General features: G+C 44.6%; 1 protein-coding gene and 1 non-coding gene across 2 annotated transcripts; both read left to right on the top strand.

The window, feature by feature from the left end:
• The first annotated feature begins 25,154 nt into the window (after window positions 1-25,154).
• On the top strand, window positions 25,155-128,305 carry LOC126947129 (cAMP-dependent protein kinase catalytic subunit PRKX-like). Its single transcript, XM_050777754.1, has 9 exons — window positions 25,155-25,700; window positions 62,214-62,382; window positions 84,328-84,591; window positions 90,720-90,839; window positions 106,190-106,285; window positions 111,404-111,461; window positions 119,495-119,572; window positions 123,891-124,039; window positions 127,596-128,305. Exons 1-8 carry the CDS (start codon window positions 25,535-25,537, stop codon window positions 124,014-124,016), a joined length of 1,077 nt encoding a protein of 358 aa, XP_050633711.1. The 5' UTR covers window positions 25,155-25,534; the 3' UTR covers window positions 124,017-124,039; window positions 127,596-128,305.
• A 2,255-nt stretch (window positions 128,306-130,560) lies between these two features.
• On the top strand, window positions 130,561-130,667 carry LOC126947241 (U6 spliceosomal RNA). Its single transcript, XR_007722976.1, has one exon. It is a non-coding gene; the product is annotated as a U6 spliceosomal RNA (small nuclear RNA).
• Window positions 130,668-144,179: the final 13,512 nt, after the last annotated feature.

Genomic DNA, 144,179 nt, shown 5'->3' with positions numbered 1-144,179 from the left:
GGTTCTTGGTCTCACAGACTTCAAGAATGAAGCCATGGACCCTCGCGGTCAGTGTTACAGCTCTTAAAGATGGTGTGTCTGTAGTTTTTTCCTTCAGATGTTCAGATGTCCAGAGTTTCTTCCTTCTGGTGGGATCATTGTCTCACTAACTTCAGGAATGAAGCTGCAGACCTTTGCAATGAGTGTTACAGCTCTTAAAGATGGTGCATCTGGAATTGTTTGTTCCTCCTGGTGTTCATGGTCTCGCTGCCTTCACGAATGAAGCCACAGACCCTTGCGGTGAGTGTTACAGCTCATAAAGGTAGTGCAGACCCAAACAGTGAGCAGCAACAAGATTTACAGTGAAGAATGAAAGAACAAAGCTTCCACAGCATGGAAGGGGACCTGAGCAGGTTGTCACTGTTAGCTCAGGTGGCCAGCTTTTATGGCCTTATTTGGCCCAGCCCACGTCCTGCTGATTGGTCCATTTTACAAAACACTAATTGGGGTGTTTACAATCCTTGAAGTAGACACAGAACGCTGATTGGTGTGTTTTTACAGAGTGCTGATTGGTGCGTTTACAGTCCCTTAGCTAGACACAGAGCGCTGATTGGTGCATTTTTACAGAGTGCTGACTGGTGCATTTACAACCCTCTAGCTACACAGAAAAGTTCTCCAAGTCCCCAGTCGACCCGGGAAGTCCAGCTGGCTTCACCTCTCAATCTCATTCTTTTTTATGGCTGCAATTGTATTAAATTTCTACAATACCATTTGGATATTGTATATTTACTTGAGTCAGTTTTGATATTCTTCTATGAATGTGTCCATTATGTCTGAAGTTTTTAAATACATTGGGATCGTTATTGCTTTTTCTTTTTTTTTTCCTTTGTGTGTGTGTGTGTGTGTGTGTGTGTGTGTGTGTGTGTGTCAGAGTGTCACTCTGTCACCCAGGCTGAAATGCAGTGGCACGATCTTGGCTCACTGCAACCTCCATCTCCTGGGTTCAAGAGATTCTCCTGCCTCAGTCCCCTGAGTAGTTGGGATTACAGGCATCCACCACCACGCCCAGCTAATTTTTGTATTTTTAGTAGAGACAGGGTTTTACAATGTTGGCCAGGCTGATACCGACTCCTGACCTTAAGTGATCCACCTGCCTTGGCCTCCCAAAGTGCTGGAATTAAGCCATGAGCCACCACCGTGCCCAACCAGTTATTCCTAATATCATCTTATTTTCTTTATAAACTCAGCTACATCTGGAGTCACTTTTCTTTTTTCTTCTTAATATAATTCATTGGCATATTCTGTTTCTTTTTATTTACAATCTTAGCAGATTGTATTCATTGTACTCTTTTTATTGTAGTTTATTTTTAATGTTATTACAAATTAAAATTTGATTTAAAGTAAAATGAAGTTTATTAAAATTAAATATTAATAGAAAATAAAATTAAACTAATTGTATCCAAAATACATAAAATTGACCAGGCACGGTGGCTCACACCTGCAATCCCAGTACTTTAGGAGGCTGAGGTGGCAGATCACCTGATGTCAGGTGTTCCAGACCAGCCTGACCAACGTGGTGAAACCCTGACTACTAGTCCTACTAAAACTATAAAAATTAGCCAGAAGTGGTGGCAAGCACCTGTAATTCCAGCTACTCAGGGGGGAGGCAGCAAAATCGCTTGAACCCTGGGGACAGAGGTTGTAGTGATCTGAGCTCACACCACTGCACTCTAGCCTGGGCGACAGAGCAAGACTCCATCTCAAAAAAATAAATAAATAAAAATAAATACATACTTAAATACATAAAATTAATAAATGAAATAATAAAATAGTAAGATAATAAAATAAGTAATTAAATATAATTAAACTAATTTTATTTAAATGAACATTTAAAAGAAGCAGTTAAATGCTTAAATGCTTTTTAACACTTAAAAGAGGTAATTCTACTAAAATTAATTTTACTAAAATTAAAAAGATTTCTAACTTCAGCTACTTCCACCTTATCTCATTTTCTTCTCTAATTTAGTGAATTCTACTGTTTTTCATTTATTCCCTTCTACTCTTCTGTGTAATTCTGCTGTTCCTTTTCTAACTTCTTGAGTGGGACGCTTAGCATACTTTCCTGTGCCATTTCTCCTCCTTTAGGATAACCATGTTACTGAAGTTTTCAAGTATCTCTACTGACGCATCCGCTGCATCCCGCGGCTTCTGAGCTGCGCATCTGAGTTCCAAGGAGTCACGAAGGCAGCTTGAAAACGTTTCTTGGGAAACCGACAACTGTCCGTGTCAGTACAATGGGCGCTGGGCGTAAAAGAGAAAACTTCTCCACGTGGGAAGGCCACTCTGTTCTCCTCCATTCTCTGCAGTGAATTTGGAAGGAACTGACTTTTGTCTACTTTTAGGAAAGTATCCATGCACTGGAGAGCTGGAAGCAAGAGCGAGATGGCCCCAGATCCTAAACAGGGAATCCAGCCATTTGCTGAAGACAAAAACAGACACACAAAAGTGAGTCCGTTTGACCTTGTACTCAAAGTATCTCCAACCACACGGCCAAAAGACCAAACATGGCACAAACAATCCCATGTGGGAAGACAGCCCCAAGGGGCAAAAGTCACCCGGCCTGCATTTTTGCACGTGGTTTAGACTATTCTCTGACTGCTCCCCCTGCAATCCAGGCTCTTCTGCGCAGAGTGGGGGGGTGCATGGCCAGTGCTGGCTTAGAGGAGGAGGGGGCTGGGGCAGAGAGCCCTGGGGAAGGGCTATAGGCAGAGAACACCGACTGGAAGGTGGTGGGTACCTAGGTCTGCTCTCCCTGAGGGAGAGGAGCGGGAGGGTCTTGCCAGCCTGAGAACACACCGGCTTTGTCTTTTCGGCAGAACAAAGAGTTCTTTCGGAGAAGACTGGCTGATTGGCCTAATTCCTTCTCATCTGTGTGTGCGGCTGGGCTCAATAAACTCAGGGAGTTGGTTGTGGGACTTCCACTGGTATCAAAATCCAAGGATGCTCAAACCCCTTGTATCAAACCATGCAATATTTGCATATCACCCAGGCATATCCTCCCATACACTTTAAGCCATCTCTACTTATAATATCTAATATAGAGTAACTGTTTTGTCGATTGTTGAGACACGGTATCATTTTTCTGTTTGTTTGTTTGTTTAGAGACAGGGTCTCACTGTCACCCAGGCTGGAGTGCTGTTGGCACCATCATAGCTCACTGCAGCCTCCAACTCCTGGACTCAAATGATCCTCCCCACTCAGCCTCCTGAGTAGCTGAGACTACAGCCATACATCACTACCTGTGGATAACTTTTTTAAATTTAATTTTTGTACAGACAGTGTCTCACTATGTACTCATGCCTCAACCACCGAAGCATCTGGGATTGCAGGTGTGTGCCACCATGCCTGGCTAATTTGTGTGTGTGTGTGTGTGTGTGTGTGTGTGTATTTTTAGTAGAGATGGGGTTTTGCTATGTTGGCCAGGCTGGCCTCGAACTCATAACCTCAAGTGATCCGCCCACCCCAGCCTCCCAAAGAGCTGGTATTACAGGCATGAGCCACCCCGCCTGGCCAACTTCAGGATTTTAAAGAATAGCATTACAGATTTCCACTTCCCCCTGTCATAGCCCTACATTCACTTCTCATCCTCAACTCTCCAGCCCTCCACTCCATGAAGGCCAATCCTGGTGGTCTGCTGCGACTGAAGCCGTTTCCCATCACATGGCCGAGATGACGTAGAATGTAAAATTGCCAAACGTGCCCTCAGCCATCTCCATGGGATTTGCAGCTTGCCGGATAGCTGGCCTCCAGGACTCCATGGAGGACCTGGGACTCCAGTGCCCGCTTATATTCGGAATCTCTGCTGTATGCAGTGGTGCACACCTGTAATCCCAGCACTTTGGGAGGCTGAGGCAGGGGGATTGTTTGAGCACAGGTATTCGAGGCTACAGTGAGCTGTGACCGCATCACTGCACTCCAGCCTGGGAGACAGACGGAGACCCTATTTAAAAAAAAAAAATCTGCATCCAACTCTCGTGTGGAAAATGAACTCTGATCATCCTCTGCCTTTTTAACTTCCTCATGTCTTGCGAGTAGTTTGTCTCTGCAACTGTCTTCCTTAGTATCTGTCCTTAGCATCACTCACAAAGACACCCGCAAATGTCCTCTCTCCTTTCTACACCTCTAACTTTCACAAGCAGTTCCACCTGGAGGAAGCCCCGTCTCCAGTTCTACAATGATTCAAACTGTCCGCCTTTTGTGCAAATGAGCTGGGTGCGTTTCCCATGGCCGCCTTCACCAAGCACCACAGACTGGGTGAGCTCCACCTCAGAAACCTACTCTTCTTACAGTTCTGGAAGCCAGAAGAAGTCTGAGATCAACGTGTCGGTGGGGTTGGTTCCTTCTGAAGGTTTGACCCAGCACAGCAAGGCCAAACATCTACACCAAGGTTTGCAGCGTGAAAAACGAGGGCATGTATTTGTAGGGGGTCAAGCAAGGAGAATCATGCAGCTCATGCTTAAGACCTGCCTTCTAGCTGGGCAAGGCAGCTCATGTCTGTAATTCTAGCACTTTGGAAGGCCAAGGTGGGTGGATCACTTGAGCCCAGTAGTTTAAGACTAGCCTGGGTAACATACTAAGACCCCGTCTCTACAAATAATTAAAAAATTAGCTGAGCATGGTGGCACACTTCTGTAGTCCCAGGTCCTCAGTAGGGTGAAGCAGGAGGATTACTTGAGCCTGGGAGGTCGGGGCTGCGGTGAGCCACGATGGCATCACTGCACTCCAGCCTGGGCAACTGAGCAAGACTCCATCTCAAAAAAAAAAAAAAAAAAAGAGACCCACCCTCCCCAATAGATTACAGGTGAGGGTTTTTCAAGGTGGGAGGCAGAAGTTACAGGCAAAGTCATAAAGCAATACATGAAGATTATAGAGTGGTTTGACCTAAAAAGGCAGAACATCTTGAAGCAAGGGGGACCTGCAGGTCATAGGTAGATGCAAAGATCTCTGACTTGTGATGGGTTAAGGAAGGGAAATTTTGTTTAAAACTTTGGGGTCAGCAGAAAAATTAGCTCTCGTCTATGGGCATGACCTCCTCCAGGTCCTTCAGGAAGGAATTTAGAACAAAGTACGCTGGCAAGAGGTCAGTCCTCAGTTCCCCTTACCTGAGGGCTGTGTCAGCAGGTCCGTTTGCTGGGGTCTGGGTTTCTAGAAAACATATTGGGGATGTATGCTAAGATACTTTCCTTTTCCCTCCCTCCCTCCCTCCCTTCCTTCCTTCTTCCCTCCCTCCCTCCCTCCCTCCCTCCCTCCCTCCCTCCCTCCCTCCCTCCCTCCCTCCTTCCTTCCTTCCTTCCTTCCTTCCTTCCTTCCTTCCTTTCTTCCTTCTTTCCTTCCTTCCTTCCTTCCTTTCTACAGAGTCTCACTCTTGTCCCCCAGGCTGGAGTGAAGTGGTGTGATCTTGGCTCACTGCAACCTCTGCCTCACAGGCTCAACGTCCTGCCTCAGTCTCCAAAGTAGCTGGGATGACAGGTGTGGGCCACCATGTCAAGTGTTGGTTATAAAAATGCTGTAGAAATAAATGCTCGGTGCCTCAAAGTGAAACCAGCACTCAAGAAAATGTTCTCTCAGCAAAGCAATTTACTTCTGCAGAAGGGTGCCACTTGCGTCAATCAAGATCACAAGAGCACAGAGAACAAAGGAGACCAGAGGGGTTTTATCCTTAAGGCGGTCCCTATTTCTGTGTCACTCCCCCATGCACGGGGTTCAGACCGCACAATCTCAACTGACCTGTTTGGCTACTTGTACATGTTTTCCTAAATATAGAAGGGGAGTGGGATGTGAGGTACAGAGGTGGAGCGTGTGAGATGTGCAGTTTCAGGGGAACACTGGATACTGGTATCAAAGGGAAGAGAGTGAGTTATTGATTAGAGCTGATGGGAAGGGGTAGGCTGTTCATAGTAACTAGGGGCAAGGAAGAACAAGAAAGTTGAGTTTCAGAACAAAGGATAAGGAAGCTAACAGGCTAAACCTTTTGAAGAGAAACTCAGAAAGATTTGTTGTATCTTTCACCTGGTTAAGTTTTGTATTTTTAGTAGAGATGGGGTTTCACCATGTTGGCCAGGCTGGTCTCAAACTCCTGACCTCAAGTGATCCTCCAGCCTCGGCCTCCCAAAGTGCTGGGATTACAGACATGAACCACCATGCCCAGCTGATGCTATCTTTAGTTTTTATAGAAAGCCAAGTATCTCATGACTCTAGCTAGCTTCCTTGACTTTTTTTTTTTTTTTTTCTTTGAGGTGGAGTTTCACTCTTGTTGGCCAGGCTGGAGTACAATGGTGCAATCTTGGCTCACTACAACCTTTGCCTCCTGGGTTCAAGTGATTCTCCTGCCTCAGCCTCCTGAGTAGCGGGGATTACAGGCATGTACTACCATACCCAGCTAATTTTTTTGTATTTTTAGTGGAGACGGGTTCACCATGTTGTCCAGGCTGGGTCTCAAAGTCCTGACCTCAGGTGATCTGCCCTCTTGGGCCTCTCAAAGTGCTTGGATTACATGCGTGAGCCTGGACAGCTATTGTTTTAAGTTACTATTACCTTTTTACTTATCAAGTAACTCACTGACTTCTTAGGGCTAGCTAGGTGCCTGGAATTTTCTTTGAAGGAACTCAAGATTTTTCTTTATTTCCATGTTTTACGGGGTCTCAGTTCCCTACAGAGGAAGTGCCTGCTCCATCTCAGTGTTAGAGGCATTTGAACCAGAGCAACTCCATCTTGAGTAGTGGCTGTGTAGAATAAGGCTGAGACCTACTGGGTGGCATTCCCAGGAGGTTAAGGCTTTCTTGGTCACAGGATGAGACAGGAGGTCAGCACAAGATACAGGTCATAAAGACCTTTTGGATAAAACAGCATGCGGTAAAGAAGCCGTCCAAATCCCACCAAAACCAAGATGGTGACAAGAGTAACCTTTGGCCATCCTCATGGCTCATTATACGCTAATAATAATACATTAACACATTAAAAGACACTCCACCAGCACCATGACAGTTGACAAATGCCATGGCAATGAGACAGCCAAGTATAAAGAGGTCCCCGGAGAAACTCAGACCACTGTGTGGGCCCTGGGAAAATGGGCTGGAGCCACGGAAGTTCACACCCTTTGCAGCGGGAAGGAGCCTGGTGTCTTCTGTTTCGGGTGGAATCTGGGATTCAGTCTGTGAGGGGGATACCAGCTAGCAGGGACTCTCGCTTTACTGAGACTCCCTGTTTCTCTTTTTTTCCTTTTTGCCCAATAAATTCCATTTTTCTCACTCTTCAAAGTGTCTGTAAGCCTAATCTCTCACAGCCATGTGGCAAGAACCTGGCTTTTATCTGAACTAGAGAAAGTTCTACAACAGCAGTGCCTAGGAATTACCTTATATGGTCTCAAAAGGGGAGAAATCCTCAGTTCTGGGAATTGCCCATCCCTTTCCTGGAAAACTCATGAATAATCCATCCCTTGTTTAGCATATAATCAAGAAATAACTATAAGGGCCTAGCTACTCAGGAGGCTGAAGTGGGAGAATTTCTTGAACCTGGGAGGCAGAGGTTTTAGTGACCTGAGATTATGCCACTGCACTCTAGCCTGGGCAGAACAGCAAGACACTGTCTTAAAAATAAATGAATAAATAAATAAATAAATAAATGCACAGGTGCTTAAGCCAGGCATGGTGGCCCACGTCTGTAATCCCAGCACTTTGGGAGGCTAAGGTGGGCAGATCACCTGAGGTCAGGAGTTCGAGACCAGCCTGGCCAACATGGTCAAACCAAGTATCTACTAAAAATACAAAAATTTGCCCATGTGGTGGCAGGCACCTGTAGTCCCAGCTACTCAGGAGGCTGAGGCAGGAGAACTGCTTGAACCCAGAAGGCAGAGGTACAATGAGCCAAGATCATGCCACTGCACTCCAGCCTGTGCAACAGAGCAAGACTATGCCTCAAAAAAAATCATAACAGTAATAAATAAGAAATAATTATAAGTCTGCTATAAAGACACATGCACACGTATGTTTATTACACGTACTAATCACAACAGCAAAGACTTGGAATCAACCCAAATGTCCATCAGTGACAGACTGGATTAAGAAAATGTGGCACATATACACCACGGAATACTATGCAGTCTTAAAAAAGGATGAGTTCTTGTCCTTTGTAGGGACATGGATGCAGCTGGAAACCATCATTCTCAGCACACTGTGGCAAAAACAGAAAACCAAATATCGCATGTTCTCACTCATAGGTGGGAATTGAACAATGAGAAAGGAAGGGGAACATCACATACTGGAGCCTGTCATTGGGTGGGGATGGGGGAGGGATAGCATTAGGAGATATATGTAATGTAAATGATGAGTTAATGGGTACGGCACACTAACATGGCACATGTGTACATATGTAACAAACCTGCACATTGTGCACATGTACCCTAGAACTTAAAGTATAATAAAAAATTAAAAATAAATAAATTAATTAAAAAATAAATAACTACAAATATACTCAGTCAAGCAGCCCACACCACTGCTCTGTCTATGGAGTAGCCATTCTTTATTCTTTTACTTTATTAATAAACTTGCTTTCACTTTATTCTATGGATTTCCCCAGAATTCTGTATTGTGCAAGATCCAAAAACCCTGTCTTAGGTTTTGGATCAGGACCGCTTTCTGGTAACAACAGGCTCTGGGACAGAATGTATTATATGCCTCTCTCTGAGCCTCTGGTGGTTGCTAGAGATCCTTAGAGTTCCTTGTAGATGTGTCACTTCAATTTCTGCCTACATCACATGGTGTTCTGCCTTTGTGTGTGTGTGTGTGTCTGGGTCCAATTTTCCTGTTTTTATAAAAATGCCAGTCATATTGAATTATAGCCCACCATCATGACCTCACCTTAAGTAATTACAGCTTCAGTGACTCTTACAAAATAAGATCATATTCTGAGGTCCTAGCATCAGGGGTCTTTGAACCAGAGCAACTCTATCTTGCATAAGGGCTGGGTAAAATAAGGCTGAAGACTACAGGACTGCATTCCCAGGAGGCTGGGCATTCTAAGACACAGGACGAAATAGGAGGTTGGCAAAAGACATGGGTCATAAAAAACTTTGCTGATAAAATAACTTGCAGTAAGTAAGCCAAAACCCACCAAAACCAAGATGGCCATGAGAGTGACCTCTAGTAGTCCTCTGTGGTACACTGTCACCAGCATCATGACAGTTTACAAATGCCACAGCAATGGGCCTAATGCTAACACTAACCCTAGCCCTAATCCTAACCCTAAACTGAAAAGCAAGGAACCCTCAGTTCGCAGAACTGCCCACTCCTTTTCTGGAAAACTCATGAATAATACACCCTTTGTTTAGCATATAATCAAGAAATAACCATAAAAATGGGCACCCAGCAGCCCATGCTGCTGCTCTATGGAATAGCCATTCTTTTATTTCTTTACGTTGTTGATAAACTTGCTTTAACTTTATTGACTCACCCTGAATTTTTTCTTGTACGAGATCCAAGAACACGCTCTTGGCGTCTGGATCCGGACCCCTTTCTGGTAACATGAGGAGTTACAACTTTCACATACGCATTTGCGGGAGCAGGACAGGACTCAGCCTGTAACACAGGTTTCATATATACACAAACAAAGACAGTGCTGGGGACTCATAACAAAGCATGTTTCAGGAGCCCTTTCCATGGTGAACATATTCCAAACTGAACCCCAAAGCAACTGCATGAACAGCTCTAATTCGGCAGGTTTTACACTTGGTGAGCAATAGAATCACCCAGGGAGCTCGTTAAACTGGCAGACCTAGGCCCCACCCCAAATGCATGGAATTTGAATCTCCTAGGATATGGCTATTTTTAACAAGCCCCCATGTGATTGTCTTCAGCTGGGATGACTGGCGGCCCACAGCTGTTCTAAGCATGTGGAGTACTCACAGCTGTGTTGAGTTGGCTGTTCTAAGCATCCATGGTCTGCCTTGATGCAGATGTGTTGTCAATCTGGTGAATGCTTTGGAGCTTGGATACACCTGGGCCATGGTTTCCTGCACAAGACACATGGGGCACATTTACTTCTTACTTAGGCTAATTTGATATTTTTTTCTTTTCTTTTCTTTTTATTAAGACATAGTCTCATTCTGTCGCCCAGGCTGGAATGCAGTGGCACAATCTAGGCTCACTGCAACCTCTGCCTCCTTGGTTCAAGTGATTCTCCTGCTTCAGCCTCCTGCGTAGCTAGGATTACAGGTGCTCACCACAATGACCAGCTAATTTTTGTATTTTTAGTAGAAATGGGGTTTCACGATATTGGCCAGGCTGTTCTTGAACTCCTGACCTCAAGTGATCTGCCCGCCACGGCCTCCCAAAGTGATGGGATTACAGGTGTGAGCCACTATACCTGGCCATTAATTGGGTTTTAATTAGCAGCTGCTTTGTAGACCAGAAACCAACATCAGATGAGCATGGCTGAATTCAAAATAAGTAAAAAACAGTTAAATGTGTGAATTAAGCATTGCATGGCTTGTTGAACATGGTGGCTTACTTCTATAATTCCAGCACTTTGGGAGGCCAAGGTGGGAAGATCCCTTGAAACTAGGACTTTGAGACCAGCTTGGGTAACATAGTGAGACCCTGTCTTTATAAACAAATTAAAAATTAACCGAGTGTGGTTGCAGGCACCGGTAGTCCCAGCTGTTCAGGAGGCTGAGGTGAAAGGATCACTTGAGTCCAGGAGTTGGAGGCTGCAGTGAGCCATAATAATCCCACTGCACTCCAGCCTGGGCAACAGAGCAAAACACTGACTCTAAAAAAATAATAATAATAAGTAAATAAATAAATAAATAATTGTGCAGGCTTAAAAACTTCCCATTTGCATGATGTGGTGTTAAAACCTGCTTTTGAGCCCAGCCATGGTGGCTCATACCTGTAATCGCAGTGCTTTGGGAGGCCGATATGGGAGGATGTCTTGAGGCCAAGAGTTTGAAGCCAGCCTGGGCAATATATCAAGAACTTGTCTCTATTGATGATGATGATGATGATGATGATGATAATAATAATAACCTGCTTCTGATTGTTGTTTTGGAGTTGAAAAGATTGATCTCTGGCTGGTCATAACGGCTTATGCCTGTAATGTCAGCATCTTGAAAGGCCAAAGCAGGAGGATCGCTTGAGCCCAGGAATTCAAGACCAGCATGGGCAACACTATGAAATCCCATTTCTGCCAAAAAATAAAAGATAAAGAAATTACAAAACTTAGCTGGGCATAGTGGCACTCCTGTAGTCTCAGTTAGGAGGCTGAGGTAGGAGGATTTCCTGAGCCCAGGAGATTAAGGCTTCAGTAAGCTGAGTTCGTGCCATTGCACTCTAGCCTAGAAAAGAGAAGGAGACTTTGTCTCAAAAATAAATGAATGAATGAATGAATGAATAAATAAATAAATAAATAAGTAAATAAATAAATAAATGAAAAGATTGATCTCCATGTGATCTACACCATTCACTGGGTGTGACATTGACAAGTTGTATGAGTATTATTTTCCCATGTTATAAATAACATGAGAATAATGGTCCCTGATGTGAGGGAGGTTGAACCCACAAAAGCACAACATTCCTTTAAAGCACTGAAGGCTTTGTGAACAGCAGATTGCTTCATATCTTTGGTTCTTTCCCATGCATCCTGCATCCCTTCTCTATCTGAGAAAATCAATGAGATTACTGGTTCTGAGAAGAGGCACTAATTTTGAGTCTCTGTAATGCAATGCAGGATGTACCCCAGCTCACTTCCCATTGCCAGCTCTTTCTCAGACCCAATTCTGTCTTCCATAATCATGAGAAAAGGCAAACAGACAATCATGGATGTACAGACACAGCAATAGAAACACAGGCATGTTGAAGGTTTTGCCTAGCTTCTGGCTCTCTAAGTTATATTTTACATAAGCATAGGCCAATGCCTCCTGTTCCAGCAGCACTGCACACACACCTGCAAACAGCTTTCTCCTGGCATCAGCAAGCCCTTTGCAGCATCATGAAAAAACCTACCCTGAGGCAGAGAGCAGGTAGGAATGTCCTTCTTGTCACAAAATCTGCTCACAGCTGGTGCCTGTGTCTTTTTTTGCTAATCTGTATTTGACCTACTTCACTGGCATCTTTCTCCTCTCCCTCCCTCCCTCCCTCCCTCCCTGCTTTCTTTCTTTCTTTCTTTTTTGAGGTGGAGTTTCACTCTTGCTGCCCAGGCTGGAGTACAATCGCTTGATCTCGGCTCACTGCAACCTCTGCCTCATGGGTTCAAGCCATTCTCCTGCCTCACCCTCCTGAGTAGCTGGGATTACAGGTGTGCACCACCATACCCGGCTAATTTTTCCATTTTTAGTAGGGATGGGGTTTCACCATGTTGGTCAGGCTGTTCTAAAACTCCTGACCTTAGGTGATTTACCTGCCCCAGCCTCCCGAAGTGCTGGGATTATAGGCCTGAGTCGCCATGTCTGGCCTTCACTTGCATCTTTCTATTCTACCTCTCATTACTGAGTGAGTCTGACCCCAGCATTGGTGCCTGTGGTTCACCTAATCTTTTTGTAAACTAAATCTTTTTTTTACAAATCTTTTTGTAACTAGTTCAGGTGTGGTGGCTCATGCCTGTAATTCCAACACTTTGGGAAGCCAAGGCGGTGAATATGCTGAGCTCAGGAGTTCGAGACCAGCCTGGGCAACATGGTGAAGCTCTATCTCTACCAAAAATACAAAAATTAGGCATGGTGGTGTGTGCCTGTGGTCCCAGCTACTCAGGAGGCTGAGGTTTGAGGATTGCTTGGACCCGGATGATGGAGATTGTGGTGAGCTGTGATTTTACCACTGTACTTCAACATAGGTGACAGAGCAAAACCCTATCTCAAAACAAATCTTTTAATGAATTTACGGGGCATAAGAAGTACAGTTTTGTCATGTAGATATATTGCATAGTGATGAAGTCGGGGCTACTAAGAGCCCAGATGGATTTACTGAAGTATCCACCACCCAAATAGCAAATGCTGTACCCATTAAATAATTTCTCATCTCTCACTCTTCTCCAACACTTTCAAGTCTCCAGTGTGTGTTATTTCTATCTGTATGTCCATCTGGAGTCATTGTTTAGCTCCCACCTATATGAGAGAAATTGTGGTATTTGACTTTCTGTTTTTGAGTTATTTCACATAAGATAGTGGCCCCCAGTTCTATTCATGTTGCTGCAAAAAAACATGATTTCATTCTTTATCATGGCTGCATAGTATTCCATGGTGTTTTGCTGTGTGAGTGTGTGTGTGATCGTGTGTATCACATTTTGTTTATCCAATCAACCTTTGGTGGACACTTAGATTGATTCCTTGTCTTTGCTATTCTGTATGGTGCTGCAATTAACGTACAAGTGTATTTATCTTTTTGACAGAAAGATTTATTTTCTTTCAGATAAATATCCAGTAGTGGGATTGCTGGATCAAATGGTGGTTCTATTTTTAGTTTTGTGTGCATGTGTGTGTGTGTGTGTGTGTGTGTGTATCTGTCTGTCTGTCTGTTTGAGGCAAGGTGTTCCTATGTTGTCCAGGCTGGAGTACAGTGGCGTGATAATTGCTCACTGCAGATTTGACCTCCTGGACTCAAGGCATCCTTCCACCTCAGCCTCCTAAGTAGCTGGGACTACAGACACCTACCACCATGCCTGGCTAATTTTTGTGTTTTTAGTAGAGAAGGGATTTCACCATATTGGTCAGGCTGATCTCAAATTCTTGACCTCAGGTGATCCACCCACCTCTGCCTTCTGAGACAGGAGAATCACTTGAACCTGTGAGGTGGAGGTTGCAGTGTTCCGAGATTGCACCACTCACTCCAACCTGAATGACTGAATGACAGAGTGAGACTCCATCTCAAAAAAAAAAAAAAAGATTAAGAAAAAAGGAAAAGAAAAAAAAAAAGAAAAATGTTCACCGAATGTTTTACAGACCATCCCACTCTCTGTGGACTGTGCCTGCCCTCAGGTCTTCTGCATCTCTTAGTCTTGTTGAATACTGGATGTACTTCTCATTTATCTCCCCTGTGACATACAGCTTAGCACAAAATGAAAGGAACAATTTTGTGAGTACCATTTCTTAGGTGCCTCATGTGGGTGGAATCCTGCAGCATTTGTCTTTCTGTGCTTAGCTTCCTTTTCTCAGCACAAGGTTCTCATGGTTTAGTCATGTGGTTGCATTTCGTAGGATTTCCATTCATTCATTCGTTCATTCATTCATTCATTCATTCATTCATTCATTCATTCATTTGAGATGGAGTGTTGCTCTGTTCCTCAGGCTGAAGTAAAGTGGCACGATCTCGGCTCACTACAACCTCCACCTGCAGGGTTCAAGTGATTCTCCTGCCTCACCCTCCTGAGTAGCTGGGATAATGGACATGCGCCACCATACTGAGCTAATTTTTTTTGTATTTTTTGCAGAGATCGCGTTTGGTCATGTTGGTCAGGTTGGTCTCGAACTCCTGACCTCCCTATTCATCAGAATTTACGATTTTCAGATAGGTTCAACATTACTCTCATTTATTTAGATTAGAGCAATTATTCACCACTGGGGGTGATTTTGCCCCCAGAAGACCTCTGTCAATGTCTGGAAACATTTTGATTGTCACAACTATGGAAGGGGGCACTGCTACCTGAATCTGGTGGGTAGATCTCAAGGACGCTGGTCAAGAGAATAATAAGGGGGCTAGTGTGCCCAGGACCGCCACACCACAGAGACCCCCAACAACCCCAAATGTCCACAGTGCTGAGGTTGTGAGACCTTGGATTATGAGACAGTGATTTCACATGCAGGTAAGTTAGTGCCACATGTAAGGAGACAAGCTGTCCAAAATTCCTCTGTGCTCACTTCTCTTGGCTAAGTGTTGTATTTTCTATCTTCTTGTCAGGAGATAAAAATATTTGGGTAATTTTCTCTATCACTTGCCAGAGAGAGTAAGTGTAGACAATGGTTAAATCATAAAATGCCTTTTAAAAATTTTATTTTATTTTTGTGACACAATCTTTCTCTGTCACCCAGGCTGGAGTATAGTGGTCCAATCTCACCTCACTGCAACTTCCACCTCCCGGATTCAAGTGATTCTCCTGCCTCAGCCTCCCAAGTAGCTGGGACTACAGGTACACCACCACGACTGGCAACTTTTTTGTATTTTTAGTAGAGACAGGGTTTCAACATTTGGCCAGGCTGGTCTTGAACTCCTGGATTCAAGTGATCCACTGACCTGGGCCTCCCAAAATGTTAAGATTACTGGTATGAGCCACTGCACCCAGCCAGAAAATGTCTTTTAAATGGAAAATAAAAAATAGTCAAAATTCTAATCTTATTTTTTTTAGTATCAGGGGATACTTAAGTATATGAATTATTAAGTTTACACCATTTATATATATGTATGTACATATGTATGTGTATACACATATATATTTTGCTTGATTTTAAAGAATTTCTTTTAGAGACAGAGTCTTGCTCTGTCACCCAGGCTGGAGTGCAATGGCCCAATCTTGGCTCACTGCAACCTCTGCCTCCCGGGTTCATGCCATTCTCCTGCCTCAGCCTCCCAAGCAGCTGGGACTACAAGTGTGCACCACCACACCTGCCTAACTCCTTGTATTCCTAGTAGAGACAGAGTTTCACTGTGTTAGCTAGGATGGTATCGGTCTCCTGACCTTGTGATCTGCCTGCCTCAGCCTCCCAAAGTGCTGGGATTACAGGCATAAGCCACTGCGCCCGGCCAATTTTAAAGAATTTTATGTGACTCAAACATCCAGGATGTATTTTAGAAAACGGGTTTTCAGATATGTCTTGTAATATTGGTAAGTGTGTCCAGAGTAAATCTCATGAGTGTATTTCATACGTGAAAATAAATGACCATGTTCACTTAAAGCAATCATAGAATATCTAGGAAATGATTGAGCGACTACCAGGGGACCAGCCATCTCAGGAAAATTAAGAAGATAAAGACTAAACTCTGTGTTAAATTAATAAGAAATATCAATTCCATCTTTATTTTTCAGACAGAGTCTCACTCTTTCGCCAGGCTGGAGTACAGTGGCACTATCACAGCTCACTGCCATCGGTGCCTCCTGGATTCGAGAGATTCTCATGCCTCAGCTTTCCAAGGAGGTGGGATGACAGGTGTGCACCACCACACCTAGCTAATTTTTGCAGTTTAAGTAGAGACGGGGTTTTGGCATGTTGGCCAGATTGGTCTTGAACATCTGACCTCAAGTCATCTGATCTCCTTGCCCTTCCAAAGTGGTGGGAATACAGGCATGAGTCACCATGCCCTCCATTCCATTTTATTAAGTCAAAGAAGGAGTATTCATTGTGTCTGCCAATTCCATATTCATACCACTTGCCTCATTTGCTCCTGTCTTATGGCCAGGTGGAGGGACTCACACCTGTCATCTGAACACTTTGGGAGGCAGAGGTGTGAGAATTGCTTGAGCCCAAGCATTCAAATCCAGCCTGGGCAACACAGCGAGATTCCAATTCTACAAAAAGAAAGTTGTTTGTTTTTTTTTTTAATTAGCCAGGTGTGGTAGTGAGTGCCAGTAGTCCCAGCTACTTGGGAGGCTGACCCTTGGAAGTTAAGGTTGCGGTGAGCTGAGATTACACCATTGCTCGCTAGCCTATATAAAAACTATATATGGCTCTATTTGCCTTTTAATTGGTCTCTTTTATTTATCTATTTATTTTTATTTTTAGAGATTAGGTTTTGCTCTGTTGCCCATGCTGCAGTGCAATGGTGCCATCATAGCTCACTGCAGCCTCAAACTTTTGGGCTCGAGAAATCCTTCCACATTAGCCTCCCTGGTAGCTGTGATTACAGGTGCACCGTCATGGCAGCTAATTTTTCTATTTTTTGTAGAGATGGGGTCTTTTTATGTTGCCCGGGCTGGTCTTGAACTGCTGCCTTCAGGCAATTCTCCCTCTCAAAGTGCTGGGACTGTAGGTTCATGCCACCATGCCTGGCTAATTTCATCTTTAAAAACTTGTTTTTCTCCCAAAGATCTGTACCAAGCCCATTAGTAAGAATGTAGCTTATTTATAACAGGCATGAGTTTCTCAGAAGGAAAAGCTTGCAATATGTCAACTCTCTTATTTTTCTTTCAAAGTAGAAATCAATCCAGTTCTCATCACAGTTAATGAGAAATGTCAGGTCAGGTGTGGTGGCTCACACCTGTAGTCCTAGCACTTTGGGAGGCCGAGGCAGGTGGATCACCTGAGGTCAGGAGTTCAAGACCAGCCTGGCCAACATGGTAAAACCCCCTCTCTTCTAAAAATATAAAAATTAGCTGGGCGTGGTGGCGTGCACCTGTAATCCTAGCTACCCAGGAGGCTGAGGCAGGAGAATTGCTTGAACCCAGAAGGCCAAGGTTGTGGTGAGACAAGATTGTGCCATTGCACTTCAGCCTGGGTGACACAGTGAGACTCTGTCTCAGAAAAAAAGAAAAAGAAAAATGTAAGTAACTCTTCCCTGCATGGAAAGACAAAAGGCAAAGTTTATACTATTAAATTATGATTCATTAGTGCAGCAAGAAATGGAGTTTATTAACCAAACAATTTTGTCCAGTCCTTTTCTTGATTCTATTTTCAGGAACTTTATTTATTTATTTATTTATTATTATTTTTTAGATGGAGTCTCACTCTGTCCCCCAGGCTGGAGTGTAATGGCATGATCTCAGATCACTGCAACCTCCGCCTCCTGGGTTCAAGCAATTCTCATGCCTCAGCCTCCCAAGTAGCTGGGATTACATGCACCTGACACCATGCCCAGCTCATTTGTGTATTTTTAGTAGAGATGGGGTTTTGCCATGTTGGCCAGGCTGGTCTTGAACTGCTGACCTCAAATTATCCACCCACCTCAGCCTCGCAAAGTGCTGAGATTATAAGAATAAGCCACCATGTCCAGCCCTTGTTTTAATTTTTAACTTAAAACATTTTTTTAGAAAGGGTCTTGCTCTGCCACCCAGGCTGGAGTACAGCACTGTGGTCATAGGTCATTGCGATCCTCACAAGCTGAAGTGATCCTCCCACATCTGCTTCCCAAATAGCTGGGACTACAGACATGTGCCACCATGCCTAGTTAATTTTTGAAGTTTTTATAGAAACAGGGTCTTGCCACAATGCCTAGACAGTTTTTGAACTCCTGGACTCAAGCAATCCTCCTACCTCAACCTCCTAAAGTGTTAGGATTACAGGAGTGAGCCACCTTGCCTGGCCTCAGCAACGTTTATTGTAATTTTCCCAAGCTTGTGTGGCAAGCAGAGGAAGAGAGGGATTACTGGGTATGGAAAAACACAGACCCCTTTGGTCCTATAAACCTATCTCAAGTATCCCAAGTAGGGTGGGATACTCAAGCCTATGCCACAGAGACTCAGAAGAACAAATGCCCCACCATGCAACCCCCAAGCCCTGCAGCCATCCAACAATGCCCCTGAGAAAATAACACTGCCTCCCTTTTTCATGACCAATTTCAAGCAACACTGAGGAGTGAGGTGCTGTCTTTGTAAACTGGGTTTAGGTCCTATTGTTAGATGCAGATGCAGTTCTAGAAAAGACTTTGAGCACAAGAAAATTGGTAGCAATGGCTCTAGGTGAGGTCAGAGTTTGGAGGTGGATATCCTGTGGCAACTTCATACCTTACCTTGGGTAAAGGGCATTCCAGAGCCTTCCTGTAGTAAACAGTAGCAGCAACCTAGAATGTGATACTGAGACCTAGGTAAGTCCTTGACCCAACCTCTTCATTGAATAAAGTGAAATGCAAAGTTTTGTTCCTGGAAGGACCTGCAAAAAAAAAAAAAAAAAAAAAAAAAAAAAAAAAAAAAAAATTAAAAAGGACAGAGAAAAAGAAAGAAAAGAGAAAAATGAAAGCTACAAAACTACTAAAGGTATAATAATATTTTAAAATTTTTATTTTGCTATAGATTGGGTCTCTGGGTCTCCCTCTCCTGGTCTCAAGCAAACCTCTTACCTGAGCCTCCCAAAGTGCTGGGATTATAGGCATGACCCATTGTGTCTAGGTGAAAACAAATTTTTTGAATGTTTTCAATGTGCAAAGAATCGATTCTGTGTTTCTGAAGTGATAGAAGGAAATGGAAGGTCTACAGATGCATAACCAGAAATAGACAGGCTGCTTGTTTACAGTAGTGTTGCCAGTAGTATCAGTACTTAAAACATTTTTACATTTTATTTATTTATTTTGATTGACAAATAATAAATGTACCTATTCATGGGGTGTATGTTTTGATGCATATACTGTATAGTGATCAGATCAGGGTAATTAGCTTATCCATCATCTCAAACATTTATTACTTCTTTGTTCTAGGAAGATTTGATATCCTCCTTCTAGCCAGTTGAAACTATATAATACGTGTGTGTGTGTGTGTATGTGTATATATATATATACACACATATATGGAGACAGGGTCTCATTCTGTCGCCCAGACTGGAGTGCAATCTCAGCTCACTGCAACCTCCACCTCCCAGGTTTAACTGATCCTCCTATCTCGGTCTTCCAAATAGCTGGGACTACAAGCATGTGCCACCACGCCTGGCTTATTTTTCTATTTTTAGTAGACACAGGTTTTCACCATGTCAGCCACACTGGTCTGGAACTCCTGACCTCAAATGACCCACCTGCCTTGGCCTCTCAAAGTGCTGGGATTATGGGAGTGAGCCATGGAGCCTGGCATATATATATACACACACACTTATATGCACACACACGTATACATACATACACATATATATACACAAATATGCACACACACACACATATATAATTTTTTTTTGAGACAGGGTCTCTCTCTGTCACCCAGGCTGGAGTGCAGTGGTGTCATCACAACCATTGCAGCCTCAACTTCCCAGACTCAAGGAATCCTCCCACCTCAGCTTCTTGAGTAGCTGATACTACAGACATAAGCCACCATGCCCAACTAATTTTGTATTTTTTGTAAAGACAGGGTTTCATCTTATTTCCCAGACTGGTCCGAAACTCCTGCCCTCAAGCAATCCTCCTACCTTGGCCTCCCAAAATGTTAGGATTACAGGTGTAAGCCATTTCACCTGGCCTATATCATTTTTAACTCCAGTTATCATGTAGTGCTATAGAACTCTAGAATGTATTCCTTCTATTTAGCTGTAATTTTCTTAGACAAGGTGGCATGAAAATGATATCACTGTAATCCCTAAAAACCAACAAGGAATGAGGTTTCAGAGTCACAGGGGACCTCCGGAGGAAAAACGTCAGGGGCAGAATTTACTAACTGTTGCTGTGCCAAGAGTATAGTCTCTGCTCACCTGGCTCTCTGCCATCATGGAGAACCATTATATTTGCATTAGTAATTATGGTTTTATCAGAGGAGGATATGTGTTTCCTTCAAGAGGTAGGTGTGAAATATTAGGTTGGAGCAGAAGTAATCGCTGCTTTTCCCATTACTTTATTTTTATTTTTTAATTTGTGTGTGTGTGTGTCTCTCTGTGTGTGTGTGTGTGATGGAGTCTCACTCTATCACCTAGACTGGAATGCAGTGGCTTGACCTTGGCTCACTGCAACCTCCTGGTTTCAAACGATTCTCCTGCTTCAGCCTCTGGAGTTGCTGAGATTATAGGTATGCACCACGACATCTGGCTGATTTTTGTATTTTTAGTAGAGACAGGTTTTCTCCATGTTTGAACATCACAGGTAATGTTGTACTCAAAGAATAATATTAATGATATGTATTGAAGTGAGTCAGTAAGAAAGATGACTTAGGAGTGAATTCACCATGGTTGGCTGCAGTAGCTCACACCTGTAATCACAGCACTTTGGGAGGCTGAGGCAGGAGGATCGCTTGAGCCTAGCAGTTTGTGATACCTGCCTGGGCAACATATCAAGACCCCATCTCCACGCACATAAAAAATTTAATTAGCTGGATGTGGTGGCACTTGCCTATAATCCCACAATTTGGGAAACTGAGATGGGAGGATCACTTGAGGCCAGGAGTTTGAGGTCAGCCAGGGCAACATAGTGAAACCCCATCTCTATTTAAAAAGAAAAAGATTATGGACACCCATCACTGTGTTTTGTAATATGTTAATGAGAGATCCTTTAAATATTTAGATCCCTATAATGTCAATGTGGGAAAGCAAAGAAGTGTGTGAAAACTCTTAACCAAATCTTCTGTTTCCTATAATATACAACACTGGCCTTGTTATTTGGAATTCACTTGAGTCAGATCCTTATTTATTTATTTATTATTTTGAAGACGTGGAGTCTTGTTCTGTCACCCAGGTTAAAGGGCAGTGGTGTGATTATGGCTTACTGCAGCCTCAAACTCCTAGGCTCAAGTGACTCTGCCACCTTGACCTCCCAAGTATGTTGGGATTACTGGTGCATGCTACCATGTCTACAATAGGCTGGAGTGCAACAGTGTGATCTTGTTCACTGCAATGTCTGCTCCCCAGGTTCAATTCAAGCAATTCTCCTGCCTCAGCCTCCTTAGTAGCTGCGATTACAGATGCTTGCCACTACGCCCAGCTAATTTTTGTATTTTTAGTAGAGATGGGATTTCCCCATGTTGGCCAGGCAGGTCTGGAACCCCTGACCTCAGGTGATCCACCCATCTTGGCCTCCCAAAGTGCTGGAATTACAGGTGTGAGCCACTGAGCTCAGACAAGAAGATGTTATATATACACACACACACAAACACACACTATGGAATACTATGCAGCTGTAAAAAAGAATGAAATAATACATTTTGCAGCAACAGGGATTGAAGTAGAGGCCATTATCTTAAGTAAAATTACTCAGAAACAGAAGATCTGCACTTGTACCTTCTCAATATATAAAAATGAAAAAATAAAAAATAAAATGAGAACAAAAAAGATTTTATATCAGCATATATAGAAATATTTTATGTATCATTTATGCAAAATATATTATATGTCATATATTATATATGCATACTTAGGTACACATACATATACACAAGTATATAACATATCTAACTCAGTATATATAACATATAGTGGATATATGTACACTATATAAACACACATACATACACAAACACACACATACAGTATACATGCTTAAAGAGTGTTCAGCTCCCTTCAGAGATGGTAGATTTTTTTTTTTTTTTCAGTCAGGATCTCATTCTCTTGCCCAGGCTGGAGGGCAGTGGCGCAGTCATAGCTCACTGCAGCCTCGACCTCCTGGGCTCAAGGCATCCTTGTGCCTTTGCCTCTGTGCTGGGATTATAGGTGTGCACCACCACACCTGGCTAGTTAAAAAACTTATTTTTGATAGAGATGGGAGGTGTGTTCCAATGTTGCCCAGACTGGTCTCAAACCCCAGTGCCTCCCAAAGTGCTGAGATCACAGGTGTGAGCCTCTGTGCTCAGCCAGATGGTACAATTTTGATTCCTCTCATATTTAACAACACCTGCACCTATCATTGTATTGAATTTATAGCTCATTCTGGTTTAGGGTTAGGGACTTATTCCTTCGGAATGGCAGAGTTCAGCATTTCCTGACTCCACTGCAAATTAATGCCACTTCATTAAGGCAATAATGACCCTTTCATGCCTAACTCACAGGGATTTTCCTTTTTTGTCTCTTAAGTAATAGGCTGTGGTTTCTCAAGGATTTTTATGATCCTTCCAGATGAAAGCTGCTTTGTCAAGCAAGGTGTTGAGAAACGTGCAGGGTCTGTTTCTAAGAAGAGGTAGCTATGTGGTCAAGTTCAGAGTGGGATCGGTGGAGTCAGACTAATCAGCAGCCCAAGCAGAGTTTGACGCTGCAAATCTGCGCCACGTTCTTCTTCCTGCGCGCAATCTGCAGGCAAAGACATCTGCTTAATTGGGTGTGAAACCGGGGCCTTGATTAAAAGGACTTTATGAGGCCGCAGCCTTGCATTTCCAAGGTCAGGCCCTAGTGGAGAGGGCGCGTGTTCCGCGGGGTGACACGAACTTTTCCTGAGTGCGCGTTCCTGGCTGGCCCTTAACCCCTCAGCCAGGCAGGGCTTGGCAGGGCCGTTTCCTGTCCTAACCAGGGTCAAGGGATTGCACAGCTTGCTGGTGAAGCTTGCTTGGCAGGGCCGTGACTTGTCCTAACCAGGTTCAGGGAATGGCGGGGGCCTGCTGGTGTCGCACATGTTTTGCATTCCAGCTCAGGATTTTGCAGAGCATAGAGAGCGGTGTCACCCCTGGGGGGATATGCCACCCACAAAATGCAGGTGGAGGCTGGGGCGAGGCTGGCAGCTAGGGGCCAGAAATCCAAAGCCTGAACCCAGTTCAAACTTCCTGACTCCCACTCACTGTTAGTTGCACAAGGATGGCTCGGCCTGGTCCCCTTAAAAATGTGTACGTTCTGACTTACAGGCCGCTTTGCCTCTCGGAAGGTCCCCCTGACCTGCGGACTGAGGGTCTGGAGACCCTTCCAGTCTCAGAATCGCTGAGATCCCTCAAAACAAAAGATGTTTGCAGTTTGACCCCTTGTTGCTCAAAGTGTAGTCGGCGAAACGGCAGCCTGGGCTGCCTTGGTAGCGGGTCACGGGCTCAGTGTCCAGGCCATGTCAGGCCTGCAAGTTAAGAAGTGTCAGCATTTCCCTGGGGAAAGTGGTGACCAAATGTCTAGCTATATTTGCATTTCAAATCCACACGGATAGAGTTTTTAAATATAAGTATGTTATACTATTGTCTGAGCCACACTTAAGCCAGGAAAAATAAAAAACAACTTTGCGTTTCTGAAATTGAAATGCGTCTGCACAATTCTTTTTTTTTTTTTTTTGACTTTTTTTAAAAAAAAAAATACTTTTAAGTTCTAGGGTACATGTGCATAACGTGCAGGTTTGTTACATATGTATACTTGTGCCATGTTGGTGTGCTGCACCCATCAACTCCTCAGCACCCATCAACCCGTCATTTACATCAGGTGTAACTCCCAATGCAATCCCTCCCCCCTCTCCCCTTCCCGTGATAGGCCCCGGTGTGTGATGTTCCCCTTCCTGAGTCCGAGTGATCTCATTGTTCAGTTCCCACCTATGAGTGAGAACATGCGGTGTTTGGTTTTCTGTTCTTGCGATAGTTTGCTGAAACTTAATTGGTCACTGTTTGAAACGCTCCAGCGACAACCCGATAAAGAATTGTGCAGTGAGACCATCCTGGCTAACCCGGTGAAACCCCGTCTCTACTAAAAAAATACAAAAAACTAGCCGGGCGAGGTGGCGGGCGCCGGTAGTCCCAGCTACTCTGGAGGCTGAGGCAGGAGAATGGCGTGAACCTGGAAGGCAGAGCTTGCAGTGAGCTGAGATCCGGCCACTGCACTCCAGCCCAGGCGACAAAGCGAGACTCCGTCTCAAAAAAAAAAAAAAAAAAAAAAAAAAAAAGAATTGTGCAGTGAACAGGCGTCTGCACAAGTCTTTATCGGGTTGTCGCTGGAGCGTTTCAAACAGTGACCAATTAAATTTCACGCGCTACATTTGTTCGGGAGATCTCTCAAATCTGTCTCTCCTGAGTTATTTAATGAAATGTTTATTTGGAAAGAATTCTTGATCCACAGGAAGCTGCAAAGAAACGCACCGGGTCGCGCCCACCCTTCCTCTCCCCTTCCAATTAGAAATCTGGAATCACCAGGCCTATAGCGACACCAGGACGCTGACCTTGTCCCCCAGACCCAGCAGCCCCTCTCGGGGATCCGCGCGCAGCGCGCGTCTTGAGTAGCCAGATTAATCCGAGTCCCACTCCTCACCAAACGCCAATTGCAGGTTTTATTTGTGAACTTCACTTTTGCTGAGCAATGCGCTCCCAGTCCCCGGGCCCTCCAGCCTCCCCCCTCTCGCCTCCCGCCTCCCCATCTTCTGGGCTTGGGTGCAGCGACGCGGATGACCGGCCAGTGCGTCCCCAGGGAGAAGTCAGCCTGGGTCCCACCCCAGGGTCACCCCGGGCGCGGAGGGGGCGTGGGCACCTCCCCAGAGCCGCGCCTGCCCTAGACGGCTGGAGTCGCCCGCAAGCCCAAGTCTCCGGCTACTGAGATGGGTAGCGGCGGCTGCGGAGCCTGCGCGAAGGTAACGCCCCTAGCCCCGCGGCCCGGTGGGGGCGGGGAGAGGCGTGACCACGCCCAGGCTGCTTCTGCCCGCCCCATCAGCGCGTACGCGGCTACCGAGGTGGAGCAGGCGGCTGGCGCGAGACCAGGAATACTCAGGACCCCCTGGCTCGCGCACCCAGAGCCAGGGCCGCGGCCCCCGCCTTTCCCGCAGCCTTCTGGCATTCGGTGCCGGCCTCGCGAGGCCAGCGGCTGCTCGCTCTGGGGTCGTTGCTGTTTGTGCAGTGAGCGCCGCCCCACCATTGTCCCGGTCGCTCTGTCAACAGCGCCGGGCCGCGCACCAGGAGGCTGGGGCGCGCATGGGGAGCCTGCGTTGATGCTGTCGCCGCGCGGCCCTCCTAGGCTGCGTCCCGGGAAGCCAGGCTACCCGAGCACTCCGGCCTGGCTCGGCTCCCCGGACCTGAGTGCGTTCCCATGGAGGCGCGCGGGCTAGGCCAGGGGGCCGCAGCGGCGAACATCGCCCGAGAGGTGGCGGAGGAGACCCCGGACTGGGTGCCCGCGCTCTGCCCTAGCTCCGAGGCGCGGTCGCTGGAGCCGCCTGCCTACCGCCTGCAGGACTTCGACACGCTGGTCACCGTGGGTGAGCGAGTGCGCGCGGAGACTTGGCCCATAGGGGCGCGCGGCGCGGCCGGGACGCTATAGTCAGACAAAGGGCCCCGGGTGCTGGCCTCCTGGGTAGGGCCCTACCCCGCCGCTCGGGCTCAGGGTCCCCGCGCGGGGTTGCCCCTGCCACTGGGTCTCCTAGAGGGCCACTCAGAGAACTGGAGCGTACCCACACCCCCAGCCCCGGCGAGTCCCCCAGACCGGCCCGGCCGGGTGCGTTCCCTGGAACACCGACGGCTCCTGTCTGAGACCACCCTGATCCACCGCACACACAGCAGTCTGGGGCTGGGTGGTCCGACGTCACCAAACTTCCTGTGGGTCCCCTCGCCTCGGCAACCTCGTGCGCCTCCCATACGGCGGCTCCAGGGTCTCGGGCGCGAGTTCTGAAGGCCCCTGCGGGTCTCCTCCAGGCCAGCCTCCCTGTTTGCCTAGTGGCAGGGTCCTCGGCGGGGAGTGTACAGGTTTCTCCACGGGCTGCGGGAGCAACTGGGCTCCAGGGAACAGGTATTCCGTGGCTTTGTGGGGATGGGGACGGCGGAGTTGGGAAAGGATCCTAACATGTCCTGACACTGCCTGTGCTTTTCGTCTTGTTCGTCTGAAGTGGATAATTATTGTATTGGGCGCTTTCTTCGTTTCCTTTGTCCTCTGTCTTTGAACTTAACCCCGAATGGGCAGCTTGACAGAGATTTCGAGTTCTCGGTGCGCTTGGATCCGGACACGCGCTGGTTTATGGGACAGCCCTGAGTGGGTCAGAATATCCCAACCGAACATGGGAGCTGAGTTTAAACAGTTGTCACCAGCCCGCCTGTGCCTCTTAGGGACTCTGTGTGGCTAAGTGGGGTGTTGGTTGTCAAGAAAATAAACGGGAGAACAGAGGGGGTGTCCTGGGTGTGTTGATGAGGCGGGGGCTCTCAGGCCCTCTAACTCCTGTTTGTCCTCACATTTTGGAAAGGAGGAAGCTGGGCTGGGAATCCCAAGGGCTCAAGGTCAGACTTTATGGCATAGGAAGACCCGCGGGCATAGCCAGTGGGCCTTCAGAACCGCTGAGGAAGAGGGGACTTAGCTTCCTTCAGTGAGTTCTTTGCCACTTAGACCTTGAAGGAAGGGCCCACGAATAAAGCCTGAGTTTGGAAAGACAGTGTGGGACGAGGCCCTCTCTCTCGCTCCCTCCCTCCTCCTATCTCATTCTCTATCTCTTTCTCTGTTTTTCTTCTCTCTCCCTTTCTGTGACCCTGTTCGTGTATTTGCATTTCTCCTCCTCTGTCTATGCCTCTCTCCCTGTCCCCTTACTGTCTTGGTCTCTCTGCTCTGTTTCTGACTCCCTCCCTTCTCTCTTTCTGCTTTCCCTCTTCTCCTGGTCCCCCCCGCCGAAGGCTGTCGTGATCTAATCTTAATGCTGTGTGTGTTTTGCGGGGAGGAAGGGTGGGCAGGAACCCTGACTGCTTCAGCTGCCACAATCGGTGGAAATACAACTCGACAATGGAAAATTGATGAGATCCAGCCTTTCCTTGGCACTCAGCACCAGAGTTTGTCATTCTTTGGGGCACCCACATGGGTCTCTTGGGAAGGGTGGAGCTGGAGCTGGAGGCCGGGGCGGAGAGCAGGAAGCGGGCCCCAGGGCGGCAGAGGTGAGGAGCTCTGGTGTGACAGGGGGCCACTCAGTTTGACATCAGGTTAGCTTAGGGTGCCCAGCGGGTAACCTCATTTTAAAAAAAAGAGTGTCATTTCCTCTGGGGACCAAGCTGGCTGGGCGGGGAGGTCAGCTGTTTTTTTTCAGTCCAGTCAGTGCTCTCTTAATGAGGATGATGCTCTTTTCTCAAGTATAACTTCCGGTGGGCTCCAAGGGTGTGACAGGAGAGGTAGGTATCCCATATTCATTGGACAGCAGGGGACCAGGACCCAGGGGGTGTGTGTGTGTGTATGTGTGTGTGTGTATGTGTGTGTGTCTGGAACACTCTCTCATGACAGCTTCACAGCTACCAAAGCTGTGACATTAACTGCAGCATTTTATCCGAGCCTTTTTCTTTATTGTTGATTAAAGAGCAGTCTAAGTGTGATTCACCTAAAAGAATTAGAATAAATTCTAAAATATACTAAGCGTTGTAGAGCCTTCACGATTGTATCTCTGAGCCACAATCTACAGCAGCTTTGGACTCTTTTCCAAGGCTTGATGAAGAGTGAGGAACGAGCTCGAGTCTCAGTCTGGAGTTGACACCCAGTCTGGCTGGGTGTGACCTCTCTTCATCCTAGGCTGTCCCTGCAGGAACATAAGTTTGCTTTTCAGTGCTCTTTTCCACTCATTCCTAATTCTCTCAGGCCCCAAACAAGCACCCCCAGGAGTACTGAACTTTTTGGGGGGTGGGCGGAGGGGATCTATATGCAGATTGCCAGTTGAGCAATCCTATTTTCTATGACTTAAAGCCAATCACAGGCTGGGTGTGGTGGCTCTTGCCTGTAGTCCCAGCACTTTGGGAGGCCGAGGCAGGCAGATCTCTTGCGCTCAGGAGTTCCAGACCAGCCAGGCCAACATGGCAAAACCCTGTCTCTACTGAGAAAATACAGAAATTAGCCAGGCGTGGTGGCAGGCGCCTGTAATCCCAGCTTCTCAGGAGGCTGAGGCAAAGGAATTGCTTGCAGCCAGGAGGCAGAGGTTGCAGTGAGCCAAGATCACAGCCCTGCACTCCAGCCTGGGTGGCGGAGGGAAAAAGCAAAGAAAGTGTCAGTGTTCTGGATTGAGCAGTTTCCTCCAGTGCAGGTAGTTAGGAAAAAGAGTGCAGTTTGCACTTGTGAAAAATCTCATAATGGATTTTTTTTTTCTTCTTTGTGCATAAAGGGATTCTGTAGTACGTCTTGTTTAAAGGCTGATTTAATAGTTTTAGGAACTTTGTATCAGAATAGCCATACTACTCCTTAGAGAAAAAAATGGGTTTCAGTCTGGTTCTTCACATTTCTGTTCATATAACCAAGCTGTGCTTATTTCTATGAGGGAAAACAATTGTGCTTTAAAAAAGGAAAATCTGGGCCGGGTACAGTGGTACGTGCCTGTAGTCCCCGCTATTTGGGAGGTTGTGGTGGGAGGATGGCTTGAGGCCATGAGTTCCAGACTAGCCTAGGCAATACAAAGCGACCCTCATCTCTTAAAAAACATAGTAATAATAGCTAGTTGGTCATGTTGGTGCATACCTGTACTCTTAGTCACCTGGGAAGTTGAGGCAAGAGGATCACTTGAGCCCAGGAGGTCAAGGCTGCAGTCAACCATAGTCATGTTACTCTACTCCATCCTGGGTGATAGAGTGAGATCCTCTGTCTAAAAAATGAAACAAAATCAAATAAATATATGTTATGGAAGTGAAAAACTTACACTACATAGAGAGGATGACTCTCTGTGCAGCAATCTACCAGCCTTATTTTATCAATCTTCCCACTTAAAATGATTACTTGAGAATTACTTTCTCTATATATCAGATAAAAAATACTTAGGTGTGGATGGGCATGATGGCTCATGCCTGTAATCCCAGCACTTTGGGAGGCTGAGGCAGATGGATCATGAGGTCAGGAGATTAAGACCATCCCAACCAGGGAGTCTGAGGTTACAATGAGCCGAAATCACACCACCACATTTCAGCTTGGGTGACAGAGCAAGACTCCATCTCAACAACAACAACAACAACAACAACAACAACAAAACTCAAAAAGCTTAGGTTTTTTCCCGAAAGTGTTTTTATTGAATCATTTGGCATCCACGACCCAGTGCTTGTTTCTGTGGGCACCCCGAGTGTTAACCTGTCAGGAAGGAGGTAATTCAGCAGGTAAACCGGTGGCCAGGCTTTGGGTCCACATTTCGTTTTCCTTTGCTCAACCTAGTTCGCATTTGCTTATTTAAAAAAAAGGGAAGTAATAACAGAACCTATCCTACATGGTTACTGTGAGGAAGACTTCAAAGTCCTAGACCAGTATTAAAAATGTGTGTATTTTGAAATACAGACTTCATAGGAGATTTCAAAAACAGTACCTGGAGTCTCACGGACCTTTCAGCCAGCTTCCCCATAGTGACGTCTTCGTATCTGTGGGACAATATCAGAACCATGTCATCGATGTTGGTATATCCCTATTAAAGACAACACATACCTCGTTCAGCTTTTTTTTTTTTTTTTTTGAGACAGGATCTCACTCTGTTGGCCAGTCTGGAGGACAGTGGTGTGATCTCAGCTCACTCCAGCCTTGAATTCCTGGGCTCAAGTGATCCTCTCAACTCAGCCTCCCGAGTAGCTGGAACTACAGGCATGCACCATACCCGGCTAATTTTTGTATGTTTTGTAGAGGCAGAGTCTTGTTATGTTGCCAAGTCTTGATCTCCTGGTGTCTCAAGCAATCTTCCCACTTCAGCCTCCCAAAGTACTGGGATTGTATACAAGCATGAGCCATCGTGCCCGGCTTGTTCAGCCTTTGTTAGTTTTCAGAAGGTGCCCATTTGTGTTTGCAAGTGTGTGTATAGAGTTCTGTGCAGTTTTACCCAGTGTGTGGATTTGGGCAGCTACCACCCTCCAAACCATGGTGCAGAATGAATTCCCTCACCACAGACTACTTGGTCTTCCTCAAGACATTTTTTTTTTTTAACTTTCACGTGGTATACTATCTGAAAATACTGTATATTTTTAAGAGCTAGTAGATCTTCATAATTAATGATACATGGTTCTGAAATCTGAAGTGTTTAATACTGGTAGTTTTTAATCCCGTCCTTGGTTTTTAGAAATAAAGCTTGGAGTTGTAAGGAAAACGAGCCCTTAGACAAAGGATTTCTCAGCAAAACAAATTTACTGCTGCACACGAGGGTGCCCTCCCATATGGCTGGTTGCCCCAAGAGCACCCCGAACAAAGGAGAGTAGAAGTTTTTATTCGTAAGGCAATTCCTGTCCCTATGTCCTTTCCCCGTTGGCTGGGGTCAGACTGCACAATCTAAACTAGACCCGATTGGCTTAACATTTAAACTTTCTTTAATGATAAGGTGGGCACATGATAGGAGAGAGGGGAGAGGAGGAAGCGGTCGTCTGTGGTGAACTAGAGAGCCAGTCTTTTCCCAAATAAAGGAAGGAATGTGAGCTGGTGCTGATAACGCCACTGGTACTGTGGGCATGCCTGGTCATGTAGTAAAGTCAGAAAGAAGAAAAGGAGAAGAAAGAGATGCAGGGGTGGATCCTGGGAATTAAAGAATAAAAGGTTCTCCTAAACTGGGCAGAATTTTCCTTTCCTCTCCTCGTTGCTGGGGTCTTATTAATACCATAAGATAGTTCATTCAGGCTGTTGTACAAAACACCACCGACTGAGTGGCTTTTTTGTTTTTTTTTTGAGACAGAGTCTCACTCTGTTGCCCAGGCTAGAGTGTGGCGGTGCAATCTAGGCTCATTGCAAGCTCCGCCTCCTGGGTTCATGCCATTCTCCTGCCTCAGCCTCCTGACTAGCAAACCACAGACATTTATTCCCAGTTCGGGAGGCTGGAGGTCCAAGATCAAGGTGTGGCAGATTGGGTGTCTGGTGGGGACCTGCTTCCTTGTTCATAGATGGTGCCTTTTTGCTGTGTCCTTACATGGTGGAAGGGGTGAGGGAGCTCTCTGAGGCCCCTTAATAAGGGCATTAATCCCATTCATGAGGCTCCACCTTCTAATCCTATTCATGAGGCTCCACCCTCACGACCTCATCACCTCCCTAAGGCCTCACCCCCTGACACCATTACCTTGCAGGTGAGGATTTCAACACAGGAATTTTAGGGGCACACAGACATTGAGTCCGTGGCATCTCCACCCTGTCTGTCACACCAGCATGCTGCCGGCACGAATGGCATCTGAACTGGTGAGATTTTACTGTGTGCATAAATCAGCAGCCTTGTGGGCAGTGTTGACATAGCAATTAGGAGTGTTGTTTGTGGCCTAACAATACACAGAAAGTGGAGCTCAGCCCTTTAATCTTGTTTATCTTGTGTGGTTGCCCCGTGTGAAACCGGCTCATGCATGTGGGAATGACAGTTTCCATTTAAGTGCATCACACAAATGCCAAGAGATGAGATAAAATATTACACATCAGAGAACATTTCCAAGGATAGAAGTCCTGCCGGTTTCTCCTCTTCATTGTTTATTTCATTTTATTTTTTAAATTTAATTTAGTTTTAAGTTAAAATGCATGTTACATTAAATTTAAGTTAAATTAAGATACATGTGCAGGACTTATTTTAAGAAAAGAGACGGGGTCTCACTGTGTTGCCCAGGCTCGTCTTGAGCTCCTGGGCTCAAGCATTCCGCCTGCCTCCGCTGCTGGAACATAGATGCCAAGAGTGCCGGGACCTCTGTGTGTTGGAGTCACTTTCATCTCCCACATTCAGAGAACAGACCCGGCACTTAGTGCGTGCCCAAGACCATCCACTGCATGGATAGAGAGATCAACCCTCCTCATGTGCCAGGGGTTTCCCGAGGTGGGAAACCTTCAGTGCTAGCCAGGAAAGTCGCAGTCAGAGACAGGGACAAGCTGGTCACTCTGTGTGTGAATAAAGAAATGAATGGATGATGGCACTATCGACAGTTGTTCTTATGACACTCACTGATGCCAAGTACTGGACGGGTACACTATGTACTTTAGTTTCTCTATGGGCAGAAGCTCCACCATGACAACATCAGCGTTATTTTCTTTTTTCTCTTTTTTTTTTTTTTTGAGACAGAGTCTTGCTCTGTTGCCCAGGCTGGAGTGCACCGGTGCAATCTTGGCTCACTACAAGCTCTGCCTCCCAGGTTCACATTGTTCTCCTGCCTCAGCCTCCCAAGTAGCTAGGACTACAGGCGCCTGCCACCATGCCCGGCTAATTTTTTGTATTTTTAGTAGAGATGGGGTTTCACCATGTTAACCAGAATGGTCTTGATCTCCCGACCTCGTGATCCACCCGCCTCGGACTCCCAAAGTGCTGGGATTACAGGCATGAGCCACCACCTCTTTTTTCTTTGTTTTAAAGACAGAGTCTCACTCTGTAGTGCAGTTTAGAGTATAGTCGTGCAGCCATAGCTCACTGCAGCCTCCACTTCCCTGGCTCAAGCAATCCTGCCACTTCAGCCTCCCAAGTAGCTGGAACTACAGACATGCACTGCCACACTCAGTTAGTTAGTTATTTATTTTTGTAGGGATGGGTGTTGCTATGTTGCCCATGCTGGTCTCGAACTCCTGGGCTCAAGTGATCCTCCCACCTCAGCCAACCAAGTAGCTGGAACTACAGTTCATGGGCACGCTGCAAAGAAGGGAGATGTTAAAGTTTTGAAAGCAGCAGACAGCCCCCTCCAGGAAGAGACATGGTTTGTGAAAATCAAACGAGGGCGAAGGCATGACAATCGCGAGCTCAGGAGATTGACGCTGCAGTGGGCTGAGATCATGCTACTGCACTCCAGCCTGGATGGCAGAGACCTTGTCTCAAAAAATAAAAATTCATGGGAGGCCAGTTGTGGAGGCTTGCGCCTGTAATCCCAGTATTTTAGGATGCTGAGGTGGCAGCATCGCTTAGCCCATGAGCTCATCTGTCTGGGCAGTGTAGTAGGACCCCATCTCAATTTTTTTTTTTTTTTTTTTTTTTTTTTTTTTTGAGAGCCTGGAGAACGATTCTCCAGGTTCAAGTGATTCTCCTGCCTCTGCCTCCCAGGTAGCTGGGATTACAGGCTCCTGCCACCGTGCCTGGCTAATTTTTGTAGTTTTTAGTAGAGACATGGTTTCACCATTTTGGCCAGGCTGGTCTTGAACTCCTGACCTTGTGATCCACCTACCTCAGCCTCCCAAACTGCTGGGATTATATGCATGAGCCACCACGTCTGGCCAAAAAAAATTTTTTTAAAGTAGCTGAGTGTGGTGGCATGCACTTGTATGTAGTCCCAACTACTAGGGAAGCTGAGACAGGAGGATTGCTTGAGCCCAGGAGGTAGAGACTGCAGTGACCCATGATGGTGCTTCTGTGCTCCAGCCTGGGCAACAGAGCAAGACCCTATGTCAAAAATAAAGAAAAGGAAGTATCAAGGCACATGATTACACAATGCCTGCTACACTTAGGGTCTCCAAAAAGTGAACCTTTTCTGTCCATCAGTTTCCTCTTCTCCCCAGTGTGAAACTGCATATGCCTTCCTGGTGGCCAGGTCTTGCAGAGCTTGGTGGCAGACTTTTTTTTTCCCTGAGATGGAGTTTAGCTCTGTCACCCAGGCTGGAGTGCAGTGGCAGTCTCGGCTCACTGCAACCTTGACCGCCCAGTTCAAGTGTTTCTTTTGCTTCAGTCTCCTGAGCAGCAGGGACTACAGGTGCCTGCCACCATGCCCAGGTAAGTTTTGTCCTTTTAGTAGAGACGGGGTTTCACCACTGAGATAATAAGTTGCAGGTTTCTTGGTCTGTTTTGGAGGTTGAAGCCACAGGAGTCCTTTTGAGAATGAATGCAGGGTGTAATTGTGTTAGTTTGCTCTGACTGTCATAACAAAATACCGCAGACTGAGTGGCTTATTTAATAGAAATTAATTTTCCCACAGTCCTGGTGACTAGAAGTCTGAGATCACGGTGTGGGCAGGGCTGGTTCCTTCTGATGCCTCTGTCCTAGATAGACGCTGTCTTCTCCCTGTGTCCTCACAGGGCCATCCCTCTCTGTGTCCTCATCTCCTCTTTTTTTATTTTTGTTTTTTTAGAGATAGGATGTTGCTCTGGCCCAGGCCAGAATTCAGTGGTGCTATCATAGCTTCCTGCAGTCTTGGCTTCCTGGGCCCACGCAACACTCCATACCTCAGCCTCTTGAGTGAGCTGGGACCACAAGTGTGCACTACCATGCTCAGCTTATATATACACATTTTTCCTAGAGATGGAGTCTCCCTACGTTTCCCAGACTGGTCTCAAATTCCGGCCTCAGTCAATCCTCCTGCCTCAGTCTCCCAAAGTGCTGTGGTTACGGTATGAAACACCACACCCAACCTCCTCTTCTTACCAGGATAGCAGTCCTATTGGATCAGGGCCCACCCTAATGACCTCATTTTACCTTAATTAACTCCTCAAGGGCCCCATTTCCAAATAGCCACATGCTAACGTCTGGGGATTAGGGCATCAATATACGATTTTTCGGGGGACATAATTCAGATCATAGCCCCTATGCAAATTGTAATGCATCCAGGGATATGTTGGAAATTCTCCTGAAGCAATATTGTAGTGTCACCGCAATTAAAACTGACTTCTTAGAAGATTCCCCTTTTTGGTTGACTTCTGATATCTCTCTCATGTTCCTTCATACTGTCTTAGTCTTGCATGGTTGCTGGAATGAAGGACCATAAATATAGTAGCTTAAAATCACATACAATGAAGAGATACCTGCACTCTCAGGTTCACTGCAGCACAAGTAACAACAACCAAGATAGGGCAACAACCCATGTGCCCGTCAGCGTCTGTACACAATGGAGTACTATTCAGCCTGTAAAGAGAATAAAGTCCTCTCATTTGCAACAGTGTGGATGCAACTGGAGATCATTATGCTCTGAGAAATAAGCCAGGCACAGAGAGATAAATACTGCACAGAGAGATAAATACCATTATCTCCTTTTTTTGGACAGGGTCTCACTCGGATGCCCAGGCTGGAGTGCAGTGACATGGTGTCACTGTAGCATCAATGTCCGAGGCCCAACGGATCCTCTCACCTCAGCCTCCTAAGTAGCTGGGACTACAGCGTGTGTCACCACACCAGGCTATTGTTTTGATTTTTTTGTAGAGATAGAGTCTTGTCATGTTGCCCAGGCTGGTCTTGAACTCTTGACTTCAAGTGATCCTCCCAGTTTATCCTCCCAGAGTCCTGGGATGAGAGGCGTGAGCCACTGCACCCTGCCTGACCTATGCACTTTAGAATCCTAGAAGCAAATCTTGTATCCTATTGGAGGAGCAAGACAGAAACACAGGTGCAGGTGCTAGAGGGCAGATTGTTTGCACAGAAACCTGGGCATGTGGATGAATTTGGTAATACCCACGTGTGTGTGGGTAAACTTGGCCAGCCCCTTTTTTTCCAAGGTTCCCTTGTGCAAGAAGAATGAAACCAGTGCAACCAGTACTTTGAAGAAACTCCTCCTTTCTGGAGCGTTTTCACGCTGTGTTTCTCACGTGGGCATGTTTTCCCAGTATCTCCGATTCTGTGCTGTGTTGGTTGAGACAGGATGATGGACATTTTGTTTCCCCATTAGGATCTTAAGTGAAAGTCCATTTGGCATTTACATTGATCTGAGTGGGAGAAAACATGATAAACAGCCATTAGAGGCCGGGCTGTGGGGGCTCACGCTTGTAATCCCAGCACTTTGGGATTACTGCATCTTGAGATCAGGAGTTCGAAACCAGCCTGGCAAACATGATGAAATCCCATTTGTATCCAAAAATTAGCGGGGCGTGGTAGTGGGTGCCTGTCATCCCAGCTACTCAGAAGGCTGAGACAGGAGAATCACTTGAACCCAAGAGACAGAGGTTGCAGTGAGTCTGTGCCACTGCACTCCAGCCTGGGTGATAGAGTGAGACTCCATCTCAAAAAAACAAAAAACCCAAAACACATTAGATGCATTTGAAGCCGCCCAGCAGTTCTCCCATGATGGTGGAATAGGCATCTGGGAGACTCACCCTACCCTGTCTGAACACCTTTAGCGAAGATGTAAATGACTTGCAGAGGAAGGAGGCGCAGGTTCGAGGATGGAAATTCGTCCCCTCCAGCACTGGTGGCGTCCACCTCCACCTTCCTGTGGTCTAAGGAGACCGCACAGAGACTGTCAGTGTGGGAGGCGGTTGCCGGTTTGGTGAGTCTCCCTACGGAGGAATTTCCTGTGGGACGCCTCTGGGTAGTTCTTCCAGCCTTTCATGTCTTCTGTCAGATGATACAGTGGCCAGGTCAAGGGATTATGATTTTGTTTGTTTTTTGTTTTTTAGAGACAAGGTGTTGCTCTGCCGCCCAGGCTGGAGTGCAATCAATCATAGCTCAGCTGCAGCCTCAAACTACAGGGCTCAAGTGATCCTCCTACCTCAGTCTCCCAAGTAGCTGGGACTGCAGGGACACACCACCATGCTCAGCTCATTCTCTCAGAAGGTGGAGAGAAGAGAAGAGAGGAGGACAGAAAACTGTCCATATGACTAGTTTGGGTCTTTCCATCCTGCTTAATCCAGAACTGTCAAGGTTAGACCCTAGTCATTTCTCTAATATGTTTGAAAAATAGGGCTGGGCACAGTGGCTCATACTTGTAGTCCCAGGACTTTGGAAGGCCAGGGTGAAAGGATCACTTGAGTCCAGGCGTTTGAGACCAGCCTGGGCAGCATAAGAAGACCCTATTTCTACAAATGGAGAAAAAAAATTAGGCAGGGGGACGCATGCCTGTGTTGCCAGCTATTTGAGGGGCTGAGATGGGAGGATTGCTTGAGCTCGGGAGGTAGATGCTTCAGTGAGCTGTGATTGTGCTACGACACTCTAGCTTGTGTGATGGAGTGAGACCCTGCCTCAATTAAAAAAAAAAAAAGAAAAATAGACCTTCCTTCTGTACAGTGTCTTCCCTGCAGGCCTCCATGCCCTTGTACCTGTTTAAAAATACTTAGCATTTTTCACCAGGACATAGAAAAAGGAAGTTGTCTCACACGGTGTCCCGTCCCGCGGGATCGTCAATGTAGACCCTAGAAGAGGGAGTGGGAACTCGGGCGGACAAGAGACACGAGAAATGGAGACAAGACAGTATCCTCATCAAGTCTGGTTTATTGGTGGCAGCGTAATGCCTTATATAGACCAGCAGGGGCGGAGGTTGGGCCAGGGCGATGACGTGGCCCTGCGGTGGGCGTGGCCAGGTAGGTTTCGGTTTCTTCAATGGGACGTCATGTTGCGCCTGCGCGGTCCATTGGTAATTTTCCGTGGTGCGGAATGGCGCCTGCGCTGTAAGTTGATCATCTTCCCGGGTGCAGGAAGATGGGTGGTGAAGAACCCGGAAGAGAGCCATTTTGTACTGGCGTATGAGACAGCAGAACAGGGAAGAAAGTAAATCTAGGAAGGAGGCATAGAGTAGAAACTTATAGAGCTCAGGCATCAGTTGTCAATTATTATCGCTATGGCTGGGCCACGCGGCTCCGGACAGGTCCCCCTTTTTTATTATTTCATGATGAGAGATAGCCCCTCGGGAACTGCGCCTGTCTTAGGTTGGGTCAACTCATCCCCACCTTTTAAGCCCGTCATGGGATTAGGCAGCGGCAGGGGTGGTCCTCCTGTCTTAGGCTCGATTGGGGGTGGTGTTCTCTTACCCGTCATTGACTGTCCAGTTCAGCTCACAGGGGAGGTGGTCTTATAAGGACAGATAAGACTCACCATGTTCAGACATCTCAAGGCGATGATAATGGACCTGTACAGGCTTGGCCTGGAAGGCCTCGATTTGTTGTCTGACGAATGCCATAAGCTTATTAAAGATTATAGGCCCGAGAGTGAGAAAGAGTAGAAGAGTAAGTAAAGGACCAAGAAAAGGCAGGAGATAGGGGAGAAGTCCATCGAGTCCAGTCCACAAGGGATTGGCAGCCAGGTCTTTTCTGTGCTTCTCTAGTTTTTCTTGTAAAGTCTTTATTTTATTTCTGACGATTCCGGATTTGTTAGCATAAAAACAGCATCTTTCCTGTAAAGCCAAACAGATCCCTCCCTGTTCTGCTGTTAGTAAGTCTAGACCTCTTCTGTTTTGGAGAACTACTTCAGCTAATGAGTCTACCTGATCTTGTAGATCTTGTATAGTACTGGATAAGGTTTGTACATCTGAAATTAATTGATTAGATAATTTAGTATATTGGGTTAGTGAGACTCCTAGGCCTGTAGCTCCTGTTGTAAATGCAGTGGTGATTCCCAGTCCGGCCAACAAGGGAATAAATTGTATGGCCCGTTTTGGTCTATAAATAAAATGTTCAACAGCGGGGATGGGGATAGGTTCATCTCCAGGGATGATATCAATGTCGGGGAGAAGAGTGGCCAGAACACAAAGCCCTGTCCAATTTGTGGGTAGATAAGTATATGCCATGTTGTTTCCACAGAGGAAAACCAAGCCATTTATAGCACTCAAGGGGCTGGTGACATTGATTATGGAGGTACAGTTGTTGAATAGAACGTAGCTAGATCGATTTCTTCAGTGGTATTGTAAGAGGGTGAAAAGAGGCAAGAGGAATTAGAAAACTTCATTGGTTGAACTAAGAGGGAAGAAATAATTGGACAAGAGTTATTGACCAAGGACTCACCAGAGTAACTGACATAGGATAATGAAAAATTAGGTATAGCGAGAGGAGTAGGGGGACCCATTCTTAAACAAAGCCAACAATCGTGGGCAAGGCTTGTATTGGACATTTGGAGTAAGTTGTAAGTAGCATTAAGGATATCAAAAGTTTGCGCATCGATCATAAGGTTATCTCTAACCTTAGGCAGGGCCAAAGGGTGATATTGAATTTCAGGATATAGGGCTTTATGAATTTCTTCTAGTTTTTTCTAACAGTTTTAATTCTTGTGGTGTCTAATGGACCACCCCCATCAGAGATGTAGATAGGGGCTGTAGTGTTCCAGCAAACAGGCTGTCCTTTTTGGCCGTTACAAGGAGACTGTACAAGTTTATTGGTGGATCCTAATACTTGTACGTCACTGGTACCTCCAGTTTGTGTTTTTAATAATGTAGCCGTATAGTATGTTTTATTGCCTGATTTGCATTGTTGATATGAGGTGTAGCAAGAACTGTGTACAGAGGACTGGAAAGAACTACAGGGGCAGTCTTGGAGCGGCCCGCTAGGGGAGGTGTCTCTTGGGGTTGACTTACATTTCCATTGTTGGTTTGGCATTAAATAAGCTGTCTTGCCCGAGCAGGTCACTTGGGAGATCCTGTCTGACGGAGGTTCAGATACTTGTCCCCCGCTGCAGTCACAAGGCTGGCCGTGTTGCTTTTGTATTAGTTCTGTTGCTCTACGAGGGTCATCAAAACCTGCATAGACTGTCACTATGTTCTATAAAAAGATTATTTTCCAAAGGAATCTCATGTTGGGCTTCATTTTCTGAAAAACAAAAGGGAAGAAACTTCTCAGGGAGGATTGTTTTCCCTGGATTGACAGTGGTTATGGTTTATTTGTCTTACCAATCTCTCGGGCAGCCATGTGGCTGCATCATTTTTTGTGAGAAAATACATACTGAGCCTCTTCCCCAAATTAAAACTGGGTCAGGGCCATGCCATGAATTATCGAGTGGATCTTTCCATTTTACCATTGCAAACTGTTTTTGAGATTCAGGATGCCAGAAACGGTCGGCAGCAGATTTTCCGTGACTGTCCAAATTTAAAAAATTAAGGATAAAGAGGGCATGATTAAGTATGTTTCTGGGGGTACCCTTCACGGGGTACCAGCTCCCCCCTTTCATTTTTTCAATAGTAGTTTTTAATGACAGATGGGCCCTTTCAACTATTCCTTGTCCTTGGGGATTGTAGGGAATACCTGTGATATGTTTAATTTGTAGGGTGTTGCAGAATTGTAGGAAAGTTTTGGCTATGTAACCAGGGCCGTTGTCTGTCTTAATTTGTTTGGGTATACCTAAGATGGAAAAGCAATGTAATAAGTGAGCTATGACATGTTTGGTGGTTTCTCCTGTCTGGAGAGTCGCAATAATGAACCCACTATAGGTGTCTGTGCATACATGAATATATTTTAGTCAGCCAAATTCTGAGTGATGTGTAACGTCCATTTGCCAAATTTCGTTGGGGATGAGTCCTCGAGGGTTAACTCCTAGATGAGGAACGGGTAAATAAGTTATGCAGTTGGCACATTGTTTAACTATTTGTCGGGCTTGTTCTCTAGTAATTTTAAACATAAGTCTTAAGATCTGGGCGTTTAAATGATGTAGGGCATGTGCTTTTTGTGCTTGTTGTAAATTGTCTGTAGTGACTGTGGCTATGGTTTTTGTTGCCATGTCAGCTGTTGAATTACCTTGTACTAAAGGTCCCGGTAGTCCTGAATGTGCTCTAATATGTCCAAGGAAAAAGGGAGTAGTCCTTTTTTGAATAAGTTGTTGACATTGTAGAAATAGGTTAGCTGTGTCTGAAATATGTTTAATTTGCGGCACGGTCTCTAAGAGGGGTATTGAATGAGCCAGGTAGGCGCTGTCTGTGTAAATATTAAGTGGCTGACAAGGGAAAGCTGATAATGCTGCAATTATGGCTTGTAATTCGACTAGCTGAGCTGATGTATAAGTGGTTTGGAATTTGACAATTGTATTATTGTAGGTGTAAGCAGTGAGTCCTGTGGAAGATCCATCAGTGAAAATTAGTAATGCGTCATTGAGAGGTTCTTTACTGGTAATATGAGGAAATACAAACGCATGAAGTTTGCAAAATTGAATGAGTTTGTTAGGTGGGTAATGGTTGTCAATTGTGCCAGTGTAAGAAGCGCAAGCAATTGGCGAGGCTTCTGTATTTTGTAACAGCCAATGGATGTGTGATTGAGTGTAGGGCTGTATAATGGTAGAGGGTTCTATTCCAAAGTATTTTCTACTGTTTTCTCTTCCCACGATAATTAGATCAGCTATGGCATCATAATAAGGCAACAAAACCTTTTTGGGGGAGGAGGACAAGTGTACCCACATAATGGGATTGTTTTGCCAGAATAAACCAGTAGGGGTCATTGCTGTGTTAAAAATAATGAATATTAATGGCTGAGAATAATCAATACTGGTAACAAATTGTGTTGTAATGGCATCTTCTACCCGTTGGAGTGCCGTTAATGCTTCTTTTGAAATGGACCTGGGGGATTTCGGATTAGAGTCTCCTTTTAATATATCGAAAAGAGGTTTTAACTCTCCTGTGGTAAGTTTTAAGTATGGTCGAAGCCAATTTATGTCTCCCAGTAATTTTTGGAAATCATTTAAAGTTTTTAGATGGTCACGGCGTATAACGGCCTTTTGATTAATGATTTTGGGTCCATTAGTTTGAAAACCAAGATAGGTATATAGATTTTGTAGTTGTATTTTTTCTGGGGCTATTTGCAGTCCGGCTGTTGTCAACTCTTGTTTGAGTTGGGCAAAGCACTGTAAGACTTGTTGACCAATTTGTCCTGCTATTAAAATATCCATATAATGTATAATATACATTTGTGTCCGTATTTTTCTGACTGGTTCTATAGCAGCGGCTACATATTTTTGACATAAGGTAGGACTATTGGCCATACCCTGAGGTAAGACTTTCCATTAACGTTTCATTGGCTGCTTAAAATTTGTAGATGGAAGACTAAAGGCAAACCTTTTCTGATCAGCAGGATGAAGGGGGATTGTAAAGAAGCAATCTTTAAGGTCAATAATGATTTTAAAATATTTTTGAGGAATCGCAGCTGGTGAGGGCAGTCCCGGTTGTAAGGCACCCATAAGGACCATAGTGATATTTACTGCTCTTAAATCTTGTAAGAGTCTCCATTTGCCAGACTTTTTCTTAATGACAAAGATAGGTGTATTCCAAGGGGAATTACTTTCTGTAATATGTCCTGCTAGCAGTTGTTCCTGCACTAACTGTTGGGCAGCACTTAGCTTATCATTAAGTAAAGGCCACTGATCAACCCAAATGGGCTCATCTGACTTCCAAGTAATGGGGTCAGCGCACTTTTGGGGTGCAGGTATGTCAGTGGCCTGAGCTAAAAATTTCCAAACCCCTTTTTATCAAGTTGTCCTGAGACTGGTATAGGCTGTCGAATACCATCTTCTTTTCTCCCAAGACCTTTACCAGGGGTGTATCCCTGAGTTAGCATTTGTGCAGTAACTATATCATTTGGGCTGCACATTATAATTTTCATTTGGGAGAGCAGGTCTCGTCCCCAAAGATTAACAGGTAAGTGAGGGATGATAAATGGCTTAATGAGGCCTGAATTGTTTTCTTTATCTGTCCATGTTAGGTATTTAGAACTTTGTTTAGGATTACTGCTTTGTCCAATTCCTCTCAGGTGAGTTAAAGTCTCTGTGGTAGGCCAATGAGAGGGCCAGTCTTCTTGTTTAATGATGGTTACATCAGCCCCTGTGTCTATTAGTCCTGTAAATGCTTTTCCATCTAACCACAAGGTTAGAGAGGGTTTTTGGTTAGTAATTGGTTGTACCCAATATATATCTGAGGAACCAAAACCTTTTGTATTTCTATTAGAGTGTTGGATATAGTTAGCTGTTTTAACTAATGGCAACAAAATTAACTGTGCTATTCTAACCCCTTGAGGGATAGTAATAATGTTGTTAATAGCCCTGGCCATAATTTTAATTTCTCCTTCATAATCATTATCGATAACTCCAGGGAGGACTTGTAAACCTTTCATGGTGACACTACTTCTTCCCAAGAGTAGCCCAAAGGTGTCAGGAGGTAAAGGCCCATATATTCCTGTATTTAAGGTTTGTGGTCCCATCTCAGGTGTTAATACTGTGTGGGAGGTGGAACTGAGGTCCAGTCCTGCACTTCCTGGGGTTGCTCTACTAAGTTTTGAAATGGATTGTTGCTGCTGGCTGGAACAAAGCTGACCGCCCCATATGCTTGTTTTGGGGCCTGGGGCTGGCCCCTCATCCCGTTTCCCTGTTGAGGTGATAAAGGGTTTCCTTGACTATCAGGTTTAGACTTACATTCATTAGCCCAATGCTTTCCTCTCTTACACCTTGGGCAAAGGCCTGGAACTTTTGTTCGGGGTTTTTGTTTTGGTTTTCTGGGCAATCTTTTGCAAAGTGTCCTTTCTTACCGCATTTAAAGCACCCCCCTTTATCTTTGCCTTTGTTATTGAGGAAGTCTTTTACTGTTTGACCGCTAAAGGCGGCAGCCATTGCTAGACCCTGTTGGTATGAGGGCCCAATATCTGAACAAAGGCGAATATATCCTGTTAAATCTGTTTCATTTAGATAAGGTCTGATTGCCGCTTGACAGGCAGGGTCCGCGTTTTCATATGCCAACTGTTTAACATAATCTACACCCGTTTCTGCATTTCCAAAAATTCTACCTGCTGTGGTCATGAGTCTATGTATAAAATCTGAGAACGGCTCATCTGGTCCTTGTTTGACTGCCGTGAGTGAGGCCCCTGGATCTCCTTTAACAGGGAGTTTCCTCTAGGCTTTTGTAGCAGCTGCCTGGATTTGTGAAAACAAGCCAGAATCATATTGCATTTGGGCCTCAGTGTCTGCATAGTTTCCTGAACCAGTTAACGTATCAAAATCCCAGCCGTTTCCTGCCTGTTGGTTTCTTTTAGCTGTGTCTCTGCAATTTTCAAAAAACTCTGACTTCCAAATCAAATGATCTCCCCCAGAGAGAACTGCCCTAACTAAGGTATTCCAATCTGTAGGGGTGAGCCAGTTATCGGCTACAGATTCCACTATTGCGAGAGTATATGGAGCAGTAGCCCCATATTGAGAAGCAGCAGTTTTTAACTCTTTTATGATAGTGAAATCAAACCCAGTATGATGTCTCCAAGCCTGTCCTTGCCCATCTGTAGTTTCAGTAACTGGGAAGATGTCTTTGGGGGAGGAGTCTTCTCTATGTCGGCTAGCAACTAACCACCCTCTTGGAACATGCTGTCCGGGCCGCTGAGGTGGGCGCAGGGAACCCCCCATAACATCCGGGTTAGGTACCTTTTCATTTCCTGTTTTTAATTTTTGGAGCCTAGTTATCAATGATTGATGCAACTCCTCAAGATTAATTTGTTCTTCTAGTTGAGCAATTTTTTGTTTTAATTCTTCTTTGGGATCTACTACTGCCATAACAGTGGGCACAGAAGCCCCATTACGTGTCGCATTATATGGGGGCGGGCGTGAAGTAAAGGGAGGCCAGTCGGGGTTATGATATTTAGCCGCCTCTTCCTCTAAGTCATCCCAATTTATGTCTGATTGATCAGGCTCATTAGTTTCTTCCTCTTTTTGAGGTTTTTGTAAAACCGGTATTTTTTCTGTTTGTTTTTGTGTAATATTTCTTTATCTGTTATAGAAGGAGACTTGACTCCCTCATCATCGCTCTCAAAGGAAATGAGGTCCTCCTCGGTATCTTGCGGAGGCTTTGTGAGGTCAGAGCGGGAACTAACCTTTAGAATGTGTTCTGTTTGAGCGACCGCGGCCATGACTTGTGGATCGATCTCCTTTTTATCTATCAAATCTTTAATGAGATTCCAATAAGAGAAGGCGGTCACAGGAATTTTTTCTGGGCCAAAAGTATTATAATAATCTTGAAAACAATCTCCTACTCTACGCCATCTTTTAATATCGATAGTTCCTTCCTGTGGGAACCAAGGGCAGGTGTCTTTTACAAAGTCAAAAAATTTAAACAAATCATTACCTTTAACCTTTACTCCTCGTATCTTTAAAGCCTCTTTTAATTGTCCTACATAGATTTGATGTTGACTTAATTCTTGTCCCATTTCGGACGCGTCACTTACCTTCGATTCTGACGCGGCAGGTTCCCGCGGTGATCGGAGGAGTTTAGTTTCAGCTTGACGGTCGACCGTTCTTTTGCATCCTCTTCCTCACGGAATCCCTCGTTTCCAGGCTCCACGTTGAGGCGCCAGGTGTCCCGTCCCGCGGGATCGTCAACGTAGACCCTAGAAGAGGGAGTGGGAACTCGGGGGGACAAGAGACACGAGAAATGGAGACAAGACAGTATCCTGATCAAGTCTGGTTTATTGGTGGCAGCGTAATGCCTTATATAGACCAGCAGGGGCGGAGGTTGGGCCAGGGCGATGACGGTGGCCCTGCGGTGGGCGTGGCCAGGTAGGTTTCGGTTTCTTCCGTGGGAAGCCTGCGCCGTAGGTTGGTAATTTTCCGTGGCGCGGAATGGCGCCTGCGCTGTAAGTTGATCATTTTCCTGGGCGCGGGAAGATGGGTGGTGAAGAACCCGGAAGAGTGCCATTTTGTACTGCCGTATGAGACAGCAGAACAGGGAAGAAAGTAAATCTAGGGAGGAGGCATAGAGTAGAAACTTATACAGCTCAGGCATCAGTTGTCAATTATTATCGCTATGGCCGGGCCACGCGGGGCTCCGGACAACACGGTTCCTGTTAAATTGTGCAAGTCTACACAGATCCTTGCAACATGTGCTACCATTTACTTAGCATGCATTGTGTGTGGGCATTACATGATTCTCTGAGGTAGTTATATCGGGGAGGTACCCCATCAAAGAGATTTGGAGGGCAACCTGTGGAGGGTTCTTTTAAAATCGTTGACAACTAATTTGGTGGATGTTTTCACCTTGGTGAATCATTCCCTTGGGACTCATTTTGCAGAACAAAGGGGTTGCATGCAGGTGTGGCCAGAGAAACCTTGGCACAGAAGAAACAAGTGCTTTGTAATGCTTAGGGCACCTGGGATCTCTTCGGATGGGCGGGCCTGGGGGACCCTGTGCGAGCCTGCCTACATTTATTTGGGTATGCAAGCTTATATTGGAGTCTTGGCAATGAGAGGACAAGAGTGGAGGGAACAGAGCTGTTAACAGAAAGGGGTCCATATCCAAAGAGGGTTCTTGGATCTTGTGCAAGAAAAAATTCAGGGCAAATCCATAAAGTGAAAGAAAGCAAGTTTATTGAGAAAGTAGAGTAATAGAAGAATGGCCACTCCATAGGCAGAGCAGCCTCGAGGGCTGCTGGTTGCCCATTTTTATGGCTATTTCTTGATTACATGGTAAATGAAAGGTGGATTATTCTTGCCTCCCCTTTTTAGACCATATAGGGTAACTTCGTGATGTTGCCATGGCATTTGTAAACTGTCATGGCACTGGTGGGAGTGCAGCAGTGAGGACAACCAGAGGCCACTCTTGTTGCCATCTTGGTTTCGGTGGGATGTGGCTGGCTTCTTTACTGCAGCCTGTTTTATCAGGAAACTCTTTATGACCTGCATCTTGTGCTGGCCTCCTATCTCATCTCGTGACTTAGAATGCCTTAACCATCTGGGCATGTGGCCCAGCAGGCTTCATCCTCATTTTATCCAGCCCTTCTTCAAGATGGAGTTGTTCTGGTTCAGATGCCACTGACAGAGCTAGCTTATGGTTGGAGACAATGTCATAGGGAATTATTCTTCAAAGACTGCAAAATTCAGCTTGGATGAGATTCCAAAAGTCAAAAGGGTGTTGAGAAAACAACTTGTCTAGAATTTCCTCTTCATGGGCTATTGATTCTCTTTATAATAACACCTTAAGAAAAAAATAGACCAGGGTGCGGTGGCTTGCACCTGTAATCCCAGCACTTTGGGAGGCTCAACCACAAGGTCAGGAGTTTGAGACTTAACCTGGCCAACATGGTGAAACCTCGTCTCTACAAAAAAAATACAAAAATTAACCAGGCATGGTGGTGCTTGCCTGTGGGAGAATTCCTTCAATCCGGGAGGCAGAGGTTGCAGTGAGCTGAGAGTCTTGCCACTGCACTCTAGCCTGGGCGACAGAGCAAGACTCTGTCTCAACAACAACAACAACAAAAAGAGAAAATAGGTGACACGTAGTGGCTCACGCCTGTAATCCTGGTGCTTTGGGAGGTCAAGGAGGGAGAATCATTTGAGGCTAGCACTTCTAGACTAGCCTGTACAACATAGTGAGACCCTGTCTTTACAAAAAATAAAACAAAAATTAGCTGTGTATGGTGGGTCTCATACCTGTAGTCCTAACTATTCAGGAGGCTAAGGCAGGAGAATCACTTAAACCCAAGAGTTGGAGGCTGCAGTGAGCTATGATGGTGCCACTTCTCTCTAGCCTTAGCAAAAGAGCAAGATGCTGGAAGAAAAGAAAGAAAAAAAGAAAGGGATATAAAACATAAAAAAAAAAGAAAATAGAAGAAAATAGAAAAATAATAATTTATATAGAAAAAAATTCATAATGATGCAAAACGTTCCATGGACACAAATATAAATAGTTGTTGTGCATGATTTTGTTTATTAAAGCTTTTTTTAGTTCTTCTGTAAACAGTTTAGTATTTTCTTTTGAGAACAAATTCTGTCTTGTCAACTATATTGATTTTCAGACTGGGTATGGTTGCTCAATAACCTATAATTCCAGAACTTTGGGAGGTTGACGTGGGAGGAGCACTTGAGGCCAGGGGTTCGAGACTAGCCTCGGCAACATGGTGAAACCCTATCTCTACAAAAAACCAAACAACAATTAGCCACTCATGGTGGCACATGCCAGCAGTCTCAGGAACTTGGGAGGCTGAGGTGGGAGGATCACTTGAGTCTGGGAGGTTGAGGCTGAAGTGAGATATGATTGTGCCATTGTACTCCAGCCTGGGTAACAGAGTGAAACTATGAAAGAAAAGAAAGAAAAGAAAAAAAGAAAAGAGAAAGGAAGGAGGAAAAGAAAAAAAGAAAAAAGTAAAAGAAAAAAATATGTAGTAAAAGTCAGTAATGTCTGGAAATATTCCCTAGATGGTTGAATACAAACTGTTGTTGGATGTGATTTTATCTATTAAGGCTCTTGTTTAGTTCATTGTTAAACGGTTTAGTATTTTATTTTGAGAATAGATTCTGGTTTATCAGTTGCATCAGTCTTTGCAAAGAAACTGCTTTGGGTTTCTTTAATGTTTCTCTGTTGATTTCCTGTTTTCAGTTTCATTACAGTTTGCTCTGGTTTTTCTTTTTTCTTTTCTTTTTTTTCCACTCATTTTAGGTTTCTGGAATTTTCCTGAAGCATTGTATTTTGATACAGATTCTGAGCTGGTGCTTTGGCTGTCCAAGCCAGAGGGTCCTAGAAGAAGTAGAATCATAACCGAGAAAAATTTAGGAAACCCCGCCCCTTCTGACCTTCAAAGGTCTTCAGGGCAGCGCCACAATGCACTGCCTGATTTTGGTGTTTCATAGTCTGATGTGTTCACAGTTTGTGACTATTAGACTCTGATTGAGCTCTGCTTTTTTTAAAGTTTCTGTTACCCAGCTGGTGCTGTTTTAGCTCCAGCTTCCTACTGTGTGTAATCGGCACGCTAGTTGCCTCTTTACTCAAAAAGTCACAGAAATAACTGCAGAGAAAACAAGTTAGCTGCCACCTGCTATAGAAGCATGTCATTAAATGTGTTCCTGGTCCCGTGGCTGCATCACTCTGGTCTCTGCCTCCGTCTCCACATGGGGACTTCTCCTCTGTGTCTCTGTCTCGTCTTCTGTGTCTTTTTATTTATTTATTTATTTATTTATTTATTTATTTATTTATTTTGAGTTGGAGTTTCACTCTTTTGCCTAGGCTGGAGTGCAGCGGTGTGATCTCGACTCACTGCACAATCTGCCTCCTGGGTTCAAGTGATTCTCCTGCTTCATCCTCCTGAGTAGCTGGGATTATAGGCACCTGCCCCCGGGTTATTTTTCCATTTTTAATAGAGACAGGATTTCACTGTGTGGCTCAGGCTGGTCTCAAACTCATGTCCTCAGGTGATCCACCTGTCTTGACTTCCCAGAGTGCTGGGATTACAGGCATAAGCCACCATGCCTGGCCATTTTTTATTCATTCTCTTCTGTATCTTAGAAGGACACCTGTTGTTGGATTTAGCGCCCCCCCTAAATCCAGGATGGCCGCATCTGGAGATTGTTTACTTAATAGAAACTACAGTGACCTTCTTTTCTTTTTTTTTTCTTTTTTTTTTTTTTTTTTTTTTTGAGACGGAGTGTCGCTCTGTTGCCCAGGCTGGAGTGCAGTGGCACTATCTTGGCTCACTGCAAGCTCTGCCACCTGGGTTCACGCTATTCTCCTGCTTCAGCCTCCTGAGTAGCTGGGACTATAGGCGCCGGCCACCATGCCTGGCTAATTTTTTTGTATTTTTAGTAGAGAAGGGATTTCACCATGTTAGCCAGGATGGTCTTGATCTCCTGACCTCGTGATCCACCTGCCTCAGCCTCCCGAAGTCCTGGGATTATAGGCGTGAGCCACCTTGCCCAGCCACAACCCTATTTTCAAGTAAGGCTCTATGCACAGGTACCAGGGGTTAGGACGTATTTTTGGGGAGCACCATTCAACCTAATCCACCCCTCAACCTAAATATGTCCACTGGGTTCAACATGAACTGTGTCCACTTCTCCCAAAGAGAACAACTTAAGAGACCCCTGTGCACCTGTACACCTTGCCTGAGTCATCAGCACTCACTGCTTAGATGCCTAAATCCTAAGCCGTGATCATCTCCGCCCTCCCTCTTGCAGCCCAGTTGAGCCCATTCTCTGCCCAAGCACCTTATAAACAGGCTTTTAACCCTGCATCTCCACATGTTTCACACACTGATTTCATACATTATAGTATTTAATGTTCTTTTACTGATTTTTCCCAGTGGGGAAAATGTCAAGGAAAGTAACTGAGTTTGACAGTTTTAAATTCATACATTGTGATTCAACATTACTTTGAAACAGTTATTTAATGCAGTGCATCGGTTTCGTTTATCAATTTAACATAAATTGAACCTATGTAGATGAAATATTTCGATAGTCACATTTTAAAAGGTGAGAAAGTTATGCAGTGAAATGCATCTCTGTTTTTGTGCCTCACCTGTAGAATTTGTCCTCTCCTCCCTCCCAGGTTCCCATATTAATGTGTCTTGTATATTTCTCCAAAGTCCTTTCTCCACGTAGAAGCAAATATCACTTACGGAGAAGAGCCTCACTTTTTTTTTTAAACAGATTGGGGTCCCACTCTGTTGCTTAGGCTGTAATGCAGTGGTACTATCATATTTCACTGCAGCCTCCAACTCCCGGGCTCAGGCAATTCTCCCATTTCTGCCTTATGAGTAGCTGGGACTACAGGCACATACCACCACACCCTGTACATTAAAAAAATTTTTTTTGTAGAGATGGTGTCTGGCTGTGTTGCCCAACCTAGTCTTGATCTCCTGGACTTAAGTGATCCTTCTGCTTCAGACTTCTAAAGTGCTGGGTTTACAGGCATGAACCACTGCTCCCGGCCTCCACCCATCTACAGGTGTGGAACAAGAGCATGTTCTCTCCCAAGCTAATGTGGCATGGACTGGCCTCCCAGGCTGTAGACAAGATTGATGGGGACTGTGCCCACTTCCTGATTTACTTTTTTGTTTTTTTTTGGAAACAGAGTCTCACTATGTCAGTCAGGCTGGAATGCAGAGATGCGATCTTGGCCTATTGTAGCTTCTGCCTCCCAGCATTCAGCATTTCTTCCACCTCAACTTTCTGAGTAGCTGGGATTACAGGAGCCTGGCACCATGTGCAGCTAATTGTTGTGTTTTTCATAGAGATGGGGTTACACCATGTTGGCCGGGCTGGTCTCGAACTCTGGCCTCAAGTGATCTGCCCGCCTCGGACTCCCAAAGTGCTGAGATTACAGGTGTGAGCCAGTGTGCCCAGCTGGGTTATAACTTTTTCTTTTTTTTTTTGAAACGACCTTTTTTTTTTTTTTGAACAGCCTGTTGCCCAGGCTGAAGTGCAATGGTGCAATCTTGGCTCACTGCAATCTCAGCCTCCTGGGTTCAAGTGTTTCTCCTGCATTGGCCTTCTGAGTAGGTGGGATTACAGGCGTGCACAATGCCTGGCTAATTTTGTATTTTTAGTAGAGATGGGATTTCTCCACGTTGGTAAGGCTGGTTTCTAATGCCTGACCTCAGGCGATCCACCCACCTTGGTCTCCCAAAGTTTTGGGATTACAGGCATGACTCAGCGCACCTGGCCGGTTTTAACTTTTTTGAAGTGCATTTTCCACATAGGCATCTCTCTTGGAGTGTCCATGAGGAACACGATACTGGGCCACTGTGACACTGTCTTCTTTCAAAGATTTCTGTCCATAATGTCTCAACATTGACTGTTTGGGTTTTTTTCTCTTGCATTTTAGGGAGAATTGGGGCTCATCCATCCTCATCTCTCTCCCATTGAATTGGTGCATCCTGTTTTGTTAGCACCTGGGATGCCCATGTTCAAGGTTCCTTAAGCACCTCAGTTTAAGGAAAGAAATGCACATATTTAAAATATGTGAGGTAAGTGTGCAGGGTGACAATGGACAATGCATGTGTTTACTTTGGGGACTGTTGTGTCAGCTGTTTTTGAGCCGTAGGTATTCTTTTAGGAATTTTTTTTTTTTTCTTTTTGAGACAGAGTCTCATTCTGTTGCCCAGGCTGGAGAGTATGCAGTGGTGTGAGTCTCGGCTCACTGCAAGCCCTGCCTTCTGGGTTCATGCCATTCTCCTGCCTCAGCCTCCCAAGAAGCTGGGACTATGGGCGCCTGCCACCATGTCGGCCTATTTTTTTGGATTTTTAGTAGAGACAAGGTTTTGCCGTGTTAGCCAGGATGGTCTCAGTCTCCTGACCTCGTGATCCGCATGCCTTGGCCTCCCAAAGTGCTGGGATTACAGGCATGAGCCACCGCGCCCTCCTGAGGCTTAGGAATTCTTATAGTTGACTGGCATTTACAATTTATTAAGGGACTTTTTAAGTGTATAATCCTCAAAACTTCTAAAAAAAAATGGTGATGTTTTGTTATCCAAGTTACTTTGACATCAACCATTTGCTGTCCCACCACATAATTTCTCATTATGTTACCTTATTACTGGCTGAGTTAATATACTTACTGGGGACCTGTATATGACTTCTTCCATTAAAAGTAAGTTAAGTCTGGGCGCAATTGCTGAAGCCTGTAATCCCAGCACTTTGGGATGCTGAGGTGGGAGGATCACTTGCGCCCAGGAATTTGAGACCATCTCGGGCAACAAAGAGATCTCAAAAAACAAAATTAGCCAAACATGGTGTACATGCCTGTAGTATCAGCTGCTTGGGAGGCTGAAGCGGGCTGATGGCTTGAGCCCAGCAGTTTGTGTTGCAGTGAGCCGAGATTGTATCACTGTGCTGTAGCCTGTGGGTCAGAGTGAGACTTGTCTCTAAAAAAAAAAATAATTATTTAATTACTTAAAAATAAATAAATAAATAAAAGCAAGTCCAAATGGAGATGGTTGGTGGTGTTGGTTGGAATGGATGACATTATGAATGTATTTAACACCACTAATCTGTACACTTAAGATGGTTAAGATGGTAAATTTTATGTTGTACATATCTTACCATAATTAACAAATAATAGATTTAAAACAAACAAATTAAGTATATTCAATGCCAGGTGTAGTGGCTCACGCTTGCAATCTTAGCACTTTGGGGCGTTGAGGTGGGCAGATGGCCTAAAGCCAGGAGTTCAAGACCAGCACTGTCTCAAGTAAAAAGAAAAAATTGACTTTCATTCTGGATCGTAAATAGAGACATTCTTTCCTAGAGCTGGCACTTGAGGGAACCTGCCTACATGTCTTCAATGGACATCTTAAGACTTATGTTTTGGACATATTAGACTATTGGAATAAAGGAGCTGAGTTGGGAGTACAGACTCCTTTTCTTATCCATTTCCTTGTGTGGCAGGAGATTTTGCTCCTAGCCCGCACTTACTGCTGTGAGATCGTTGATGCTGCAAGGTGAGCTGTGCTGTTCAGGTCCTCATGAATGCCCATGTTCCGTGTCATGCAGAATAAGAAGAAAGGAATACCAGCTCTATTTCTATGAAGCTTGCTTTTGTTGTTGTTGTTGTCGTCGAGAGGGGGTTTTGCTCTGCCGCGCAGGCTGGAGTGCAGTGGTGCAGTCATGGCACTCATTGCAGCCTCTACCTGCTGGGATCAATAGATCCTCCCTGCTAGGCCTCCTGCATAGATGGGACTGCAGATATGCTCCACTACACCCAACTAATTTTTAAAGTTTTGTGGAGACACGGTTTTGCAACGTTGCCTACCCTGGTCTTGAACCCCTGGGCTCCAGTGACCCACCTGCTTTGGCCTTCCAAAGTGTTGGGATTATAGACGTGTGCTACTGAGCCTGGTCTTGCTGAATTATTATTTATTATTTTTTTTTAAATTCCTCTTAGCCTATCTTGGGGGAGGTGAGTCAGTGTTAATTCAGGTGTACATATAGCAAAATCACCCATTTTAAGTGCACCCTGGAAGGAGTCTTTGCCAAATGGATAGGGCTTGGTAACCACCACCACTTGGGACATTTGAGAAGCCGATGTTGGAATGTTTTCACACGGATGCATTCATTTACTATGTTTATTATTCTATGTGATTTGCTTTATGTGTGTTATTTCACTTAAACCCAGCAGGGGTAAAGATTATGATCCCTATTTTGCAGATGAATTTTAAACAGGTTAGGGGGCTTGTCAAGGTCATGCAGCTTTTAATCGTGATGGGATGATGCCTCTTGAATGAGGCTTAGAGTAGTAAGATGGCTGAGGAAGGAAAAAAGTAGAAAGGAGAGAAAAAGAAGGAGGGAAGGAGGAAAGTAGGCAGAAAGGAAGGAAAGAAGAGGGAAGGAAGGAGAAAGGAGCAAGGAAAGAAGAGGAAGGAAAGAAGAAGGCAGAAAGGAAGGATGGAAAGAAAGAATGAAAGGAAAGAAGGAAGGAAACAGATGAAAGAAGAAGGGAAGGGCTGAAGGAAGGAACAGGTCCCTTGTTCAGGTGGGTTTATTCCCAGGAACGATCTGGGAAATAGTGTGTATGTAAAGATGGAAAGTGTGTATGTAAGAGCTGTTTTAGGCCAGGCGTTGTGGCTCATGTCTGTCATCCCAGCACTTTGGGAGGCTGAGGCAGGAGGATTGCTTGAGGCCAGGAGTTGAAGACTGCCCTGGGCAACATAGCAGGACCCTGTCACTATAAAAAATAAAGAAATTAGCTGAGTGTGGTGGCCTATACCTGTAGTCCCATCTACTCAGGAGATTGACACAACAGGTTTAGGGAAAAAGAAAAACAAAATAAAAAACAGGCCGGGTGCAGTAGCTCATACCTGTAATCCTAGCACTTTGGCAGGCCAAGGTGGGTGTATCATGAGGCCAGGAGTTTGAGACCAGCCTGACCAAGATGGTGAAACCCCGTCTCTACTAAAAATACAAAAAAATTATCCAGGTGTGGTGGTGGGCACCTATAATCCCAGCTACTTGGGAGGGTAAAGCAGAAAATTGCTTCAACCGGGGAGGCATAAGTTGCAGTGAGCCAAGATGGTGCCACTGTACTCCAGCCTGGGCGACAGAGTGAGACTGTCTCAAAAAAAAAAAAAAAATTAGCTGGTTGTGGCGCATGCTTGTAAATCCTAGCTACTTGGGAGTCTGAGGCTGGAGGATCGCTTGAACACAGCAAATGGTGGTGGCAGTGAGCTGTGATCGTGCCACTGTGCTCTAGTCTGGGCCACAGAGCAGAACTCCATCTCACAAAATAAAAATAAAAATAAAAACATACAAACAGAGATGAGGACACAGACAGACACAGAGGATGGCCCTGTGAGGACACAGGGAGAAGACGGCATCTCCAAGCCAGGAGAGAGGCCTCAGGAGGAACCAGCCCTGCCCACATCTGGATCTCTGACTTCCAGCCTCCAGGCCTGTGGGAGAAGAAAGTTCTCTTTAAGTCCCCCAGTCTGTGTTATGTTATTACAGTAGTTCAAGCAAAGTACTTTATTTACATAGAAGTCTGTCAGAATTATGGGCCCTGAAATGCTTTCCAGGATGAGTTGAGGTCAGATGGAGCGTAATTTATAGGTTCTTTTTTTACATTTACTATTAGCCACTGTTTTTTTTTTTTCAGCAGAGTAGTGAATACTGCAGAAACTGAATTAGTTGAGAGCTTAAGTCAGATCTTTATGCATCTCAGAATATTTGTACTGATTGAAAGAAATAATCAGCACTTGATAGGTTGGAAGATTGAGACCCAGAAAGTAATCTCTCCCTGTGACGACCAAATTCTTGCTTGACTACCTTGTTTTTTTTGGGATGAAAATGTGTTTCTTATATCAGTAGAGATTATGAAGTTATTTAGGTACCAGTGACTAAAATATCAGCCATAGGTTTCCTGTTTGTTGTTGTTGTTGTTGTTGTTTTTGGTGGGTTTTTTTTTTTTTGAGACAGGGTCTTCCTTTGTTGGCCAGGCTGGAGTGCATGATGTGATCATAGCTCACTGCAACCTCAGCCTCCCAGGCTCAGGCAATCCTCCCACCTCAGGCTCCCAAGTAGCTGGGACTACGGCTGTGCACCACCACACCTGGGTAATTTTTTATTTTATTTTTCTAGCTGGCATCTTTCTATGTTGCCAAGGCGGGTCTTGAACTCCTGGCCTCAAGTGATCCCACCATTTTGGCCTCCCAAAGTGCTGGAATTACAAGCGTGAGCCACCCCGCCCTGCCTAGTTTACAATTTGAACTTGGTTTTTCATCTCAGCTCCTTTGAAGACTTCTGTCTTCTCCCATGTTTGGGGCGGCTCTGCCTTGTGGACATTCCTTAGCGATCGGCCTGGGAAGGCTCAGACATGTCTAGGCTGCCTTTGTAGGAATAGGGATTAGTAGCTCCTTAGCCCCTTTCTTTCCTGGGTTGTTGCTGTTTGCTGAGGTCTGCACAGTTCAGACCACCCTGGAAGCCTCTCTCAGGTTCTCAGAGACAGTGGAATTATACCTTTGACTCTGAGCTCGCAGCATTGCTAGGGAATGTGCTTGGCTGAATTTGGCACTGATTGGTTGAATTTGTACTCCCTGGGCATATTTGCTTTGGTAACAGATACTACAGACTGGGTACCTTGAAATAACAGAAGTTAATTGTCTCACAGTCCTGGAGACCACAAATCTAAAGTCCAGATGCGGGCAGGGCTGCGCTCCCTCTGGAGCCTGTAGGGGAGGCTCCTTCCTGTCCCTCCCAGCTCCTGGGGGCGCCAGGCGTCCCTGGGCTTGTGGCTGTGATGTGGTCTCTGCCTCCGTCTCCACATGGCCTTCTCCTCTGTGTTTGTGTCTTCTGTCTCTTACAGGAACACCTGTCATTGTGTTCAGGGTCCACTCCAATCTTGGATGACCTCACATTGGGATCCTTAACTTAATTACACCTGCAAAGACCCTTTTTCCAAATGAGGTCTCATTTACAGGTTCTGTGGGTCAAGACATGACATATCTTTCTGGGAGACCATAGTTCAGTCCACTACAGTTGTATCCAGTTCTTTCTGGAGGCTCCAGGGGAGGCTCCTTCCGGCCTTTTCCAGCTCCTGGGGGCTCCAAGTGTCCCTGGACCTGTGGCCGCATCACTGCACTCTCTGCCTCTGTCTTCACGTGGCCTTCCCTCTGTCTGTGTCTCCTTATTAGTTTCACCACTCATACTGGACTGCCTCCAGGATCACCTCACCTTAATATATATCTTTTTTTTTTTTTTTAAATTTCATTTTTTAAAAGTGGAGATGGGGTCTTGCTGTCTTTCCCTGGCTGATGTTGAATGCCTGTGCTGGGATTACAGGTGTGAGCCATTGTGCCCAGCCTTTGTGTATATCTTAATTACATCTGCAAATACCCTATTTCCAAATAAGGTCCCATTCACAGGTACCAAGGATTAGAACATCAATGTGGCTTTTCCAGGGCACCCAATTCAACCCACACAAATGGGGAGAGGGGAGATTGGCTGTATTTAGGTGACCCATGAAAGGCTGAGCTAGCTGTGGGATGTTGCTCTTGCAGCACAGAGGAAGAACTGGGCTCAGATGGTGTCAGCTGTTAGTGTCTGAGATCGTCCGTGAATCTACTCTCAGGAGTGTGCTGTAGCGAGACACAGTCCTTCTCTGTACCCTCCTGACCCCGTCCCATCTACCCACGGACCGCAAGGGAAAGTACTCAGGGTTGGTTGGTTTCTTTTCCCTTTTGTGACCGCGTGAAATTCCATGTCACAGTCCCTGTGTTTATTCCATACAGATCTCCTGAAGTGTTTTGAGTTCTAGCAAAATTTAAAAATATAACCAAAAGAGACTTAAATCCATGTTTCTCCTTTTTCTGGGCACTTCTTTAGTATGAATGGGCTTCATGATGATAAACACGGAGGCCTGCTGTCTTTCCTTCTGTCTCTGCTGGCCATCTCTTTCCTTCCCTCCGAAGTCACAGGCAGGCAGAATTTTGGGTTTGTTGGGCTTGAGGAAAAGAGGAAAAGGGCATTTCTTTTCACAGTGAGAAACATGTTTTTTGCGCTTTCTCATACCTCACTTTGTAAATTTTAAAATTTTATTTATTTTTCTTTAGATTTCTGAACCAAGATATTTATTTATTTATTTATTTATTTATTTATTTTTGAGACAAAATCTCCTTCTGTTGCCCAGGCTGCAGTGCGGTGGTGCAGTCTCAGCTCTCTGCAACCTCCACCTCCCGGGTTCAAGAGATTCTCGTGCCTCAGCCTCTGGAGTAGCTGGTATTACAGGTACCTGCCACTGTGCCTGGCTAATTGGTTTTGTATTTTTAGTACAGAAGTGGTCTCACTAAAATTAAAAGAAAAGACATAAACTCCACATAGATTTTCCTCCTGAGTAACGCTGCTACTTAGCTTGGGGAAAGATGGAGGGGATTTCTAGGGCGGGGAATGGACCACTTACCTTCAAGATCTGTCTTATCAGGAAGGAAAGATCTGACCTACCTAGAAACACTTGAAAAGACTATTTTTTTATGTCTTATTGGGCAAAGCTGGGTCAGATGGCCACCCTTAGCTGCAGAGTAGGCTAAAAATAGACATTTTCTACTCAAGTGGGATAATGGTAACTGGGGAATGTGTACTGGAGAGCCTCCGAACACCAAGCAGGGAAAATCTACCAGCACCATTAAATGTTCCCTTTGTCTTCTGTGCACTTAAGCTACTAAACTTTAAACATTACAGCATGCCACTTCTGTCTGCTTTGAATAAAGTTGTTTACCAATACAATTCTGCAGTCTGATTGTGGCATTGGCGGCGCTGACCACATCTCCCAGGGTAGCACAAAGATCTGCTGCAGTGCACCAATAACATGTTTTGAGTTTTTTGTATTTATAACTCACACAGCTCAGAGAAAGGTTTAAAGAAGTCACGGAAGTGTAAAAAAAAATGTGTTGAGTCAAAGATGTTGTTTTTAAAGTAGGCATGGAGAATTGTCTCCATTGATGGTCAAATACAAGTGCTAAGAAGACCGAATGTTATGCAGTAAACACAGCCAAGTAATAAATAGCTTCCCTGGAGTGGTGATAGAGAAAGGTAAATAAAGAGGAAGGAACCAGACAGAGGAAGAAAAGTCAAGGACCATATTCATTGCCTTACTAGAATTTTAGGGTGTGGCAAGAATTTAATGTTTCCCAGTAATCTGTATGTTCTGTTGGAAAGAAGAGCAACAGGAGACTAAAAGGTTACTCTGTTGCCCATTTCATAGGTCCAATCCCAGGCAAAGCTTGGGTAGGATGCCAGTGTTCCTGATTCCTGATTGTGTTTTATCCAGTTGAAACATCAGTGGCCATAGTCAAACACCTAAACTGGATCAGTTCACAGTCCTCAAAGCCCTTCTCCCACTTCCTGTCTTTGACCTCATTCCACCTAATTTTGTCCACACCATGTCATACTGTAATAAAACCTATTTTATTTCCAAATTAACTAAGAGAATATACTTTAAAAATTTGTTACTATTTCATTATTTGTTTACTTTTAAAAAAAATTTAACACTTGTCGGCTATTGACATTGTTTAACTTCTTACACTTTTTCTTTATTTTGTAGTTCACTTTCTGTTTCTACCGTAATAAAATATTCATTATTAGGAACTTCATTTAATAGCCGAGGTTACTTCTCCGCCCTTCCCAGTCTGCCCTATAAGCTAGTAAATTCATCATTCATTAGCTTATATGTTTTAAAACACGGGGATTTTAGTTTATAGCAAATACTTTAAAAAATTATTTTCATGTTACCATGTACAATTAGTGGTGTTCCAGATTCTTGGAAGGAAATTCATTATATGGTTGTGGTCTTTTTTTTCTTCTCAACCCAATCAAGAATACCCAGTCACAATTTAAAAAATTATTCGCCCTTAGTGGTGCACAGCCCATAGTTCCAACTACTTGGGCTGAGGTGGGAGGATTGCTTGAGGCTGGCAAGTCAAGGCTGCAGTGAGCTATGATTGTGCCACTCTGCACTCCAGCCTGGGCAACAGAGAGAGACCCTGTCTCAAAAAAACAGACAAAACAACATAATGTGATCTACCCTCTAAGCAAATTTTCATATATACAGTTTCACTATTGTATATGTGAGATTTTTATATATAGAACTTCACATATCAATTCAGTTTTGTTAACTATAAGAACTGGGTGTATGGTAGATCTCTATGGTTTACATATCTTGCTCATCCTTTAATCAATATGTTTCCCCTTCCCCCTCAAGTCCTATCTTTTGATAACAGTCGCTCTACTTCTATGAGTTTGACTATTTTAGATTCTGCATTAGTCCATTTTCATGCTGCTAATAAAGACATACCTGAGACTGGTTAATTTATAAAGGAAAGAGGTTTAATGAACTCACAGTTCCACATGACTGTGGAGGTCCCACAGTCATGGTGGAAGGTAAAAGGAGGAGCAAAGTCACATCTTACATAGCAGCAACCAAGAAGAGAGCACAAGCAGGGGAACTCCCATTTATTAAAACATCTGATCTTGTGAGACTTACTCACTATGGGAAAAACCCACCCCCATGATTCAGGTACCTCCCACCTGGTCTCTCCCATGACTCGTGGGGATTATGGGAGCCACAATTCAAGATCAGACTTGGGTGGGGACACAGCCAAACCATGTCAGATTCCTTGTATAAGTGAGATCATGCGATATTTAATGTTTGTTTTTCTGTGCCTAGCTTATTTCACTGAACATAAAGGCCTCCAATTCCATCCATGTTGCCGCAAATGACAGAGTTTCCTTGTTTTTTAAGGCTGAATGGTATTCCATCATGTATATGTACCATGTTTTCTATATCCATCTGCCCTTGGACGGACACTGAGGTGGTTTCCATGTCTTGGCTGTTGTGCATAGTGCTGCCATAAACATAGCAGTGCAGGTGTCTGGAAGATCCTGGTTCTCTTGAGTTTTGCAGTCTAGCATAAAGCAGGCACAGGAATATCAGCAAATGAATGGATAGGTAAATGGATTAATATTGATTAGTGAGCTTTGCTCGTCAACAGATGCTGGTTCCTCAGAAGGATATACTTCCAAACCGTCCTTTCTCTGAATGTCAGTTTCTGAGAAGCCTGCTCTGCTGTCTGGGGTGAATGTGATCACATAATACGGGAGGGCAGTTTTGTTTTAGTTGCTCATCTCTGTCTGAAGCTGTGGATGGGTTGTTTAAAAATATTGCTGAGGAATGACTTGCATGTCAGTAAGGGGCTGCTAATGCTGGGATCAAGGTAGATCAAAGGCAATTTAGTGATACACTAGAAATCCTGCATCAGTCTCAGTGGCTCATGCCTGTAGTCTCAGGACTTTGGGAGGCTGAGGCAGGAGGATCACTTGAGCCCAGGAGTTCAAGGCTAGCCTGAGTAACGTAGTGTGATCCCCTTCTACAAAAAGTACAAAAATTAACCGGGTAGGCTGAGGCAGGAAGATTGCTTGAGCCCAGGAGGTGGAGGCTGCAGTGAGCTGTGATGGCGCCACTGCACTCCAGCTTGGGCGACAGAGTAAACTCGTTTGTTCCCAACCCAAGAACATTTATGCTACGTGGAGAATATTTCAATATGCGCGTGAACATATATGCACACCTTGTAGGATCAGTGTGTTACAGGAAGAAGAGGAGGATGAAGAGGAAGAAGAGGAGAAGGAGGAGGAGATAGAAGGAGGAGGAATAAGCATAGCTTGTTTAGAGATTCTGAGTTTCTTTTATATCTCATTGTCTATTAGATTTCTTCATTTAGATGCACCCCAGTGAGAGGAGGACGGTGAGGAGGAGGAGATGGAGAAGGAGGAAGAAGTAGAAAAGAAAAGGAAATAGAAGAGGAGGAGGAGGTGAAAGAGAAGGAGGAGAAGATTGAGGAAGAGAAAAAAGAGAAGGAAGAGGTAGAGGAGGGGAAGGAGGAGAAGAGAGTGTTGGGATTGAAACTGTCCCAGCAGAATACTGTAGAGCTGTTGGTTTTCTCTGGTATTTGTAGTGGTTGCCGTTGTTGTTGTTGTTTTCTGTTTGTGGGCACCTACAGCACTTCATCCCAATCCACAGCAGATTGTAGAATATGGACTCCGTGCTTTGAGCAAGCCTTCGTGTGCGTTAAGGAAACAGCCGTGTTGAGGAGGGCTGTGTGTTTTACACCCTGTCTGGATTTCTGATGAAACCAGAGAGCCTGAAGAGAAAAAGGCATGTTGCACAAATCCATTTACTGTTACTCTAATGCTTCTCCATGTGGGTGTGTGGGGCGTGTGGGTGTGCTGTCTGCAAAGACTGATCTGCAGATTCTATGGCCAGTTTGTCCCCAAATTGAAGAACCATTCAGAGGCAGATGGCTCTCTCTGTCTCCCTCTCTCTCCCTCTTTCTCTCTCTGCAATTTCTGTATTCAGTGGAAAATTCCAGGTGAGCGCCTCTCACTAAATGCCATCAGCCCACGTGTGCCGTGACACTCAGTCTCTGAAAGTTTCGCTTGGGGTCTGTGTTTGCTGTCCTGGTGCAGCCCCCCGCTGATTGCGTGGCTGCGGTGGTTTCTCCCTTTGCCAGGAGACTTAATGGCTCTGTCGATTTCTTCTCTCTCTAGGCACTGGGACGTTCGGGCGGGTGCACCTGGTGAAGGAGAAGACAGCCAAGCATTTCTTCGCTCTCAAGGTGATGAGCATTCCCGATGTCATCCGCCTGAAGCAGGAGCAGCACGTGCACAATGAGAAGTCTGTCCTGAAGGAAGTCAGTCACCCGTTTCTCATCAGGCTGTGAGTCCCCTCCTGAGGCCTCTCCCCACACACCCTCCCTAGGCCCCTGTGTGTCTCTTCTTGTAAGAAGCAGGGTGGGCCGAGACCGTGGCCTGCGTGCAAAGCCTCAGGCCACAGCAGTCTCCACCTGTCAGGTCTTATCAGCCTCTGATCTCGGAGCTGGAAAACCTCCAGGGCTCCTGACCTCCATGGCTGACCAGGTCCAAAAAGAAATGCTCTGTGTTCAGAAGTCCATGCCCAAGGCCCCTAGCTCCTCTCCTGGGTGAGCCAAGTATCTCTGCCTGGAAAAGGATGCAAGAATCTTTGTCTCCTCACCTCCTTGGGTTCTGCTTCTATAGCTCTCTGGAGAACTGGTTAAGTTGATTTTTAAGGGACCACAGTCTTTTGGACGGGGCTGGGCTTCAGGTTTCGTGGGTTTCTGGTTGACTGTGGATGAGAGATATCCCATTTAGATGCAGCCCACACCCTTCCAGCTGATGGTACACAACAGTCTTATGTCCTAGGGTAGGTGTGTGAGTCCATTCGGGCTGCTATAACAAAGGATCTTAGACTCGGTAATTTACAAATAACAGACATTTGCTTCATGGTTCTGGAGGCTGGAAAGTCCAAGATCAAGACATGGCAGATTCAGTGTCTGGTGAGGACCCGCTCCCTGGTTCATAGATGGTGCCTTTTTGCTGTGTCCTCATATGGTGGAAGGGGCGAGGGATCTCTCTGGGGTCCCTTTTATAAGGGCACTCATCCCATTCATGAGACTCCACCCTCATGACCTCCCAAAGGACCCACCATCTAACACCATCACCGTGGCGGTGAGGATCCAACATAGGGATTTGGGAGGACACAAGATATTCAGACCATTCCAGCAGGGTAATTCCGTTTCCAGCCAGGTGTCTTAGACAAGGATGTCCTGCGTGTCTCTCCTTTCCCTCCATGGGTGCCTTCCATCCAATTCCCCAAGTCTTCCCTCTGCCGTCTTATTGCCACGCCTCTCCTGTCCACCTATCCATCTTCTGCTTTATCTGGGTCCCGTCTCTCTGCCCTGATTTTCTGTACTGGCGTCCCTCCTACCTGATCTTTCTCTCCCAGCCTTGCTCCCCTTGAAGACATTCCTCACTTTATAGCCTCACTAGTCCTCCCAGGTACCTCTGCAATGACCTGCCTCTCTCTGGTCATTCTCAGGGAACTCCTGAAGTATCCCATATAAAGCCCCAGCAATGCGGCATCCTCCTACCAATATCCTCATGGACTGGCTTTCTGCCAGCACCTCCCTGCAGGGGAAGGTAGAAGGTGCTGTTTACACGCTCACTATGGGGCTTCTCCTAGACCATCCCTCCTTGACAGACCTCCTTCTTTGTCTTTATTATCGTGCTTCACTTCCCCCACCTAAGAAACACACTTGTTTTCCCTCACTTACTTGCTGTCCCCGGGACACAGGGTGCCTCCTATGATGTTCTTGAAGCACCTTATGTGTAGTGGAACAAGTACACCTGCCTTCTCTAGACCCAAGGTGGCCTGAGCTCCAAACAATATCATATGCAGAGGATGGGTGCAGTGGCTCATACCCGTAATCCCAGCACTTTGGGAGGCCAAGGGAGGTGGATCACCTGAGGTCAGGAGTTCCAGACCAGCCTGGCCAAGACGGCAAAACCCTGTCTCTACTATAAATGCAAAAATTAGCCCAGTGTGGTGGCATGCACCTGTAATCCCAGTACTCAGGAGGCTGAGGCAGGAGAATTGCTTGAACCTGGGAGGCAGAGGTTACAGTGAGCCAAGATCTCGCCACTGCACTCCAGCTGGGGCAACAGAGCAAGGCTCTGTCTAAAAAAAAAAGACCAACCAACCAACCGAACAAACAAACAAAACCACAGTTCTTTCAAAGGCTGGGCTTGCAGGTGGGACCCTTCCCTTTCTTGTTTGCTTCATTGCATCTTTCTGTGGCTTGCAGGTGTCCTAAGCATGGTACTGTGGGGTATGCGTGAAATCTTGAGTGAGGGGCTCCAATTCCGGGAATTCCTTCCTGTTGAAGGTCAAATTGTGTCTCCTGAAAAGATATGTTGAAATCCTCACCCTGGCTCCTGTGAATGAAATTGGAATGCTGTTTGCAAAAACGGTCTTTGCAGATGTAATTAAAATGCAGTTGGGCAGGCACAATGGCTCACGCCTGTAATTGTAGCACTTTGGGAGGCTGAGGGGGAAGGATCACTTGAGCCCAGGTCTCACTTGAGACCAGCATGGGCAACATAGCAAGACTCAGTTTCTACAGAAAATTAAACAATTAGTCAGGTGTTGGGTGCACACCTGTGCTCCCAGCTACTAGGAAGGGTGAGGCAAGAGGATTGCTTAAGGCCAGGAGCTTGAGGCTGCATGGAGCTGTGATGGCACCACTGCACTCAAGACGCTGTTTGTAAAAACAAAACGAAAAATGAAATGCAAGTAGGTTGGGCTCATGCTGCTGTACGGTGTGCTTTTAACTTTGTGTGACTGGTGTCCTTAAAAGAAAAGGAAGGAGACGCAGACACAAAGACGGCCGAACACCGAGAGAAGGACACCTTATGAGGATAGTTAGAGGTTGGAGGAATGGTGCATCTCCAAGCCAGGGGACTCCAAGGATTGCCAGCTACTCCCAGAACTTGGGAGAGAGGCCAGGGGCAGATTCTCCATCAGAGCCTGCAGAAGAACCAACCCCACCAACACCATCATGCTGAACTTTGGATTTGGGGTGCCAAAGTCATGAGAGAATACATTTCTTTCTTCCTTTTCCTGCTTTTTTGTTTGTTTGTTTTTTGAGACAGAGTCTAGCCCTGTTGCCCAGATTGTGCAATGGTGCGATCTACTGCAGCCTCTGCCTCCTGGGTTGAAGCAATTCTCCTGCCTCATCCTCCCGGAGTAGCTGGGACTATAGGTGTGTACCACCACACTCGAGTTACTTTTGTATATTTAGTAGAGTTGGGCTCTCACTATTCTTTCTTTCTCTTTTGTATTCTCTCCTCCCTTCCCCTCCCCTCCCCTCCCCTCCCCCTCCCCCTCCCCCTCCCCCTCCCCTCCCCCTCCCCCCCTCTCCCTCTCCCTCTCCCTCCCTTTCCCCCCTCCCCCCTCCCCTCCCCTTCTCCCTTTCTCCCTCCCCTTCCTTTTCCCTCCCCCTCTCCCTTCCCTTTCCTCCTCCTTTCCCCTTCCTCCTTTTCTTTCTTTTGAGACAGGGTCTCACTCTGTTGCCCAGGCTCACTGCAGCCTCTACCTCCTGAGCTCAAGTGGGGTCTTCTACCTCAGCCTCCCAAATAGCTGAGACCATAGATATATGCCGCCATGCCTGGCTAATTTTTAAAAACTTTTGAGGGATGAGGTCTTGCTCTGTTGCCCAGGCTGGTCTCAAACTCTTGGCCTGAAGCAATCCTCTGGCCTCAGCCTCCCAAAGTGCCGGGTCTGTAGGTGTCAGCCACTGTACCTGAACTGAGAATACACATCTGTTGTCTGCCACCCCACTCCCCAGTTTGTGAAACTTTGTTAATGATAGTCCTGAGGAACTCATGCACACCCATTGTACTTCCTGGAGCAGGAGAGCAGCCTGCAGGATGGGCTCCCAGGTGTTTTAAAATCTAAAAGCCTACAGAAGAATTGCATAGACATGGGGGTGGTTGGAGTGCGCAAGTGAGAGAATTCCCTGAAATAGCATTCTTGAGCTCCTGCAAGTTAAAAAATAGGGAGGAGCTTGCAGAACAGAGCTTTAGTTAGATAGTTCTCCTTTCTTCAAGCCAGGATAGCTCACAGCTGTTTTCCTTAGCAGATAAGGTGGATTCCTGCAGGGACGTGGATTATGATTGTGATGTTCCCCGATTTCTTTTTTTGAGACGGAGTCTCACTTTGTCACCCAGGCTGGAGTGCAGTGGGGCAATCTCGGTTCACTGCAACCTCTGCCTCCTGAGTTCAAATGATTCTCCTACCTCAGCGTCCTTAGTAGAGTAGGTGGAACTCCAGGTGCGTGTCATCATGCCTAGCTAATTTTTGTACTTTTAGTAGAGATGGGGTTTTGCCACGTTGGCCAGGCCGATCTTGAACTCCTGACTTTAAATTATCCACCCACCTTGGCCTCCTTAGTGTGCTGGGATTACAGGCATAAGCCACTGCACTGAGCCTGCCCATTTTCAATTTTAAGGAACAAAGTCGTTTATGTTCCTTAAGTCTCATTTAAGCCCTAGAGACTTTAGATATTCTATCCAAAGTTATTTATTTGGTTTATTTTTATCTTTTTATATAAAAAAGTATATATATATATTTTTAATTTAGAGACAAGGTCTTGCTGTGTGGCTCAGGCTGGACTTCAGTGGAGCAATCAGTGCTTACTGCAGCTCCTAATCTCCCAGGCTCAAGCCGTCCTCGTGTTTCAGCCTCCAGAGTAGCTGGGACTACTGGCATGCACCACTACACCGTGCTAATGGTTTTAGTTATTTTTAATGAAAAAAAAAGTATTTTTCACAACCTCTTTGGTGAAGATAATGTTTTTGTTTTTTTAATAAACAGAGTCTTGCTGTACTGCCCAGGCTGGGCTTGAACTTTTGGCTTCAAGCAGTCCACTTGCCTTGGCCTCTCAGTGTGCTGGGATTACAGGTGTGTACCACCATACCTGCCTCTTTTTAAAATTTTTTGTAGGAACCAGGTCTCACTTTGCTGCCCAGGCTAGTTTCAAACTCCTGGGCTCAAATGATCTTCCCACCTTGGCTTCCCATGCTGAAATTACGGATGTGAGCCATTGTACCTGGTCTATTTTTGTTTCTTAAGGAGTGAAATTTGTCTGCATCATGATAGCTTTCTGAGAGGACAGTTTGGATGCTTTGTGGGTTGTCCTTTGCCAGTACAGCTCCTCCAACTACTGGTTACAGTCGAAAGTGAGCTGTTATTTGTATGTTTAGTCTGCCTGCTGGTGTTGCCGAAAAGCATGAATTCTTCCTCATCATTTAAAGTCTGCATGGAATTTAAGGCCACTTGCAATATTATTCTTGGGAGGATTATATCCAGTGTTTTGGGAAAACATGGCAGGAACTCATTTCACAATTCTCTGATTTGGGACTGAGCTGAGTGGCTAACACCTGTAATCCCTGCATTTTTGGAGGCCAAGGCAGGAGGATTGCTTGAGATCAGGAGTTCCAAACCAGCCTGGGCAACATAGTGAAATCTCATCTCTTTAAGAAAAATATTAAAAAGAAATTTTAGCCTGGCCAACATGGCAAAACCCTGCCTCTGCTAAAAATAGAAAAATTTGCTGGGCATGGTTGTGCACGCCGGTGATCTCAACTACTTGGGAGACTGAGGCACTAGAATCTCTTGAGCTTGGGAGGCAGAGGTTGCAGTGAGCCAACATTGCACCACTGTACTCCAGCTTGGGTGACAGAGTGAGACTTCATCTTAAAAACAAAACAAAACAAACAAACAAAAAACACCAGAGAAAAATAAATAAAATTATTCAGTTTTGAAATAGTGCAGAAAACAAGGCAGGCTTTGAAGTCTGCAGCTCTTGTTAATGTTTTGGATCTAGGGAAATGATTGTCAACAATGAGCCTTTAAAGACTTAAGGGTGATAGCAATTTATAGGTGACTTTTAACAGTGATAGCAATTTACAGGTGACTTTTAACAGTGATAGCAATTTACAGGTGACTTTTTCCAAAATTTACAGAAAATATGTTTGCCACTTGGGCACGTTGACTCACACCTATAATGTCAGCATGTTAGGAAGCCAAGGTGGGAGGATTCCTTGTGCTCAGGGGTTTGAGACCAGCCTGGGCAACATGGCCAGACCCTGTCTCTACAAAAAGTACAAAAATTAGCTGAGTGTGGTGGTGGGTGCCTATAGTCTCAGCTACTTGGGAGGCTGAAGTGCAAGGATCACCTGAGCCTGGGAGGTGGAGGTTGCAGTGAGCCATGATTGTGCCACTGTACTGCAGCCTGGGCGACAGAGTGAGACCTTGTCTCAAAAAAAGAATCCAAAAACCAATATGCACTTGGAGAGGGTGACGTAACTTAGCCCATGAGACCTCCTTAGTGACTTGCTGAGAATTGATTTTTCAGTGCCCTGCAGTATTATGATAACCCGCTATAGCATTTTGCTTTTTCTGTGCATGAATGCTTGAGAGACCAAGTGGCTTTAAGAAGTGCATTAAAGTTGATCCAGGGTATCCAGGCACTTGACATTCCCTATACGTAACACGAGAGAGAATGCTTGATCTGGCTAGCTCCGTGGATAAGACGCTCAAGGGTGTCCAGCATATCCCTGTGGATAAGATGCTGGAGGGTGTCCATTGTTGCATGATGAGGAGCATGTCTTAGAGGAGAATCCTAGATCCTCTGTGAGGAATTAATTTCATCCTTCCAGCTGTGCAGCTTCTCTTCTAAATGTATGTTGCCTTGTTTAACATCTGCTTCCCTACTGGCAGTTTTAGGTCTCAGATTTCTTGATGAAAGTATAAAACAAGGACTTTCAGTGGAAGTGCTTCACAATTACGGCTGGATGAGTTTCTGTGGTGGGGACTCCCTGCACACTGTAGGGTGTTGGACAGTGTCCTTGGGCTCCACTCAGCATATACCAGGGCAACAATCCCAGTTACAAAAACTAGAAATGTCTCCAGACATCACCAGGTATTCCTTGGGGTAGGAAGGGCAAAGTTATCTCCACTGGTGAACCACTGTGATAGACAGATAATCAACAAATAGAGAGATGATAGGTAGGTATGTGTTGAGATGGATAGGTGATAAGTAATAGATATTAAGATAGGTCTAAATGATAGGTGATTGATAGGTGAATAGATGATGGGTAGCTAATATTAAGATAGATATTAAGATAGGTGATAGATAATACATATTAATACAGACAGCTACAGATGATGGATATTGAGATACATATTGAGATGGATATGTGATTGATAGATTGATGACATTGCAAATAGAGCTCTCATGTTATGGAAAAACATGGAGTAGGTTTTGCTTGCATTTCTGGAAGTTGCATGGAGTGCTGCTTATGACAAGAATCAAGTTGAACAGTGACTGTTTGGAGTTCAGAGTTCCAGTTGAACAACATGGTGGGTTTGCAAATGGCGTTATCAGCATGTGGTTTTTGAATAGCTGCAGGTAGTAAGTTTGAAAAGACACCAGGGAATTTGTATAGGGCACACGAAGGACCACATTCTGTTCAGTGATAATTCCATTTCCCAAGGCCATCTCAGACTCTCACAAGAGCCAAGTAACTCAGTGTCCAAGGTGCAGAAGAAATGCAACAAAGTCAGTTTCCCAGAGAGGAAGTTTTGTGCTCCTCCCAGAGACCATGACCCTTCAGCCTTGATGCATACAGGAATTTCTGACATTTGGATCCAGAAAAGGGTTTCTCAGCCTGAGCACTGCTGACATCTGGGGCTGGGTGATTCTCTGTGGTGGGGCATGCTATGTGCACTGTAGGGTGTTGAGTAATGTGCCTGCGCCCAGCCTACAGATACATTTTGCTACCTGCCATGAGGGAGAATCTGTATTCAGTTTAAAATCATCATCATCCTGGGGAGACAACGTGCCTTAGCATGGCTGAGGCCTGGCTGCTGGTCCTTTTGAATGGGGCTTCCCACTGTGCTGTTGTTCTGGGTGGCCCCGTTGCAATGCTGACTGGACTTGCATCAAGTCAGTACAGAATGGATGGGATTTGCTAAAGGTGCCCACCTGCCTCCACCTCTTACTGGCAGTTTCAGGTATTGGACTTTTTCTTGATGAGCGTGTAAAGCAAGGATTTTCAGTGGAAGTGCCTCACATTTACAGCTGGATGAGTCTCTGTGGTGGGGCCATCCTGCGCAAAGTAGGGTGTTGGACAGCATCCCTGGGCTCCCCCAACCAGGGGACAGAAGCAGCAACCCCAGTTCTGAAAGCCAGGAATGTCTCCAGATGTCACCAATATCCCTTCCAGGAGGGAGGGCAAAGTTATCTCCACTAGTGAATCACTGTGATAGACGACCAACAGAGAGATGACAGATGGATATGATAGTAGGTATATGTTGAGATGGATAGGTGGTAGATAATAGATATTAATATAGGACTAAATGATGGGTGATGGATAGGTGAATAGATGTTGGGTAGCGGATGTACAGACAGATAACTACCTGTGCATGTGGAGTCCCTTGTTCCCTTTTCTGCCCCAGCCCCTGAGCCTGTAGCCCCACTCTTCTGTCATGATTGATTGGCTTATGGGCCAACCAGTGGTTCCAGTGCCATATTATTTATGGCACAGCAGCCAAGCCAAGCCAGTGGGTTTGGTCTGTGGTTGGCAGGGCTTAACCAGCTTTCTTCTACGGAACTTGGAAGGCAAGAGGTCTCTCCACTCCAGGCCACATCCTTCTAGTTTCTGGATGACCACTCGTTTCTCTATGCAAAGGAGTTCATGCCAGAACCTCTTCTTTGGGGAGAGTGGATGCATCTCTTGGAGACATCATTTTTATTTGTTTGTTTTTGTTTTGATTTTTGAGATAGTGTCTTGCTCTGGCGCCAGGCTGGAGTGCACTGGCGCAATCTTGGCCCACTGCAACCTCCGCTTCCCGAGTTCAAGTGGTTCTGCCTCAGCCGCCTGAGTAACTGGGACTACAGGTGTGCGCCACCACGTCCAGATAATTTTTGTATTTTTAGTAGAGATGGGGTTTCCTCATTTTGGCCAGGATGGTCTCAATCTCTTGACCTCGTGATATGGCTGGAAACGTTGTTTTCTAAGTCTACAGATTTGAGTGTGGTTGCCATCTTCATTGGTACTTGGGGTAGGAGTAAAACCATTCCTTTGTTTCCTCAGAGTTCAAGAAGAAAGAACACTGTATCCTCTCCTTTTATATTATTTTTGCTCTCTATTTGAATTTTGAAAACAAAAATCTGGAGGTACTGCTTCTTTCTCTCTTATCACTGCCTGCAAAGAACAGAGACCACCGAGTAAAGGCAGGCACCCAGATCTTCTTGTTCTCTTCTGTATCCGAAACTGATACATTGCATTTTTAGTATTTGAGGGCAAAGCAGGTGCTTCGAAAAGGGAGGCTTATTTTATTATCTGTAATTTTATTTTATATTATTTTTTTAGCTTCATTCCCTTTTTCTTTGTATGAAAAGGGAGGTTTAAATTCTTTCTAGAGAATACAATTGTAGCGTCTTCTGAATAGAGTTTTCTGTTTGATGCCGTGTCTTCTGGTGCCTTAGTCTAAGGAGAACTGCGTAGGTTGGGAAGAGTCCTAGTGATATGTGGAAAAGGGGCCTTACCAGCTTTGGAAGGCAAGAGGTAGGGGGTGAAGATGAAATGGACACCTAAGGAGAATTTTGCAGGAGGAGTAGGGGTTTATTGACTGAAAGGGGTAGGTGGTGGAAAATCATTCTAGACAGGGAGTGACACGGAAGCCATGAGTCACTACGGGGGCAGGAGGGACATGGGGGAGAAATTCAAATCTGGGTTCATCCAGGAGGTGGACACAGGAATGCAGTGAGCTCAGATGTGTAGAAGACTGCCGTGGGGACTGGGATGTGAGGAAGGACTGGCTCTGGCTCAGCTGTGCATTTGGGCTGCTGGACATTGAGGAAATCCAAGGAGTGAGAGTGCATTCCAATTTGGGAAACTGAGGGCAAAACATCTGCAGGCAACTGTCTCAGAAGAGCGCCTGAGGCAGGGTCCTTGGAGGGAGGAAGCCACAGGTGGACGGAGCCACCTAGGGCTGCTAGGTCCCCTTGTTTAAGGGCTAGTTGCAGTGGAGCCAGGTCGGAAAGTAGAACCGTTCCGGAGCCTTGCGTGGCATAAAGAGATGTTGGAGGAGATGGGATGACGACGGCTCATTTTCTTCTTCTCATGACAAAAGCCCAGCTTTATGGCAGCCTCTGGAGGGAGGAGGACCAACTTCTGTATTAGGCGTCTCCAAATTAGTGAGGCTGATTTTCCTGTTCATAAAAACAAAAGCAAAAGCGAAAAAATCCCTTAGAGGAGAAGCCATCCCCGCAGACCCTGCAAATAAAAGACAGCAGATCAGCTTTGCAGATGGAAGGTGCTGCTGTCAGCTAAAGATGAGGACAGAGCAGCTCAGCCGAGGTCACTGGCGAGGAGGGGGAGGGGACTGGGAAACCTCCCTTGTCTCAGTCATTGTCGATGACATTGACCCTTTCTTTATGTTGACTTTCCCCCCCGTTCATAGATGCACAGATTGCACTCTATGCTGGAAAACATTGTTTAAAATTTAATTTTTTTATTTTGCTAACATATATCACATAACATTTTACATTTTACTATTTTAACTTCCTTTTTTTTTTTTTTTTTTTAAAGAAATGAGTTCTTGCTCTGTTGCCCAGGCCGCAGTGCACTGGTGCAATCATGGCCCACTGCAGCCTCAACCTCCTCAGCCTCCCAAGTAACTGGGACTATGGGTGCGCACTACCATGCCTGGCTAATTTTTAAATTTTCGGTAGAGACAGGGTCTTGCTGTGTTGCACAGGCTGGTTTCCAACTGCCAGGCTCAAGCAGTCCTCCTCCCTCAGGCTCCCAAGTAAAGCTGGGACTACAGGCACATGCCACCAGGCCCAGTTAATTTTTTAATTTTTGGCAAAGATGTGATCTTGCTTTGTTGCCCAGGCTGTTCTCAAACTCCTGATCTCGTTCAATCCTCCTGCTTTGGCCTCTCAAAGTGCTGAGATTACAGGCATGAGAGTCCATGCCAGCCTCATTTTAACCATTTTTGAAATGTGCAGTTCACGGCCAGCACAGTGGCTCACACCTGTAATCCCAGCACTTTGGGAGGCTGAGGTGGGCAGATCACGAGGTCAGGATATCGAGACCATCCTGGCTAACATGGTGAAACCTCGTCTACTAAAAATACCAAAAATTAGCCGGGCATGGTGGCGGGCACCTATAGTCCCAGCTACTTGGGAGGCTGAGGCAGGTGAATGGCGTGAACCCGGGAAGTGAAGCTTGCAGTGAGCCGAGATCGCGCCACTGCACTCCAGCCTGGGCGACAGAGCGAGACTCCATCTCAGGAAAAAGAAAAAAAAAAGTGTACAGTTCACTACTTGGGAGGCTGAAGCAGGAAGGCAGAGGTTGTAGTGAGCTGAGATTGTGTCGCTGCACTTTATCCTGGGCAATGGAGTAAGACTGTGTCTCAAAAAAAAAAAAAAAAAAGCACGGTTTAGTGGCATGGAGCACATTCATGTTTCTATGCAACTGCCCCCCATCCCCATCCATCTCCAGAACTCCTTTTCATCTTCCCCAGCTGAAACTCTGTCCTCATGAGACACGCCCTAGTGCCCCTCCCTCCAGCCCCGCCCTGGCAACCTCCCTTGTACTCTCTGCTCTGTGAATTTGGTGATCTAGGAACCTTAGATAGGCAGAATCCTACAGCGTTTGTCCTTTTGTGGCTGGCTTCTTTCAGTTACTGTAATGTCCTTCAGATTCCCCCATCCTGTAGAAAGGAATTTCCCTGCTTTCTAAGCCTGGGTAGTAGCCCATCGTGTAGAGGATACAGCATGTTGTGTTTATCCATTCATTCATCCATGGACACTGGGGTGCCTTCCACCTCTTGGCTGTAGTGAATAATGCTGCTCTGAACACGATTCCGCAAATATCTGTTCCATTGCCTATTTTCAGCTGCTTGGATACATTGTTTTAATTTTGTTGTTGTTTGAGATGGAGTCTCCCTCTGTCACCCAGGATGGAGGGCAGCGGTGCAATCTTGGGTCACTGCAACCTCTGCCTCCTGGGTTCAAGCGATTCTCCCACCTCAGCCTCCTGAATAGCTGCGATTACAGGCATGCACCACCACCCCCAGCTAATTTTGTATTTTTAGTAAATACAGGTTTTCACCTAGTTGACCGGGCTGATCTGGAATTTCTGACCTCAAGTGATCTACCCACCTGGGCCTCCCAAAGTGCTGGGGATTACAGGCATGAGCCACCACCCGGGCCCCTCAAATACATTTTTAGTATTATAATTAGATGCCTTTCCCACTGATGCAGGGCACCTGTGCAGTGTTTTTAGTTATGGATTGTTTTTGAGGCTTGCCTCAAGTTTTCCTTTCTTCCACTCACTCTTCCTCATTGCCAGGTAACTATTTGACAGCCTGGTGTGGGTCCTTCTGTACTTTTCTTTGTGTTAAAAAAGCCCCCTCACACACACAAGCACACACACACGTGCACATGCACACACACATATATGCATGCATGCACACACGCACACGTGCCCCATGCAGTTTTGGCCTCCTGCCACTAGAGTATGCATCATTTTTGTCTCTTGTTTTCTTGGAGATCCCTCTGGGGTATTTTGAGGAAGAGAAGTTGTAGTATTACTGTTGTTGTTGATTTTTAGACATTCAGGGACACACGTGGACATTTGGTACATGGGTGTATCGTGTCATGGTAAGCTTTGGACTTCTAGTGTACCCCTTACCCAAATAATGAACATTGTACCCGATAGGTAATTTCTCGGCCCTCAACCCCTTCCCAACGTTTCCCTTTTGGGAGTCCCCGTATCTGTTATTTCCATTTCTGTGTCCATGGGGACCTACTGTTGAGTTCCCACTTTTGAGCGAGACTATGTGGTATTTGACTTTGTGTCTCAGTTATTTTACTTAGGATAGTGGTTTCCAGTTCCATCCCTGTTGTTGCCAAAGACATGATATTATTTTTGATGGTGGTGTTGATATACTACATTTTGTGTGGCTTTTATATACTAAATTTTCTTTATCCAGTCATCTATTGGAATGGCGGTTATAAAAACAAAAAAATCCAGGCATGGTGGCCCACGCCTATAATCCCAGCACTTTGAGAGATCCAGGCAAGGAGGATCGCTTGAGCCCAGGAGTTTTAGACCAGCCTGGGCAATATAGTGAGACCCTGTCTCTACAGAAAGCTCAAAGAAATAGCGAGGGGTGGTGTTGCATGCCTGTAGTCACAGGTCTTCAGGAGGCTGAGGTGGGAGAATTGCTGGAGCTCAGGAGTTGAAGGCTGCAGTGACCTATGATCGCACCGCCGCACTCCATCCTGTGCAACAACAGAGTGAGACCCTATCCAGGAAAAAAACAAAACAGTAAGAAAACAACACATGGTGTGGAAGTGGAGGAAAGGGGCCGTGGATGTGCTGCTGGTGCGGAGGAGGCCTTCCAGTGCATGCGGCAGGGGGGTGACCTCACTTTCTCGTCGAGAGGAGCTCAGCTGTGTAAGGCAGAGTTGCAGAGGATGGGAGGGTGGATGTGACCCTAGGAGCAAGGCTGTGTGCCTGTGGGCACGCACTTCCTGGTGACGTTTCCTTGGACCCCGCAGTGGGAAACAGGAGCGCCTCTGCCCTCTCATTCCTCTTGCTCTGTATTTGCATTCGCTATCTTGCTGGTCTCCAGATTCCCAAGCGCTGCTGCCAACCCACGCCTTCAGCCTGCCAAGCTACACGTGTGTGCCCACTTCACCACCCTCTGAGCCTTCTGCTCAGATGCCTCTCACCAAAAGTGAGTTCCTGCTCTTCCTCCTTGCCCCTCAGCCCTAGTCAGTTCCTCATCTGCACTTCCCCATTTCGGAAGTGTTCCCTCCAGCTCTTGGGGCTCACCTAGGAACCATTTTTTTTATTTCTTTCACTTTGTATTCACACTAATCCTGAGTCCTGTCCTTTTCTTTTCTTTTCTTTTTTAAAGAGATGTAATCTTGCTCTCTCATCGAGTCTGAAGTGCAATGGTGCAGTCATGGCTGACTGTATTCTTGACATCCTGGACTCAAGGGATCCTCCCACCTCAGCCTCCCAAGAAACTGGGACCACAAGTACACACCACTATGCCCAGGGAATTAACATTTTTTTGTGTGTGAACAGGATCTCATTATGTTGCTCAGGCTAGTCTCAAACTTGTGGTTTCAAGCGGTTCCCCTGCCTAAGTAGCTAGGATTACAGGTGCACACCACCATGCCTTGCCCCTTTCCAACTCTACAACCCATCTCCAGAGCCCATCCACGTCAATGCTGTCTTCACAGAAGCCACCATAGCTTATCTAGATGCCCTCCCCTGCTCTCCATTGATCTCCCATCTCTGCTGGACTCACCCCTTCCTCCCGTATCAGCCCAAACCTTTCTAATGTGAAAATAGGCAGGGCGCGGTGGCTCATGCCTGTAATCTCACCACTGTCAGAGGCTGAGGCGAGAGGATTGCTTGAGGCCAGGAGTTTGAAACCAACCTGGGCATTTTAGTGAGACCCCATCTCTAATTTTTTTTTTTGTAAAGACAGGGCCTTTCTCTGTTGCCCAGGATGGAGTGCAGTGGTGTCTTCATAGTTCACTGCAGCCTCATTCTCCTGGGCTCAAGTGATCCTGCCACCTCCCATGTAGCTGGGACTATAGCACCAGTACCACCAAACCTGGCTAATTTTTAAATTTTGGGAGTCTTGCTATGTTGTACAGGCTGATTTTGAACTCTTGAACACAAGTGATTTTCCTACCTCAGTCTCTGAAGTAGCTAGGAGTACAGGTACACACCACCATGCCTACCTAATTTTTAATTTTTTTGTAGAGACGTGGTCTTGATTTGTGCCTAGGCTGGTTTTGAGCTCCTGGGCTCAAGTGGTCTGCCACACTGGCCCCACAAAGTGTTGGGGCATTTTGGCCTCCAACCTTCTTTTATGTCCCTCCGCAGTCTTCCTTTGGCCTTTATCTGTGGGGACAGAGATGCCTTCTGCCTCCCTGTCTCCACCTTCTACCTGGCCTTGCAAGACTCCCTGCAGCCATCCTTCCAAGTTTACTGTGTAATGTCTGTTCCTCATTAAGCCTGCAGAGCTCATGACAGTCACAAGATCTGCCCTTCCTGAGGACATTATGTACCGAGGACATTGCTTGGCACATAAGGGGCCCTTGTCCAAAACATCTGGAAACCAATAAAGAATGTGGCTGTTGAGTAACTGATTAATGTGTTGACGAATTCATTGATTCCTGAGGCTAGTACTTACCGTAAGGGTTAGATCTTGAACATGCTTCTCATATCCGTTGTGACAAACCCTGTTATCTTCTATTGCTTTTGAACTTTTATAGACTTGATGTCGGGGGCAGAGTCCCGCAGTTAACTGGAATCATTGAACTGATGCATCGGTTTCTAATTTTCTAAACTCAGATGTGAAATTACCTGTGGTCACTAAACTCCGTCCCATTCCATAGTCCCTGCACATGATGACTTAAGTTGTGTAAATGATTTTTGGAGATAGTAAAGTCAGCATCTCTTTTAACATTTTGTTCCTTATCTTTAGTGATACCCAGCTCTGTACAAATTCTGTCCACGTAAGCAGTCTTTTTTTTTTTTTTTTTTTTTTTTTTTTGTCCAGATAGGGTCTTGCTGTGTCGCTGAGGCTGGAGTACAGAGGTTCAGTCATAGTTCACTGCAGCCTTCTACTCCTGGGCTCAGGCTGTCTTCCCACCTCAGCCTTTTAAGTACCTGGGACTACAGGCATGCACAACCACACCTGCCTAATCTTTTTATTTTTTTCCGGAAACAGAGTCTCCCTATGTTGCCCAGGCTAGTCTCAAACTTCTTAGTCTCAAGTGATTCTCCTGCCTCAGCCTTCCAAAGTGCTGGGATTACAGGTGTGAGCCACCACACTCGTCTGCAAAGTCTTACTGATAAAAGATTTGAAGGAAGGATGTCTCAGAGAACTTTTGTTTTTCTTCTAATATTTATTTAATCTTACTGAGCTGGGGAAAGGCAAGGGAATCCCAGTTTTCCAGATTTTTTTCCTTATAGGAATATGTTCTTACTTGGCTACCTCTCTATAAACTGTTACTTCTTAAAGATGCTGAAGGGTGATCCCGCATTAGTGTATAGGTAAAAATGATGTGTTCACTTCATATATACTGATTAGATGATGTTGTTAAATCTTGTAGTTTGTTGATGTTGATTTTACCAAGACACTTGTGGAACAAATATATTTTCATACAACCTTACACATCTCAGTAGTTTTCCCCACTCATGCAGTAACTTTTTCTGCCCTGCTTTCCCTCCTCCTTTCCCCACCTCTTCTTCCCTCCCCTCGTCCCCTCTTCCCTTCCCTCCTCTTCTCATTTGATACAAAGCCCTAACTCTCTTCCTCTACAGATCATCCTACCTGTGGTTGAAATTGCAACTTCCAGCTGGGCGCAGTGGCTCAAGCCTGTAATCCCAGCACTTTGGGAGGCCGAGACGGGCGGATCACGAGGTCAGGAGATCGAGACCATCCTGGCTAACATGGTGAAACCCCGTCTCTACTAAAAAAATACAAAAAACTAGCCTGCTAAATCCTGTAGCAGGATTTATGCCTGCTAAATCCTGTACATGCCTGCTAAATCCTGAAAGTTCTTTCATTCCTCCCTTCTAACCTACCCAAATCCTTCTAATCTCCCACTATGGTTACTTATCTCTGATGCTCCTGAAGGGTGACCTTCATTCATTTATCTCTGATGCTCCTGAAGGATTCTCCTACATTGTGACAAGGTGATGCATTGTTCCTAAGAGGATCTGTGCAGATTTTTATCCCAGACTGGGGTAGATGGGGGAGGATAGAGGATATATCCAAAGAATGTGTTGATGTGTTGGAAACTAATTGACAGGAGAGAGAGAGAGAGACTTTCAGGATTTAGCAGGCATATAGAATATGCAAGCCCTGACAATACAAAGATCTCAGGTTCAGTCACTTGGCTTGCAGGGGAAGTTGCAATTTCAACCACGGGTAGGATGATCTGTAGAGGACGAGAATTAGAACTTTGTATCAAATGAGAGAGAGAGAAAATGCATCTTTTTCTTGCATATGTCAGCCATTCTTTTCAACTAAATTAATTGTTGTACACAGTGGTCTTGCTATTGCTTTGACCGTTTTTGTGGCCTGAAGAAATTTAAAAAGTCACTAGCTGATAAAAAGTCACGAGCTGACACAGAAGTTTATTGTAGAAGTTCAGCAGTATGATAGTATTTGGACCTTGGAAAATATTTTGCCATCAGAACAGTGAAATTGTGGTTGTCTTCTAAGCTCATCCACAAAAGTACAGTTTGACTGTCATGCATTTGAGATCCCGTGTGCTTAATCATGAAATAGTACTGAGAGTAACACTCCTGCCCAACCAGTAATGGTGCAGAGCACAACATTAGGTCATTTAGCTAGGAGAAAATGACTTGAGACGTCAACTGTAAGATGAAAGGAGCATGGGTGTGTGGTCGGTCTTTATAACTCCAACAGATTGCTCTGGAAAACAGTCACTACATACCAAATTTTAGCCAGTCGTAGTGCCATGTGCCTGTAATCAGCTACTCAGGAGGCTGAGGCAGTACAATCATGGGAACCCAGGAGGCGGAAGTTGCAGTGAGCCAAGATCATGCCATTGCACTCCAAGCCTGGGCGACGGAGAGAGACTCTGTCTCAAAACAAACAAGCAAACAAACAAAACAAAACAAAAAACCACTCCAACAAATACCTCTCCCTCCCCAGATACTCTTCCTGGATCCCTTTTGCCTCAAGACCCTAAATTTTGAACTTGCTGAGCTGCAAGAAATCAGTGGAGAGGTAGGACACAGGTGCACAGCCTTCAGTAACTGAAGGGAAAAAAACAAAAGAAATTTCTAGGCTGGGTGCGGTGGCTCAAGCCTGTAATCCCAGCACTTTGGGAGGCTGAGACGGGCAGATCACGAGGTCAGGAGATCGAGACCATCCTGGCTAACACGGTGAAACCCCATCTCTACTAAAAAAAAAAAAAAAAAAATACTAGCCAGGCGAGGTGGCGGGCGCCTGTAGTCCCAGCTGCTCGGGAGGCTGAGGCAGGAGAATGGTGTAAACCCGGGAGGTGGAGCTTGCATTGAGCTGAGATCCGGCCACTGCACTCCAGCCTGGGCGACAGAGTGAGACTCCGTCTCCAAAAAAAAAAAAAAAAAGGAAATTTCTAACCCTGAGCTCCCTTCAGCCACCCAGCTGCTGAGGGGCAGGAATCTAGCAGCAAGGAGGACAGAGGAAGGCATTCCTACAGCCTGAATTTGTGGGTCATTAGTCCCCCAACTCCAGCATTGTTGCAGAATCTGCAAATTTTAAAGTGCATTAGGTAATTTTATGTAAGAGGCCTATATTTTGCTAATACATATAAACTCTGTTTATATGTATTGTGTTTAGTCAAATAAATGTTTATTTAAAATTGACAGTAGCATGTTGTTTTATTTATTTATTTTTTTCTTTTAGAGACAGGATCTTGCTGTGTTACCCAGGTTGAAGTGCAGTGATGTTGTGATCATAGCTCATTGCAGCCTCCAATTCCTGGGCTCAAGGGATCCTCCCACCTTAGCCTCCTGAATTGCTGGACGCCACCATGCCTGGCTGATTCTTTTATTGTAGAGATGGGATCTTGCTGTGTTGCTCACGCTGCTGTCGAACACCTGGCCTCAAGTGATCCTCCTGCCTCGGCTTCCCAAAGTGCTGGGATGACAGGCATTGAGCCTCTGTGCCTGGCCTATGATTTTCCTATCATTAATCTCTGTGTCGTTGTAAGCTGTCTCCCATGTCTTTGCTTTCATTCTACATTGTTTTGGTGGCATGGCCTGTGCTGGCAGACAAGACTGTCTGGTCGACCTTGAGCATCGCTCCGTATCCTCAGGAAAGGTTTCCTGGGCATTGTTTTTGTTTTCTTCATACACCGACTGGCTGCAACTCATTGGAATGACATTGCAAGGGAGCATCCATGATAGTGTCATGATCAGATGAAACATAACAGTATGTTTCCTGGTCATGGTTAAGGTTGTCCTTTATGCTTCTGATTCTTTTGGGTGCCATCTCCTGGTGGCCCTCTCATGTGCTCATGGAAACACGGGCATGCTGGTGTCTTCTAGGTCTCCAAAAACAAAGCCCAGGTTAGGCACAGTGTCTCACGTCTGTAATCCCAGCAATTTGGGAGAACGAGTTGTGAGGATGACTTCAGCCCTGGAGTGCAAGACCAGCCTGGGCAACACGGTGAGATCCTGTCTGTACAAATAATAATAAAAAAATGAGCCAGATGTGGTGGCATGCACCTGTAGTGCCAGTTATGAGGCTGAGGTGGGAGGATTGCTTGAGCCCAGGAAGTTGAAGCTGCATGAGTCATGATTGTACCATTGCACTTCAGCCTGGTGGACAGAATAAGAACCTGTTTCAAAAACAAACAACACCCCAAACAAAATCCCAAAGCCCTTGGTTCCAAATCTGCCTCATTTTCCCCCACCTCTTCTTTAGGCACAAACCTTCTTTCATTATCTGTGCAAATTGTACTTATATTTGTGCTGAGATGTTGAATGCACAGACGCACCTCAGTATCTTCTGTACCTACTTTCATCCCTACCTCTTCCTCTTCCTTGATCTCTCTTTGCTGCATTTTCTTCCACTGATCAACACCTTTGTAAGAAGGCACCTCGGGCAAGCTCCACAAGCAAGTGCTTAGGAATACCTCCTTTGGGGCTTTTTAAAAGGGCTATCTTTTCCCAGCAGGTTTGGGATGCAGTCTGCTAGTTTATTGTTAATTCCCAAGCTTAGTGATAGTTCCAGGTTACTGAATCGGGTGTGATCTCTGAAGATCTGTGTGTTGTTGGTTAGTAGGTTAGGGCTGCCATAACAAAGTAGCATAGATTGGGTGGATTAAACAACAGTGGTTTATTTTTTTACCATTCTTGAAGCTAGAATTTTGAAAAGAATGTTAACATGTGAGACCATGATATTTACTCTTCATTCATGCCAAGACAATGAGACATTTACCCATGTCCCAGGAGACACATATCTTAACATCTGCTGTTGTCTGAAAGCATCTCTCAAATTCATATAATGAGACGGTAACCCCAAAAGCTATGGAATTAAAAGATGGAGCATTGGGGGGAAGCAATTAGATCGTGAGGGTGAAGCCAATGAAGAGGACCAGTGTCCTTGGTGAAGGGGCCCAGGGGAGCCCGTTCCCCCTGGGTCCATGGGAGGACGTCACGAGAAGCGCTCTTCCCTCAGGAATGGGCCCTTACCACGCAGTTCATCAGCAGGCGCCCTGGACTTCCAGCCTCCAGAACTGAGAATAATACATGTTTCTTGTTTGTAAGGCCTCCTAGTATATGGTTTTTTTGTGATAGCAGCCAGAATGTACTAAGACAACATGTATGTAAAATCTATGCAACTTGTGCTTTAAAATCCATTTGTATGCTTCTCCCAGTATCTGGTTATACACCTGTCTTAACATCTACACACATCTTAGCATCTACCTATACTGATGAATTACACCTATCTGTATACATTAGCACCTGTCTGTACCCAGAGTCACATCTACAGACATGCAGATCCTAACATCTGTCTGTATACGCACCTTAGCATCTATCACATATATTAGCATCTGTGGACCTTGAGAGCTTGTTTGGCATTTCTAGCAGGGGAGCGCAGCTACTCGTATACCCTTGACCGAAGACTAGTCCTCCTCTATTGGGGATGGTCATACTCTTTGACTGAACAGGCATGTTTGGGAGGGATGCACACAGAGCCATGAAGGAGGAAGAGGACAACCGCCTAGCCAGTCAGATCAGCTGAATCAACCTTGGCAATCAGTGATGAGCAGACGTCGCAGCCAGATTGCCCTAACATCCATATATTAGCATCTGTCTATACCCATATCCTAATATGTGTCTACGCACACAGAGTGACACCAGTATATATCCATCTACACCCATATCCTAACGTTTCTCTATACCTCTGTTAATATCTATCTATGTTCATAGTCTAACATCTGTCTTTATGTGTTTATTAACGTCTGTCTATAACCATATCCTAGTATGTGTCTACACCCACAGAGCAACACCAGTCTACTTCCACCTCCACCCATATCCTAATGTCTCTCTATACCTCTGTTAATATCTATGTTTGCAGTCTAACATCAGTCTTTACATGTATATTAACATCTGTCTACACGCATATCCTAGCATCTGTCTACACCCATATTATAAATCTGTTTCCTCCTATATGTTAACATCTCTCTACACCCATATTCTAACATTTGTATCTATCTATATTGTAACACCTATCTACATCTATATCCTAACATCTATCTCTACCTACATATTAACATCTGTCTGCACCTATATTCTAACATTATCTATATCCATATTCTAATATTTGTCTACACCCATATATTAACATATGTCTACAGCCATGTCCTAACATCTGTAGCCATATGTTAACATTTATCTACACCTATATCCTAACATCCATCTACACCTATATGGTAACACCTGGTTATATGCATCTACACCCATATCCTAAAATCTCTCTATGCCTACATATTAACATCTGTCTACACCTGTATTCAACATTTATCATGTAATATAATTACACCCGTATAATTAATATCCATCTACACCTGTATCCTAACACCTATCTGTAACTACATATTAACATCTTTATATATCTGTATGCTAACATATATCTATATCCATATTCTATACCATATTGTAACACTGTTTACACCCATATATTAGCACCCATGTGCACCCATATACTAATGTCTGTCTCTGAGCACATAGTAATATCTATGTGTAGATGCATTCTAACACCTATCTGTACCCATATGTAAGGACAGATGTCTTTACCCATATGCTCATACCTGTGTGCTCCATGTCCCAGCATCTGTCCCCAGCTATTACTGCCTGTCTGCACACACATTTTGGCATCTACCTGCATCTGTACCCCAACACCTAGCGTACGGCATATCCCGTCCCCTCCTGAGGCAGGGCCCTGAGTGTGTGCTGATGCCTAGCTCATGGCGTACCCCCGCCCTGCCGTGGTAGGGCCCTGAGCGTGTACTGACACCTAGCTGATGGTATATCCCCTCCCTTCCTGTGGCAGGGCCCTGAGTGTGTGCTGACACCTAGCTGCATCTGTACCCCAACACCTAGCTGACAATGTACCCCTGCCCTGCCCTGGCAGGGCCCTGAGCGTGTGCTGTCCCCACAGGTTCTGGACATGGCATGACGAGCGCTTCCTCTACATGCTCATGGAGTACGTGCCGGGCGGGGAGCTCTTCAGCTACCTGCGCAACCGGGGGCGCTTCTCCAGCACCACGGGGCTCTTCTACTCTGCGGAGATCATCTGTGCCATCGAGTACCTGCACTTCAAGGAGATCGTCTACAGAGACTTGAAGCCGGAGAACATCCTGCTGGATAGGGATGGCCACATCAAGCTCACGGACTTTGGATTTGCCAAGAAGCTGGTAGACAGGTAAGAGGAATGTGAGCTCAGACGGGATCTACGCTGCTTGGCAATAAGAAAGATCGTGGTAGTTGTGGCAGGTCAGCAGGGAAAGACTGGGAACCAGAGTTTAACTTTCATGTGTGGGAGACACTTGCAGCCAGGGATGAGAGAGCCAGGTTGACCTTGTTTAAGTGGGCTGTGATTGCTGGCAACTTCAATTGGACTGGAGGCCATTATCCTAAGTGAAGTAACTCAGAAATGGAAAACCAAATAGGATGTGTTCTTATAGGTGGGAGTTAAGCTGTGGGTGTGCAGGGCATACAGAGGAGTGTAATAGACACTGGAGAATCAGAAGTGGGAAGGGTGGGAGGAGCCAGTTACAGAGGTAATTTCCTGATGACAGATTGAGGAGGCAGTTGTATCTGTGTGTGTGTGTGTGTGTGTGTGTGTTTTTGTTTGTTTGTTTGTTTGTTTTTAAACAAAACAGTCTGGGAACCCTCCGTGTTGCAATTATTCTCACTTTTCCCCTGACAAAACTGACAAGAACTGTCTATACTCTCCTACTCCCAAGTTCCCATTAATTACTGTTTTACTGCCTCAGAATGATGCCTTGAGGGATGAGGTGTGGAGTTTTGGTGAAGTGTTGAAGTTGGCAGGAAAAACCTGTTATTGCCAAATTTGGTGACAGTGACTTCATTTTACTGTGTCAGAATAATGAAGAGTGAATTTCAGTAAAGTATTTAAATTACCAGGAAAGACTGAAGATGGATATAGTAAGAAATGAGATTTGATCAAAAGCAAGACATAGGTTGGGCGTGATGATTGCAGCATTTTGGGAGGCTGAAGCAGGAGGATCACTTGAGCCCAGGAGTTCAAGACCAGCTTGTGCAACATAGCAAGACTCCCTCTCTACAAAAAATGAGCCAGGTATGACTATAGTCCTAGCTATTTGGGAGGCTGAGGTGGCAGGATGGGAAGTTGGGGCTATGGTGAGCTGTGATTGCACCATTGCACTCCAGCCGGGATGACAGAGTGAGACTCCATCTCAAAAAAATAAAAAATAAAAAAGGCAAGATGTGTTCCTATCAAGATTTTGATACCATCCTCATTAATTAAAGAGTTTGATAAAAGCAAAAAAGGAAGAAGAGAGATGTGGAGTCTGTTTGCAGTTGGTGGTGTTACTTTCCCTTGAGCCCTGTTTAATTTTGCTGTACTTCGTACTAGGAAGTGTGTATTACTGTGCCGAGGTTGGTGACAGACCCCCTTCTCCCTGCTGGTCAGTGGTGTCTAGGAGCCATTGTCACAGAGGAAACCCCTCCCAGTGCCTGGGCTGGCTATTGGAAGCTGTCCCATGCTTGCAGACGTGCACCTTCTCCCTTCACGGGCCTGAAATTCTCAACTGTTTGTTTCCATCAGGCAGTTCTAGGAACTGTGATTGTGTCCCCATAAAAAACAACAATGATGAAAATTTTTCCTTTTTCTGAAAAACCCCCACACCCCACTTCTTGATTGTAACCCATGATCCTACAAGAAAAGGTGTGTAGTATTTTCCCTGTGAGTACTGACTAGCATCTATTTCCTGCATTATCAAACCTAGAGAAAACACTGTCTCATACTTTTCTGATAAAAAGGAAAAACATGCATTTGTTTCTGAAATCAAGAGTAAAAGCTCTCATCAGCTGTCCATATTCTTCCTGAGCCCCACTGTGCCCATTAGGTGAGTGACATGCTCACCACGTCATACACAAAGCCGTGAGGAGAGACAGAGAGTGAGGCTGGTGATGCCACATGTTAGGACGTAAAGGGACTGGACTGAAACTCAACTTAGAGATGTCATCCATTTCTCTCTCTTTTTCTCTTTTTATTGTGGTAAAATGCCTTTAAAATGTACCATAGTAACTGTCTTTGTTTATTTACATTTAAAAAATTTTTTGAAACAGGGTCTTGCTCTCTCAGCCAGGCTGGAGTGCAGTGGTGCAATCACAGCTCACAGTAGCCTCCAACTCCTGGGTTGAAATAATCCTGTTGCCTCAGCCTCCTGAGTACCTGGGACTAGAGGTGTGAACCACTAGGCCAGGCTAATTTTTAAATATTTTTGTTTAGACAGGGTCTTGCTGTGTTGCCCAGGCTGGTCTGGAACCCTGAAGCTCAAGTGATCCTCCTACCTTGGCCTCACGAAGTGTTCAGATTATAGGCTTGAGCCATTGTACCCAGCGCATTTGAACCATCTTAATGTGCACAATCCTGTAGCATTTATTGCATTTATCATGTCGTGCAACCATCACCTTTCTCTAGTTCCAGAACATTTCGTCATCCCAAAAGAGAACCTGTACCTGTTAAGCAATTATTCCCCATCCTAAGCCAGGATGATCTCTTTTTAACTTGACTGCAGCTACAAAGATGCTGTTTGCACATGAGGTCCCACTCACAAATACTGGGGTTTAGGACTTTTTGGGGTGCACAGTTCAACCAATGCAGGTGTGGCGGAAGGTGTGGGCATTCAGAACACAGGAGTTATTGGATATCTATACTTCACAGAGAATCCTATCCTTAGCTCTGTTTCTGCTTCATTAAAATGGCCTCCTCCCTCCCCTCCCCCAGCCATAATGAAACTAAGAACAGTGAGAAAACAGAACAGCAGGTGTCACCTTCCTTCTACCAAAAAGACAGGTGAGCAAAAGGAGATAGGAACAGGGAAGTGGATAATTCACTGCCCAGACCAGTGGTGTCGACATAACACTCAGACTGTCTCATCTCATACTCATGCAGTCGACATCTCTCTATAGCAGTGTATGTCTCTTTGTACATCTAGTGAGGCATTGGGGTTTTTGCAGGAAGGAGTGACTCTAATGGGGCCAAAGTCTTCCTGAGGCAAGTTAGAACCTGGAAACTTACACAACCTTAGCTGTGTGTCCTTACCCTAACATGGAGCCAAAAAGAGCCTCATCTTTCAAAAGGTAAGTGGAAGTTGCAGCTAATGCCTATAGGATGACTTCTGGCCACCTCTGCTTGGGCTTCATGTCAGCTAAGTTCTGTGCTTTTGGCTACATTCAGGCAATTTTGGATGGACTCGCCAGGTGAAAATACAAAATTAGTAGGCCAATAAGTCAGTTGTCTTGTAGAGTAACAGAAGTGTTGTGCATCGAATCAACTAGGGTATACTTGGAGTTGTTTCTGCTGGGAGGGGCAGGGGAGAGGACATTTCTAAAATAGTGTGCATTGTACTTTCCATTTGTAGATTTAAGTCTAATGGGTGAGAAGCACTTAATAGGACCACAAGGCGATCTTTGTTCCATGCTTAGATCTAGTGTGCAGAGACCTGCACATAAAGTAAGCCTCTTCCCATATTCCTCCATGGGAAGGTAACTTAATTTCTCTCCTTGTCTTCTTTGTTGACTTGTATCTGCCAGAGCCTGCAGTAATTTTTGTTTTTTTTTTCTTTGAGACAGGGTCTTGCTGTGTTGTCCAGTCTGTAGTGCAGTGGCACTGTCATGCTCCCTGCAGCCTTGAACTCCTGGGTTCAAGTGATCCTGTCATCTCAGCCTCCTGACTAGCTGAGACTACAGACACCTGTCAGCATGCCTGGCTTTTTTTTTTTGAGATGGAGTTTTGCTCTTGTTGCCCAGGGTGGAGTGCAGTGGCGCAGTTTTGGCTCACTGCAACTTCCACCTCCCGGGTTCAAGTGATTCTCCTGCTTCACCCTCCCATGTAGCTGAGATTTTAGGTGCTCACCACCATGTCCAGCTAATTTTTGTATTTTTAGTAGAGTCAGAGTTTCACCATGTTGACCAGGCTGGTCTCGTTGACCTCCTGACCTCAGGTGATCCACCTGCCTCTGCCTCCCCAAGTGCTGGGATGACAGGGATGACACCGTTCCTGGCCTTTTTTTAGTAAAGAAGAGGTCTTGCTATGTTGCCCAAGCTGGTCTGAGACTTCTAGCCTCAAGCAATCCTCCTGCCTCAGCCTCCCAAAGTACTGAGATTACAGGTATGAACCACCATGCCTGGCTTTGTGGTACTTTTATTTCATGGATGGCCAAGAGAATTTGAAATTTGTATGGCAACCAGTTGTTATCCCGAGGGCTTACAGATTAATGTGGAAAAGTCTGTTGTCTGAAAAGAATTGGGGTATGGAGGTGTGGTGGGGAAGGGAGGAAAAGATAACAGTAACAACATTTTGAGTGGGTTCCTGCAAGCAGGAAGCTGAGGAGCTGAAGCCAAGATACATGCCCACACCACTGCAAACAGGGCGGACTCAGGCAACATGTGCTGGATATAAAATAGGCTTTGCACGTGCTTGATATATTGTGCAAAGAACTTGAGAGTGGATAAACGTGTACATTACTAGACTCCATGGAACTTGCTTTTTGTTCGGTTTACATTCAAATTACAAAGTAGAGTTTCTTCTTTCTTTGATGTGCCTGGGGGAGGGAAAGGTCTTTTGCAAAGCCTCTGTATTTTTTTCCCCTCAAAGGATGTTGCTTCTTTCTGCCTGTCTACAGACGGGCCCCACACACCAGGACAGCAAGCACGTGTCAGGAAGGGTGGATGTGGCTTGGAGGTGTGCTACGGGTCTGAATTGCTGAAAGCCTAAAGCAAAATTCTACCCAGCAGTAGAACGCTAATGGGATATGGCCTAGACATGGCCCCCTCTCTGGGGTTAATGATACTCAGCTCCTTTCTAGCCCATGAGGCTTCCATCTTCTGCTGCAGTCCTTGTTATCTTGTCCTGACTTTGTTTAGCAGATGCTTCTGTAACCAAAACACAGGTTCAGCTGCTCACCATTTGCAGAGTGCAGTTAGCAAGAGGTATGATATAAAGAAAGTGATTTTTTATTCCAGAGCTTTCTTAGGGGAAGAAGTACAGACTTTTTGCTTGAAGCCACCAGTTTGTTTTCAGAGCACAAAGCAGGCACTTTTAAAATGGCATGCAGGGGAGGAAGTATATTTCTGTCTTTACACTTGTTTCCAGGGGGCAATAAATATTTTTTTTTTTTTTTTGCAGAAGGTCAAGAGTGAAAGAACACATATATAAGCTCTGCAGACCATCCAGTCTGTTACAAGTATGGACTCTTCTCTTGCACTTTTTGTGTTTTTTTTTTTGGAAAGAGTCTCCCTGTGTCACTCAGGCTGGAGTGTAGTGGTGTGATCTCGGCTTACTGCATCCTCTGCCTCCCAGGTTCAACTGAGTCTGCTGCCTCAGCCTCCCGAGTAGGTGGGATTACAGACATGCATCACAATTCCCAGATAATTTTGTATGTTTAGTAGAGATGAGGTTTTGTTATGTTGGCCAGGCTGGTGTCAAACTCCTGGTGATCCACCTGCCTTGGCCTCCCAAAGTGCTGGGATTATAGGAATGAGCTCCTGCGCTAGCCTGAATGAGTTCTTGAATTATTCTTTTCAGTGCCACACTTTTTTGTTTGTTTGAGGGATAAAGGATTTTTTAAAAACATTTTATTTTTTTATTTGTATATTCATTTTAAGAACTTCTGTTTCAGGTTCAGGGGTACATGTGCATGTTTGTTATATGGGTAAACTGCATGCCACTTGGTTTACCAATTATTTTGTCACCCAGGTAATACACATCATACCTGACAGGTTATTTTCCCATCCTCATTCTCCTCCCACCCTCCATCTTCAGGCAGGCCCAGGTATCTGTGTGTCCTCCTCTCCGTGTAAGTGTGTAGCCAGTGTTTAGCTCCCACATATAAGTGAGAACGTGGCGTATTTGCTGTGTGATGTGAGTCCACTTAGGAGAATGTCCTGTTCACCTCCATCCATGCTGCTGCAGAGGACATGATCTCATTCTTTTTCCTTTAGTTTAATTCGCTATGATTTATACTGAGACAGGTATAAATAACTCATAAAAAGTCTGAGTTTTTTTGCTTCTGAGTAACAGTGGTAACAGTACCAGCAACAGTAGCAAGGATGATAAAACCAATTATTTAGTTTCCAAGCCAGTTAAGAAATGTTACTATGGAAAGGAATCAGCAAAAACAATGTTACTGTCTTGACACAGTAAAATGTGTGCACAGGAGGGTAAAGGGAGCGTGGTTTTACTCAACTAAGTTATTGTAACAATCAGAGCTTCTAAGGTGACTGCATTAGCCAAGCACCACTGAGTTTTGTGGGGGTCTGTCTCTGTCGCCCATATAGGACTTGGACCCTCTGTGGAACACCCGAGTACCTGGCCCCGGAAGTCATTCAGAGCAAGGGCCACGGAAGGGCCGTGGACTGGTGGGCCCTCGGCATCCTGATATTCGAGATGCTCTCGGGGTAAGTGGAGTCTCCGTAGAGAATCTTCATCTTACAGGCCAGCACCCCCTTCCCCCACCCATTCATCCCCTCGGCTTTTCTGTAACCTTGAAAACAGTACGTGAGTATCACAGACACACGGTGTGGCTGCACACACATCTGCTGCCCTGCTGAGGTTGGCAATGTGAATTAGCAGTTGAGCTTGTTTGAATAAGAGGCAAAAAACCTAAACTTGTGAAGGAACCACCATGCGTGCCCATTGAGATTTTTATATTGAAATATCCATATCTTCCTTAAATATAAAATTAACGTTCTGGGCTGCTCCAAAGGTGGTGAGTTATCTCAGTTGGTTTTCACAGTTAGCTACAGATTGAACTCCTTGCTCTCCTCTTTTCCCCCTTATCACTTCTGTGTTTAATTAGTCTTAAAAAGAATTTAGAAATTAAAGTAAAAATGAATCTTCTGCACTGACCCTTGCTGAAGTAACCTGCGGAGCTCAGGAGGGCACAGGTTGGGTCAAGGTAAATCAGCCAAATGCAATTGAGTGGCTTTTGCATGAACAGCCGGCGAGGAAGGTGAGAATATGTTCTCTCCTAAAACCGCACACCTGTGGCACAGGAAAGGGGTGCCAACCCAGACCCCAACACAGGGTTCTTGGATCTCTTGCTAGAAAGAATTCGGGTAAAGTCCATAAAGTGAAAGCAAGTGTATTAACACAGTAAAAGAATAAAAGTGTGGTTACTGCTTAGGCAGAGCAGGCCCGAGGGCTGCTGGTTGGCTATTTTGATGGTTATTTCTTGACTATACGCTAAACAGGGGGTGGATTTTTCATGAGTTTTCCTGGAAAGGGGTGGGCAAGTCCTGTAGCTGAGGAGTTCCTCCCCTTTTCAGAGCATATAGGGTAACGCCCTGTCCTGACATTGTCGTGGCATTTGTAAACTGTCATGGCGCTGGCGGGAGTGTCTTTTAGTACCTAATGCATTATAATTAATGTATAATGAGCCGTGAGGACGATCAGAGGTCACTGTTGTCGCCCTCTTGATTTTGGAGGGATTTGGCCAGCTTAGTAGCAGCCTGTTTTATCAGCAGGGTCTTTGTGTGCCGACCTCCTATCTCGTCCTGTGACTTAGAATGCCTTAACCGTCTGAGAATGCAGCCGAGTAGGTCTCAGCCTCATTTTACCCGGCCCCTGTTCAAGATGGAGTTGCTCTGGTTCCAGCGCCTGTGATCCCTGTGTTGGGTGACATTTGGAAGTCAGGGGAGGTGCCATCCTCCCTGCCACCACATAACAGAGGGGTCGGTCATTTGTTGGGATGTCAGCATGATTGAGTGTTCGAGTCTAGCGTGTGCCTGGGACAACTCCACTATGACTTGACCAGAAACACAAAGGAAGCATGCAACACTTGGAAACCCAGGACGTGGGAGTCATCCTCATTCCGTTGTTAGTACCCAGCATGTCCATTAATTCCCTAAGACGACTCAGTAGCGTGGCACTTTTCCAGAAAGGAACCTGTAGAAAGGAGTGAGCTACGTGTGTGCAGAGGAACTGTTGCACTGTGTGGCTCTGCACGAAAGGCTCTCCTCTCTGGGATGAAGACGAGAGGAAGCCCAGCCTGCGAGGGCCCAGAACACCTGTTGGGGGATCCTCTGCCATGCTTTGCCACAGCCGACGCTCTGCCTTCTATGTTCTCTCTTTTCCTGTTTCCTTCTTTTTTCTGCTTGCCCCTGAGTCTCAAAGACAGACACCAGCGTATCCTTCTGTTGTCGCAAAAGCCAGATCCTTGCTCACATCTCTCTGATTCCCTGCAGGGGGTCAAGACCAGAGATTTTTACTGGGAAACCTTCCCTTTCAGTTGGAAACAAAGGAGGGAAGGAGGAGAGGCATTCTCCTGCCTGGAAGGCGGGTCTCAGCCAGATCCTGCTGGCGGGAGCACCCAGACCCAGCGCTTGTTCCTGGGGGTGTGGAGCATGTGACATTCTAACATCCACCTTAGGAAATCCAGGCAGTCACTGACTTTTGTTTGGGGAGCAGACAGGGGTCATAGTCCCATGTGCTTATCTCTGCCGCCTTTTTTGAAGAAAGTGCATCCGTTAATTTCCCCACTAGCTTAGGGATTGGAACGATGTCAAACAAACACTATCAAAGAATTCCATGATGAGAAGCAAAAGGAGAAGAATGGAACTTGCGAAAACTTGTATTTCATTGTGTCTGGCTATCTGTGTATATTTATCATCCATCAATCTACCCACCTGTCTTTTTATCTAAGTCTGCATACTTGTCCATCCATCCACACACCCACCCATTCATCCATCCATCCATCCACCCACCCACTCCTTTGTCCATCTGTCTGTCCACCCAACAATCCATCCATTTGTCCATCCATCCATCCATCATCCATCCATCCATCCATCCATCCATCCATCCATCCATCCATCCCTGTCTATATGGTCTACCTTTTATGTATGTATATAAATATCTGTTTTTCCATTTAGCCTTATCTATCATCTGTCCAAGCTCTCATTTAGATATTTATATATCCATCTCTCTATCCATCTCTTTATGATCTTTTTATCTATCTGCCTACCTACCATGTAGTTACCTGTCATCTGTCATTCATGTATCAGTGTATCTACCTACTTCCTATTCATCTATCTTTCTGCCTATCCATCTGTTAATCATCTATCTTTCTGTGTAACTGAATACCTACTTACCTGTCCATCTGTCAATCATCTGTCTACCTATTCATCTTCCTGCTTTTCTGTGTATCTACCTACCTATTTATCTGTCAGTCATCTATTCACCTACCTACATACCTATCCATCTGTCTCTAGCTTTCTGTCTGTCTAGCTATCAAACACCTATACCTACCTACCTACCTGTTGGTCTGTTGAATTTTCCATCACTCTTTGCTGAGACATGCCTACAAATCAGATAGAATCAAACTTCTCAATATGCACCCAAACCCATGATGTCCTAGGCAAACCCAAAAGGTTAAAAATAACTTAGGCAGGCCGGGTGTAGTGGCTCAAGACTATAACCCCAGCACTTTGAGAGGCCAAGGTGAGCGGATCACCTGAGGTTGGGAGTTTGAGACCAGCCTGACCAATATAGAGAAACCCTGTTCCTACTAAAAATACAAAATTAGCTGGGCATGGTGGCACATGTTTGTAATCCCAGCTACTCAGGAGGCAGAGGCAGGAGAATTGCTTGGGAGGCGGAGGCTGCAGTGAGCTGAGATTGCGCTGCACTATTGCACTTACTATCCTGGGCAAGAAGAGCGAAACTCCCATCTCAAAATAAATAAATAAATAAAACCACACATATTGATTGGAATCCACCCAGGGAAAGGCACCACATTTTCCCTCTGTGATGACACTGACCACACGAGGGCAGCATTGCCTAAGGAGTGTTCATTGTATCCGATTGGGTAGAGTAGCGTATTATTAGAATAGAATATACTATTAGAACATAATATTGTTAGAATATAACAAAATTATTAGAATATAGTTAAAACAATGTTAATCTCAGTATGCTGAAGTTAAAATACATGAAAATAAATTTAAAAAGAGAAGAATATTGTAATTATAGAATTGCTGTCTTAGAATTGTTATATAAAGTTATGAGAATTGTTAATGGGCTATAGTATATTAGAATATTTAAATATATTAGAATACAATAGAATGAAAAATAACCTAATTATAATATATCATTAGGCTAACTGAAAATTAATAATTAGTCCTGGTGTGGTGGTTCATGCATATAGTCCCAGCACTTTGGGAGGTCGAGGCTGGCAGATCACCTGAGGTCAGGGGTTCAAGACAAGCCTGGCCAACATGGTGAAAACCTGTCTATACTAAAAATATCAAGAAATACTAGCCAGGCATGGTAGTAGAAGCCTGTAATACCAGCCACTTGGGAGGCTGCAGCAGGAGAATCGCTTGAACCTCAGAGTGGGATGTTGCAGTGAGCCGAGATCGTGCCAATACACTCCAGCCTGGGCAACAGAATGACACATGTGTCTCAAAAAAAAGAATAATTAAATGAATAACCATCTCCTAATCCAGACCCCAATCTGCTGACCTGTGCCTTTCATGAGACAGGGAGCTGTTGATTCAGAGTAAACCTATTTTTATTCTCGGTTTTCCTAATTAGAGTCTATTTCTGAGTGCGTTTTTCTTCCCCGTTTCTCAGCAACCTGTGTCTCTTCGCACCAGTGGGTTTCTTGAGAGTGGCCAGCCTTGCGACCCCAACTCTCCCCAGGCATTTCTGGGCTCTCCCTCTGCTCTGACTGGCCTGAGCTCTTGCCTCGACAGACATGCAGGAGGCAGCTTTCTCACTGACTTCTGCATCCCCTTCTGCCTGCAGTACCTTTTCCTTGAAGCAGCTGCAGGCGTCCTGTCTACCTGTGTCCTTCTTCTCTTGAGAGCCCACATGTGGCTTCCTGGATGACTGGAGTAGAATTGGAAGCTCGTTATCATATGAGGTTCTGAGATGATCTGACTGTGGGTGGTCCACCCTCTTTAGACAACAGCCTGGCCCCTCCTTGTCTCCCCCCAGTTTTTTAAACATGCCTGGAAGCCCGACCTATCCCCCTGCCTACAGGCATCCCTGGGGCTGGCCCTTTCTCTTCCACTGCACATGCAGCAGGCTCACCTGTCACCTGCTCCCACAGCCCTCTGGGGCCTCCCTGTTCTCCTGGGCCATGCCCTGTCCGATCAGCCCATCTGTTTTCTTTATACTGCTTAGCAGCTCTGAAACCATCTTGATTTTGTATGTATTGCCTGCCTCTGAGATCAATGCTTCCAAGCTGCTCTCCTCACCTCCTCCAACCCAGAAACTTCTGGTGGCTAGAGGGAGGGCGTTGCTGCACACATAAGTGGAGCCGGCCTGCAGTCAGAGTCCTCCTGCTCCCTTCACAGCCCGTGTCTGCACCTTCCCTATTCCAGCTCCATTTGATGGATTCCCACTCTTAGCAGGATCAAGTGAGGCTGTGCCTTGTCTGTTTTATTGCTTTTACTGATTGAATTTTCCACTAAGAACAGGGAAAACATCTGTTTGGTAAAATCTGCCATGTGATTAGGAAGGAGATCATATCATGATGCAGATTTTATTTTCATGGAATGAGGCGTGTTTAGATCAGATGAAAATTGTGTGGCACATTGTGAAATAAAATCACTTATGCACTTTCCAGGGCCTGAGCTCAGCTCTGATTTCTCCCACCATGTTCTCTTTTCTTATCCATTTCCATGTTTTTATTCTCCCACAGTGTTTAACTAAAAAGTTAGGTAAAGGCTGGACATAGTGGCTCAAACGCCTGTCACCCCAGCACTTTGGGAAGCTGAGATAGAAGGATTGCTTGAGGCCAAGACTTCGAGATCAGCCTGGGCCACATAGTGAGGCCCTACTGGTACAAAAAATAAAAATAAAACTAGCCAGGTGTGGTTGTATGTCCCTGTAGTCCCGGCTACTCAGGAGGCTGAGGGGGAGGACTGTTTCACCCAGGAAGTCAGTGCTGCAGTGAGCTGAGACTGCACTAGTGCACATCAGCTTGGGAGACAGAGCAAGATCCTGTGTCCGGAAAAGGAAAAAAGGAAAAAAAAAAAAAAAAAACAGCTAAAGCATCAAGAACAAAACACAGGCACACAAGGCATAGAGCAGAGTTTAGGGTAAGAAAAAGCCTCCATGGCATCTTGTCTTACTTATGACAGTAGGGATTCTCAAAGTGGCATCCCAGAGGAATGTGGGGTTTCTGAAGTGTGTTTTAGCAGATGAGTGAGATCATTTTTCCAAAGATAAATCTGAATAGTGATGAATTTTCTTCACAGGTGTCAACTAAGACAATACGGCATAGCAGACAGGGTGCAGAAGATTCTAGAGAAGGTGGAATCTGTCTGCAGTGGAGCCTCTTCCATGGGGAGCATTAGGCATTGTGCAGTGGTTCTCAAACATGCAGGCCTCAGGAACCCTTCATCACACACCTCAGAGTTATTAACAACCCGCAGAAATTTCGTTTCTGTGTGTTACAGCTGTCCACGCTGACTACATTTGAAATTAAAGTGGGACTGAAATATAAATAAACAGAATACATAAATAATATATATGAGAAGTTAATAATCACAGAGGTGAACATAAATGGCATTTTTTAATGAAAAATGTGTGTAACCACACTTTTCTAGAGTTGAAACCATTCAGGCTGGGCACGGTGGCTCACACACCTGTAATCCTAGAACTTCAGGAGGCTGAGGTGGAAGGATCACTTGAGCCCAGGAGTTGGAGGCCAGCCTGGGCGACATAGTGAGACCCCATCTCTACAAAAAATAAAATGAAATAAACCAATTGCCCGGGCTTGGTGGTGCACACCTGTGGTCCCAGTACTTTGGGAGGCTGAGGCGGGAGGATCACTGAGGCTGGGAGGTCAAGGCTGCAGTGAGCTGTGGTCTCGCCACCGCACTCCAGCCTGGGTGACAGAGAGAAAACGTTCGTGAGGAGGTTGGCCGTGTTTTCTGGGTTTTGCGAATCTCTTAGTGTCCAGCTTTCACCAGGACTGCTGGCCTCTCCTCCCTTCGTCTGCAGACTGTCTGCTGTGCTGCATAGCGTGTTGCTGAGTTGAGGCATAGGAAGAAAATTCATCACTATTCAAAGCTGGAGTCAGAAAAACGACCTCACCCATCCCTAAATTGGGGTCGGGAAGCCACCCTGGGACTGCCACTGCTATGATGCCAACGCGCCCGGGGCTATATTTTCACCCTCCGCTCAGCCCCAACCCTCACACACCCCAGTGCTTGCTCCTTCCGCTTTATCTGGCCCTTGAATTCCCCTGTCTCATCTCCCACCTCACCCACCCTGGTTCATCTGAGGAGCACAGATTTTATATGTATTTATTATTATTATTATTATTATTATTATTTTCTTTAGAGGGACTCTCTGTCTGCCACCCAGGCTGGAGCGCAGTGTGTGATATCAGCTCACGGCAGCCTCTGCCTCCTGGGTTCAAGCAGTTCTCCTGCCTCAGCCTGCCAAGTAGCTGGGGTTACAGGTGCGCACCACCATGCCTGACTAATTTTTGTAGTTTTAGTAGAGATGGGGTTTCACCATGTTGGCCAGCCTGCTCTCAAACTCCTAAACTTGAATGATCTGCCCGCCTTGGCCAATCTCCCAAAGTGCTGAAATTACAGCCACGAGCCACTGTACCCAGCCTAGATTTTAGTTTTTAGTCTGAAGGTATCAGGACAGAAATCTTTGAGGAAGAAGTCAAGGTCAGATGAAATTCTAGTGACGACTTTCTTCTTTTCTCTAAAAACCTCTGCCTTCCTTTTCTTGAATGCATTTCCAAAGCACCTGTCTTCCAAGGCCAGCCCTGTTATTCTGAACTGGGGCAGGTAGTGTCAGCTGATAGTTTAGGAGGGTGTTTTTCCAGCTGAGGTCTCTGAGTAAGAGACCTCCTCTCAACACCACCTCTGCCAGGACAATCTATTTTAAGGGAAGATGTAGACAGGTGGAATGATTGTGCTAAAATTTTACTGGCAAATGATAGAGGTAGTGGTACAATTGGCAATAATTTTTTTTTTTTTTTTTTTTTTTTTGGGAAACAGTCTTGCTCTGTCACAGCCCAGGAAGAAGTGCAGTGGTGCAATCATAGCTTGCTGCAGCCTCTACCTCCTGGGCTCAAGTGATCCTCCCATTTCCGCCTCCTGAGTAGCCAGGATGACAGGCACACGTCACCATGCCTGGCTAATTTAAAAAAAAACTTTTTGTAGAGATTGGGTCTTGCTGTGTTATTCAGGCTGGTTTTGAATTCCTGGGCTCGAGGGATCTACCCACCTCAGCCTCCCAAAGTGCTGGGATTACAGGCATGAGCCACTGCACCCAGCAATTTTTTCTTTTGAGATGGGGTCTTATTCTGTGTCTGTAGTTGAGTGCTGTGGTGCAATCATAGCTCACTGAAGCCTCTACCTCCTGGGCTCAAGTGATCCTCTTGCCTCAGCTTCCTGGGACCACAGAAAGCTATATCTGGGAACACAGGCACACACCAGCACATCCAGCTTAATTTTAAATTTTTTATAGAGATGTGGTCTCATTGTTTTGTCAAAGGCTAGTCTTGAACTCCTGGGCTCAAGCAATTCTCCTGCTTTGGGTTCTCAAAGTGCTGGGATTACAGGCACGAACCACTGTGCCCAGTGTTTTCTTCTTTTGAGACAGGGTCTTACTCTGTCACCCAATCTGGAGTACAGTGGCACAATCATAGCTCACTGAAGCCTTGACCTCCTGGGCTTAAGTGATTTTCCTGCTTCAGCCTCCTGAGTAGCTAGGACCACAGGTGCACACCACTACATCCAGCTAGTTTTTAAATTTTTTTTGTAGAGACAAGGTCTTGCTGTATTGTCCAGGCTGGTCTTGAACTCCTGGGCTCAAGTAATCCTCCCGTGTTGGCCTCCCCAAATGCAGGGATGACAGGTATGAGCCACTGTGCCTAACTTGGACTTTAATTTTTAAGGTGAAAATCTTGAACTTGCATTCATGCTGGTTAGCAGATTGTTCTTGCAAGTATAGCTGTCACCACAGATCAATTTAACTTGTTTAATCATGCCAAATGCCATATAATGAGAATTTATTCTCCACTTGGTAAGAATTGGAAGCAGTCTGTATGTTTAGAGACAGAAATTTGAGGGTTTCAGAGGGCACTGCCCAGGCGTCCGGGGGAGTGCTGTTTCTCAGACACACACACACACGCACACACACACACACACCACACACACACACACACACCACACACACACACACACACCACACACACACACTCTGCTTTTTCTTCCGGTCAAGATCATCAGTTAGTGCTCACTTATTATTTATTTTTTTCTGCTTATTAAATACCTTTCCCATGATCTTATGTAATGTCTACTGTCCAAGAGCACTTCGTTTAATATTCTCCATAAATGTTTTTAGGTATGTATGACACATTTCCTCCTGGAGTTTAATGCTCCATTCCTGTATTTGTGCATTTCCCCGATCAAGTCACACAGCTGAATGTATTCAGACAGGGTCGCCACCCAAACCCAGAGAGAAACAGGAATACAAGTCCCCCAAGTTTTGTTACAGAGAATGCTGCGGATGGGTGAGGGAGGACAGGCTCAGGAGGTTGTTCATGTCTGAGGCGGCAGCGTTGACGCAGATCGGACACGCAGATCTGACAAGTGTCCATACTCAGAGCTCTGTTTCCCAGCCTGGCCTGGATGGTTTATCAGTACGTTGTGGTGGCTCATAACTGCAGAACCAGTGGACCAAAGAGAGATGCTATTGGAAAAGTTACTTTCATGCTAAAGTGCAAAACGAACAACTGAAATGTTATTTAAGAAGGAAGAAATGCTGTGTTAAGGCCACATTGCACATACCTAATCATTTACCTTTCTCTAGTATCTTTCATTTCCTCATGTAACCCACCCCCACTTCTCTGTCACCTCTGCCATTGATTTTCATTTTTGTACTTTGTATTTCTCCTCTTTGTTTTTCTTCGAATTTTTCTTCACTGCAGTGTATTGGACAGTTCATGAGTGTAGTTCTACATATGAACGTCCTGACGCTGCTATTAGAAACTACCACAGACTGGAAGGTTTAAACAAGAGAATTTTATCCTCTCCTAGTCCTGGAGACCAGAAGTTTGAGATCAAAGTGCCTCAGGACTGCGCTCCAGGGAAGGATCCTTCCTGCCTCTCCCAGCTCCTGGGGGCTCCAGGAGTCCCTGGGCTTGTGGCCACATCACTGCAGTCTCTGCCTCCACCTTCATGTGGCTTTCTCCTCCGTGTCTCTGTCTCCCCTTTGGTCTCTTAGAAGGAAGGACACCTGTCATTGGATTTAGGGCCACCCTAATCCAGGACGCTCTCATCTCAAGATCCTTCAATTAATCACATCTGCAAAGACCCTGTTGCTGAATAAGGTCTCATTCCAGGTCTGGGCATTAGGACGTGGATGGATCTTTCTGAAGGCCACAGTTCAATCCACTACAGGTGTATCCAGTTCCCTCTGGAGGCGTTAGGGGAGGATCCTCCCTGCCTCTCCCAGCTCCTGGGGGCTCTAGGAGTCCCTGGGCTTGTGGCCGCTTCACTGCATCTCTGCCTCTGTCCCCATGTGGCCTTCTCCCCTGTGTGTGTGCCTCCTCTTCAGTCTCTTACGATGATACCTGTCATTGGATTTGGACCTACCCTATTCTAGGATGATGTCATCTGAAGCTCCTCGAGTTAATTCTATCTGCAAAGATCCTATTTCCCAGTAACGTCCCATTCACAGGTTGGTGGGGCAGGATCACAGATGTAACTTCCTGGAGACCTCTCATTCCACCCACTCCACTGAATTTCGTTAAGGTCAGGAAGTGATTTGGAATCTACAAGATAATTATTTTTGCTCATTGGCATTTCTGATCATCAGTGAGGGTATCATTTGAAAGCTCCATTTTGTAAGGTATTTCCATTGCTAGAATACCTGAATTGGAGTATCTAAGTCAAAAGAAGCTAAATAGAAAACATCACTTTGAGCCAATATGAGTCTCTTTCCTGGTCAGTATGAAAAAATGTCAGAAGTACAACTTGTGCCCCAGACATGTTGGTGTGTAGTATACACTTACTGGTTGATGATGTGGTTTGGCTTTGTGTACCCACCCAAATCTCATGTTTAAATGTAGTCCCCATTGTTGGAAGCGGGACCTGGTGAGAGGTGGTTGGATCATGGGAGTGGTTTCTGATGGTTTAGCAACATTGCCCTAGTACTGTCTTGTGAGAGTTCTCAGGAGATCTGATGGTTTTAAAGTGTAGTACTTCCTCCATTGCTCACTGTCAGTCATGTGCCTTGCTTCTCCTTTGCCTTCTGCTGTGATTGTAAGTTTCCTGAGGCCTCTCCAGCCATGTGGAACTATAAGTCAATTAAGTCTTTTTTCTTTTTTTTCTTTTTCTTCTTCTTTTTTTTTTTTTGGACCCGGAGTCTCGCTCTGTCACCCAGGCTGGAGTGCAGTGGTGTGATCTCCCCTCACTGCAAGCTCTGCCTCCGGGTTCACGCCATTCTCCTGCCTCAGCCTCCTGAGTAGCTGGGACTACAGGTGCCCACTACCATGCCCGGCTAATTTTTTTGTATTTTTAAAAGAGAAGGGGTTTCACCATGTTAGCAGGATGATCTCAATCTCCTGACCTCGTGATCTGCCCTCCTCAGCTTCCCAAAGTGCTGGGATTACAGGCGTGAGCCACCGCGCCTGGCCTAAACCTCTTTTCTTTATAAATTATGCAGTCTCAGGTAGTTCTTTACAGCAGACTGCAAATGGACTAATACAGTTGACTTCTAGGTGTTCTTGGATTTATCTTGGTCTTTGCAGTTTTAAGTATATATGTTTTTTAGTTTATTTCATGTATTTCTAAAATTTCTAGATATTACTAAAGTCTGTTGGTTTCTGCAGCAGGACTGCAATCTTTTTACTACAGTCAACAAAGCATAGCATGACAATCTTGTTTTCACACGTGCACCGCTATTTTCAAGGCTGTATTTGCATGTATTTCTGTCTTTTTCCTGGTCTTCAGAGGTCAAGAAATGGTTTTCTTGGGGCAAAGAGCTTTGTTCAGCTTTGCAGACCTCCCAGTCTCAGCTGCAAATACAGACTCTGCTCCTGCACCTTAAAAGTACTCACATGGTAAGACCGCATCCCTATAGAAAGTCAAAAAATTAGCCAGGCATGGTGGCACACACCTGTGGTCCCCGCTACATGGGAGGCTGAGGTGGGAGGATGGCCTCCTGGGGGAGTTCAAGGCAACAGTGAGCTATGATTGCACCACTGCACTCCAGCCTGGGTGACAGAGTCAAACCTTGTCTCACAAAAAAGAAAAATATGATAAACTCAGGCTCTTTCATTTGGCCTATACACATTTATTGATCGATCACCTGTTGCGTGCCACGTACTGTTCCATGAATGAGGAGTATCAAGAAAGTCAGTGATGGGTGTGGTGACTCACATCTGTAGTCCCATTACTTTGGAAGGCTGAAGTGGGAGGATCACTTGAGCCCAGGAGTTTGAGACCAGCCTGGGCAAAATAGTGAGATGTCATCTCTACCAAAAATTAAAAAAAAAAGAAAAAAATCATCCTGGCGTGGTGGTGTGCACCTGTAGCCCCAGCTGCTCAGGAGGCTGAGGTGGGAGCATAGCATGAGCACTGGAGGTCAAGGTTCAGTGCAGTGAGCCAGGATCACGCTGCAGTACTCCAGCCTGGGGGCAACAGATCAAGACCCTGTCTCAAAAAAAAGTAGTTCACTTGCAGTTTATTGAGGGTGCCTTATAGTGCTGTGCAAACCGGCTCAGTACCGAGCTCTCCAAGGCAGGACATATCAGGTACTGCTTGTGCTGTAGACTGAAGGAAGCCTCGAGAAAGGTGTTCTATTCTTGGCCATAGTGGCGTATTCACCACTGTAAACTTTATTTTAACAATTTTTTAATATTTTATTTCATTTATGTACTCCATCTCGCTCTGTCACCCAGGCTGGAGTGCAGTGGCATGATCTCAGCTCACTGCAACCTCTGCCTCTCAGGTTCAGGCAATTCTCCTGCCGCAGCCTCCTGAGTAGCTGAGATTACAAGCACCAGTGACCATGTCCAGCTAATTTTTGTATTTTTAGTAGAGATGGGTTTCACCATGTTGACCAGGCTGGTCTGGAACTCCTGACCTCAAGTGACCTGCGTGCCTCAGCCTCTCAAAGTGCTGGGATTGCAGACATGAGCCTCAGCGTCCAGCCTATATTTTATTATTTTATTTCATTTTATTTATTTAATTTAATTATTTATTTTTTATTTTTTATTTTTTATTTGACAAGGTCTCACTCTGTCACCCAGGCTGGAGTGTGGTGATGTGATCACCGCTCACTGCAGCCTTGACCGCCTGTGCTCAAGCGATCCTCCTCCCTCAGCCTCCCAAGTAGCTGGGACTACACTTGTGCATCACCACACTCAGCTAATTTTTTTTTTAAAGGACTGGATTTGCCATATTTCCCAGGCTTATTTTATTTTTTAAATTGACACATAATAATTGTATGTATTCATGGGGTACCTAGTGATGCTTTGATACAAAGAATGGAGTAATCAGATCAGGGTTAATTAACATATCCATCATTTCAATTATTTACCATTTCTTTGTGTTACAAACATTGAATATCCTGTACGTGTTTGAAACTGTGTGACATGTTATTGCTAATTAAAATCACCCTACAAGGCAATAGAACACTGGAACATATTCCTCCTATCTTGTATCCTTTTTTTTTTTTTTTTTTTTTTTTTTTTTTGAGATGGAGTCTCGCTCTGCCGCCCAGGCTGGAGTGCAGTGGTGCGATCTCAGCTCACTGCAAGCTCTGCCTCCTGGGTTTACACCATTCTCCTGCCTCAGCCTCCCGAGTAGGTGGGACTACAGGCGCCTGCCACCTCGCCCGGCTAGTTTTTGTATTTTTTTTTTTAGTAGAGATGGGATTTCACCGTGTTAGCCAGGATGGTCTCGATCTCCTGACCTCGTGATCCGCCCATCTTGGCCTCCCTAAGTGCTGGGATTACAGGCTTGAGCCACTGCGCCTGTCCTTCTTGTATCCTTTAACAAACCTCTCCCTATCTTTCCCTTCTTCCCTTCCCAGAATCTAGTATCCTCTGTTCTTCTTTATCCTTTCAGGATATTAGCTTTTTATAGCTTTCATGTATGAGTAAGCACAAGTACTGTGTAATGTTCTTTTCCTGGCTTATTTCACCTAACGTAACGTCCTCCAGTTTCATCCGTGTTGCTGCCAATCAGAGGATTTTATTCCTTTTCACGGCTGAATAGTATTCTACTGTGTGTAGATAGCACCTTTTCTTTACTGTCTGCTCATCTGCGGGTGGACACCTAGGCTGATTCCCTATCTTGGCTGTTGTGAATAGTGCTGCGGTAAACATGGGCGTGCCGATGTCTCTCCGATATCATGGCTTCCTTTGCTCTGAACAGATACCTAGTAATGTCATGGCCGGGTCATGTGGGAGTTCCATTTCTAGTGTTTTGAGGAACCTCCATACTCTTCTCTATGGTGGCTCTACTAGTTTACGTTCCCACCAGCGTTGCATGAGAGTTCCCTTTCTAGCCAGGCACGGTGGCTCATGCTGGTAATCCCAGCACTTTGGGAGACCAAGCTGTGTGGATCACTTGAGCCCAGGACTTCAAGACCAGCCTAAGCAACATGGTGAACCCCCCGCCCCCTCCAAAAAGTACAAAAATTAGCCAGTGTGATGGTGGGCGCCTGTGGTCCCAGCTACTTGGAAGGCCGAGGCAGGTCGATCGCTTGAGCCTGGGAGGCAGAGGTTGCAGTGAGCTGAGATTGCACCGCTGCACTCCAGCCTGGGAGACAGAGCGAGATCCTGTCTTGAAAAAAAAAAAAAAAGAGTCCCCTTTTCTCCACACCCTCACCAGCATTTGTTGTTTTTGTGTGTATGTGTCTTTTTTTTTTTTTTTTTTTTTGAGAGGAAGTTTCACTCTTGTCGCCCAGGCTGGAGTGCAATGGCATGTTCTCAGCTCACTGCAACTTCCACCTTACAGATTCAAGTGATTCTCCTGCTTCAGCCTCCTGAGTAGCTGGAATTACAGACGTGTGCCACCATGCCTGCCTAATTTTTGTATTTTTAGTGGAGATAGGGTTTTACCATGTCGGCTAGACTGGTCTCAAATTCCTGACCTTAGGTTATATACCCACCTTGGCCTCCTAAAGTGCTGGGCTACAGTGTCTTTTTGGTAATGGCCATCTTAACTGGGTTGAAATGATTGTTACCTCATTGAGGTTTTGATTTGCATTTCTCTGGTGATTAGTGACACTTAGCATTTTTTTCATATACCTGTTGGCCTTTTCCATGTCTTGTTTTGAGAAACGTCTGTGAAGACCACTTGTCCATTTTTTAATTGGACTGCTTATCTTTTCGCTGTTGAGACGTTTGAGTTCCATGCTTGGTCACGGTGGTGGATTCACCCCGGTAAACATGAGAGAGCATTTCCGTCCAGTGTTTAGTGCACAGTTAAGGAATGGGCTGGTGGCCCCTCTGAATAAGATGCTCAAAGGAGTTGCCTTCTGCCTCAAAGGAGTTGCCTTCTGCCTCTCAAATGGTCTTTATATTCTCTCCAAGGGAGCTTCCCTTACATCGGGCTGCGGCACACGATGCCTTGCCTCTTAGAACCATCTGAGTGTCACGTGCTTTCAGATCGTGACAACTTCAGTGTGCGGGGAAGAGTGCACGTGAAATAAATTATCTTCTGCCTGTGTTAAGCAGAAATAGCTATTGTTACAAAGCAGGGATTTTTTTCCATGCTTACTCCCCACTAAATATACATGTTTGTTTTTCTAACAGGTTTCCTCCGTTTTTTGATGACAACTCGTTTGGCATTTATCAGAAAATTCTTGCAGGCAAAATAGATTTCCCCAGACATTTGGATTTCCATGTAAAGTAAGTAAACCGTTTGCCTCATCATGGGGTGTGTTTATTTTTAAAGTGTCTAAAATCACCATGAAAACACGCACTCAGCAGGATACCATATTGTGGTATTACATGTGCTGTGCATAAACTATTTTGGACAGTTATCTTTTCCATAAGAAAAGAAAATATTTTAAGTATTCTACTTTTCACATTTTAATGATTCTTGGCCGTATTTTATTCTTTTGGTGATATGTTATGTTTAAAATGAGCCAATGAATGAGTTTGTGATCGTATTTTATAAGAGAGCAGTTTTGGAATTTGTCAAGAAGGATCCTCCTAGTTCTGTGGCTCGTAGAACTGTTGATGGGTTTAGCAGAGTTTTATCTTTTCTCTCCTGCTTAAGTTATGCTCAACCTGTAAGTCCTTTTTAACATCAGCATTTTCAGTTCTGAGCATGTTGCTTTACGAACATTTACATAGTTGCTGGATATTGGCAACTTTGGATGCACATTTTATTAAGGTTGTTGCAATAGGGAGAAAAGATACTTTGTTAAATATAAGAATGCTTTTGGTTTTCTGGCTACCTTACCCAATGTGGTCAGCTGGTAGCCATTTTTACTGTAATAAGCACTGATTTCTGTTTGTTTCCCTGTATTTTTCAGATGAGGTGATGGGTGCACCAACCCCCTGGGCACAAAGTAGAGCTAAATCTATCTAGTTGAGAATTAAAGTTTTATTTTCCATGGCCTATTTTCTTGTGAGCCAGTGGAAGTTCAGTTTGGAGAAGACTTATTTCAGGGCGACAGACCAGGTTGTTTTGAAAATGCCCCTTATGGGGCCACTGGCTACGTTCAGTTGAGTTTCTTGGTGGCGAATGCACCCCATCCTAACCAGAGGTTCTTAGTCTGAACAGAAGATAAGGTTGTGTTTTATTGGCTTCAACTTGTGTTGTGTTTGACACACTAGAGGCAGGCTTTAAAAGGCTTCAGCAAGAAAATGAGGCTCTGCTTAAGAATGAATCACTTAGAATGGACACCCTGTCCCTCAAAGACAGGGTGGTGTCGGCCGGGCGCGATGGCTCACGCCTGTAATCCCAGCACTTTGGGAGGCCGAGATGGGCGGATCACCAGGTCAGGAGATCGAGACCATCCTGGCTAACACGGTGAAACCCCGTCTCTACTAAAAAGAAGTACAAAAAACTAGCGGGGCGAGGTGGCGGGCGCCTGTAGTCCCAGCTTCTCGGGAGGCTGAGGCGGGAGAATGGCGTAAACCCGGGAGGCGGAGCTTGCAGTGAGCGGAGATCCGGCCACTGCACTCCAGCCTGGGCGACAGAGCGAGACTCCGTCTCAAAAAAAAAAAAAAAAAAAAAAAAAAAAAGACAGGGTGGTGTCAAAGGAAACAGCACCTCAGAAGCCAACTGCTCTGGAAGGAAATGGAAAGGATTGTATAGAACCTCTGTCTCAGGCCCCAAATCCCATCTGAGTCGAGTGACATTATATCAAGTGGATGGCAAAGCACTTTTATGATTGAGTTTGGCCAGGTGAGGTGCTCATGCCTGTAATCCCAGCACTTCAGGAGGCTGAGGTGGGAGGATTGGTTGGGGCCAGTAGTTTGAGGCCTGCTTGGACAATGTAGTAACACCCCCCATGTCTACAAAAAATTAAAAAATTAGCTGGTCTTGGTAGCCTGTGCCTGTGGTCGCAGCTACTAGAGAGGCTGAGATGGGAGGACTGGTTGAGCCCAGGAAGTCGAGGCTGCAGTCACCTGTGATTGCACTGCTACACTCCAGACTGGGTGAAGGAGTAAGACCCTTTCAAAAAAAAATTTAAAAAATAATTATATATATATATAGATGTATATGGGGCGGAGGGAGAGGGCGAGAGGTTTCCAATGTCCTGTGGAAACAAACAAACAAAAAAAGGAATTGCAAAAATAGAACACACCAGAAGCATAATCAAAGTCTGGTCTCTTGCCACTTTTCCTTGTTTCTCTCCTAGAGAGTAGGGAACCAGCGGTGACCATCTTGGTCCTGTCTGATCTAACATCCCTCTCTTTATGTAGCTCCCAGCCCCTTCCAGTGTTCCCCACAATGCCCCTGTCTCTTTACATACCCAGTGCGGGTCCACCAAGAGCAGGAACAGTGGTAGTTGAGTAAAACTTCACTTCTTCCCATTTTTTGTTAAATCTTATCAAATTGACTGAGAAGCAAGAGCTCAATGACTCATATCTTTTTTTTTTTTTTTTTTTTTTTTTTTGGTAGAGATGGGTATGGGGAGGGCCTTGCTTCATTACCCAGGCTGATCTTCAACTCCTTGGCTCAAGTGATCCTCCTGCCTTGTCCTCCCCAAATGTTGGGATTACAAGTGTGAGCCACTGCCCCTGGCCTTAGTGACACATTTTTCTTATGCAAATTGCTGTCTCTGGTTGGCCGTGATGCTAAAACTTTGATTCTCAGCTTTTAAAGTGATATGTTGCTTCCTGCAGTTTTTAACATTTGACTGGATAAACATTTTGCCTCGACATATGGCACATCAGAATTGACATTCCTTATAGAAATAAATACCATTTAAAAGAAAAGAAAAACACCAAAACAAAGCTCTGGGGCTTGTTACCAATTCAGCAGAGGTATTATCTTCTGGTGTTTTTTTCACAACTGAAAGTATCTGGATCTAAGAGGAGCCAGCTGGTGTCAGGATCACACATAAAGTTTAGAATTTTGGCTATGGTGAATCAAAAGAGTGCTGGCAGACATATCGCCTATCCTGGAGTCAAGGGACCCGTCTATAGCTGCGGACACTTGTGGTGTTTCTTTACAGGGCTTTGCATTTTTAGGGGGCCCCTACTCACCCACACTCTTTGCTTTCTGAACTGCTTTACAAGAATTTGCTTTGGTAGTTTACTTTTTCTTTTGAAGAGAAGGGTGTCTTGCTCTGTCACCCAGGCTGGAGTGCAGTGACACAGTCATAGCTCACTGCAGCTTTGACGTCCTGGGCTCAGGTGATCCTCCCATCTCAGCCTTCTGAGTAGCTGATGCTACAGGCATGCACCACCATGCCTTGCTAATGTTTTGACTTTTTGTAGAGATGTGGGGTCTTACTATGTTATCCACACGAGTCTCAAACTCTTGGTCTCAAGTGATCTTGCCACTTCAGCCTCTTGCGTAGCTGGGGTTACAAGCCACCATTCCCTGTATTTTAGATAAATCTTCATTTTCTTAGATGCCAAACTCAAAAAGAAAAAAAAAACAAAAAACAAGGCCATCAAACACTTTGTTTTCTTACATGCCAAACACCAAAAAAAGAAAAAAGAAAAAAAAAATGAAGTTTATTAAGGTGATCCCCAGAACATTCTGAAATAAACATGGGGCTTTTCTTCCTGTATAATTTACACCACTGCTTGCCCCATTAGCACACACACTTATAGCTGATTGGACTGGAATTATAAGGAAACAGAAGTTTATTTAAAATCTAAAAGCATAAAAAATCTTTGTTATAATCCCACTCCAGTCAGGTTTAAGTTTAGTATTGCACTAAGGGGGCAGACAGTGGTGTAAACTACATGGGGAAAAAGCCCCACATTGATTTGGGAATGTTTTGGGGGTATGGTGTTTGATGACCTTGGTATTTTTTGGCAAGGGGGAGGATGTCAAAATAATGAAGGAGAAACTCAGTAAGTACTGTAAAGCTAACTTTTCAGTGATGTTTATATTCCCCACCCTGCTCAAAGCTTTTCAGCCTTACAGGATGGATACAAAATCCCAGCCTTAGGTGGGCAGACAGATGGTCTCTGAGTTTTACTTTGAGACAGAGAAGCTGTGAAGTCTGATAAGTATCCCATCGTAATTCAGAAAGCATGGTGGCAGGAAACTGGTTAAATTTCTGATCAGACAGGACTGGCGAGATTCGTAGTCTAGATGGTGGAGTCTGAGCCTGGGATGTCACCTGGCTTGTCGGAGACTCCGCAGTCCGTCACAGAACCTGGGAGTAACCCAGTCCAAGTTCGTGCTTCTTTCCCTGGGCTGTAGTTTATGCCAGGAAAGCCTAGATGCTTACACCAGGGTCATGGGTATTGGATTATTTGGGGGGACTTCAATATATTATTATATCATATTATGTATGTTATATATAATATACTCAGTGTATTGTGTGTGTACACGCAGACACACATGATCACTTCTACTTGCATAAATATGCGTCTTAAAACTCACCTAATCTACTGGAAGTCTTCAACATCATCTCTAACTACCCATCCTAATTGAACCAGCTTGCTGTTTTTCTTTTGTTTTGTTTTGAAACAGAGTCTCACTCTATCACCCAGGCTGGAGTGTAGTGGTGCCATCTTAGCTCACTGCAGCTTCACCTCCTGGGTCCAGGTAGTTTTTGTGCGTCAGCCTGCCAAACAGCTGGGACTATAGGCATGTGCCAGCATGCCCAGCTAAATTTTTTTGTTTTTTTAAATAGAGGTGGGGTTTCACCATGTTGGCCATGCTGGTCTTGACCTCCTGACGTCAAGTGATCCATGCCCGTCGGCCACCCAAACTGTTGGGATTACAGGCGTGAGTCAATGTGCTTGGCCTCCCCACGTGCTGTACTTCTGACATGGTCTGTTATTTAAAAAGGAAGATTACAAGTGAAGAAGCAGACTTAGGAGACTCATCCTAATGTGTGTGCTTATGGGAAAGCCAGCCTTTTACAACAGGAATTCCATCAGTAAGCGGACCCCCAGGGCAGCGTGTGACTGTGGATGCTGGTGAAAGCAGACCCCCACAGCGTGTGACTGTGGATGCTGGTGAAAGCAGATGTCTTCTATTTTGCAGGGACAGCCTGACAGGCATGTTTACGTTAAGTGTCTGGATCCTCCCTGCAGGCACATATAAATTTCACCCTTTTCTACTCAAAGGGGTAGTTTCTTTACAAACATGTAATCAACACTTTTCCCTTTACTTCAGCCATGCATGGGGCAGCCCAACCTTGCATAAGTTATTTGAGAGCTCATGATAGTATGAAATAAGCACTACAAAGTGTTTTGCCAAAGTGGAAATAGAACTGCCGTCCTCATATCAGGTAGATCTTATATCTGTTGCCATGTTGCATTTGCTGATGTGGATATAAATGATCTGCTTTTTTATTTTTGTCTCCTTTCCCTAAGAGACCTCATTAAGAAACTGCTTGTGGTTGACAGAACAAGGCGATTAGGAAACATGAAGGTCAGTATTTGATCCCATAGGTATTCAGTGGTACCCGATGTGCATGTCTGCCGTCTGACACCCACAATGATGTGTGCAGATATAAACCAAGCCTCAATGGTCTTTAAACTTTACCAAATTTAAAATCTGGTTTTTCATTTATTGTTTTTTAAATTTTACTTGAAACTACCAGGAAAGATCTATCAAATCTGGGTGTCTGGGTGCACAATGTCAAACTGGGTCTACACCGTATCTCCCCTCACCTCTGAGCAAGCTAATAGAGCAATAACAATTTATAAGTTATTATTCATTATTTTGTTTACTTATCTCATTTTTAAACAGCTTTACGGAGAGTGAATTCACACGCCATGCCATTTACCTCTCTAAAATGTGGTGCAATTCAGTGGCTTTTAGTATACACATAATTATGTAACAGCCACCCCCATGGTTAATCTTAGAACATTTTTATTAGCTCAAAAAAGAAACCCTGCACCCTTCAGCTATCACTGTGCTAGTCTTTCTTCCTCTCTTGCCCTAAGTCAGTGGTCCCCAACCTTTTTGGCACCAGGGACTAGTTTCGTGGAAGACACTTTTTCCATGGAGCATGCAGCCTAGATCCCTTACATGTGCAGTTGACAGTAGGGTGTGTGCACCTATGTGAATCTAACGCCAATGCTGATCTGACAGGAGGTGGAGCTCAGGTGGTAATGCAAATGATGGGGGAGCAGCTGTAAATACAGGTGACGCTTCACTCATTCACCTGCTGTTCACCTTTTACTGTGTGGCCCATTTTGGTTCCTAACAGGGCATGGACTGCTACTGGATCATGGCCCTGGGGTTGGGGACCCCTGGGTTAGGGACCCCTAACCTAAGCAACCACTAATCTACTGACTTTCTCTCTAGGGTTTTATATTCTGGGCTCTGCTAAAAATGGAATTGTACAAAATGTCACCTTTTGTGTCTGGCCTGTTTCACTGAGCATGACATCTTTTTTTTTTTTTTTTTTAATTTATTTATTATTATTATACTTTAAGTTGTAGGGTACATGTGCATAACGTGCAGGTTTGTTACATATGTATACTTGTGCCATGTTGCTGTGCTGCACCCATCAACTCGTCATTTACATCAGGTATAACTCCCAATGCAATCCCTTCCCTCTCCCCCCTCCCCCCTCCCCATGATAGGCCCCGGTGTGTGATGTTCCCCTTCCTGAGTCCGAGTGATCTCATTGTTCAGTTCCCACCTATGAGTGAGAACATGCGGTGTTTGGTTTTCTGTTCTTGTGATAGTTTGCTAAGAATGATGGATTCCAGCTGCATCCAAGTCCCTACAAAGGACTCAAACTCATCCTTTTTGATGGCTGCATAGTATTCCATGGTGTATATGTGCCACATTTTCTTAATCCAGTCTGTCACTGATGGACATCTGGGTTGATTCCAAGTCTTTGCTATTGTGAATAGTGCTGCAATAAACATACGTGTGCATGTGTCTTTATAGCAGCATAATTTATAATCCTTTGGGTATATACCCAGTAATGGGATGGCTGGGTCATATGGTACATCTAGTTCTAGATCCTTGAGGAATCGCCATACTGTTTTCCATAATGGTTGAACTAGTTTACAGTCCCACCAACAGTGTAAAAGTGTTCCTATTTCTCCACATCCTCTCCAGCACCTGTTGTTTCCTGACTTTTTAATGATCGCCATTCTAACTGGTGTGAGATGGTATCTCATTGTGGTTTTGATTTGCATTTCTCTGATGGCCAGTGATGATGAGCATTTTTTCATGTGTCTGTTGGCTGTATGAATGTCTTCTTTTGAGAAATGTCTATTCATATCCTTTGCCCACTTTTTGATGGGGTTGTTTGTTTTTTTCTTGTAAATTTGTTTGAGTTCTTTGTAGGTTGTGGATATTAGCCCTTTGTCAGATGAGTAGATTGCAAAAATTTTCTCCCATTCTGTAGGTTGCCTGTTCACTCTGATGGTAGTTTCTTTTGCTGTGCAGAATGAGCATGACATCTTTAAGGTTCATCCATGCTGTAGCCTGTGTCAGAGCTTCGTTCCTTTTCCTGGCTGCATAATATTCCACTGTATGGGTGGACCTTGTTTTGTTTATCCATTCATCCATGGACAGACACCTGGGCTGTTTCCACCTTTGTCTTTTGTGAATAGTTCTGCCATCGATATAGGTGTATATATTTTTACGTATGCAAGCAATGATTTTAGAAGTTGTGCATCAGGTATGATTTCCACAAACTTTTTGTGTGGAAGCAAATACATAATTGACAAAAACTGTTCCATAAATAATATCATACCTTATATGCATGTTTTGGCATCCCTGAACCTGATAGAATTCATGGACTTTTCGTAGGCTGTTTCTAGCTCTGGACAACATTGGAGGGACTTATACATGGAGGGTCTTCCATGTACATCTTGACCCTGTAAATTCCCTTTTGGAGAGACACAGTATACCAGGGTGTGAGGGTTGAAACACTTGGCTCTCTTGGGTTTGTGTTGCACCCTCTGTGTGGTTTGGGAGTCTCCAGTGGCTGCCATAACAACTGACCACAAACTAGGGGCTTACACAACAGGAATTTATGCTCGCACAGTCTCAGTCCTAGAAGCCAGGACTCTGAAATCAAGGTGTCTCAGGCCTCCAGACGCTCTAGGGGAGGATCCTTTCTGCCTTTCCCAGCTCCTGGGGCTCCCTGGGCTTGTGGCATCCCTGGGCTTGTGGCCACATCACTCTAGTCTCTGCTTCTGCCTCCATGTGGTGTTTTCCTCTGTGTCTGTGTCTTCTCTTCTCTCTCTCAGAAGGACACCTGTCATTGGGTTCAGGGCCACCGTAATGCAGGAATATCTCATCTCAAGAGCCTTCCCTTAACTACATTTACAAAGATCCCTTTTTGCATGTAGGGTTCCATTCCCAGGTACTGGGAGTCAGGACATGGGCATATACTTTGGGGGCCTCTGCCCAGTGTGTGATAATGGTGTCTACTTCCTACTAGAGGCTCTAGGGGGGATCCTCCTCTGTGTTTGTGTCTCCTCTTCTGTCCCTTATGAGGATACCTGTCACTGGATTTAGGGCCTACCCTTCTTCAGGATGATGTCATCGCAAGAACCTTAATTTACTTACATCTGCAAAGACCCTATTTCCAAATAAGGTGATATTCACAGGCACTCGGGGGAGAGGACATGCACATCTTTTTGAGAGACATTGTTTACTCTGTAACAGTAGTCAAGCCTCTGTCCTTTACATTATTTGTAGACAGCAACTGATACCTTCAGGTCTCCGAGGAGCCTATCCAGCCAGGTTGCACTGTGTGGACTAATCTGCGCCGTGACTCTTCATAAGGATGGACAGGTCCTGTATTAATGCCACAGCCATTTAGAAAAGACCTGGGTCTCTTGCCGGAACTGCAGGGAATCACAGATGACCCATATCTATAATCTGCTGGGAGTGGTGTAGTGATTGTCATAGGTGCCCTCCGAGGGGAAAGAACAAGTTTCCTCATCAAAGGAATTGGGGAAAAACTCACAAACTGTCAAACTAGGTCTTAAAGTCTAGTTAAAGCTTCCTGATAAGAAGATAAACTGAAAAAGACTCAAGAAAACATTGATTTTATTTTATTTTATTTTTGTAAAGTTAACAAATAAAAATGGTTTTATTTATCATGTGCAACATGAAGTTTTGAAATATGCACCCATTGTGGAATTGGTCCGTTGAGTTCATTAACATATGCATTACCTCACATAATTACCATTTATTTGTGGTGCGAACACTTAAGATCTACTCTGAAAAAAATTGTTTTTAAGAGATGGGGTTGTGATGTGTTGCTCAGGCCTGTCTCAAACCCCTGAGCTCAAGTGATCTGCCTGCCTTGGCCTCACAAAGTGCTAGGATTACAGGCAAGAGCCACTGCACCCAGCAAGATCTACTCTTCTAGAGATTCTTGAGAGTACATCATTAGTTATAGTCACCGAGCTGTGCAAGCGACTGACTGAACTTGTTCCTCCTGTCTCACTCACTTCTGTCTCTTTTGACCAATGACTTCCCATCTCAGTCCCTTCCCAGCCCCTGGTATCCACCATTCTACTGTCTGCTTCTATGAGTTCAACTTTTTTAGATTTCCCGTATAAGTGAGGTCAGACTGTATTTGTCTATCTGTGCCTGGCTTATTTCTGTCTCTTTCTCTCTCTCTTTTTTTTTTTTTTTTTTTTTGTGAGACAGTCTTGCTCATTTGCCCAGGGTGGCGGACAGTGACGCAGTCTCCGCTCACTGCAACCCCTGCCTCCTAGGTTCAAAGGTTCTCCTGCATCAGCCTCCAGAGTAGCTGGGATTGCACCACACCTGGCTAATTTTTGTATTTTTGGGTGCAGATGGGGTTTCACCATGATGGCCAGGCTGTTCATGAACTCCTGACCTCAAGTGATCTGTCTGCATCAGCCTCCCCCAAAGTGTTGGGATTACAGGTGTGAGTTACCATGCCTGGACCTTATTTCTCTTAATACACTATCCTCCAGGTTGATGCAGGTTTTTGAAAATGACCGCATTTCCCTCCTTTTCCTTGCTGAATAGTAGTCCATGGCATATATATCACACATTTTCTTTATCCACTTCCCTCTTGATGGGCATGTAGGTTGATTCTACTACATCTTGGCTGCTTTGACCTTGCTGCAATGAGCAGAGGGTGCAAATGATATACTCATTTGTTTTTTTCTTTGGGTGTATACACAGTACTGGGATTGCTGAAGCTTACTTTCTATTTTTACATTGTCAGGGAAGAAACAGTCTGATTAAAATGGAGGTATATTCCTGTGTAGCCCCTGGTCTATGGGTGCGCTAGAGAGGAATACTTACTCTTTCTCCTGCTCTGACCACCTCTCCATTCTCACCTGCACTGCCATCCTTAGCCTGGGTGTATCACTGCGTTCCCAGGCAGTTGTCATAACTGCTTCTGGCACCGCCCTCAACGCCCCTGACTTTCCCCATCAATCCCTCCTTTCTGTAGGAAGAGGGTCTGTCATTCATAGCCTGGGACCCCAGGGCTTTAGCTTGGTGCTCAGAACCTTCCAGGTTCCTCTCATCCTGTGCTTCTCTTCTGATGATTTCCTGGTCTTTCCCATGAACCTTCATGCAGCCAGGATGGATGAACCACCCAGTCACATATGTGTAACCATCATACCTTGTTGTTCTTCTCTCTTCACTTGGCCCCTCTTCATTCGGGGGTCTTCCCTTCTTCTGGAACCACATCCATTTTGTTGAACTCCTTCATCCTCTGTGGACACTGCTGTGCCATTCATGCTTGGAAAATCCCCGGCACATGGGTTCCTTTTTTTCATATTAGCTGGCCTTAAACACACATGTATTTGCACACACACTTTATATATATAAAATGTAAAATATATAGAGAATTACATACAAATTTATTTATATAATATAAAGTGTGTGTATCTATATATACACATTGCATTTTTATGCATCATATACAAACTAGCATACAAAAAGGTCAAAGGAATATAGATTTATCTATACATTATATAAATAGATAATTGCACATATATGTAGATTTATCTGTAAATTATGTATTTATATATTGATATATATCTCTATAAATATATAGTGTGTATATTACATATAAATAACTATATTTAGAAATATAAATATATAAATCTATATAATACATATATAAGTGTAAATATAGATGTACATATTATATCTATTTATATATGTTTATATGTAGTATACAGATATACCTGTATATTTTATATACATATAAAATATAGGTATATAGATATAAAGTGTGAAGCCAGGTGCAGTGGCTCACACCTGTAATCCCAGGACTTTGGAAGGCCAAGGGAGGAGGATTGCTTGCTCCCAAGTGTTCCAGACCAGTGCAGGCAACAACAGTGAGACCCCTAACTCTACACAGTATACAAAAATTAGCCAGGCATGGTGGTGCATGCCGGTAATCCCAGCTACTCTCAAGCTGAGGCATGAGAATTACTTGAACCCAGTAGGCATGGGCTGCAGTGAGCCAAGATGGCACCACTGCACTCCAGCCTGGATGACAGAGTAAAACTGCATCTTAGAAAAAAAAAAAAAAAGTAGAGTATAGTAAATAGATAAATCAGGGAGACAGTCGTTTATTATCATTACCAACTGTTAGGTGCTGCAGATAACATACGTGTTAGACTGTTATACGGCTAGCAGTGCAACAGGAGGGATGCGCTGTCCTGTGGTGACAATGGCCGTGACGTCACTAGGGGATAGGAGTTTTTACGATCATTATAATCTTATGGGAGCACCACTGTATATGTCATCCATTGTTGACTGAAGCGTTATTTCGAGACTCATGACTGTAGACACACACCCACACATACACTAACTTTTTTCTTTTTCTTTTTTTTTTTTTTTTGAGACGGAGTCTCGCTCTGTCGCCCAGGCTGGAGTGCAATGGCCGGATCTCAGCTCACTGCAAGCTCCACTTCCGGGGTTCACGCCATTCTCCTGCCTCAGCCTCCCCAGTAGCTGGGACTACAGGCCTTTTTCTTTTTTTTTTTTGGAGACAAGGGCTTGCTCTGTCACCCAGGCTGGAGTGCAGTTGTGTGATCACAGCTCATTGCACCCTTGACCTCCTGGACTCAAGTGATCCTCCCACCTCGGCCCCCCGAATAGCTGGGACTACATGCACGCACCACCATGCTTGGCTAATTTTTAATACTTTTTTGTAGAGACCAGGTTTCACGTTGTTACCCAGGTTAGTCTCAAAGTCCTGGGCTCAAGCAGTCCTCTTTGAGGACTCCCAAAGTGCACTCCCAGAGTGCTGGCATATAAATGTGAGCCACTGCTCCCAACCCCCACACACTTTATATCATGCACATACACACACACACACACAGTTTGGATACTTATGTATGTAGAAGTGTGTGTATATATAAATATGTGTATATATTAACATGTGTATGTGTATATGTATATATAGATATATGTGTATAGATTAACGTGTATGCATATAAGTATGTGAATATATAAATACATGTGTATATTGTGTGTATGCGTATGTGTGTATATATAAATGTATGTATATAAATGTGTGTATGTATATAAATATGTATATATACAAATGTGTATAAATGTGTATATGCATGTATGTGTATATATAAATGTGTATATATTAACGTGTGTATGTATATAAATATGTGTATAGATCAGTATATGTGTATAAACGTGTATGTGTATAAAAGTATGTATATATCAATGTGTGTGTGTATATATAAGTGCGTGTGTTTGTATATTACTGTGTATGCATGTGAGTACATACACATCTTTTAGTATCCAAATTAGAATTTTATCTGATGGATAAAATTTATTTTATTTTATTCACAACACTCTTACTTTTATTCACAACATTGCTGAAGGTAAAACTCAACAGCTATTATTTGTTGCCTTGGGAGGGATTTCAGAGGTCGTGATGGCCACAGTGTGAGCCAGCCGATGCCTGGTGCTACCCTTGAGCATGAAGCAGGCCGACTTGGATGCAGGTTGTTAATTGCCAGGCCATGCAATATCGTTCCTAAGATCTCTTAAATTGGACATCCTTAGTTTGAGTTCCCAGTCTTGTTATTTACTTGCTGGTTCCTACTAAGCAAATTAATATCTTTCAGTGAACCCTAGTTTCTATATCTGTAAAATACTGAATAAGTTTGCAAGATGAAAACAGGAGACAAACTGGGAAATTACTGGGTGTCCAATTTCATGTCGAGAGTTGGAATCGTATTTATCATTTTCGTCTTTGGTCCGCAATGCCAATGCATTGCACAGGAGCAGAATGACTGGATTTGTTTCTGCAACAAAAAAGGGCAAACAAAACACTAACAGCTTTGCTTGCAGGTTTTCCTAGCAGCTCACCCTCCAGGCACAGTTATCCAAAATGCAGCAAACTTGTTCCATTTGTTTCAATACTAGAATAATGTAGAGATTCTTTGGGGTATTTTTCTTTCCTGCCGTGTCAGAATTCCACACACTGACGACATGTGTTGTTTCTTTTGAAGAATGGGGCAAATGATGTGAAACGCCATCAGTGGTTCCACTCTGTGGACTGGGAAGCTGTTCCGCAGAGAAAACTGAAGGTACAACACATATCAGTGGGTGACTCAGTACGCCCGAGCTCTCCCGTTAACAGGGACTGTCTCTGAATCCTGGGACTTCTTTATTGATGCCTGACATGTAATTAATTTGTCTAAAACCATTCATAAACCAAGTTCCCCACTCTGTGTCTTAGTGATAATTAGCTCCCATAAAGGGGTGAGGACATGCAATGTTTGTCTTTCCATGTCTGGCTTATTTTACTTAATATATGGATCTCAGTTCTATCCATGTTGCTGCAAGTAACAAGATTTCATTATTTTTTTTTTATAGTCAAGTAGTACTCTATCCTGTCTGTATGCCACATTTTCTTCCTCCCTCCCTCCCTCCCTCCCTCCCTCCCTCCCTCCCTCCCTCCCTCCCTCCCTTCCTCCCTTCCTTCCTTCCTTCCTTCCTTCCTTCCTTCCTTCCTTCCTTCCTTCCTTCCTTCCTTCCTTCCTTCCTTCCTTCCCCTCTTTCTCTTTCTCTTTCTTTTTCTTTTTTCTTTTTTTTAAGAGATGAGGTCTCACTATATTGCCCAGGCTGGTCCAGAACCAAAGTGCAGGGATGACAGGCAGGAGCCACCACACCCAGTCATATATCATATGTTCTTTGTCTGTTCATTCATGGATGGACACTCATCTCAGATTTTGAAGCAGATTTTAGGAGAACTGGCCTGATTCCTGACTAGCTCCCTCCTCTTTAGTGGAAAGTGGTAAACAGGTTTACAGAGATAAGCATGTGTCTAGCTCCATGGTAATCATTCAGTGATAGTGGTGTATTATGTGGAGAATATTCTTTGGAACATTTCTGGCCAAACTGCTTATTTTTAAACATCTGGCTTTTTGTCCGGGTGCGGTGGCTTACTCCTATAATTGCAGCACTTTTAGAGGCCAACTCTGGCAGATCGCTTGAACCCAGGAGTTTGAGACTGGCCTGGGCAATATGGTGAAATTCCATCTTTACAAAAAATACAAAAATTAGCCAGGTGTGGTGGCATATGCTTGTATTCCCAGCTACTTGGGAGGCTGAGGCATGAGAATTGCTTGATTCCAGGAGGCGGAGGTTGCAGTGAGCCGAGATTGCGCCACTGCCCTGCAGCCTGAGTGGCAGAGCTGGACCCCATGCCAAAAAAACAAAAACAAAAACCCAGCAATCCCAGCGCTTTGGGAGGCCTAGGTGGGCAGATCGTGAGGTTGAGAGATTGAGACCATCCTGGCCAACATGGTGAAACCCTGTCGCTACTGAAAATACAAAAATTAACCGGGCATGGTGGTGCATACTGGTAGTTTCAGCTACTTGAGAGGCTGAGGAAGGAGAATTTGCATGAACCTGGTATGCAGAGGTTGCAGTGAGCTGTGATTATGCCAGTGCACTCCAGCCTAGTGACAGAGTGAGACCTCATCTCAGAAAAAAAAAAAAAAAAAATCTGGCATTTTTATCAGTATGCAATTCTTGTCCATTTTATAAATGAGACTACCTCAGAAATTAAGCAGCATGTTGAAGGTTACACAGCTGCTAAATGGTGTAACTATCACATGTACATAATTATGGGTGTACATGTTGTATTTCGACACATGTATAGAATGTATTAGTTAGGCATGCTGGCTTATGCCTGTAATCTCAGCACTTTGGGATGCCAAGGCAGGTGGATCAGTAGGTCAGGAGCGTAAGGCCAGCCTGGCCACAATGGTGAAACCCCATCTCTACTAAAATTAGCTGGGCATGTCCCAGCTGCTCTGGAGGCTGAGGCAGAGAATTGCTTGAACCCAGGCAGTAGAGGTTGCAGTGAGCCGAGATCGCACCACTGTACTCCAGCCTGGGTGACAGAGCGAGATTCCATCTTTGAAAAAAAAAAAAGAATGTGTAATTATCAACTTAGGATAATCAGGGTATCCGTCAGCTCAAACATCATTTTTGTGGGTTGGGAATATTGCAAGTCTTCTAGCTATTCTGACATATACAATATATTGTTGTTAACTTTGGCCACCCAACTATGCTATCAAACACTAGAACTTATTCCTTTTATCTGTTGGAATGTTTGTACCCATTAGCCAATGTTTTTTCATCTCCCCTTCATCACTCACCCACATACCCCTCCCACCCTCTGGTAATCATCATTCTACTGTCAGCCTTCATGAGATCAACTTTTTTAGTTTCCACATATGAGTGGGAATGTGCTTGTATTTCTCAATCTGCATCTGGCTTGGTTTATTTATTATTTATTTTTTGTTTTCTGGGACAGCATCTCGCTCTGTTGCCGAGGCTGGAGTGCAGTGGCATGATCTTGCTCACTGCAGCATCCTCCTCCTGGGTTCAAGCGATTCTCATGCCTCAGCTTCATGTAGCTGGAATTACAGAGGCCTGGCTAATTTTTGTATTTTTACTAGAGACAGGGTTTCATCATGTTGGCCAGGCTGGTCTCAATCTCCTAACCTCAAGTGATCCACCAGCATGGGTCTCCCAAAGTGTTGGGATTATAGGCGTGAGCTGCTGCACCTGGCCTGGCTTAGTTTACTTGACATGATGATCTCCCATTCCATTCATTTTGCTGTAAATGACAAGATTTCATTCCTTTTTATGGCTGAATAGTTTTTCATCGTGTGTATGGACCACATTTTCTTTATCCATTCATCTGTTGGTGGACACTTAGGTTGATTCCATATCTTGGCTTTCGTGCACACTCTGCACTGCATATGTTACTGATTGGAGTGTTCAATGATAGTGTTTTCACCTTTGCACTTCAGAGTCAAAAGAATGGAGAATGCTTAGAAATATGCTTAAAAATGCTTATTTCCAGGCCTCAGCTCAGACCAGAGTTTCTGGGGCTGAAGCCTGGGCTGTAGTGCAGTGGAGTGATCTCAACTCATTGCAAACTCCACCTCTTGGATTCAAGTGATTCTTCTGCCTCAGCCTCCCAAGTAGCTGGGGTTATAGGTGTGCACCACCACATCCAGCTAATTTTTTTTTGTATTTTTAGAAGAGATGGGGTTTCACTATGTTGCCTAGGCTGGTTTCAAACTCATGACCTGAAATGATCCACTCTCTTTGGCCTCCCAAAGTGCTGGGATTATAGGCATGAGCCACTGGGCGTGGGCTGATGCACATCATTTTGTTCAAAGTTTTACCTTTTCAAATACTTTATTTGTATTAAATTGCATTTAAAAAACAATTTGAATACATTTTATCTGTTCACATTGGTCAAAAACCAGGTCAATATTAAAACAGATATATTGTCAAGTCTCCCTCTTACCCCCTCCAAGCCACCTTTTATTACATTTTTCTGTGTATCCTTCTAGACTTTCTTTGTGCTAATAAAAACCCACATGGATACATGCATTGTTATTTTTGCCACTCATTTACAGTAATCTAGGGAAGCATAGTATGTACATGATTATAGTCTTGCTTTTGGCACTTGACTGTATAATCTGGAGACCTGTCTACATACCTGGGTAGCTTCATATTTTATTTTTATTTTTATTATTTATTTATTTATTTTTTTGAGACAAAGTCTTGGTCCATTGCCCAGGCTGGAGTTCAGTGGTGTGATCTTGGCTCACTGCAACCTCTGGCTCCCAGGTTCAAGTGATTCTCCTGCTTTAGCCTCTTGAGTATCTGGGATTACAGGCACCCGCCACGGTGTCCAGCTAATTTTTGTGTTTTCGGTAGAGACAGGGTTTCTCCATGTTGGCTGGACTGGACTCGAACTCCTGACCTCAGGTGATCCACCCGCCTTGGCCTCCCAAAGTGCTGAGATTACAGGCATGAGCCTCTGTGCCCAGCCAGCTTCCTCATTTAAAAAAAAACTGCTTTGTATTCCATCACATGACTGTACCATAGCTTAGTTAGTACTATATATGTATATATTTTGAGACAGGATCTCACTCTGTCATTCAGGCTAGAATGCAGTGGTGCAGTCATGGCTCACTTGCAATATCGACCTCCTGGGTTCAAGCAGTCCTCCCACCTCAGCCTACTGAGACTATAGGCACATAGCACCACACCTGGCTATTTTTTGTATTTTTTGTAGAGACGGGACTCCCTGTGTTCCCAGGCAGGTCTCAAACTTCTGAGGCTTAAACGACCCTCCTGCCTTAACTTCTTAAGGTGTTGGGATTATAGGCGTGAGCCCCCACACCTAGCCTTATTCACAATATTTTAATTCAAATATTGCCGTGTTCATAAACAAAGGGAAGACCGCTTTAGTGTTTTGCAAATCATTTTCATTTTTAGGTACAGTGACAGAAGTAAAGGGGTGTGTGCAGCGTCCAAGCTTCCCATTCCTTTCTAACCATGTCTTTGTGCTTCGACCATGTCTCACAGCCCCCCATCGTGCCCAAGATAGCTGGCGACGGTGACACGTCCAACTTCGAAACTTACCCCGAGAATGACTGGGACACAGCCGCGCCCGTGCCGCAGAAGGATTTAGAAATCTTCAGGAATTTCTGAGGTCAGGAGCTCACATCTGGAAGGTATATCTTTATATTTAGTAATTACCATAAAATGAGACTGACTCGACCCCACATCCAGGTGAGGCTGCGTTTACTGAATGGGGCTTAAGCTCATGCGCACAGAGGTCAGCAGTGAAGCAGAGCAAAGGGGAATGATTCCAAGGGTCAGTGACATAAACACAGCCATGCCTGTGACTCCAGGTCAGCCTGTGGTCGGGGCATCGGCGTCACAGTCCAGAATCCATCTTCTGCGTCAGAACCTGCACATCTAAATAAGACCCCTGGGTGGTTTGTGTGTGCCTGAACATTTGAGAAGCCCAGCTCTTCTGGTCCCTGTTCCAGAAACCCTGAGTGACAGGCGAGCTTCCTTACAATAATTAACAAGTATTTTCAAAAGTCTCTTAGGTCCCCTTTGGTTAAAAAATAAGAAGAAGAAACGTACCCTCATAGGAAATTTGCTAAGCTTTGAAGATGACTGGAAAGGGATTTTGAGTCTATTACTTCTTTGAGCCTTTGCAGGTCTGTTATTATTTTTTAAATAATAATAATATTTTTTAGGATCCCTCATGAAATTTGCTAAGCTTTAATTTCAGATGACTGAAAAAGGGTTTTGACTGTTATTTCCTTGAGTCTTTGAAAGTCTGTTATTAGTTTTTAAATATGGATTAAAAAGAGCTTTCAGTTACTCCTCAATTCTAAATTGCTCGATTATATGGCTTCAATTAGATCTTTCTTCCTGTAACATATGAGCAAGAAAAATACCAGTGAAGCAAAATATTGTCAGTGATGTGTCTACTCATTGACATAGCTTGTTTTTCCCACTTTGATTTCCATTCCCATAATTTTCCTGTAGTCTTCCCAGTTGGCTAACCAACACCATTTGAAACAGACACCAAATGTCACAGTTGCTGATTGGGGAGAGGAACCAACCTGCTGAAAGACAGGGTGAATGAGAGCCCTCCATCCTGGGCAGGTGTTTCCATGGATGTATCGAGAGGAAAACTGGATAAAAATTAAAATAATAGAGAACAAAATGATAGAGGAATAGGTGGCTATGACCTCGAGAAGATAACCTGTCTCTGTGGCATGGCTTCACCTCTCAGTATGTGATGAACACTTTTACTTCACCTCAGTTATGTGATGAACGCTTTTACAGTGGTGACCGGTTTGTGTTAACATGAGAGCATGTAACTTTATGAACATCGTAAATGCTCATGAAATCCAGTTGTGGGTTTTAAAAATCATAAGATGTTCCTGAATGTGTTTTCCTCTTCGTGTTTCTCTGGTCTACTCTGGGGCTTACATTTTTGCTGACTTACCCATAGCATCTTATGAATTATGTCTCTCCAGGAAATCTTTGAAATGATGTAAAAACTGGTTTGCTTTAGTATGAAGGACCCCTAGTTGATCAGCCATATACTTTCTCTAATAGAGACCCCCTCAAGTGTAAAATTTACTTAAATAACAAAAAAGCTTCCATTGGATGGATTTTTGTCTTATAATCAGTGAATAGTTTCATTACATTCTGTCCCCATCTGCCCCTACTGTCCCTGAAAAAGATTTCACACATGGGAATAACCTTTCTCAGTCTAGTTTGTATTCTTGAGAAAGTATGTGTAAGTATTGTTTTTGCTAAGTGGAATTATCTTTTAATTAATTAATTAATTATTTTGAGACAGAGTCTCACTGTGTTGCCAGGCTGGAGTGCAGTGGCATGATCTCAGCTCACTGCATCTTCTGCTTCCTGGGTTCAAGTGATTCTCCTGCTTCAGCCTCCTGAGTAGCTGGGACCATAGGTGCATGCCACCACACCTAGCCAAGTTTTATATTTTTAATAGAGATGAGGTTTCACCATGTTGGTCGGGCTAGTCTTGATCCCTTGATCTTATGATCTGCCCAACTTGGCCTCCCAAAATGCTGGGGTAACAGGTGCGAGCCACTGTGCCCAGCTGAAATCATTTGTAATATAGCTTGTCTAGTGGTCAGGGCTCTGTTTAATGATTTTTCTTTTTTTTTTTTTAACAGAGTCGCACTCTGTTTCCTAGGCTGGAGTGCAGTGGTGCTATGTCAGCTCACTGCAACCTCTGGCTCCTGGGTTCAAGTGATTCTTCTGCCTCAGCCTCCTGAGTAGCTGGGATTACAGGTGCCTGCCACCCTACTAGGCTAAGTTTTTGTGTTTTTAGTAGAGACAGGGTTTCACCATGTTGGCCAGGCTGGTCTTAAACTCCTGAGCTCAGGTGATCCGCCTGCCTTGGCCTCCAAAAGTCCTGGGATTACAGGTGTGAGCCACTGCTCCCAGCCCATATGCAATATTTTAATCTATTTCAGTAATTTTATCGAAACTAATTTGTATACCAAACACATCTCTGGCATTTTCAGTGAAGACGGATCAGGTTCAGGAATTTTATGCAGGAAGATAGTTCTTCATGAAACCAAATCTTCTCCTGTAAATAGGACACCAGTTCAGATGAATCACTGCACTTGAGGGCAGCTTAGAAACTATGCTTTAGCCGTTCGTCTTTGTTTGAATCACCCCACATGCCTTTCTGAATGTAGAGGAGGAATTTAAGAGAACTGACTCACTATGTCTTTTATTTTACTTTGTGATAAAATATTTTCTGTCTTGCTGTAAGGTTCTCTGAGGAAGCATGTTGAACTGGGGATCCCATTTTTGTTGTGTAGCTCATCATCTATTGGTGGATAAATTTTATTTATGGATAAGATAAGCATATGATAGAACGTTCTTTAGGCTGGGTGTGTTGGCTCCTACTTGTAATCTTGGCAGTTTGGGAGCCTGAGGTGGGAGGCTTATTTGAGGTCAGGTTTTTGAGATCAAGCCTGGGCAACATAGTGAGACCCCATCTCTACAAAGAATAAAAAAGCCAGGTGTGGGTGATACATACCTGTTGTCCCAGCTACTCTAGAGGCTGAGGTGGGAGGCTCGCTTGGGCCCAGAAAGTTGAGGCTGCAGTGAGCTGTGATTGTGTCCCTGTACTCCGGCCTGGATGGCAGAGTTAGACCGTATCTCAAAAATGAAAACAGGGCTGGGCAAGATGGCTCACACCTGTAATCCCAGCATTGTGGGAGGCTGAGGCGCATGGATCATCTGAGGTCAGGAGATTGAGACCAGCCTTGCATGCAAACATGGTGAAACCCTGTCTCTACCAAAAATACAAAAATTAGCTGGGCATGGTTGCAGGCGCCTGTAATTCCAGCTTCTCATGAGGCTGAGGCAGGAGAATCTCTTGAACCCAGGAGGCGGAGGTTGCAGTGAGCTGAGATTGCGCCATTGTACAGCAGCCTGGGCAACAAAAGCAAAATGCCATCTCAAACCAACCAACCAACCAACCAACCAAAAAAAACCCCTTACCTTTGAAACATTCTTCATTTCCTTTTGATTGGCCTCTCCTTTTAGAATTTAGGCTTATGGATCCTTGCCAAAGAATTACAAAGGGAAGTTTTCTTTGTTGTCACTTAGGAAAAGGAAACCTTTGTGTTATCATTGAGATGATCATGAGTACAAAATTCATCCAGTTACTGAGAAACTCACAAAATCTTTCATCCTATTTCATGCTAGAAACAGGAAGATTGGAATCGGCCTGGAACAAAGAACTGCACCTAAGCAGACCAGAAGTAAAATGTCTTCTTCACGGCATAAGGACATTTCCACTTTTCTGTGTACCTGTGTGTATAGAAATAGATCAGAGCACAGTTGAAATTAATGGAACTGACATTATTTAAGCAACTGGAATTCCACACTGTAGGAAGGTTTAGAAAATTGTTTGATTGTAGATTTTGTCTTATCCTTTAGTGTTGTCTTGGTTTTTCTCATAGACTTTATAAGTTTGAACTGGACTCATTCGATTATAACCATAAATTGTGTGTGTGTGTATATATATATGTAGAAGTCATTATGGCAGATGCATACAAATTGTGCAATGATGTAAATATTCATACTTCACAGAGCCTGTAATTTTTATTTTTCAATTTGGTTTTTCAAATTTTCTTCTCTTGGGGACAACATCTGAAGGGTATGTTGCATGCATTTTTTAAAAAATCATCTCATATGCATTTTATAGTTTGGGGGAAGAAAATATCCGGGGGGTGGGAGGGGTCTACATTCAGTATCTTCAGTGCCTCCTACCTAGTAATGTGAGACTTTAAAAGGAGAAACATGGAGAAGAAGATGTGGGATCAAATTTATTCCAGGAATCTACAATGACTTTGAAATTGTTGGAGCAATGTACTGTATTCAAAAAACCTGTGTCACATTCAAAAATTTCATCTGGGCTAGGTGCAGTGGCTCGTTCCTGTAGTCCCAGCACTCTGGGAGCCTGGGCTGGGAGGATTGCTTAAGACCCGGAGTTTGAGACTGGCCTGGGCAACATAGTGAAACCTTGTCTCTACAGAATTTACAAAGATTATAAAAATTAGTCAGATGTGGTTGTGCATACCTGTAGTCCCAGCTATTCAGGAGCTGTGGTAGGAGGATGGCTTGAGCTCAAGAGGTTGAGGCTTCAGTGAGCCGTGATTGTACCACTGCACTCCAGCCTGGACGACACAGCAAGACCCTGTATTAAAAAAAAAAATTCATCCTGCACAGGTAAATGGCTACCTATTAAAGTCCCAGTTGAAATGTTTTGAACAAAATACACCTCCCATACTTCCCAAATAACTTTTAAGATCAGTTCACCTGTAAGGCTGACCTTTATGCAGATATTTTATTTCACCTGTAGTTTTGGGAAAAGCGACAAACAGATGATCTATGGGATGTGAGTAAGTGGCAGAATTGAAAGGAACCTCACCTGTTTCTAATTTCTCATAAATGTTCATATTGAGTGTGCCTAATAATCTTCCTCAGTAGATCATGCTGTTTTATGCGGAATAATCCAGGAGTGAGAGTCATCTCTTGGGAAGTGATTGGGGAGACACCCCGAAGGAGCAGCCTCCAGATGTTCTTCTCTGGGTGTTGATGTCATGACAGCCATACAGTGAGTTTGTCCTGAAACATCTCTCGCTAAATGTGGGTCATGCTAGACACAGCATAAACTGCGGGCGTGGGATCTTGCTTTGTAAGTAACTCATTTTTTTCCTTGCTTTTTCTCTGGACCATCCTGGCTCAAAACTTGGCTGTAGACATCTGAACAGGGTGCACCTTTTCTCTTTACTCTGACTCAGCTTAAGTATGGCATTGCTCAAATCTGCTGTGTATGAGGTCGCAGGGCCCAGCTGTGGCAGGAGTGAGAGCATTGAAGAAGTAGACTTAGAGCCTTCCAGGAATTCTTTGTTGACAACAGGGATACACTCAAGACCTCCAATACTTTCTTCTCCACCTCTTCTTTTTCTCATGTCCTGCTTTCATCTCTCTCCTTCTGCACCCAGAGTGGGGGTGGAATGTGCCCTTGCCATGTTTTGGTGAAAATGTGTGCAGTGAGAAGACAGTTGGGTTCCCCCTGGCTCCTTATCTCTTCTCAAAACTCAATAGCTCAGGTTCTCTGGAGCCATCAGTGCATTCCTTGCTATTGGAGCTGTTTTTTCAAGCAGTACCTGCGAAGATATTTCTCCCTCTAGCACTTGCTACCTCTCTTCTGCACACACATCACACATCTAGTACTGTGGAGAGTGTCTATTAGGAAAAGCCATTCAGTTATTTAAAAGTAGAGAACTGTCAAGAGAAATGTAATCAGATTTGGCCAGAGTTCACCTACAAATAAGAAGGCACTGGGTCAAGCTCACGTCTGTAATCCTAACACTTTGGGAGGCTGAGGTGAGAGGACTGCTTGAGCCCAGGAGTTCAAGACTAGTCTGGGGACACCTCATCTCTACAAAATACAAAAAAATTAGCCGAGCATAGTGGAGCATGTCTGTAGTCTCAGCTACTCAGAAGGCTAAGACGAGAGGATCACTTGAACCCAGGGAAGTCCGGGTTGCAGTGATCTGAGATAGCACCGCTGCCCACCAGCCTGGGTGACAGAGTGAGACCCCGTCTCCTCCCTCCACACACACACACAAACACCCAAAAAACCTCAGTGGCTTTTTGCTTTTGAAGATGGCATGAAGAGAACGTCCACTTTAAAGCTTTAAAAGACAGTGAAGCTGATTGTGGTGGTTCACTCTTATAATCCTAGGATTTGGGGAAGCTGAGGCAGGAAGATTGCTTGAGCCTGGGAGTTTGAGACTGGCCTGGGTAGCATAGCGAGATCCCATCTCTATAAAAAGAAAAAAAATGTTAAAACACAGTGAAATTGCAGAAACAGAACATTGCCACTGTTTTTCATCAGTGACCTTTTCTTCACGTGGCGGTTTACTCAGTAGGTGAGAAAATTAGTAGGTTCAGTAGAATAAAGTCTTTACAATTAATCACTCAGTGGAAAATGATGTTCAGATGGTGAAATGTGGAAATGTTTTAGACAACTGTATTTTCAGCCTGTGCGTCTCACTCACCATCTTGTTGGGATTAACAGTTGAGGGCCATCATTGTCTAAACATGTAGCATGCAGTTTCCCATCAGTTTTACCGTGAATGTGAAAAGGTGAAACTGGTGCTGACTTCGGCAGCAGGTATACTAAAATTGGAATGACACAGAGGAGATTAGCATGGCTCCCTTTGCAAGGAAGATCCGTATATTCATGCAGCATTCCAAATTTTTTTTTTTTAAAAAAAGGTTATACTGTGCACTGAGATGTGGAGCTAGAAGGAAAAGCATTAGGTCTCATGTTTGCTGACTATAAAAATAAATCATAGTAATATTATTGAACATTCTACTTTAAAAATTATTAATAAAACCATAAATGAAACACTTGAGCACATTTTAAAAAGTACATAGACCCATGAGTCCATATGCCTATTTTTAGGTTGTCTGTTTTATTATCCAGGATTTCATACTCAGATGAAAATTAGCATCAGGAAAGCCTGAAATGCCTTAATTGTGAGCTGATATGCAGGAAAATGAAATATGCAAGCACATGGATGACCTCGTTCTTTACGGACATTGTTATCAGCCTCTAGCCATACAGAACAAATGAGAAATTGGAAGCAATTCCAAGAACGTGTGATGGTGTGAAACCCACTTTTGACCGTCATGCACATTTCAGCATTTGAAGTGACACGGGCTACCTGGTAACTGCCCATGGCGGGGTCATAGTTTAAATGGCCCAGTGTCATGTAGGGGTTAATTTAATCAAAATTAGCTAAAACATGGAACAATCACTATTAATAATTTAAAAAGAGTTTACCTGGCAGAGTGCTGTGTCTCATGCCTGCAATCCCAGCACTTTGGGAGGCCCAGGGAGGCAGATCACCTGAGGTCAGGAGTTTGAGACCAGCCTTGCCAACATGGTGAAACCCTTGTCTCTACTAAAAACACAAAAATTAGCCAGACGTCGTGGCACGGGTCTGTAGTCCCAGTTACTATGGAGACTGAGGCAGGAGAATATGGAACTTGGGAGACAGAGGCTGCAGTGAACCAAGATTGTGCCACTGCACTCCAGCCTGGGCAAAGGAGCGAGACTGCATCTCCCAAAATAAAAATAGTTGACCTGGGTGGATTTTGCAACATTTTTGCATAGATGGTCCTGTGAAACAATCACTGTGCAAAATGTGGAGGAAAATTCATTACAATAATCACATAATTTTGTATCAGAGAAACATTACAAATTTACTTTGCTTATGTAATTTTATGAGTTGGAAGTATTTTCTTAAATTGGAATACTGTAAGAGAATATCTTTAAGAAATGGATATGTTACAACAAGAAGTATATTGGGGCAAGTCTTGTTTTTCCGAAGGGAAATGCCACCAGCCTGCTTTCATAGGCATTCATAAAGCCTGGAAGGAAATAAAGTCAAACAAAATAGTATACATTGTATCTACTGAATTCTTCTAATTCTTGGCAACAGAAGTCTAAATCCTGCTTAGCTTAAACATATCTATAGCCAGCAATGGGCAAATTATATTTGCTGTCAGCATGATAGAATAAGAAGCAGAAACCCCCCAGCAGTGGGGTAAGATTGCGCGCTTCGTCCCCTCAAAATGCTGTTCAGCCCCGCTTCCTCTCCATGCCCATCAAACAATTGCACAATCACTTGTTAGTGAATTTCTCATTCAGTGTTTTGTTTCTTTCTGTCCATACTTAAAGACCAAATCAGTTGTTTGTTTTGAAGAAAAGCAAAAACAAGAGCAAAAACACCAAATCATTTGAAATCACTACTCATTAAAAAAAATCACCAGTGGAACCAAACAGTTGAGTGGTTCGTGATGTGTTCGCCATTTCTGTGTTTGACCTACGTGGCCTCTAGTTCTTTGGACCATTGTAACTGTGAAACTATGGCTTAATACTGTTAAAGACCCCAAGGCTCAACTCTGTAGCCAGGGTGCACCTCAGGCTGCACAAATACCACACCAGAATGTCATAGGCATTCATGGCTCCACCTACTGAGTGAACAGAGTGCAAGACAGCACTGGCTTGGGTTTTATTTTTGTAGCCAGTTAACTTTGCATCAGGTCTACACAGTCCTTGCAGCCTTTGATTTCTCCAGTTGTAGAGACTTGAAATGGGATGCCCAGGTTCCTCTCATCTTTCCTTCAATCTACCTAGCATGCATTTTACACACATTGGAGGAGTCGTATACGCTGTTTTTTTCTCTGTTGCTGACAGAGGCAAGAAGGCCTTCTAATTAGTCTAACTTAAAGGAATGGGATTCACTTAACAAAAGCAAGAAGAAAAGCACGTGAACGGGTGTTGATGCATTTGGATAGTTTCTTTGAGGGGGTGTGTGTGTGTGTGTGTGTGTTTGTGTGTCTTGGTGAAGGTGGGGGGCTGTATTTTCACCAAGCCTTTTCATAATCAAGTTTGCTTTGCAAACCTTATGGCCTTGCACCCTGCAGAAGAGTCCTTCCTAATAACAGGGGAATGCCCTGTCAGGTTCTCTGTAAATTATTGTGTGTCGGGAGGTTCTGTTGAGGCTTAGTTTGATCTTCCATGGTGGACACGTCTGTTCTGTATGTAAAAGGCATTACAATTGTGTTCTAGCGGGTGGGATTTGAAGCCTTTCCACGGTCCTTATCCTGTGAGATGGCTGTTGAGCTCTGCTCAGCTGTTGTAGCTGAATTCTTGTTTTGCGCTGAACATTGGGCAGTCTCACCGTGTTGCCACCATGCTTCTGGGGCCCTGTGACTGCCGCCGGATGCCGCGCACACAGGCAGAGTGCCTTTGCAGGTTTGTGCACCCCTTGGCGAGCCAGAACTGGGAACCCCGCGGGGTGACCCCACCTTCTCATGGGGGGTCGGGGAGGGGAGTGCCTATTTTTAATCCTGTCTGTTTGTTGCACAATGGAAATCACTGTGATTTGTACATATGCCCTAGGAAAATTTTACTGCTGTCTAATTTATGTAATAATACTGTTGATTCCAGGTTTGTTTAATAAAACTTTTTATCTTTTCAGAAGTCTGAGTCTCGTCTGCTTCTGTCTCCAAACAAGCTGTGGCTTTTCTCCTTTAGTCTAATCCAGGGATGGGCAATTATCTGTAGGGGCCACATGGCAGATACTTTCTGCCTTGCAGGACACACAGTCTCTGTTGCACAGAGTACAAAAAAGCTGCTATAATTAGGCATGGAGGTGCATACCTATAATTCCAGTGCTTTGGAAGGCCAAGGCAGGAGGATCGCTTGAGCCTAGAAGTTTGAGACCAGCCTGGGCAACGTAGTCCCATTTAGTGACCTGGGATCCACCTTGAAGCACTGACTCCTTCCAGGTTCACAGAATACATAGGAGAACCTACCATTTTAATCATTTGCCTATATCTTGATCCTATACCTTTATTTTCTTACTCTTCACCTGATTTGGCTATTCCTTAACACTTTCTGTCTTTTTATCTTCACTGAAGTTTAGCTTAGTTTTCTGCCTTTAAATGTGTTCTTCGAGTAATGACTGATCATCCTCGTTCTAGGCTCCAAAGATTTAGATGTACTCTTTCTAGACAGAATAAATTTTGATGGCACATTTTTAAAAAAATTTATCTTTTTGAGGGTTTGGTTCTTCAAATTTGAATTAATATTTCAAATGGCTTAATTATTTTTTTAATTTTTTAATATTATGTAAATATTGTCATGTTTTGTATTGTAAATGTTACAGCATTTGTGACAATGAAAATAAGTCTTAAAACATATCCCAGAAATAAAACCACTTCATAATGTGTAAAAAGTTCTCTATCAATATCTACTTTGGTCATTGTCATATGGGCTTCACAATTCTCTTACAATTTATAAAATTTGAGCTAGGCAACCTAGTGAGACTTTGTCTCTACAAAAAAATGAAAATATTAGCTGGATGTGGTGGTGCATGGTGTAGTCCTCACTACTCAGGAGGCTGAGGTAGGAAGATTGCTGGAGCCCAAAAAGGGTGTGTGTGTGTATGTGTATGTGTATAGATAGATGATAGGTAGATATAGATGAATAGATAGATGATAGATAATAGGTTGATAGGGATAGAGGTTTATAGGGATGGATGATAGGTGGTTAGATAGGTTGAACGATAGTTTCTCATGCAAATGCCCAGGGTTTCTCTAACTGAGCACTGCTGACATCTGAGGCTGGGTGATTCTCTGTGATTGGTGCCATTCTGTGCATTATAGGATGTTGATAGACATCCTTGGTCTCTACTTCCCAGATACCAGTATCCCCCCACTTGGCCCCCACTCCTGTGGTGACAACTAAAAATGTCTCCAGACGTTTACAAAAAGCCCCTGGGAGGTAAAATCTCCCCTGGTTGAAAACCACTACTTAGAAAAATAAGATTGGGGACCATTTGGGAGCCATCAAGTGAGAGCAAAACAGAAAGAACCAGGACTTAAATGGTGATCTTCCTTTAAGCTTTCACAGCAAGAAGTAGAAAAGAAGTATAAAGATCTCTTGCAGTGGGTGTTCGAAGGATTTTTTTTTGATGTGTGTTGCCTTTCCTTTCTCTGAATTCATCTCGGGATTTTACTCAATGCTGCCAAGTCAACATTTGATCTTTGCCAAACAGAAAATATTTCTATGAACAGTGTAGTGAATTGTAAGTAAGAGCCTGGGGTGCTTGAAAGTGCCTTGAGTCATGAGTCAGAGACCTGGGTCAGGCTCTGCTTCTCACTGGGGCCATCGTGGTGGACATGTTTCTTAAGCTGTTTTCCATATTAATGGATCCATTCTTCAAATAGGGGCAGTAATTATTCCTGTGGGCTCCCTTTCTGATCAGAAACCTCCAATAGCTCTGTTGCACTCAGAGGACAAAATAATATCATAACAGTGTAGAAGCGTCTCCATGATCCGCTGTCAGTAATGTCCCAGAGTCTCTCTCCAGGGCATCCACTGTCAATGCCTGGACTGTGCTTCAGAACACATCCCAAAATCTCCTGCCATGGGACCTTTGCTCTGGCCCTTTTCTTTCTTCTAGATACAAGCATAGCGTTCACCTTTACCATCTTCAAACTCTTTGCTCAAATTCTTCTCAATTCCTCCAGCACTTCATTTAAAATTTTAACTTCTTTCCAACACTTGTCTATCACTTTTCTGAAACTTGTTTTTTTTCCTCTCCATCACTGAGCACTTTCTACTGGTTTGTACCCTTTTCTTGTTTACTTTTCTTATTGTCTTCCTCTTCCCACTAGAATGCAAACTCCAGGCAGGCAAGGAATTTGGTCTTTGGTTGGGTTTGTTGTTGAAACCCTGGCACCTAGAACAATATCTGGTACTTAGGTGGTGCATTCCTCATGTGAAACTATATTAGTGATGATTCACCTTATCACCAGGCATAGCTACCTTATATTAATTTACAGTCATGATATGACATGAATAAGATTCACTGTAATTTAGGTGTCTGAGAAAAAGAGAATTAAGTGGTTTGCCATTTTTGTATTACAAACAATACTACATAAAATAATCAGGGCTGGGCACCGTGGCTTACACCTGTAATGCCACCACTTTGGGAGGCTAAGGCAGGTAGATCACCTGAGGTCAGGAGTTACAGATCAGCCTGGCCAACATGGCAAAACCCTGTCTGTACTAAAAATACAAAAATTAGCTGGGCGTGGTGGCATGTGCCTGTAATCCCAGCTATTCAGGAGGCCGAGGCAGGAGAATCACTTGTACTGGGAGGTGGAGGTTGCAGTGAGCTGAGGTTGCGCCACTGCGCTTCAGCCTGGGCAACAAGAGTGAGATTCTGTCAAAAAAAAAACAACAACAACAACAACTAAACAGTTGTTATATGTAAACTATCTTTCCCCATTCCTTCAACTTCTGAACTTTGCAACTAATCACATAGTAAAGGGTTTCTATGTCATGTTAGGTTATTAATTCCAAATAAAACTTTATTAATTTTATTTGTTATGAGTGCCCATTTTGTGTTTTGTTTCATAGTCTTTGTGTAAGGTGAATATTCACTAGTGGATGTGGACCTGCCATATTTCGGTAACATTTGGAAGTGAATTAGTAGATGTTTTGGAGTAGTTTATTGTCTCTTCTGCCAGTTATTTTGAATAATAGTGAGATTACAGTGCATGTTATTTCTATATTGAGAATTATTTTTGTTTATAAGTTTACCCTTCTGCTTTGTATTGGTTAAATAAAAGCTACTCATGGAAGATATTTTTCTGTTAAAATTTACTTTTAGGCTGCTGGAAATCTCCTTTTGTCCGAACTCTGTAGTACCTCAGAGTTTTTCCTACAGGCATTCTAGAATTTTCCCCCATGTTTACTTTTTGATTTATGTCTACTATCACTGGCATACTCATCACACCTTCAAAATAAGCCTGTAGCTGGCCAGATGAAAATAACTCCTTAAATATCAGGCTACTATTGTCCTCTCAAGACTCTGAGGGACTAAGTCTCCTGTATGGTTCAGAAAACAAGACCAAAAAAAGAGCAACATTAAGAGGATGGAAAACTGTTGTGCCGGACACAGTGGTTCGTACGTCTAATACCAGCACTTTGGGAGGCCAAGGTAGGAGAGTCACTTCAGCCTAGGAGTTCAAAACTAGCCTGGGCAACATAGCAAGACCCTATCTCTACAAAACATAAAAAAAAATGAGTGTGGCCATGGTGTGCACCTGTGGCCCCAGTTCGGAGGCTGAGGTGGAAGGTTTACTTGAGCCCCAGAGGCAGAGACTGCAGTGAGCTAGGTTGCAGCACTGCACTCCAGTGTAGGTGACAGAGCAAGACCCTGTCTCAAAAATAAAAGAGGAGGCTGGTGTGCTGGTGAGCCAGTTACCCTGGGTAAAATAAAGCCCCGATTTGTAGCCTTTGCCAGCTTCTGTGTAAATGCTTATTTTTCCCACAATTGATTTCAAGCTGCCAACAGTTTAACAAGTAGCTCACAAAATTCTTGAAAATTTTTTTTTTGAGACGGAGGTTTGTTCTTATTGTTCAGGCAACAATGCAATGGTGTGACCTTGGCTCATTGCAGCCTCTACCTCCTGGGTTCAAGTGACTCTCCTGCCTCATCCTCCCCAAGTAACTGGGATTGCAGGTGCCTGCCAGCAGCCCTGGCCAATTTGTTGTTGTTGTTGTATTTTTAGTAGAGACGGGGTTTAACCATGTTGGCCAGGCTGTCTTGAATTCCTGACCTCAGATGATACAGCCACCTCGGTCTCCCAAAGTTCTGGGATTACAGGCATGAGCCACCATGCTCAGCTAGCTCTTGAATATTTTAACAATCACCTCGAAAGAGCTGAAACAAGTCAGAAGGCATCATGGATTTACTTAGGGTCCCCAGAGGAACCAAGAACCATTTGTAAGGCACTTCATCTTTCTCCCCTTTTCATGGTGGATTTGGGAACTAAGGGGCTTCCTTTAAGGTCTTCTAATCTTTTCCTTAGACTATCCTGCCTGCTAAGAGGGTCAGGAGGAATTAGCCCAGCCAGGAAGCCCCTACCCCAGAGCCAAGAGCCTCAGGAGCAAGGCAAAAGTGTGGCTTCTCCATCATTCATTCTTGTTCCTTCCAGTATTTTAAATGGACACTTTAGCACATGAAAAGAAGGTAGATAAATACCTCCTGCCACACCTATCACCCTTAAACTTGTTGCTTACAGGCATTTTACATTTTAACATTGGCAACCTGGCCTCTAGAAAATGTAATACTCCTCTTGTTTATTCTCCATCAATAGTTTAAAAAGAAAACAACCAAAACATACTTGTGAAATCAAGGTTAGCCTAAAGCTGCCTCCTTACATATTTTAAGTTCAGCCAAAGGTTTCTTAGTACATCGGGAACTCCAACAAGTGGAGGTGTACAAGGACTATGTATAGTGTACTCTTGTGCCCATCACTGAGTTTCAGCCAATCAAATGTAGCCAACTGTTCGAATTGTGCCCAAATAAGGCAAAAGCTGAGCTGTCACCAGTCCAGCTGTTTCTGAATCTCACTTCCATTTTCCGTATGTCGCTTTCCTTTTTCTGTCTACAAATCCCCTGCCACGTGGCTGCGCTAAAATCTCAGAGCCCACTCTGACTTGGGAGTCATCCCAATTTGCAAATTGTTTGCTTAATTCAACTCTTTTAAATTTAATGCAGCTAAAGTTGTTCTCTTAACACACTTTTCCTCAGACATTTGCTATCATAAATATTACTATACTTTTGAATTTTCTTTGTCAATTGTGTAGGTAAAAGGTATTTTTTGGTTTGCATTTTTAAATAGTTGAAGTTATAATTTAGGTTAATCATCTATTATACTTTTAAGGTTGCTGTAATTAATTTTAATTAATTTTTTTATTTCTTTGTTTTTTTTAACACCTCGAGACCATTGAGTATATTTATTTTGAGTCATGAATGCTCTGTCTCCCAGGTTGGACGGCCATGGTGTGATTGTAGCTTACTGCAGCCCCCACCTGCTGGGCTCAAGCAATCCTCCCACCTCAGCCTCCTGAGTAACTCAGCTGGGACTACAGGCACCTGTCACTACATTCCCCTAATTTTAAAATTTTTTTTGTAGAGATGGAATCTTGCTCTGTTGCCCAGGCTGGCCTCTAGTAATCCTCTCACCTCAGCCTCCCAAAATACTGGGATTACAGACATGAGCCACCACCCCTGGCCACCCCTGGCCACAAGTTGCTTTCTATATTTTTATTTTTTGAGATGGTGTTGGTTAGGTCAGAAGGTCTGTTCAGTTGTAATTTTTGCAAAGGTGGTTTTAGCATTTCCTATGGTGGCCTCCCCTTTCCTTGAAACCACATCTAGCCTTACTATTTCATGAATGCATGTCTACTATTCATTTATTCAGTGGTAGCAGAGTTAGATTGGATACGTACTGTTTCCGTCCCTGTTATGGTCCCGTGCACAGATGCAAACTTGTGTCAGATGTTATTATCCTCTATGCTAAAGGAAAGAGTTAAGAAAAGGTTAAATTAGAATTCTTAGAAATACATAGAGGACTCCTTTTAGAACAGAATAATTGGAAAATTAGTATCTGTGGGGATAAGAGAGATCAGACTGTTACTGTGTCTATGTAGAAAGAAGTAGACATAAGAGACACCATTTTGTTCTGTACTAAGAGAAATTCCTCTGCCTTGAGATGCTGTTATCTGTAACCCTAGCCCCAACCCTGTGCTTGCAGAGACATGCGCTGTGTTGACTCAAGGTTTAATGGCTTTAGGACTATGCAGGATGTGCTTTGTTAAAAAGTGCCTGAATGCAGTACGCTTGTTAAAAGTCATCACCATTCTCTAATCTCCAGTACCCAGGGACACAAGACACTGCAGAAGGCCACAGGGGACCTCTGCCTGGGAAAGCCAGGTATTGTCCAAGGTTTCTTCCCATGTGATAGCCTGAGATATGGCCTCATGGGAAGGGGAAGATCTGACTGTCCCCCAGCCCCATACCTATAAAGGGTCTGTGCTGAGGAGAATTAGTAAAAGAGGAAGGCCTCTTTGCAGTTATGATAAAAGGAGTCATCTGTCTCCCACTTGTCCCTGGGCTTTAATGGAATGTCTCGGTGTAAAACCTGATTGTATGTTCTATTTACTGAGATAGGAGAAAATCACCTTAAGGCTGGAGGTGAGACATGCTGGTGGCAATACTGCTCTTTATTGCACTGAGATGTTCGTATATGTTTGTATATGTGCACATCAAGGCACAACACCTTTTCTTAACCTTGTTTATGACACAGACACCTTTGTTTACATGTTTTCCTGCTGACCCTCTCCCCACTATTACCCTATTGTCCTGCGACATACCCCTCTCTGAGATAATAGAGATAGTAATCAACAAATACTGAGGGAACTCAGAGACCAGAGCTGGTGCAGGTCCTCTGTATGCTGAGCACAGGTCCCTTGGGCCCAGTTTTCTTTCTCTATACTTTGTCTCTATGTCTCTTTTCTCAGTCATCCTACCTGATGAGAAATGCCCATAGGTGTGGAGGGGCAGGCCACCCCTTCATCTGGTGCCCAACGTGGGTGCTTTTCTCTAGGGTGAAGGTGCACTTGAGCGTGGTCATTGAGGACAAGTCGAGGAGAGATTCCTGAGTAAGTCTACAGTCAGCCTTGCAGTAAGCTTGTGCACTTGGAAGAACTTAGGGTAACAATGGGGCAAACTAAAAGTAAATATGCATCTTAGCTCTTTTAAAATTCTTCTAAGAAGACGGGGAGTTAGAGCCTCTACAAAAACATCTAATTACGCTATTTCAAACAATAGAACAATTCTGCCCATGGTTTCTAGAACAGGGAACTTTAGATCTAAAAGATTGGGGGAAAAATTGACAAAGAATTAAAACAAACAAGTAGGGAGGGTAAAATCCCATTTATAGTATGGAATGATTGGGCTATTATTAAAGTAGCTTTAGAACTGTTTCAAACAGAAGAAGATAACATTTCAGTTTCTGATGCCCCTGAAAACTGTGTAATACATTGTGAAGAAGAGGCAGGGATAGAATCCTGGAAAGGAACGGAAAGTTCACATTGTAAATATGTAGCAGAGCCAGTAATGGCTCGGTCAATGCAAAATGTTGGCTATAATGAATTGCAGTAGGTAATTTATCCTGAATCATTAAAATTAGAAGAAAAAGGTCCAGAATTAGCAGAGCCACCAGAGTCTAAACTACAATGGCCAACTCCTCTTCCAGCAGCTCAGATGCCTGTAACATTACAAACTCAAATGCAGGTTAGACAAGTACAAATCCCAAAAGAAGATCAAATAGAAAAAGATAGAGTCTCTGTCATGGCAATGCCAATCCAATACAGTGTCCGCAATATCAGCCGGTAGAAAATAAGACCCAGCCACCAGTAGCCTATCAATACTGGCTGCCAGCCGAATTTCAGTGTCGGCCGCCCCCAGAAAATCCATATGGACAGCCAGGAATGTTTCCAGTGCCACAGGGCAGGGCGCTATAGCCTCAGCCGCCCACCATGAGACTTAATCCTACAGCACCACCGAGTGGATAGGGTAGCGCATTACATAAAATTACTGATAAGAAAACAGAGATACTGAAGCATGGCAATTCCCAGTAATATTAGAGCCGATACCACCTGGAGAAGGGGCCCAAGACGGAGCGCCTCCCCTAGCTGAGGCTAGGTATGAGTCCTTTTCTATACAAATGCTAAAAGATATGAAAGAGGGAGTAAAATAGTATGGACCCAACTCTCCTTACATGAGAACGTTATTAGATTCCATTGCTCGTGGACATAGACTCAGTCCTTATGATTGGGAGATTCTGGCAAAATGCTCACTCTCACCCTCTCAATTTTCACAATTTAAGACTTGGTGGATGAAGGAGCACAAGTACAGGTCTGAAGAAATAGGGCTGCCAATCCTCCAATTAACATAGACAAAGATCAACTATTAGGAACAGGTCAAAATTGGAGTGCTATTAATCAACAAGCAGTAATGCAAAATGAGGCCATTAAGCAAGTTAGAGGTATCTGCCTTAGAGCCTGGGAAAAAATGCAAGACCCGGGAACCACCTGCCCCTCCTTCAATACAATAAGACAAGGCTCTAAAGAGCCCTACCCTGATTTTGTGGCAAGACTCCAAGATGCTGCTCAAAAGTCAATTACCAATAAGAATGCGCATAAGGTCATAGTGGAGTTGACGGCATATGAAAATGTCAATCTTAATGTCAATCAGCTATTAAGCCATTAAAAGGAAGGATCCTGGCAGGATCAGATGTAATCACAGAGTTCATTAAAGCCTGTGATGGAATTGGAGGAGCTATGCATAAAGCTATGTTTATGGCTCAAGCAATCACAGGAGTTGCTTTAGGAGGACAAGTTAGAACATTTCTGGGAAAATGTTATAATTGTGGTCAAACTGGTCATCTAAAAAAGAATTGCCCAGTCTCAAACAAAATTAACAACTCAAGCTACTACAACAACAGATAAAGAGCCACCTGGCCTATGCCCGAGATGTAAAAAAGGAAAACATTGGGCTAATCAATGTCGTTCTAAATTTAACAAAAATGGGCAACCACTGTCGGGAAACGAGAGGAGGGGCCAGCCTCAGGCCCTGCAACAAACTGGGGCATTCCCAATTCAGCCCTTTGTTCCTCAGGGTTTTCAGGGACAACACTCTCCCCACTCCCCCACTCCCCCACCCCCATCATGAGTGCCTCAGGGAATGAGCCAGTTAACACAATACAGCAATTGTCCCCTGCCACAAACGGCAGTGCAGCAGTAGATTTATGTACTATACAAGCAGTCTCTCTGCTTCCAGAAGAGTCTCCATGAAAAATCCCCACAGGGGTATATGGCCCATTGCCTGAGGGGACTGTAGGACTAATCTGAGGAAGATCAACTCTAAATCTAAAGGGAGTTCAAATTCATACTAGTGTGGTTGATTCAGACTACAAAGGTGAAATTCAGTTGGTTATTAGCTCCTCAGTTCCTTGGAGTGCCAGTCCAGGAGACACGGTTGCTCAATTATTACTCCTACCTTATATTAAATTTGGAAATGGTGAGATAAAAAGAACAGGAGGGTTTGGAAGCACTGATCTGGCAGGAAAGGCTGCACATTGGGCAAGTCAGGTCTCACAGAGCAGACCTGTGTGTAAGGCCATTATTCAAGGAAAACAGTTTCAAGGGTGAGTAGATGCTGGAGCAGATGTCTCTGTCATTGCTTTAAATCAGTGGCCAAAAAATTGGCCTAAACAAAAGGCTGTTTGTTACAGGACTTGTCGGTGTAGGCACTGCCTCAGAAGTGTATCAAAGTATGATGATTTTACATTGTTTAGGGCCAGATAATCAAGAAAGTACTGTTCAGCCAATGATTACTTTAGTTCCTGTTAATCTGTGGGGTCGAGATTTGTTACAACAATGGGGTGCAGAAATCACATGGCCCACTCCATTATACAGCCCCACGAGTCAAAAAATCATGACTAAGGTGGGATATATACCAGGAAAAGGACTAGGAAAAAATGAAAATGGCATTAAAGTCGCAATTGAGACCGAGGAAAATCAAGAAAGAAAAGGAATAGGGTATCCTTTTTACGGGTGGCCACTGTAGAGCCTCCTAAACCCATTCCATTAACTTGGAAAACAGAAAAACCGGTATGGGTAAATCAGTGGGAGTTACCAAAACAAAAACTGGAGGCTTTGCATTTATTGGCAAAGGAACAATAAGAAAAGGGACATACTGAGCCTTCATTCTTGCCTTGGAATTCTCCTGTGTTTGTAATTCAGAAAAAATTTGGCAGATGGCGCACGCTAACTGACTTAAGAGCCGTAAATGCCGTAATTCAACCCATGGGGCCTCTTCAACCCGTGTTGCCCTCTCCAGCCATGATCCCAAATGACTGGCCTTTAGTTTTAATTGATCTAAAGGATTGCTTTTTTACCATTCCTCTGGCGAAGCAGGATTGTCAAAAATTTGCCTTTACTCTTCCAGCAATAAATAGTAAAGAACCAGCCACCAGGTTTCAGTGGAAACTGTTACCTCAGGGAATGCTTCATAGTCCAACTATTTGTCAGACTTTCATAGGTCAAGCTCTTCAGTTACAGACAAGTTTTCAGACTGTTACATCATTCATTATGTTGATGATATTTTATGTGATTCAGAAACGAGAGACAAATTAATTGGCTGTTACATATTTCTGCAAGCAGAAATTACCAGCGCAGGACTGGCAATAGCATCTGATAAAATTCAAACCTCCACTCCTTTTCATTATTTAGGGATGCAGATAGAAAATAGAAAAATTAAGCCCAAAAAA

Source organism: Macaca thibetana, chromosome Y (genome assembly GCF_024542745.1).
Source record: "Macaca thibetana thibetana isolate TM-01 chromosome Y, ASM2454274v1, whole genome shotgun sequence".
Taxonomy (NCBI): Eukaryota; Metazoa; Chordata; class Mammalia; order Primates; family Cercopithecidae; genus Macaca; species Macaca thibetana.
The sequence above is the reverse complement of the archived record's forward strand: the minus strand, read 5'-3'. Positions and strand labels throughout refer to the sequence as shown.

Excerpts from the sequence above, each read along its gene's own strand:
- LOC126947129 (XM_050777754.1), top strand. The coding sequence starts at position 25,535 with ATGGAGGCGCGCGGGCTAGGCCAGGGGGCCGCAGCGGCGAACATCGCC. Across the intron at positions 25,701-62,213 it reads CGACACGCTGGTCACCGTGG|GCACTGGGACGTTCGGGCGG; the intron begins GTGAGCGAGTGC and ends TTCTCTCTCTAG. Across the intron at positions 119,573-123,890 it reads TTCCGCAGAGAAAACTGAAG|CCCCCCATCGTGCCCAAGAT; the intron begins GTACAACACATA and ends CATGTCTCACAG.